This window comes from Lepisma saccharinum, chromosome 9 (genome assembly GCF_977018435.1).
Source record: "Lepisma saccharinum chromosome 9, izLepSacc3.1, whole genome shotgun sequence".
In the NCBI taxonomy this organism is placed as follows: Eukaryota; Metazoa; Arthropoda; class Insecta; order Zygentoma; family Lepismatidae; genus Lepisma; species Lepisma saccharinum.
In genome coordinates this window covers 86986608-87130786 of record NC_139237.1, presented here as the reverse complement: position 1 = coordinate 87130786, position 144179 = coordinate 86986608, and the positions used below count along the sequence as shown (strand labels likewise).

The 144179-nt window shown below is 38.2% G+C and overlaps 2 protein-coding genes and 1 pseudogene across 3 annotated transcripts; 1 reads left to right on the top strand and 2 right to left on the bottom strand.

The window, feature by feature from the left end:
• Positions 1–6457: 6457 nt before the first annotated feature.
• Positions 6458–20020, top strand: LOC145992221 (uncharacterized). Of its 2 annotated transcripts, XM_083128549.1 has the most exons (8): positions 6458–6534; positions 9217–9380; positions 10105–10451; positions 11940–12202; positions 12834–13015; positions 14205–14364; positions 15244–15374; positions 16657–20020. In XM_083128549.1, exons 1-8 carry the CDS (start codon positions 6459–6461, stop codon positions 16993–16995), a joined length of 1662 nt encoding a protein of 553 aa, XP_082984675.1. In that variant the 5' UTR covers position 6458; the 3' UTR covers positions 16996–20020. The 2 variants fall into 2 exon arrangements, with proteins under 2 accessions (XP_082984675.1, XP_082984676.1); XM_083128550.1 differs by lacking the exon at positions 15244–15374 and having other exon boundaries at positions 16657–16797.
• A 5293-nt stretch (positions 20021–25313) lies between these two features.
• On the bottom strand, positions 25314–105394 carry LOC145992536 (TWiK family of potassium channels protein 7-like). The gene is made up of 3 exons (XM_083128890.1): positions 104914–105394; positions 35572–35722; positions 25314–26352 (listed from the first exon to the last, which is right to left on the bottom strand). The coding sequence occupies exons 1-3, from the start codon at positions 105392–105394 to the stop codon at positions 25815–25817; spliced, it is 1170 nt and encodes a 389-aa protein (XP_082985016.1). The 3' UTR covers positions 25314–25814.
• Positions 105395–117015: 11621 nt separating this feature from the next.
• On the bottom strand, positions 117016–118596 carry LOC145992533 (26S proteasome non-ATPase regulatory subunit 11 pseudogene; annotated as a pseudogene).
• Between the last annotated feature and the right edge of the window lie 25583 nt (positions 118597–144179).

Sequence of the window (144179 nt, the reverse complement as noted above, 5' to 3'; positions counted from 1 at the left end):
ACATGTTTCAGAGCTTATTTTCCACTCGGCTTGCACAACAGTTTTCAACTCTTGTTTAGACTTGACGCCTGCTTTATGGACTTGCCTCTTCAAAATTGCCCATAAATGCTCAATGGGATTTAAGTCTGGACTTTGAGCTGATGTTTGTAGTAGTTTGGGCACATTCCATATTAGCCAATTCATGTTAAATCGCGCCTTATGCTTACTGTCATTGTCTTGTTGGAATCTGTAGATAGGCGGCATGCCCATTTTTTGGGTACTCTGCTTTATATTGTTCTTCAATATGTCCAAATAGACATATGCATCCATGATACCATCAATAAACTGGATGGTACCAACACCTTTGGACGACATATAGCCCCAAATCATTAATGACCCACCAACGTGTTTAACTATTGGAACTGTGTTAATGTGATCATTGTCTTTATTTCATTTTCTCCAGACCCTATTTATTCCATCTGACCCGTATATATTAATCCTGGACTCGTCTGACCATATGACACTATCCCAAAATTCCTGGTCCTTGTGGATGTGTTCTCTCGCGAATGAAAGTCTATTCCCGCGATTCACCTTATTTACATACGGCCTCTTTCGTGGTATTCTGCCATGATATCCATGCTTCCACAAGGCACGTCGGGCAGTTTGATCGGACATCATCTTGCCAGCAACATTTTCTACTAACGGTCGTAACTGACAAACACTTAGTCGGTTTTTTTTTCGCACTCTTTTTAAAATAAAGCGTTCATCACGTGTATTCAACCGTCTCTCTTTTGGTTTTCTCGGCACATTCTGTGCTGAACCTTCCTCTCTTAAATTTGTTTACTATGTATTGAACTGTGGAGTGTGAGTTATTGACTGTTTGTCCAATTTTTCTTAACGAATTGCTTCTAAGGGCCAAATTTATAATAACATCCTTCACCTTGCCCATTTCGAACACGCTGATAGATAGACGATAGGCCTACAACAATACCTATGCCAGCATTTCGCTTGACGGGGAGCGCGCCTGCATGTTCAAACTTGTTACGAAGTTGCAAACTGCACGAAATCGCCCGAATAGCGGCGGCGCTGTATGCGAGGAAGATTGAAATTCTTGCCTGTACGAATAACAATGTTGCATGAAACAGCGTGTTTTTCTCTTTTCACATAAATTATATGCTCTGTTTATACACTTTGAACATACATTTTTATTGACATTTGTTGGTGAAACCTTCATTAACATTACTTTCTAGGTACATATGAAAATGATTATATTTACTAGTAGATATGACATTTTTTCCTCGGAAATTCTATGTGTACGAATAACAATGTTACATACTGTATCACAAGAGGCCACACTGGACCTTGGCCTGCACCCTGCACCAGCAAAACCTTTTCGACAGTTCCCTTCCTTTCAGAAATCACTACGATATTTCACATTCTGAAAAATTACGTATTAATTCAGTCTATAGCATTCAAGAGCATCTAGTCGATAATGTTTGTGTTTTAAGCATTTTTAAGTCACAAATATCTAGCAACAACGAATGTAAACCACACGAAGCTTCACTTGAATATTCTACAAGGAATTCTAAACAAATTAAGTTGATTTCTAAAGGGGAGGAATTATCGAACATGGCTGTACTGGAGTATGACCTTAACAGAACGTGTATTAACAACTTACTTGCAAAATTTAGATTCAAGAAATTAATCCATTGCTTAATCTTGTACATTCCCGTTCACATCAAAGTGGCACATACTTCAACCGATGAACCTTATAAAGGATGCCACTTGATGTGAACGGGAATGTACATTTTTTTAAAAGTTCTGGCTTTCAAACAAAGATGCTCGTGTGATGTTAGTTGAAACATGATGTATGCAGCATTTTTAGTGCATCTTAATTTTGAAGCCTTTATTTCGAATGACGATATTGTCTTAAAACAGAATAACTGATATGAAACAATACATGTTTGAATAAATATGAACATGATTGATTCATAACTTAGTAATGTGGTTTAGGATAATTTCGTAGTATGTTTGTATTCTTATAAATTGCACAGAAGGTCTTCTTCCATTTCCCCCAAAATGTAAGTTTTCACAAATTGATTTTGAGGTGAAGGCTACATTAGTGCAATTCCATTACTTAATAGAGGCATCGGTGGACGGTTTACCTTGTAATATTAATGCATCCACCGTACGCTTGGTTTTTTTCACGTTAACTTCAGTATTCCAAATGAAAGGACAAATTATAACCAGCTCATCCATGTGACGTTGGGAAAACAGTCCGATATCACTGCACATATTTGGGGTTAGCTGGGGTAACTGGTGTGGCCGATTCGCTGACCTGGTTGGTTCCCGCAGACGCCCCGAGACAACGCTGTCTGGCGTCGTGTCATGAAAGTTGCACGTGTTGAAACTACACAGAATTTCATCGCAGGAAACACAGCATTTTGTTAGTTGTAAGAAATTGCTCTCCTCGGTAGCAGATTACTGCTAATTGTGAATTCGCATGCCCGGGCGGCCGGCCTAGTGGCGAAGAAGCCGAGTTGTGAATAGACATTGTCATTTCTACAGGATATTTGTAATTTATATGCATTAGACATGTTGGGAAACTACGTACGCTGTGTAAAAAGCGGGTCAATGAAAAGAGCAAAATACGTAATGCCCAAGAGTTTTGTTTGGGAGAGCGACAAAGTGTCTTCCATTTGTATTCTATACCGTTATTTTATAAATTACGTCGCTGCTGGCCAAGGGCGCTCGGAGGATCTTTTCTCAGAGGGGTAAGAGTCATAGAAACATTTATTATTATTATTATTATTATTCCTTTTTGTTATTTTTATTACTACTACTACTTATGTTTTTTAAATTACACACATTTGTAATTTTCACATTCTGTATATCTATCTTTATATATAATTTGCATAACTGTATACTAACATATTAATTCATGACCCTATTTCAAGTAATAATAACAATGGCGACGATTGGGTTCCAACTGGGGGGGGGGGCAAGGACAGTTTCCATTCCATTGGTAAATAAGGTTTAGCATAGTTCGTGGGCAAAAGTGGCAATGAATATTATTAATAATAATAGTTGCTGTAGCTTGCAGCCTCTTACACAAAACAATATTTTTGTTATGAAATATCTCTGCAATTTCATCACTTGAAATCTCACCGGGGGAAGGGATGGGGGGGGGGGGGCCGGGCTCCGCCCTTGCTGCTGGCCGAGAACGTGTTAAGTGGTTGACTTTCGTTCTCGCCACCGAAGTTCCCAGGTTCGAGTCTCGCTATGACTATGGGGTTCCTTTGTGAGTGTTTTTCCATCAATTACATCCTATCAGCCACCACTCATTATCCAAAAGTAGACGTAAAATAGCAAATTATAAATGTCGCGTTTCTATAGCTTGCCTTAATCGTTCAATGAAGATGAACGATTAATAGGTGATGGGACAAACACAACGCATCAATACCCTGACTAGGGTTCGAACCTGGGACCTCTCGCTTCGCAGCGCGTGACTCTAACCATCCCACCAGGGAGGCTGGTTTCTTCCCTTAACGATTATACAGGGTGGATACTCATAGGGAATTCTGTGTGAATTTTTCTCCGTAGATTAACCCAAATCTCAATCCGTTTACTTTGTTAGTGTACTTTGCAGAAGAATCTATCTGACTGCCGTAAGATTATTGCTAACTAACTAACTCTCTAGCCTTCTTAAACCCGAAGGTTATGGCTGCAGCAACACAAGCCTTCCATCTGTCCCTCCTCTGGGTAAGATCACCAAGGCAGAATTTACTTCATTTTAAAGCCTAATCTAAACTTTACGTTTGAACCTTCTAGCAAGGTCTTCTTCAGGCTTTGCAGTAAATACAAATTGCATTTCGTTTGTTTACTTTATGTTTTAAAATAAAATAAATTCTGCCTTGGTAACCATATTGAGTTTTTGGTTATCATGGAAACAAGGCTAAATGGTGTTAAAATCAATCCAATCTTTTCCATCCTTACAGATTTCCTTTAGGTCCATCTCGATGATATTCCTCTATCTTCGTCTTGGCCTTCATGCAGGTCTCTTACCATCAGGTTTCCCAAGAAGAATCCTGTAAACCAGGGTTCGCCAAACCGTCGATCGTAATTTCCAGTAGCTCGTGAGTGGGTTTGGCTAGAAAAGACTGTAGATGAGAGCGGCAATGTTTGAGTGAAACTTTGGACATTGCGTTCTGTGACAACCTATTCACCCAAGCAAATAAATATTGTGGATGAAAATGAGTGTGATCCTTCTCATTCTTCTTAAGAAGCAAGATGATAATGATTAGGGGAAAGTTGTTTAAATTTGTAAGAAAAGTATTTACATGTTTTCAACTCTCTTTAGGAAATGACAGCCTCTGCATGTTGCAGATAAATTAAAAATAATAATTTGATGTGATCTGATTTGATTTTTTAAAATTTATCGTCACTTTTCTGCCACTTTTGGCTAATGGTGATGATGATTGATGAAATGGATGAAGGAACACACAAAGAAAATATGTATATGCTCATGCCGGGATTCGAATAAGAGTCCCGGCCGTCTTAGTGCTGTAAAAATGATTATATACCTTAAAGTTTTTATAAACCAACAAAGGATTGTAAAACATTCAATCCACATTTGGTGCATTTTTAAATGTGGGAAGTAGCTCATTTGCTCGGAAAGTTAGAAAACTTCTGCTGTAAACTTTTCTTTCCTCTTCCATTCGTGCCACATGGCCTGTCCACTTAAGTCTTCGTGATTTAATAGTTCTAATAATATCTGGAGATGAATAGTAAGATTATTGCACAATAAGATATCTTGAAGTTGATTGGGTAAACTTGAGTTTATTTATTTACTCAGAGTTTCAGATAGTCTTATTTGGCCATTTTACACTGAAACAACATAAAGTAGAAACAAAAAATAACAAAAGATAAAAACAATAACAAGATGGGATAGATTTGCATGTTCTTGGTCAGTAATATACAAAAATTACGTTCTGGAAGGAAAATATCTACATTCAGGGGAAATTTGTTGTAGATTTCTGGGAGCCTGTAAAACAAGGAGCGTTGTAGAAGGGATAGCCTAGTGGTTGGGTTGTGGAAGAGTTGCAGGTTGCGCGTTTGCTTTTGGGGTACCCTAAGTGTGAATTCACTGATTAGGAGATCTGTTCTGATTTTGCCATCTATTATCTTGTATAAAACTTTCATGTCAGCTAGATCACGACGAAAGGATGAAGAGTGAATATTCAGAGCAGCCATGGTGTCTGATTTGGATACATGTCGAAAGGACGGTATTCTATGGCAAACAATTGCAAGAAAGAAACTGAGAACAGAATCTATTCTGGTGAGATTGTTTTTTGAGGTCATTGCACAAATTCGTATAAGTACAATTGCCAAGTTTTCATAGGTTAGCATATCCCGACACAGAATGTGTTTGTAGATGTCGAGTCTGAGTATATGAAATGGCAAATGTGAACTCCACACCTTAAATTAGGAGGGGGAAGTCAAAAGATCAAAACAAAACACTAACAAAATGCGCAAAACTGTTTTCAGTTGATTGACTGAAACTACATACAAGACACAAACGGCATTCCTAAAAGTTACCATGGTAAGAATTCGGTTATCGAAAACTGCAAAGGCAAAAGCAATGGAGTTTCTTCGGATATCCTTGACGTCTGCAACTAAACTTTTTCCCCTTTCGTCCTCTTTCTTGTCTTTCCTCACGACGGCCTGGAATTTCCTAACAGCTTTGTAAGTTTTGATTTCTTTCTGCTCTTGAGTTATCTTACGCGCGAGCAGACGAGAATCGACTGAGAATATTGGGAGACGTGCGAACGTATGAATCCAATTTGGCGAAGGATATTTGTGTCCAGGCTGTCACGGGGAGAGAGGCATAGTTTCCGTTCAACCTTTATTTCAGTTTCCCCCCCTTTTTGTGTGTGTGTGTGTCTTCAGTTCGTAGCTGTGGAAGAAAGAATTCACAGTCTATTCACCGAAATGTTGCACAACGAAATTCTTGTTTTATCTTCTCACGTCATCGAAATTCTTCTGGTTGTCCAAATATAGCAATCCTATCTCTATCAAGAACTTCAGACCTACTCTGTTTCGATAAGCGTGTGCATGTGGTGTACTGTGAAACTAGTGCATTGAGAAAGGGAAGAGGTTAGTCTCACTTTAAACTATAGGTCCAGTCTCGATTAGCCTTACTGTGCACACGGAGAGAACGGATTAGTTGCAGGGGCAAAATATATTTGGTTCCACAATATTTCGTACGGTTAACCAAAGTTTAGTTACACCTACAAAGTGACTGTTTACATAAACCATTTGGTTTAGTTCTCTTAACAATCATACTTGTTTGAAGTTAGTTTTGTCCATTGAAACAGCCATTTTGTTGTTTGACGTTCTGTTTGTATTTTGAAACAAATATTTTGTTCCTTGAACAAAAAGAACGTGATTCTCGTACTGGCAAGTGTGACAAGAAAAACATGGCGGATCTCGGAAACGAAGTATCGATTCTTTTGAAGTTGTGGGGCTTTGAAGGTCTAATTCCTACATTTGCTGGTAAGTGGAACAGTTTTAAATAGAAATCATAATATGTGAAAAACATAAATATTAATTTGCGTACAGGCGTACGAGTTGAAATGCATATTTTCGAGTCTGCCACATCGGTGTCGGTTTTGTCTCTCGTATTTTAATCTCTACTAATTAATCAAGTATGTACTATTTAATCATACAGTATAGAGAATATAATGCATTACATGTGGCGCAAGTGTGTTTTGCGTTTACATAGGCGTGGTAGCTCAGTCTGCGTAGCATCTTTACTACCATGCGGACAACATGGGTTTGATTCTCGGGCCAGGAACCTTTCCCGCCCAAGTTCATTTTGTTTTATTCAGATTTCATGATACTAAGAATGCAATTTTCGCATGGTTCGACTTTCATTTACGTCTGTTAACACATACTGCAGAGTTTTAGCCAATAGATGCTTTCGTGGTTGTTAGGCAGGTCAGGTTTGGTTCTCTTAGCATTAACATAAAGTCCCTAAATGCATGCTACTAAGCTTCCGAATTATTTCTACATTAATTCCCATTGGTCTACGATACTTACAGTCGCTTGTTAACGGAAAATACATTGTCCATGGCAAGCCTGCTTGTTTGCGTAAGGTAATTTTTAAGTTGTTTTGGTACTTGTTTACTATCCTTCGGACACATTTATTTATTTTTACATAAGAAACTACTTACCGTAATAAGTTCCTGTAGCATTGTCGAACATCGGGAAGGTGTTTTGTGTGATGTGGGAATGTTTCATAGCTGAAATTCATGTTGTTCGTTGAAAATTAATTCTCCAACGGAGAATAGCTAGCCCCATGAACCATTGGTGCGTGGATAGGTTAGTTCTGTTAGGTTAGGAAACATAGTTAAAATTTGGTGTCGTGTTAGTATCAGGATCTAGAAATTGGAAATAATTGCGAACCATTGGCGCGTGGTTAGGTTAGTTCTGTTAGGTTAGGAAACATAGTTCAAATTTCATCAAAACAACATTGGGAACGAGTTTACAATACCGGACCACTCTCCAATTTCTATGAAATTTCGCCTACTCACTGATTGTGAACTCCTAATCACGAATCTGCATGTAATAATTGGCGGTCAAGTATGGAAATCGAGAAAAAAATGAAATAAACTATGTTTTCTTAACGTAATGTAACCCTACCATAAGAACAATAGCTGCACGGAAGACGCCATTTTCCCAACATGAAGAAATCAACAGGCAAGATAAGGTATAGTTTTCTTAGCTAAAATATTAATTTTTCTTTGTATTTATGCTAATGGAACCTAACCTAACAGGCCTAACCTAACCTCGTAGGCATTCCTCGTCTGTCGTCAACAAGATTGTTGTGCGTAAAGGAAGACCATTAGCTAATTAATTGCGAAAGAAAGATGGTTCCGAATTGCTGTGTATGGACAATCACCGTGGTAAATCGCAAGGTTATTTTACAAGTTGTACACGTAAATGTACAATTTTAACAAGTGACCGCCAAATATGAACTACAGATACGTCATCAGGACACCGAAATTAGTAAGTAGGCGAAATTTGATAGAAATTGGAGAGTGGTCTGGTATTGTAAACTCATGCCCAACATTGATACACCTTCAGGAATGTTCCGCGAAGCAGATACGTAAGTACGAATGTCAAAAATTGACGAAACGAAAATATTAGAGGTGTCCGAAGGATAGTAAATTTTTACCATTCCCAGTGTAGGTGCATTGCCCAGCTGTTCTAGATTGCATTTTAAATTTAGTTCAAATGCTGATTAAGTTATCTGAGCACAAAATGGGCTTAAACGACGTTTTTGTGTCATTCTACTTTCAATTTACTTCATGCACTTAAAACATCAGTTCCATTAAATAATTGATGCCATGGTAGCCAACTGAGGGTTCCATATTCCAGTCCTGGTCGAGGCAGTGTTCCTTTGGGAGTGTCTGTGCATCAATTTAATCAAATAACAATTCATCGTTTCTATTGAGATTAGCCAAAAGTGATGTAAAAGAAGGAATTAAATAACTCGTTGTGATTCCTGTTTTTGATAATTGTTCATTTCTAGTATCATGTGCATAATAGAATTCTGGGTACTTGAGTATTATACCGACTACCTCATTTGCCTATGTTAAATTATATTCCCCTCGCAAACATGATTTTGTCGATCCTGAAACTAGCTAATACTCTTAACCTAACCTAACCAGGTAGTATGTATAATACTAAAGTACTGAATTCTGTTTGCAGAAATATTGGATCCCTATCTAATAGCACCCTTACCACCGTCACAGAAACCACATCATAAATATCATAAATAACCATAAATTAAAATCACTGTTGTCAACTCTTGTGTCTGTTTTATAACCTCACTTACCATTCATTTTCAAAACACTTTTGTGTTAGTGGTTAAGGTTACAAACTTGTATTCAGAACCTTTAACAATGGCAAAGGCCACTTAGGTTACATAAAGAATGGCCTCATGCTGAACCTCATTCATGCCACTTCATCCCTTCACCTTTTCATCAAGATTACTGAAATAGGAATAACCAGTGCTTATAAAAACAAACAAACCACCATACATTTGAAGAAAAAGATGGCTTCTGTTGTAACAAGAAAGAGACAGAAATGCTGTATTCTGACACAGCCCTGGATTTTCTAAATTAAACTTTCTTACTTATTCTTCCAAAATTTTGCTATATTTGTTTTCAGAGCATGAAATAGACATAGGTGCATTGTGCATGCTCACTGCAGATCATCTCAGAGAACTTATTCCAAAAATCGGCAGAAGAGCAATTTTTATGAAAAAACTTGAAGAATACAGAGAACAAGTAAAACTATCATCTACAGGGTACTTACTTGATACGCCTAAAGAGGTATGTAACCTAACTGTCATATATTTCTACACTTCAGTTTCTTGTTTCTTACTTGCTAGTCCTACAGAGGTATGTAATTTAATGTCTCATATTTCCCTCATCAAAATTGAGAACCAACTTGGTGAACTACTCCATTAACTGCTCAACACCGAGGTTTCCAATTTTGAGTCTTTACAATGTATGCATATACTTTTCTCTTCTTCCATTTCATGTTAAATTTACAAGAAATGTTATGTGTGACTTTCTTTTTTGACTTAAATTTTATAACCTCGATTATGCAATACGAGTGCATGGGGGAAAGAAATATGTCAGGTTTTACGTTTCAACCCAGAACACCTGGGAATGTAGTTACAGCTTATTCTTCCCTTCATCTTGTCCATCCTTTTTGTTTAATACCATTTTTAACCTGCAGGGCATGATGCTCTGAAGGTGACCTGATGAGCTTGAAATGAATACATTTTACATTTTGAACTAGTGTTCACATATTTATTTTAATGTTGTTACTAAACTGCATGGGTATTTATAAAATGTGCATCCAAAGAGTTGTGAAGGCTAAAAATAAACAGATAAGCTTCCTTCTCTATTGAATCATGAATTAAAGTAAAAATTATCAGAATTATCCAAATGGTTTTTCCTTTTCATGTATAACTAAGAAGCATTAAACATTTTTTGTATGTAAACAATAAAAGTTACATATTTATTTTTACATTTTTTTTTAATTTAGGTGCAATCTTCATCAGCTGAAACTTTGACAAATACACCAGCTGGTAGTACTATAAGTGAGAACTACATAGATGAATTTGATGTGTGCTGTGAAGATACAAGTGTAAATAATGTGAAACCTGAGGGTGGAATAGCAGAATATAGCATAAATGTACCTGAGACATCTGGAAGCATTCCAGTTAAAATACAAGAACCATTTACGTCACAAAACATTTTGGATATCTTACAAGGAAGTGGAAGTGGAAGATTTGTCCTTGGGACATATGAGACAGGAAAATCACTAAATCGTAAGACCAGAGGTCTGCTCGTTGATATCATCATCAACCATTTATTACAGAATCCTAATGTGTAAGTTTTTGCTTGAAACATTCTCTCTGAGTTTTAGAACTACCCCACTAAAGTATATTTTATGAGATGCCTATTATCAGGGACAAAGCTCATTTTGCAAATTCCACTTGAACAAAAAAAAAAAAGGAAAAGACATCTGGTAAACAGTGACTAGTGTGTTTATTTAGTGAAAAGGAACATTATGCAATACCAGTAGCTTTTTTCAGTAGTTGACAAAAATATCTTGATCATTTGTGTTTGACAGAAGTGTAGTGTAGATAACTTGCACTTGCAAATGAAAATACAACAGCATCATTTAATAGCTGAAATGACTGCGGAAGACTATATTTGCATTAACCCAGTAAATTCACTTATGAAGAATACCAGATTTTTTTTTCAGGTAAAAATAGAACTGACAATAGTGAAATTTCATTGCCATAGACTCATATTTTACCTCACGTCTACAGAACTCATACCAGTGTGTAATTTATGCCCAAATTTTAGAATTTTATGCACATAAAGCATAGCCTGGACATAAATGTCACTTACACTATTTTTAATCTTGTGAAGAACTGTACCATGGATTTGGCGTTGTTTATTATGAGCATTCTTATATTTAGGCGTAAGTACTATTACAATGACAGCCAGCCTCCCTGATGGCACAATGGTAGCGTCGTTGCCTTGTAATCAAGAGGACACTGGTTCTATACCTGGTGGGGCACATATCGGTTCAGATCCGACTCTAAACTGTAGGGCCAGTCCCAATTAGCCTTACTGTGCATAAAGTGGACTTAAAAAAGACCAACTCAATCTACAATGACAGCCATTTAACCTGTTCCCATTTCTTTATTGTCAGTTCAGCAGAGTTACTTTTCTTCTTGCAGCAAGGTTACTGGATGCTGGCTTATTATTTTTTTTATTAGTTATGTAAAGATACATCATGTAAATATTCATGAGATGACTACTCGGAGCATGATAACAGCTTTGGTCACCATGATATTCATTACCAAAGATAGATATCCAAAGAAGAATCTAATTAATAGTAGTGTTATGAGTGTACTTTTGGTGGAACGTAAGAAAAACATGACTATCGTGTACCGATTGCCTATAGTATTAACTAGAACAGGTCAAGTATCAAACAAAATAAACACATACATGATTATTTTTCGGACTTTTAGTGTACAGAAATGAACACACACACACACACACACACACACACACACAAATGCTTTGAAAGGTATGACGAAAGGAAAGTAATGATGAGTACAATGTGCATTTAAATGTCTGTACATGTTTTTGTTTGATTATGATACTACAGGAATTCTAACTTCCTAAAATTCGATCTGACAAACAAATATTACAGAACAGAAGTAAAATAACTCCACATTTTATTAATGAACAAGTTTTAGTATTGCCTCAAACTTTTAATTATGTAGAAATATAATTAAACCATTGCTACAGAGGGGAGATACCACATTCTTATCTCATCTCTAATTTTGTATTTTGCAGACGCCTGCGAAATGACCAATTTGAAAGTATAGCAGAAAGTATAGTGTCTATATTCCAGACAGAAAGTGTTTCAGTTTATTATATTCCTCCAGTTAAAAAGAGAGATAGCAGAGTGAACAAATCCTGTATATCAAAGGGAAAGTTGGTGGACAAATACAGAAATAAATTTCGAGAATTGAGAAGTGTTGGGATTCTAGGCAGTGTATCCAGGACAATAGGCCTATCAGAAAAATCAGCAATTGATGTGGATACTACTATTTCAGGTAATTTCATAAATTTTGTCTGAATTATGATATTTAATGTGTGTTTTTCATCAACTTAAAAATTTTCCATTTCTTTATCCTTTTTATTTGTTTAACAGTGTAAATGTTCTCTAAAACCCATTGTACCATTTTACAAAGATTTGCGATAACAAATCTGTTACATGTAGTCACCTATTTTCTGCAGAGTAAGGCAGATTTAATTTTTAGTAAATGGGGACATACATATTAATTTTTGAAGTTCTTGAAAGGTTCTTAAAAGAACCCTTGATTTGACTTAAAGTAGTATGGAATAGAGTTAAATGTGCTGTTATTCATTGATATGTTCCATTTGTAATGAAATTATAACATGGACGAAAAATGAAATGAAGAGTGCAAATCAAAGTCTTATAGGGCATGGTGGGAATGCCATCACATTGTAATCTGGTTCAATTCCCAGATAAGGCACAGTGCACTGGCAATAGCATTATGAGATTGTAATTTTTTCAGTTCTTATAGTTTTCTCATTACTGTGATTGATATTATACATAATTTACATTATTTTCATTATTATGTGTATCATTATGGAAGTTCAGAAATTTATCGGAGTGGAAACTATTGTGTAATATTTCCATATTCTCTGTTTATCTTAAAGACGAACAAGAAAACAGCAAGTCCTGGCTGGCAAATAGTTGCGAACCATGGCCAGAAGTACTAAAACATTGGAAGAATACTTGGAGCATGAGGCAGGAACAGAATCTGAAAAGTGATGGAAGCACAGTGCAACATTTTATAAAGGATTGGCCAGTACTACAGCACAGCTTGGGATATACATTGGTAAGCACACATCTCATTTCTTAATAAATGAATAAGTTGAAAGATTTGTAAAAATTGGAAGTGTTCAATGCTTTGTACAAATTAAACATTTGTGCTTTTTATTGTCCCATTTTTTGTTATATTATTTGGGTGCCACACACTTCTATCTTTCCCAGGAGCTTCGTTTTCATATTTTCTGCTGGTGTATACAGTATTTCCAGTGCTGTTTATATATATTAGGATAATTTGTGACTATATTTTTTATAATTTATCGTAATGATGTTATCGTATTGGTAAAATATGTCTACAGTACATATTCTCTCATAGGGGTTTGTAGGTAAGGAAAAGTTACATGTGCATATTGCATTGTGCCATGAAGGCACATTTAGGGGATGCGGGGGTTAGGGCCCTACAAAGTGGTGACGATTAGCCATTTTTGCTCCAGTATTAGGGCCTCGTAATGCTAAGCCTCGTCAACTAAAAAGTAGTAAACTCTCCTTGCCCACCCCCCAAGTTTTAAAGGTGATGTGATCAGCACCAGGCTGTGGCCACCTTTACTTCCCAGGGTTACCCCAGGTACCTATTTACATTCGGCTGAGTGAACCCCAGAGTCACTTTATGCAGGGACAAGGCCAAAAGATCTCTGATCTTACATCACCCACCCCAGGAATGGAACCTGGGTCTCTGATGTAGCAGTAAAATGCCATAAGACCACTGTGACTCCAGTTCTCTCACTAATAGCATATAGGTTGTAACTTTGTAGTTATGGGATGAATGTATGAGACAAGGAAGGCAGTGTATCCCAGAATATTAGGAAGTGGCTCTATGTTTTTGTTGTTTCTTTTTTTTTTTTTTTGCTGTGGTGGAAATGAAGAAAAGATAAAGGAACAATCATATATCGGAAGAGACTGGGTGACGAGGGTCAGTTTTCTTACTGCCTTAATGCAACTAACATGATTTCAAAAGGTATATGTGGGCAGTATGATTAATATCCTCCTAACCATTCACATTAAAAGACTTGAGACACTGTAAGATATTTATATTCACTTGATGTAAAAAATCCTGGTCATGGTGTATTGTCGATTTCACAATATGGGATAGAAGCACAGGACAAAGCTGTATAGAAATAAATATATCTACTTTTGTTCTGTCTTTTGATTGCTACTTATGTATATTACTACTTCTTTTTTTTTTTTTTGTCTTTATATAGATAGAATCAGACTTTGAACAGGCACATCCAGAAAGTGTATTTGAACTTCTGACACAATGGGAAACTTTTTTCCAGAATTTAAGATCCTTAAAAAGTGGCTCAACAGATGTCAATTATATGAAACTAGTGTCGTTGTTAGATGGTGCTAATTTAAGTGATGGTAAGTTCAGAGTTTCATCATATTTCACCTGTATGATAAGAATGAAAAGAAAGAAATTAATCATTTCAAAAGCTAGGCATGAATACTGTATCAAATTCTAATTGGAGAAGGAATGGACGTATTTCATTATATACACTGTTGGTTGTTATTAATCTTAAAATTTTTAAAGAAAATATAAGTGAAAACGAAACGGATTAAAAGTTGTTGGAAGTGTTTTTGATTTTCTTGCAATATACACCATTACAATTTACTCATTTACACCGACGTACTTGTCTTGCAAGATTGCCTCTTTAAAAGAACCCTTGACTTTACTTAATGTAGTATGGCATAAAGATAAATGTGCTCTTATTCACGATAGGTTAAATTTTTCGATGGCGCAGTGGTAGCGCCATCGCCTTGTAATCAAGAGGTCCCGGGTTCGATACCCGGTGGAACCATACAGTGGTTCGGATCCCACTTTAAACTGTAGGTCCAGTCCCGATTAGCTTTCTGTACATAAAGTGGACTTAAACACCAACTCAACTCAACGTTCAATTTTTAATTAAACTATAACATGTTACCATTGCTTTTGAAGAGATAGTGTTTAGTTCTTCATAAATCATATACCATATTTCTAGAAAGTGCTCAGGAGTCAGAAGTTTAGTGGACTGCTGTTTATCCATAATTATATAAATATTTCAAATAGAAGCATGCAGGTTATATTATTCAATTAATTCAGTAACATATTCTGCCTGCATGCTTCCAGTAGGTCTAGATAATATTAAGTATTTTTGTTAATGGATAATATTTTCCTTTGAAACATTTTCAAATTTTGCATTGAGAAAATGTTGAGGATGTGTAATCAATTACCTAAGTACCCTATTGGAACTATAATTTCAGATTCAAAGCATACAGTGCAAATCATGTTGCTTCCTTATATGCAACCACCTCCAGGGAGAATCAGGAGTGTGAGAAAGCAATGGAAACCATCCGTCCTGGAAAGCCAGGAAGGAATTATATGTCATGCAAAGGTATTTTTGTTCACAATTCTTTCCATATAGATAATGTAGTCTCAGTTAGGGGTATTGGTGTAAAGAACTCATAGCATTGGAGTAGACAGCCATATAGTAGCTTGATAACTACATGGCCTCTGCTTGGCTGACTCACTACTCAAGGTGGTGTTCCAGGTTCAAATTTTAATATAATGCTTGACAATTAGCAGATCTCCCACGTAACTGATGCAAGCCAAGTGGGAGGCAAACATTTTTGGTGTTGATTCAGCATTGTGATGTCAATAGGAAATCTACATCGTAAGAAATAGAGCTCTGATTTAAAAAAGACAGATAACAGAGGGAGTGAGATTCGATGCAATGGGCTGCTGTTTCACAGAGTTGGAAGCTCGGAATGTGTACTTAGTGTGAAAATTAATTTTCACGTGAATGGTATCTTATATCATTACCAGTCACCATAATGCGTAAGATAAATAACCACATATTTTTTGCATTCCTTTTAACAATTACACACACACACAGACACATATACAGAAGGAAGAGAGAGACAGAGAGGAAGTAATCTAGACTTCAGTGTCACACTTGTGGAATGTAGTGTTCACTTTTAGAAAATTTTAAATACGGCATCACAAATATATTCAACTTTTCATTTTATAACTTAGTATTACAGGTATTCTTATATTTTTGAGGGGAGGGGGTGTCTCCAAGCATCACGACAAAAAAATGTTCATTTACTTGTAATAACTGTTAAGTTATGAAAAGGAAACCACAATGCAAGCAATATGTACAGCAGGATGCATAAGTATTCCCAAGCAAATGGTCCCAGAACGTGTTTATTCTCTTTTTCAGTGATTGAAACAAAATACCAAACGAGCTGCTAACAACTTCTACACCAGCATACATTCACAGCCAGTCCTTAAAAACACGTCGGATGCAAGAGAAAAATAAATGGAAATAGTCATGGGTGATTTGCCAAGGAATACTTATGCATCCCACTGTATATACAATATGTGTAAATTGATAACATTTTGGATTAAATAAATGCTAAAAAAAATGCAAATTCCATATTGTTTATTTTGAACTGGACCTACAGTGTAAAGTGGGATTTGAACCACTGTCTCTATGTTACAGAATGTTATCTTGAAAATACATTCTGCAGCAAATATTTCCTTACATGTAAGTCTTGAATGTTTTCTTTATATTTATTTCAACATGTTTGAGGGTCATAGAATTTTGTAATTCTGATTGAACTGACCAACCAACCGGCTATGTGTATTTATTGTATTTTTTCTTTCTGTATTAGATTCCTGGAGACATTAACAGACTGAAATACAACAAGGTGCAAAAAATGCAGAATATAGGCCTCACAGTGCAGCCTTACATAATTGTAGTTGGGCCATCAGTGACTGAAATTCAGAGTTGTTATGTAAATATTGACAGCACATTGTACAAGATGACTTCAGTTTTGAAGAGCTTGGATATATGTTTTAAGGCTTTTCATGTTCTCAATGCATCATATCCTCCAGAATCAGAACATATCTGGTTACTTATTCAGCTGGCAATCTATCACATAACAACAAAATGGGATTCAAAAATTCCAAGAGTGTTTGAAGCACTCAGTGCTCTCCAGTGCATTCAGTGAAGGTGCAGTTTGCTGAGAAAGAGAAACTAATTTTGATCTTAACAAATAAAAGTATTCAATATGTTGTGTAATATGTAATGAAAGTGTAATATGTAGTGATAGTGTAAAATGTAGTGTAAATATGTGTAAGTGCATTATAGTTGATTCTTCCATGTAATATTCTTGCACATCAATATGTTTACTTGCTATAGGTGCAAAAAAACTTTGGGTACTCCTAAATTGCTTCTTTGGCACATAAGTTACAAGCATTCTGGCACTTATTTGACTGCCTATCATTGTGCTCAAGGAACTTGTCAAAGAAGTTTCCAAAATGCATACACGTTTCGGAGACATCTAGAAACTAAACATTGTAGAAATAATGTTGCAGTTACTTATACTATGCCACAGATATCTGGGACAGTGTGTCAAGAATTTCCTGCAGCTAACAGTGGTCCTAAAAGTACAAGCACCAATGTAAATTCACTGAAGTCTGTACCTATTAACAGGTTTGTAAATTCATTGCATGCTTCTGCTGTATCGTTTATTGCTAAACTATACAGTAATTCCAGCTACACAAGAAACCAAGTTCAGGAAACAATAGAATATTGTACAGATTTTTTACGCTACGGGTTACTTGACTTTCTGACTTGTAAAATTGAGCCTCTTCTGGTTGATAAATCAAATGAGACAACGGAAGATATGAGATGTTTATTGCAATCTGTGATGGATCCTTTTGATAAATTACATACAGAACATCTCAGGTTCAAATATTTTACAGAATCAAAATTTCTCATTAAACCTAGCCAGTTTAAAATCGGTGAATCTATCTGTAACAAAAGAAAATGTGGCCAAGTAGTTTTGGATATTGAGCATCACTATGGACAGTTCATTTCCATGAGTAAAGTGTTAAAAATATTTTTGGAATTACCAGGGGTCTTAGACGATATATTTAAAAATATGTATACCCTCTCAGATTGCGAGGAACCTATAACACATTACATACAAGGTCAATTCTGGAGGCAGAGGGAGAAACAATATGAATATGAAATTCCATTGTTTTTATATTTTGATGATTTTGAAGTAGATAACCCATTGAGCGGTCACGCTGGTAAAAATAAGTTAGGCGCAGTGTATTATATAGTGGGTGGATTATCTGCAGAGTATTTGTCAACATTAGAAAATATTTTCTTGGCTTTGCTGTTTCACAGTACAGATAGGAGTACTTTTGGCAATGAGTCTGTATTCAAGGAGCTAAAAAAAGAGCTTGTGTCATTGGAAATTCATGGGTTAACAGTTAATCACAATGGATTAGAAAAGCAGTTGCATTTTAAGGTAAGTTTGATACTAGGAGATAATCTTGGCATGAATTCTATTTTTGGGTTCATTGAGAACTTCTCAGGAAATTTTCCCTGCAGATTCTGCAAAGCGCACAAGAATTTGATACAGCAACTTGAAACCGAAAAAGCAGAGTTGATGAGAAATGAACAGAATTATGAAGCTGATGTTTTAGTAAACAATTATACCGAAACAGGAATTAAAGAAGAATGTATATGGAATGCACTTCCTGGTTTTCATGTCACAAAGAATGCTGCTGTGGATATCATGCATGACATTCTTGAAGGGATTTGTAGGTATGATATGGCTAGAATAGTAAAAAAAATAATTGAAAATAAGTACTGTACATTAGAAACTCTTAATGATAGGCTAAAATTCTTTGATTACGGCTTATCTGAAACAAGTAATATACCACCAAAGATTACGATGGAACATCTGAAGAAGGGTCAAATTATGTACTCAGCTTCTGAAATGCTTTGTTTTGTGCGTTATTTTGGTCTGTTGATAGGTGATCTTGTGCCTTCGGATAATGATTTTTGGTGTTTATATGTTGTACTTGCAGAAATTGTAGAAATTGTAACATCTCGAACTTACCAAAGTAGCATTTGCATATTGTTGGAGGCACTAATAGCTGAGCATAATTTTCTGTACAAAGAATTGTTCAAGGAGAATCTCAAGCCAAAGCACCATTTTCTTACCCATTATCCACAAATAATGAATAGAATTGGGCCCTTGATAAATATTTGGTGCATGCGTTTTGAAGGCAAACATAGAACACTGAAAAGTTATGCACATGTTGTTGCCTCAAGGCGAAATATAGCCTATACATTAGCCTTGAAACATCAATTGCAATTCTGTTTTAGAACTCTTAGTAGAAAAGGATTACAAATAGAAGTTGTTTACGGACCTGGAGACAGTATTAATGTTAAAGACATTCCGAATTTCAATCATTTCAGTCATAGAGTACCAGTTAATTTAAAGGAACAAGTTTATTCATGCTTGTCAGTAAATGTAAGAGGGATAGATTACAAAGTAGGGGATGTTTTGCTCATTTCTTTTGAATCAGATGAACCACTATTTGGTAATATACAATATATTTTGGGAGATGACAATAAAAGTGTAAATTTTGTTGTAACATTAATGAAAACAATTGGTTTGAATTCTCATGTATTTGCATATGAAGTAGAGCATACTAATGAGTGGTATATCTTTGTTTATGACAGTGTATGTCAATATTCTCCAAGTAATGTTCACATTTCAGGTACTGGCAAGAAATATATATCAGTGAAAAGTAGCTTTTGAAACTCCACTATGTTTCTTAATTTCATATATGTATCAATGTAATTTAATTATAGTTCAGTTATTTTCTAAAGTAATTTTGTACAACTACTGTAACATTAATGAAAATGTCCTCAGTAGTAAATTTTGTGTACTTGTGCACTGGACTTGTACCATTAAAAGAGTATCATAATTTGTTTTCTTTAATTTCCATTTTCTTTTAAATTCATTGAATATTTTTCTGTGTTAAAAATAAACTGGTGCCTCGCGTAACAAACATCCTACATAACAAACATCAGCACGAGATGGAAAATGTCCCACATTGCAAACTGTGCATAAATATAATCACACATGATTAACCCATCAGCAGATGTAGGTCATTATCTTGCATGAGAAGCATGTGGGGTACTCTATTTCATCTACTAGCAGCGACCAGGCTATATAATTCGTTAAAAACGATTGTTGTAAATACACTAAAAAAGAGACCGATCAAAACATGAAATGCTGAAATAATAATGAATTAGATATTTGTACTTGCATATATACTGTTATGTGTGTACTTTTTATAACTATTGTGTGTACAATATTTTCTATAACTTCTAAATTAAACAATCCTAGCATTGAAGGTATTTTGATATTCCCAGCATTATTTTTTTTTATTTTGCAATGTTCAGAGATTTTTTTTTGACCTGGCTTGGGAATAGATTAAAATTATTGCTATGTACTCTCTCGTGGGAATCTTTTGGGCTAGACAGTGTATATCGGCAGAGAAGGGGACAAAGTGAACAGGTGGAAAAAAAAGCAGTACACGCTGCTGCAAAGGCTGGCAACTGAAGTCACTATCCCCAACCATGCAATTCCATTGCCTGTCACATTGGTGGAGCCCTCTCGAGTCACCATTTGTGCAGAGACTTGTTTTTATTTGCTCACTCCTGAGATTCCCGGAACAGAGTATAGTGACCTGTGAGAAACAGTGTTCTGCTCAATGAACATCCTGGAACAGATTTTGTTCATTATTCGAGACACCAGTTTGTTTGTGTGTGGATATGTATATGAGTGCAAGATGAAATAGGTCTCTGAACTGAAGTCACTTTGCCATGTTTTTCACAACCAGCTGATTTGGTATTTGATGCTGCTGCACTATACCCTAGCCATTCTTAATTGTTTTTTTAAATTCCTCATACTGAAGTGTTTATTATTACGTTAAGGTGGTATTTTTTTTTCAATGTCACTGCACAGAAATTGAGTAGACCACATACATTTTGTAGCTAGAGTGAAATATGCCATAAAACATGATGCAAAAAATTATAGTGAGATTGCAATGTGTCATTGATTGATTGATTTGTTGTTTTAAGTCCACTTTATGCACAGACTGGCTAATCGGTACTGGACCTACAGTTCAAAGTGGGATACGAACCACTGTGTGCCTCCACCGGGTAATGAACCTGGGACCCCTTGATTACAAGGTGACGACGCTACCACTGTGCCACAGGCCCGCAATGTGTCATTGCAACATATACAAGACAGTACCTCAAAATATAGTTCCCCTTTTTTCGCTAAGTGCATAGCATTAGTGTCGATTTTTTACATCCATGGTAACCTGTGGTAACTTGATGATTCAGTTTGTAGGACGTCCAACTACCATACAAGATACCTCGTTCTGATGATCATATCTGTTTCTCTCGGATAAAAAAAAGAGAGGAAATTTTTCGTCTGTCCTAGTAGAAGTAGCTGTGGCACTCATCTGGCCTCACATCAGGGGGTGTAGGAATGTGCAAAGGGGGCTATAGCACGGTTCTGATGATCTCCACTTTCAAATATGGAAAAGAAATATATGCTTCCATGCCCCCTTCGCATCTGCATATAATAACAGGGAATATCTTTCCAAGGATGGAAATAAAGACTTGTAACGGAGGGAGGATAACTTAATTTAGACCCATACATCATACATGCATGAGCGTAACTTGGGACTTGTATGAACTTGAGGCTTAACTTTTGGGGGCCAGAGTCGAAAAGTTCTTCATCCCATAAAAATAGTGTCCAGGATTATTTGCTAAATAATTGTTATATTTGCATAATTATAAATATATCGTATTATTTATTACTTACCTTCTCTGTCAAACTCTGTCAAAAGTACCTTCTTCCATAAGCAAGGATGAAAAAAACTGTTTATTTAACAAATCCAAGTAGCCCTAAGCATTTAAGGTTCCGTTGATGGAAAATTGACTAACCAATCGTGTTCCACACAGCACGCCACACCATTAACTTACCAACACTAACCATTCAACTTTGATCTGTCGAAAATGGGTTATCAGATAAAAATCATCGAATATTCTGTTTATGAACTTTCTTATGAACATAAACATTAGCCTTGTCACTGTGAAGGACTTTTAATTCAATGTAAGCGTCATACTGTAAATTGTTCGCGACAACCATTCAAAATGCACAGCTCTTCATGGATGTATCCGATTAAAATAATGTGCAATGGCATGCGAACGTCTCTCCATAGACGTCACTTTGATCTCGATGCATTACCGAAGGGCTAAACAAATTTTAAGGCATTTTTCTAACACCTCGAAAAGGAGCAAATTGGTACAAGAATTCAGTCATATCTTTTTACTGGTTAAAGATACGTCGAAAAAACCTTCACCATTGCATTTCTCGTGAAATTCTAGCCCATTTTGATATGTCGCACGACCCCCTTCCCATTTAAAATTCTGAAGTTGAATTCAAGATGGCGGACATCAAGATGGCCGCCGACCGTGTGGGTGGCGTCAATGTGGTTCCCCCTTGGCCTGATAACGATTGGTCATCACCATTTCCATGTTGCGCGCTGCAGTGGCCTTGTACTGAGGGTGTTAAGTGACTTATTGAGCCACCCTGTATAATCAGGTACTTACATTATATATTTATATTATATATACCTGATATATATTTAATCAGGTATTTATATTACATACATAAATAAATCCTTTATTTTTAAAGAAGCCAACCAATTTCTTTACCAACTGGATTTTTTTAGGACAAAATTGTTGGTGGGGAAAATTCCCCCCTGTCCCCCCAGGGATTTCATACTTTTTAATAATCATAATTCCAACAAAAGATCCTTTACTGCCAACAAATTGATGTGGTTGATGGTACCAAACATTTTGCTCAGAGAACTATATCCAATTAGATACAACAAACAGAAGATTTGGTTGGATGAACAAATTTAAGTCAAACAAATAATTTTGTACTCTGAACCTTCACGTTTTGCTCGCGTATAACAAACAAGGGATTTGGTTGCTGTAACTAGGATTTGTTCCAGCCAACCAGACTTTTTTCTCAGTGCATAAACTGGACTTAAAACACAAACTCAATCAATCAATCAAAACATTCATATAGATGTGTTTTACCTAAGGGGCGTATGACTCAAAATTGGAAGATGAGTGCAAATAGTCAAAGTGCTGACGGATCCATTGAGGTTTTCAACAAACAGAAAATTGAACATCATCTGGGCTATCACAGATCTGAATCCTAAGTTCCAGGCTTCCACTTCCGACCTGGGCATGAATGAATCAATTTCATCCAATCATCACTCCTCATCGTCGCGATTCGCCAAAATAGGCAGAAATGGGACGTCAAATGACAAAAATACAAATCTCAGTCCAGGATCATTCCTTATGCATCGATCTTGAAGTGTAGAAAAGGAATATATTGGCTTCTAACACGCGTCACGTAAAAGTTCCTGATAAGAAAAGTGTTAAACGGACGCCACTATACGTCTGGTTTGCTTCTATAGTTTCTGTGAAAAGATATGAAAATTGTCCATCACTATATTAATTTGCTTCCTTTCCTATAACAGACACTCTTTGCTTTCTTTGACGTGACATGGGCAGTGTGGTATTTAAGACATTTCCAGTGGGGGAAAATTCTACTGACTGTCTAGGGAGAGCATGAGATAATGACTTTATGCCCCTCATGAATAAAACTTATCAAGCAGAAGGGGGGAGAAATCCCCCAATCCCCCTCTACAAACACCCATATGGACATAGGTAACTATGTTTTTTAAAAAATAAAATATTTTATATCTCAGCTGTTATTTACTGGAAAAACAGAATGGTTATGAGACACCACTCCACAACGAAAGAATACACAAATATATTTCTTTTAAAATTTATATTATTTGCAGATTATTTAACGTTTACAGGAACATAAATATAATAACTTTTCCTGCTTACCTCGTAACAAATGTCACCGATTAAATACGTATTTTACAGAAACATTGATTAAAAATAATTTTACTTAGCTATAACCTTTATTTTATTTCACTATTTTAATCTTAATGTGACCAACTATAGATTGACGGTCTTGTGCTGTAACACAATTCCATTATCTTTAAACCTCTTGTCCAAATTAAAATACTATAGTGAGTAAATATCTTAAATTTTGAAGCCAGGTTTCAAATGACGATTCTTATGTTTAAATGCATATTGCATAGCGTCAAGTTTCAATAAATGTATAATTGTTTCGCTTAATTGACAGGAGTACAGCAGTTGTGACTGTAATTTTCGTGAACGTATATTTTAGACTTCCTGAGTATGAAGTGTCTAACACTGTCATCTTGTAATCATTTATGTCTGAAGTTTGCTTTTCGTTAAGTGTACACAACTGTTCTGATACCGATTTTAACTGTAATGGACCTATGTAACTTGGACATTTTTTTGGCTGATGTAAATTTGTTTGTTTTTCTCGTCAGTTTTACTTCTATTCTCACTGACCATCTCCCTTTTTACAGTTCTAACTTACAGTTTGTTTTAGCTCGCCACCTAACCTACTCAGTGTTGCCAACTTGTGAGATAGGAAGGTAATATGAAAGACAATAAATCGAAATGTCCATTTTAAAATAACAAAGTATGGCATTTTAAGAATAGGTTTGTGTAGATAGGCTAATTGGGACCGGTCCAACATTTTAAACTGGGATTAAAAACCACTTTGATATTTTAATTACAAGGCGACTATGCTATCAATTCAAATCAAGTATAGAAAATCATGCTGATACCGATTTACCTTACCTGTACACTTTAATATGCTCCGTGTGTGAAGTATGGAGAGTAGTGTTTGGTTTTGAACCTAATTGGGTACAGATCTTGTCTACTGAACTGTTGTGTCATAGGAAGCTCCAGTTGGCAAAGCACTTTTCCAATTTCTTACTCCTAACAAGTTTTCCTTGCCAAATCCTTAATGGACCCTGATTCACTTCGGCAGTTGTTCGTTGCAGCTGTCTTTTACACAGAAATTATGTGCATTTCGTAGACCAGCTGGTATTGCTTCCACGCAATCTTGTCCAATTGGCGAATCCACAGTTGAAAGAACCAATCGGGTTTGTCCAAGTAATTCAAAATAAATAAGTGCTTTGTTGCAGATGGACAGTTCTGGGAATTGAAAACATCTGAGAGGAACTACTACGTTCTGTGCGCATGTATGTGTGGCTTGTGACACGTCATTTCTAGTAGCTACTTTTGGTTATCTAACATCTTTTTTACCATTTAAGGTTAATCGTTTCATTAAAAAAATCACCTGGGTGAAGTGGATTTTTGGCACCCTCCTTAATTTCTACCCTGCCACAACCCCTCAACAATGCTATATATTTATGGTTTTAACGAGGCAATAATAATAGCCTTAAGTTTTAAACATCTTATAAAGTGTAACTGTTAAAGAACACCGTATGTAGGTAAAGTCAGTAGCTTAAATTGCTACATGATATTGCAATATACTTATTGGGCCTCCCCGATGGCGCAGTGGTAGCGTCATTGCCTTGTAATCAAGGGGTCCTGGGTTCGAACCCGGTGGAGGCACCTAGTGGTTCGGATCCCACTTTAAACTGTAGGTCTTATGACAGCCTTACTGTGCATAAAGTGGACTTAAAAACACCAAATCAATATACTTAATGTGTTATGCAGCAGTAGCTTCAATTAATTTTTGTCAACATAAATCCAGCCTTTTTAGAAAAACAGCCACCTTATGTAATCATAAATAAGGTTTTGTCGCTTCTTAAGGGAGACGCTCCTGTTTGGTGTCCTTTATACCACCCTTGTCTAAGAGGTCGAATGATGATGTCACTTAAAGAACGCAACGAGTCATGGCTGGTACTCGAGCCAAGAGCTTCTGGATCTTGAGTAGGATACCGAACGCCCTTGTAATGAAGCGCGTCTTCTTTGAGTACATATAACGCTTAACTCCGGATGCTACGTCACACTACTGTCGTCATCACCCGGCATCTGCTTGCTGATGAAAGGAATCTTTGACACCATCAGCCGAATACTCCTCAGCACTGTCTCCTGCATCAGGTGGAAGCACATCGCGAGCAAAGCCATCCCCATAAGGAGATAAAGGGTGCAGAAGATGAGCTCGCCGTCAACGGAATCAACAATGCTATCACTGTCCCCCCGGTGCACGGCATATCCGGGAACAATGTCGCCGAAGCCGATGGTGACCAGGCTGATGAAGCAGAAGTAGCAAGCCTCCAGGAAGTACCACCCTTCCCAGATGGAGAACAGCATCGCTCCGCCCCCGATGAAGATTGCGATCACTGTCAGACAAGCCACCACAGGAATCTGACCCATGACCTCCTCCGCCGACTCTGGTTCTACGTGGTTTCCATGGTGATGGCTCTTGTTCTGCATCTCTCTGACTCTTGGGCTGGCGTCCGGGGACGCGTGCTTCCCTACCTCCAGGTTGCTCTGGGTAGGTTTCTTCTTGTGATGGGATTTGGGTTTGTGTCGCCTGGAACACAAAGAACAAGGCGAGATCAACATCAGTAGCTATCACATCTACACGCTCAACCAGCCCTTAAGATAAAATAAACACCAGGGTATTAGATTGATTGGTTTAGTTAATTTTTCTGCCACTTTGGCTAATCGCGAATATGAGGCTGAGTGATTATATGATGAAGGGCCACTCACAAAGAACATCCATGCCCAGGCCGGGATTCCAACCCTGTGCTAACCACTCTGTCATTGAGGTCGACTTCAGGATATTAGATATGGTTTACTTCCTGCAAGGGTTGGACCTTCCAATGTGCCATGTCTGTAAGTTTAAGTGTTCTGCATATTCTTATTGAATGTGACAACTTTCCTCACATACTTTTAATCTTCCCAACGGTTTGTCATCCACGTTGGGAGACTACGACAGCGTTTTAAATAATGTTTTTACCTTTTAGAGAAGAGCGGGTCTCTTCCACAGTTTGCGAGAAAGTATTTAGTGTATCCTTACCCCTCTTAATATGTTGTGTTTGTCTTGTGCAGGCCTCTTTATAACCTTGAACTTTCAAACTTTCTTCAAGGCATGGCCGTAGACAGGACATTTTTTCGGGGGGGGGGGGATTCATTCATAATTGTTCCCATGGGCGTCGCGAGTAATTTGAATAATAGTAATAATAACAATAATTATATAATAATAATTAAAATTCCATAATAAAATAATTTTATTCCATAATAATAATAGGCCTAATTATCATTATTATTGTTGTTGTTGTTAATGTTGTTATATCCTTGACTGGACTTACTCAATCCAGTAGATGAGTGAATATCCAGCACGTTTTTTTTACGTTTCATACAGTGTGTTGCAACTGTCCCCGGTGTGGAGCAGTTTGTCGCAATATTTTAAATTAAAAATAACTTTTCAAATGTTACTTAACAAAATTAGTCTATTAACCAAATTTTACAGTCACTATAGTTACGAGTAACAAACAAAATAACATCAAAATTGAACAGAGTAGCACAACAGAATTTTCTTCATTCTTTTCAGATTATGCTCACAACTAAATAACAAAATATAATTGTAAAATGTCTTTGAATTAAAGAACTGTTGCAATAGCCTCCTCCTCCGGTTGAAAACCTTGACATCATACTTTGATGTAGAAATACGTATATTTTTCAAACGTAACATCTTCAATATATCATCTTCACTTCTTCTTCTACTACTTCTTTGGCAGCAATCTCATTCTTTTTCACTTCTTCTTTACAGCCATCTTCAGTAGATTTCTTCTTTACTGCAATCTCATTACCATTACTATTTCATAACCATCTTATATCCATTTAAAGGGTTATATTCTTCATGAGTGCACTTCTTCCCTTTGAAGCTATATGTGCAAATGAAGTCCTTCATTATAATGGTATACCATATTACATTCATTTTATCCTATATTACATATATTCCTTCTTATCGTTCTTCCAGCGAGACACATTGTATATTTTTTTCTTGGCGCTTTCTGCTTTTATTCGCGTCAAACACTTGTCTTTGATACATTGAAATAAGTCAGACAGTTGTGAGAGGAGAAGTCAAACATAAGTTCTTCCATAAAAGACAATATGATGATCAGCAGAACATAAATAAACAGAACAAATACAATAAATTCATGCTGTTTTACACACGATAATAAAAAAACAATGAACTTTCTTGTAACAGCGATGATCAACTCACTGTTCAAATAAACTCACCTAACCTTTCAGATGAAACAGGATTATCCGTTCTAGCATCCGAGTAATTTATCGAATTACGAGAATTATTACAAACACTGTCACTATTCTGATTAGTATTACAATTAAGTGAATACTGACCACTAATATAAGATGATTGTTCATCAACATTTGCATTTCTTCTAACACCAGCACTTCCATTATTATTAGATCTGGATGGATAATCTTCACGTCTGAAGTTAGAATTATTCACGTTATTATTAGTTCTTTCAGACCTTACAAACTGCCTTCTTGAGGGATTGCGTTCAAATCTTCTGGGAAATGGGCGATTATTTACATTAATTCCTGCATTTTCAGTCTGTGTTGTAGAATCATAAGAATTCTGCTCAACATTTACTTGCCTGACGAAGTATTTTGGTCTGTCGAAACTTCTCTTCTTATTAACCCTGTCATCAGAATCTCTATTATCACCGGGCAAAGATAAACTTTTATTCTTTTCGCTCGAATACAAATCAATAGTCCTTAATTTCTGCGTCAGTTGCTTAAGATCTGTAATGTTATGGCAGCCCACATTCTTTGAAATTGACTCAGGTAGCTGTTTCAAAATCATCCGTATTACTTCAACTTTGTTTGGAGTTTCCACAAGGTTACAATAAGCAGAATACGTTTTTAAAGCGTATGCTTCCAATGACAAACCTGAAGCTGGGTTGTATTTTCTTGATCGTAACAATGTCAACTGACTTTCTAATAACTCATTAGATGCAAACTGATCAAGAAATTTATGTACAAAGTCCTCATAAGAAATGAAACTCTTCTTTTCACTGTTGAACCAGTAAGCGCCTACGTTATAAAAACACTTACGAATTATACATAATTTATACTTGGGAGGAACACCAATTATGTTTAACATTGTAGTTAGTTGTTCGATAAATTCTCTAGCAGACTGTTTTGAAACATCTCCTCCAAAACGTGGCAATTGACTAAGTTCACTAACTCGTGAAAATCTATTAGAGCATGTATCAGACTGATTATAAGAATTCCATGTAGAATCATTATTCAGCCACATCGGGTTATAAGTACAGTTTGTTCTAGTACAAGGACTATGATTTACATTTAAGTCATCAGGAAACTGATCATGGATTAAGGAATAACATGTACTTTGACGTTGGCAATCACATACTGAAGTTTCAAGACCTGTGAAATTGTCTTTACTATCACAAGCAACATAAGTTCTAGAAGGTATGGAATTTCTGTTAGATGTAGAACAAATTTGCTTTGATGTGTCTGTAGCACATAAAGAACTAGGTGCATTATTTTCAGTATCACAAGTATGTACGTGCTTATTATCATACAGTAAAGAGTTGTTCAACGAAGAAAGACATGAATGGTTATTGAGTGAACATGTACAATGGATTTTGTCAACAGTAGGATTGCTATTACTAAATTCAGTATTATCTAAAACACAATGCCGCAATGCATATGTATTCTTGCCTTGTGAAGTGGAAGCTTTAGCAAATTTATTTCTACTTTTATTGTGAGCAGATTTGCCCTTGCACAATTTGGTTACATTTTCCTTTACAGAATTCACTTCAGCATCAGATGTATCATAGCCAGAAGAACCTGTATGAAATGTTTCGCATTTATTGTGTTCACTAAAAACAACATGCTTTATTTTAGAATTTAATCTTGTATCAGTTTGGCATGCTATGTGCCTATGTTCATTAATAAGTGCATCATCATTACTTAGTTCTTTATCTGGTTGTAGAACGTCTCTAACCATACTAGTACAAATAACATCGCTTTGCTCTAAGTTAATGCATTTCTCATTTAAATCCTTAAGCATAGAATCAAATTCTTGCAACTTTACCTGAGTAGTATTCATATTTGTTTGTAGTGTACTTATAGAAGTTTCATGTTGGCACAACTGTTTTGATAAGTGTTGTTTTAACTCATCATCATGATGGTCTAGTTTTGATTCAAGATCACTGACTTTCGAATTTAATAAAGTTACTTCATCATTTATACGTTCATTTAGTAACCTATTAGCTGATTGACAAGAATCAGAAACCTCCTGCAACTTATTTTCTACATGTTGGAGTCCTTCGTTCAGTTTTTCAGTACTTTGCTGCAACCTAACCAATTTTGTGCCCCAAACTTCACAGTTTGTTTGTAAACTTTCGCGCAGCGTTTCAGCGTTCTGATCAAGTCTATCTTGTAACCTATTCTCCAAAGCTTCAGTATTCTGGAGCAACTTCTCTTGCAACCTATTCTCCAGAGCTTCAGTGTTCTGAAGTAACCTATTCTCCAGAGCTTCAGTGTTCTGAAGTAACCTATTCTCCAGCGTTTCGGTATTCTGGAGCAACTTGTCTTGCAACCTATTCTCATGTTGGGCCAAACTCAAGTGAAAAGCAGATAAAATTTGCTCAATATTGGGATTTACTGTATCCAAGTATGATTTTAGAGTGAATGGATTGAATTCTGGTTTGCATGCCTTACAGTAATAGTCTTCTTTCATAGAGCTGAATATTACCCAGTGAATAACTGTAAGACCCCTACAATTTACGTGTTCCCATTTCTTGCATGACGTGCATTCAATCATTCGAGTGTCAGAAAATCTGTCCTTACAACAGAGTAAATCCTCCATTTGCTTACCAGAATTGTCCTCTTCGTTGCTTACTTCAGCAACATCACTGAGATCCGGTTGAAGGCACACACTACTTCGAAGCACGTAAGGAACTTCTCTTTTCTTCATTGTAGCATTATCAGTTCAGTTCTTATCAACTTACAATTTTCGAATCCTGGCTCTAGGTCGCCAATTTATTGCAACTGTCCCCGGTGTGGAGCAGTTTGTCGCAATATTTTAAATTAAAAATAACTTTTCAAATGTTACTTAACAAAATTAGTCTATTAACCAAATTTTACAGTCACTATAGTTACGAGTAACAAACAAAATAACATCAAAATTGAACAGAGTAGCACAACAGAATTTTCTTCATTCTTTTCAGATTATGCTCACAACTAAATAACAAAATATAATTGTAAAATGTCTTTGAATTAAAGAACTGTTGCAGTGTACTGAAATCCATAATTATTATACTTTGTTATTAAATTTTAGATACCTTCAAGAAAAAGCTTTAAAAATTAGATGGAAATTTTAGTCTCAGCGTTTTTGTTGTTTGACCTTAAAACTTAATTTTTGGAATTTTGAAAAGTGTGGAACCGGTTATTCTTTTAAAAAACTTACCCTGGTGCATGGATTGTCTCAATCGCGAACGTAATGCGCTACGAAATTGGAGATCCTAAGTTTGAACTCCTATCAAGGGGATTTTCAACTTTACCGAACAGGGAATTTCAAAGTTGGAAAGGGAATTTTCAGTCTATATTCATTGTGACGCAGGAACAACACTGGAAAGAGGACAGCCAGAAGTGAAAATGGAGGGGTCGCGGACGGGTTGCGATTCCGGGAATAAATCCTACTTCATTCAAGTTTCAGAATTCCAAATGTATGAAAATTCTAGCTTCATCGTTTCAACATTGTCTCCTTGTATTTTGTGATGCTTCGAAAAAAATTTTGAAAATTAGTTACCTAGAAACCCCCCCTCTAAATACGGCCATGCTTCAAGGGGCTTTTTACACCCCTTTTTAACTTCCAGGGATATTCCCCCTTGTACTTTGAAGGGTGCAAGATGGCCATTATGTGTCGGTGGACTTCAAATTTTTAGTTAATTCATTCACCACAATAGAAACGAAGTCCATGCCGGAATGATTAGCACATCGCGATACGACACCATGGGTCTCATGTCACACGAAAATTCCCAAACATAAACATTTCAAAGGGTCCCACCTCTACATATTCCATCTTACTCTCATGTGATACTGTAAAATAATAGTAGAGAGTATACAGGGCGAGCGTAATTTTGAAAGTTTGGTTCCGTTCCGTAGGACCAAACGCGCACGGCTTGTTTGGACAACCCTTGGGAAGTGGAGGAGCCTATTTTGAAAGCGAGGCCGGCATTGTAACTTCAGCAGTGGCTGTTTGTTGATCGCGCAGTGCAAGATGCTTTTTAATCGCGAGAAGCGTGTTGCTTTGTTGGAGGCTTACTTTGAGCTGAAGACCTATACTTTGTGTGTGTATTTCATTTTTGTTTTCTTTATTATCTTATCTTTTTTAATATATCTTATGTTAATAATAGTAATAATAACAATAACAATAAATACTCCCTCTGTCCCATAATTATTGTCCGGTACACTTTTGTTTGTTGTTCCATAATATTTGTCCGATAGGCAAACTGTGACATTGGTGTATACAGAAAAAGAAAATTAAACACGGAAATGAGTCATACAACGTTATTACTAAAGGATCAGTACAAATTGGCCGATCAAGTATCCAAAAGAACATAAATAAAATGTCACCATTTTGGCATACCGGACTATAATTATGGTTCAGAGGGAGTAGCAAATTTCAGGAACAAGACATATTAATTAATACAGGAAGATACATCCTACATTGTGCATATTTCAATCTGTTGAATTTATAATTTATAAATTTATAAATAAATAGCTATGAAAAAAATTGCAGTTGAGTCCGTTGATTGCCCTGTAGAATAAGTATTGAAGATTATTAACAAGTTCCACTCTTTTCATTTGTAATTAAACTAAACTATGCTCGTAAAAGCTCCTATTCAATGTAAAAGTAAGAGTATTGTTTTGATGCTATTACGTCATCGATAAATTGGTTATAAAAAGCTCTGATGTTAATTTAGTAAGGAAATAGAGCTAGGCTTGAATTTTGTTTACGATTTAAGATTGGCTTTGTTTTCCTGCCGTTAAACGAACAAAAGTATCATTAAAGAGAAAATATACTGAGATTAATGCCACCATTACTCCAAATATTTTAAAATTAGCTTCATTATACGGTCCAATCACGTCCATCTGAATAGCTTTAATAACGACTTCAAGAAATAAAAGCAGTAAAGAATATACGAGCAGCAAATCTGCTGAAAAACTTTCGTTGCAAGTGACACGATCGTTAATAGCTTGGTCTCATATCTAAAGTTCCCTTTTATTAATTAATAAACGGAGAAATGGTTTGATTTTGGTGCAACATATGTCTAGAATAGGACTTCATTTCGAGAGTCCTTTGTATTTCCTCATACGATCGTACTCCATTCGCAGATGGCTTATTATATTTCAATGAGACACACGGCTTTCGGGGTGTGAAATCGTGTTCCGTGATATCCTACTTAGCATGTTCTCAGATTAGACATGGGGAAGAGGTATGTAACAATGTAGGAGCGAGTGTTGGAGTGGCCCGTTTCGTAAACGAAAATATTACAGGATTATTTCTTTGACAACTTATAGTGTGGTTTTATGAACCCATCTGGAAAAGATACATTTTCCTTGGGTAAAAGTTAAAATGGTGTGCTTTTATTTGCAACGCTGATAGTTTTAAAGTTTTCCTTAGGTAGACTATTTCAGAAAATGGAAGAGTCACAAGAGTATGCATGGATAGTTACATTCGGAAACTTGAAGTTAAGGCCATAGACGTGGAAGTTACCCGTGGAGTTTAAGTTGAATAGGTAAAACATCACCTGTATCGCTAGAGTGCTGCATTGAGCATTTTTCGCTCGAGCGGCAAATAGTTCGCACGGGCAACGCTAGATGGCAGGAGGAATTGTAAGGTCTTACGTTCGAGCGAAAAACGCTCGAAGGAGCGGAATAAACTCGAACTCTCGAACCCTATTACACGTATTTCCGTCCTTCGTCTATGGTAGTGGCTCCACAAATATGGATCGTGAAGTAAAAGACGAAGTGAAATTGAACATAGTCATCATATCAACGTTAAAATGCAGTTTTGTGTATCTTACCGAGATACGTGAAAATGAAATACATGATTATGGGCTGAAACTACCTAGACTGACATTTTATGTTTCTACGATAATTTTCACATTGAAATGATGTTCGATTGACTGTTATAACTGCCTTTTATTATTTTGCAGAATATGATTATCTTTTTCGGAAAGTGAACAAATGATATACACGTATTTGTTGCACTCTGATATGATATTTGCAATTGCTTAGGCAGGTCTGTCAGCATGTAGATCCATGTTACGCTTCGGTCTGTAGAATTTGCATACTTTCATATAGTCTACATATATTGTATTTGAGCCTTACATAATACAGGGTGGCGCACGAACAGTTGACACATTTGAAATCTAAATTTAAAAAAAAGACACAAGCGCATTCGGTAGTTCTTGGAAATACCGGTAGGCGGCCTATCGCTGGGCATGGTTTAGTAAACACATCCATTTCCCGCCAGTCAGTGCAGCGCGCCAAAACAGTCCTGTTGTATGCAGAAACGAAGAGCGTTACAAGTACGCAACTGAAATTTCGAGCTCATTTCAAAACACGATGCGCTCCAGCAAGAAACACTATTTTCGTTTGCACCGTACGTTCGAGGAAGAAGCCACAGTGAAAGAAGAAGGACGACCTCGCGTTGTTCCAGTTCGGACCCCTGAAAACATTGAGGCTGTTCGAGTTGCCATGACACGCAGCCCTCACACGTCACCTCACCCCACCTACCCCTCACACCGCTAATGTTGTGTTGGACTTTTTGAACACAGTTTTTGGTGATAGAGTGATTTCCAATCGATATCCTGATCGACAAAATGGAGATTTCTTCTGTCCGCCTTCAAGCCCAGATTTAAATCCCTGTGACTTTTGTGTGTGGGTTTTAAAAGGAAAAACTCTTCTCGTTAAAGCCAGTAAACATTATGGAAATGCGAGCTCGGATAGTTCAGTTGTGTGGTGATATTCACGATGACATGTGCCGTAGAGTGGTAAGAAGTATGCACAACCGCCTTGAAGAGGTTGTTCGGCAAAACGGGGGCCATACTGAACATGTGATACAGTGAGAAAACTTTCCACGGACAGACTATTCTGTATGTCATAATATGCACATGTAATATTTATAAATAAATTTACAATCTAAATTTCAAATGTGTGTCAACTATTCGTGCGCCACCCTGTAATATACGGAATTATTATTTAGAATTGTAATTGCACAGAGTGGTTTCCTTCCATGTGTGGGTTTTAGGTTAACAGTGCTGCTTATTAGTGTCTGAAATACGGGACCTTGTCAAACATTCCACTACGGATGCGGTACGATCGAGCGTGTTACGCTCGAGGGTGGAAGATTCGATCGAGTATTTTCGAGTGAAAGTGATATGTTATAATTCATAAATATACCATATATTTCTAGGGGTAATTTTTACTATGTAATATAATATAGGAGTACGGAAAGTTCTCGGACACACTGTAGAAAAGAGACATGTCGCATCCCAAAATTGTCATAAAAATCTATAAAAATGAAACTAACAAAACACGCTATCTAGAATCTTAATGGCTACTTTTTTAGATCTGCCTCTGAAATGCTATGTACAATTATGATACCCATCTGTGCAAAGCGGCACGTTTCCTTCAGACCCGACTATAAACACCAGTTGATGTTCCTGCCTTTACTTACCTACAGAACTTGAAGTACGTAAACTGAAAGCTCTTTGCAAGCAGGTCTCCTATGTTGGCCATGTACAGAAGCATGAGCGGAATTCCCACCAAGGCGTAGAATATGGTTGCAATCTTTCCCCACTCGGTTTTAGGCGTTATGCTTCCGTACCCTGAAGGAAAAGAGCAGAATTAGGCGATTCCGCAGTTAGGCAATGCAGAATAAAAATACACGCATGTGCTTCTAAGCAATACCTAAATATGGCGCATGGAACTATTGAACAGTCACATACACTTCTGGGTTGTAGAGGTACAGTCAACGGCAAACGTAATGGTAAGCAAATTGTCCACCGCTATTTTCATTACCTTTTTATTCTACATCCTGTGTTGTTTTAAGGAACGAAACTATGTTGGTTCGAAGCAGGCATTGTTCTCTGCTTATTGACGTCTTTATTTCAATTCATTGTCATCACATTGTGTAATTCAGACCGAATGAAAATGCTGGTGGACAATTCGCCTACTGTATCTTTCGCCTTTGGGTGTACCATTGAAAATCAATTGTATCGTTACAAACTAGGAGTGTCCATGACTGTACAGTGGGATTCACTAGTATTACCGTGCAAATTGTCCATCACCATGTTCGTGCACTTTATTTGACCCAGTAACAGCTTCAAGAATTAAAGGAAAACTCAAAACAAGCTGTTGCATACATAAAAATCCATACCTTAAAAACACACAGGATGTAAGAGAAAAATTAATGAAAATAGTCATGGACAATTTGCACGGTAATACTCATGGATTCCACTGTACAAGAAGGTTTGAGCACCCACGTGTTCACTTTGTGGCAGCAACAGCTCAAGCCAACCCCGACCTGTCTCCAAGGTGGCAAATTTGGATCTCGCTTATTGAACGTCGTATTGGACACCGACGTCTGCTGACGTCAGCGCGGAAAGCCTTCGATTTTAGGTTCGGTCTGTTAGGTTTAATTCTCTTGGCATAAATACACTGCAGTACGTTGGAGCTCTACGTGGTTTCGTCAGTTTCCTTCAGGCCCTCCAGACGAATGTTTGAATCGTAACTTTAAGCCGCCTCTTTGTTTTTAATTGCTAACTTCTCTCCAAGGTTCGTCGTCTTTACTGTCGCAGTCAACAAAGCAGTAGGAAATTCTCTATATCGCCGACCTCCGTGGTGAAGTGGTTAGCACAGCGCACTACGACACCAGGGGTTCGGGTTCGAATCCCGGCATGGCTTTGGTGTTTTTGTGAGTTTCCCTCCACTCAATCTCATCGTCTCGATTAGCCAACAGTTGCCCAAAAGTGACTAAAACAACCTAAGTCAATGAATCAGGTGGGTGAAAACATGATATTGACGATCGTGTGGATCCGCAGACTTTATCCTTTATCATACGAAACAGCTAGAGAGAGATTTACATGGGCAAACCCAACGACGTTGCCAAAAAGCATAAGAAGAACATAAGATAAATTAGGAAAAGACGAAAGAATGTTTCAACTTGGAAAGTACACGACCTGTAAAGAATGGGGACAAACAATCAGTGTCCAAGAAGTCCACGGCTGGTTAGAATCTCTGGTGATTTGCACACGGCTCGGAAGATCGAGAGGAACGAAAGATTGAGAATGACCCCGTCCCGGACCACGGCCAACCTGCCAGGGCTAATCCCGAGCAGTGATGTACCTGGCCTAGACGAAAATTTCCCTGTCGTGTTAAAAAAATCCCTTTCGAACTAAAAATTCCCTCTTCCACAGACGTTAAATACAAACAACACATAGGGTAAAAGAAGGGATGTCCGCCATGTTGGGAATTTCGCCGTACTTGTGGGTTTTGTAATCGTAGATAGAAACTATGGGTTGGAAACACTTACTGATGGCTGTAAGAAATCAAGTAACATGTGCCTTGTTTCCACTGAAAACTACAGTGTGGTGAGCCAACTAGCAAGCAAGCAGTACAGTTTGGAATGCGCAGTTGCGTCTACACAGAAGAGAAAGAAAGGTCAATACTACGTTGGAAATTGTCATTTCGTAGCAGGAAAGAATTATTATTCTTCCTTTTAATTATTGATATCGTAACCTCAAACCGTAAGAATGTCGTGAAAAGATTTGCTTTGGAAAGCGTGCACGTACAAGTAAACATAAGTTGTTTTCTTTCGACTATGCATTCGCTGGTAAATTCACCAGAGTAACAGAAAATGTGTCGAGTTTCCCTTCTTACAGGCGATCTTTCACACACAACTTGTTCACAATGCATATGAACATTTAGGCCTATGTTTCTTAAACATGTTTGTATTGTATCTTTTTAAGCAGTGTTGTATTGTCATTTGTAGGTCTTTTACGCTTTGTTGTCTGAGTTATTGGCAACAGCTTGGTATTTCATACACTTAAACTGACGATAAAATGATAAATAAGTTATATGGCGAATTTCCCAGCATGTGGCGGGAAATTCGCCACTTTTTCTCATTTTAGTATTTTTAATATTACGTCATAAGTATAAGTACCACAGTATTTATGTTATATTCCTCATAATCCACAATGACTACTTTTTTTATCGTATAAATTTTGTCCTCCTCCCCCAATTCGTTTAGAAGGAAAAAAATTAAAAGCATTTTGGTGGCGAACTTCCCCTCCTTAACCCTATTGAGGCTTTATCCGGGTATTTCGATCTGGGAAAGTGTACGAACGATTTTAGAGGGTGTAAAGGGCGAATTTAGCAACAAATTAGGCCTTGTGAATACTTTTATGGAGACGTGTCACAGAGAAAACTATTGGTATGAGGCGAATAAATTTGTACTGTCAGGGCGTGTACATGTCAAGAAATTATGCTTTTGGTCAAGAATACTTTCTACAGTATACTGAATTTCCATTCACTTGTACTAGGATTTGATAAACATAAATATTTGGCAATCTAAAATTGTATTTAGTTGTGGATAAGGTTTACTCATTTTGTTTCTGAAGAATTACATTCTTGTATGCGTGAAGTTTCGTAAAAGTATTAAATAATGTAATGTGACCATTCCCTATAAAAGATGAAACCTGAAGCGTTAATATGTACATGCATTAATAATTAGAGCAAGTCTGAATCTCTTGTTAAAGTACAGCGTTAGTTTCATTGATTAAAAATTTATATTTTCTCAACATCCAACTATACCTAAGTATTATTTTCTTGTAGTTTACGGTTATTACAAGCATAAGAAAACAGTTTTTCGTTGTGACGTTTCAGAACACACGCTCCCTTCATCAAACATTTATTTTGACTACAGTTATAACAATGGTTAGCAATGATTGGTTAAACTACAAGAAAATAATTCTACAATGTAAGCAATGCGTACATACAAGAAAGACTATTATACCTAAGTAGGGGGTGATTAAGTAAATATTAATAAGAAAAAGGAAAGAAAAGTCATAAAAAAAGTCAAGAATTTTGGAGTTGTTATTTTGGTAGACACCCTGACTAGGTACTTTATTTAATTTCTTTTATTTAGACACTGAATTTACAAAATTCACTCTGAATTAAACTTTCAACTTGAAAGTTCGTACTCTTTTCATTTCAGTTAATCAGCTGAGTCCAGATTGAAACGAAATACGATATTTCAGCCGCTGTAAGAGGACCAACTGAAGTAACCGTGTGGGTCCTCCTCGATGGCTTAGTGGTAATTCCGTCGCCTTGTAATCAAGGGGTCTTGGGTTCGATTCCCGCTAGAGACACATGCCACACTTCTGATCTCACTTTAAAATGTAGCCCCTGTAATTTATTTAGTGATAGCTATACATATTTTTTTTAATGCAGTTTCCAAAGTAACCTGTTGTAGGGCTGGTCTACGTGACGGTGAAAGCCAGCGCTTAGTTTTAAAATCTTGTCCTTTCAAACCATTTTACTGGCTTTTTTTTTCGAATCGCCTATATAAAGGAACCGATTGCGTAACGGGGGTTGACAGTCTTACGTTTTTTTCCGCGAGAGGGGAGGCCTTGGAAGGTTCTCTCGGTGCCGGCAGAGTGACTGTGGTTGGTCTCAAGGGCTAGCGGTCACGGTTCAACCATTTTTTCATAGAAAAGTCGTTTGGTGTCAAGCCAACGCTTAGTTTCGGTGGACATTGTTATTGATATTAGAGAAACGTCGTATGCGAGGGGATTAAGGGACGCGTTTAAATTCAAGTACATGTCTATTCGTTGGTGAAAAGCCAAGTACCTTGCTGCGCGAAATTATTAGTTTAAAATTGTAGATTCTACACTGTCAAGGTGTCAGGTTTTTATCTAATCTGGGATTAAAGGGATTATGACAGGGTGGAAAAGAATCACCCCAGTTTTGTGATAGAATAGCGCATAATTTCCAGTTGTTGTAATTTCAAACAAGTTTAGTCTCTTTTTGCGTGGCAATTTATAGAACAACCACGAAAGGGAGGGAATTAGAGACCCATGTCATGTATACAACTGTCAAGCTTGATACATTTTTGAAACAGTACTGGTGCTCTAGGCCAACGTACGAACCTCTCATATATATATATATATATATATATATATATATTAGGGATGTGCCGAAGCCGATTACAGATGTATGAAAATCGGCCGAAATTGACGCATCGGTATCGGAATCGGGAAAAATCCGATATTTAAACCAGTACAGATTATACTCGAGTTTTTACCTTCTAATAAGTTTTATATTCTAGTTTTGTAAGATTTATTGAAAATTTGGCTATGATTCGTCATTATTGTAGAGTTTTTGTAATAAAATTATTGCAAATTCATTCAGAGGATCAACCTAACTATAAATCGGAAATAAAACAGTACATTGCTGAACCAGGATCCGCTGTTGTATTAGAAATTCAAAAATGAGTATTCAAACCTGAAGCAAGTGCTGAGAAAATACTTGAGCATACCCGCTGCATCAGTATTCAGTGATTGAGTGTTCAGTGTTGGTGAACAGATTTGAGATAAGAGAAGAAGTAGGTTACTTCCTGAAGTGCTTCCAAATATCGTATTTCTGAAGTTGAATCTGGCAGAACAGGAATTCATTTTGCATTTCAAAGAACTGTACTAATGTTAAATCTCTTGAGAATCCATGTTCTTCTTAAAGGTTCACATAGCATTTTGTAGATGCAAATGTACATTCGCATTTCTTGAGAATATATATGTATATACATATGACATGCAACAGAAATGCACATAGCAAATTGTCATGCAGAAAATAACATCTCCTTTCTGTTTAATAATGTTATGTATCGGAATCGGTTAAATATCGGCATCGGTATCGGTTCCAAAAATTATCGGTGAGAACATCGGCATCGGTAAATTTTCAGCTTCGTCACATCCCTAATATATATATATATATATATATATATATATATATATATATATTTCAGATGAGAATCTAAGTATTTTAATTAAAGAGGATCATGCCATTTTCTTATGTGGGGGTTATTCCTTATGTAATTCTTTATGTAATATTTAATTAAGGAAATAAATAGTTTTGTTATATATTTCTAAACTGAACGTCTGGGCTATCATTCAAGATAAAAGAACTGAGTTTTCCCTTAATACCCATGGTAAAGAATATGGTAGTTATTCAGTGTCTTTTAATTCGATTGAACCGTATAGACTAATGCTAACTATTTGCGTGTGGAAGTAACGAAAACAAGTAACAGGTCGAGCCAAGGTAGGATACTCTCCATCAGAAGCAAGTATAGCATAGCAGCCCAGTCCCGATTAGCCTTTCTGTGCATAAAGTGGACTTAAAACAACAATTCAATCAATTCAATGTCGCGTCAGTGAGCAATTGTTTGGTGCATTAATGTATGACGTGTAATTTGCCTGTTTCTTGTGCATTTTTGCCTACCTTCGTGCCAGAACGTTAGCGCAGCTTTCTGAGTGCCCTTTCACCACATCATCTCATCCTCAACGTCACGATTAACCAAGGAAAGCAAATAAAATAAACCAAATTTTTCAGTGTTGCACATTTTTGGATGTTTCTCCCTTTCCTGTGTATTTCGGCTTCAAAATTCTCCGTCCCTGGGGGGAAAGAAATCCCTTCTGGGAACATCGCTGACCCCGACTGTCCGATACAACGAGCTGAGGGGACGGAATGGGTGTTTGGCGCGACGGAAAACATGGCCGGATTCCAAGACGCAAACGGTGCCTAGAGACTTAATGAGAGCACTTGTTCGGTTGAGGCGCAGGGCAAGTCGATTCATTAGTGTCCTTCCTCTCTCTCTTCCTGGAAGGCGGAAAGAGTGAGATGGAAAAAAAAATGTAAATTACACGAGCAAGCGGAGTTTGTTATACGCAACGATTAATCTCGTGCTCTTATTTAGGATAATTATTCAGTTTTTCCCCTTTCAGGAAGTTAGGATTGGGAGGAGCAGCATATCCGACAAAGTAGATCATTATAATGCAGATCCGGCTTCAAGCGGAGTCCCCTGCTGACCTCCGTGGCTGAGTGCTTAGCACAGCGCGCTACGACGCCAGGATCCCGGGTTCGAATCCCTGTATGGGTATAGGTGTTCATCAATTTAATCATCATCACTCATCCTCATCTTCGCGATTAGCCAAAAGTGGCAGAGAAGCGAAGTAAAAAAAACAACAAATCGGTTCAAGATAAAAATGGGGCCTGCAGGAAGGTGAAGGTCACATGACCTTCCCTGGAATAAAGTCTTCGTTTCTGTCTTTTATTTTAGTCTCTTTCTAGCTTTCGATCCTCTTTTTCTGTTTTAGCGTCTCTTTATTCGCACTTCTTTCCTCTTTCTACTTACTTGATATAGCCTGACAAGTTAAGTCCCGATATGCGCAGATCGCTGCGGAGCACTTCCTATTACGTCATTCTCCCCACCACTGTTCTACGTACTGGTTTGGCCTTGAGACTACGAGTGGTGCCAACTCAGCAAAATTAGGCTGAAACAAATATGACAAACAATTTTTACTATTTAGATTGACGGTGCAGGCTCATATCACTTTATCAGTGGTTTATTTGATTTAAACCAGGTCTTTGAAAATGCGCGCGGATCCGTAAACTGTAGTATTACACACGCGCGTTAAGGTTTATAACAAAGAGAAACTACTGGGCGAATGACTTCATTTTCTGAATGCGACATGGAGCAGTGACCTGGTTTTTTTTAAAGCCGAGTGGGTTGGGGGTTCTTTTGTTTATCGTGCAACAATCGCTCGAGAAGGCAATCTGATAACATGCTTGCCTGTGTTGTTTTTTAAAGCATTGAAATGTTCTTGCTCTTTACTCTTGGCTGCATATTTTTGAAATGCAAAAATCAAATCATGCCGGGTCCAACGAAATCCACAATCTGCTCTGGAAAGCCCCTTAGAGGACAGGCCAGAGAAATTGTTTACAATGTTGCAACATATTTGCGAAATCAGAAGGAGTTACATAAACTTAAGTACAAGGTGCGTCTGAAAAGTTCGGTGAATGATCCCATATTTGAAAAACCGCGCTGGTTAGGATGACGCGCCCGCGCATGCGCATTGAGAGACATGTCAACAAGCGCCCCCTATCATGCAAATCACCGAAGTGAAGCAGTGGTGCACGCTGTGACCAAGCTAACGGAGTAGGTGTGCGAACTCGTGTCATTGCAACATGGAGCGCAAAATGGAGCAACGCGTTAACATGAAGTTTTGCTTGAACTAGAGAAAACGGCGACGGAGACACATGGAATGTTAGTGCAAGTGTACGGTGTTGAAGCAGTGAGTAAAAATTGTGTGTTTGAGTGATCTAAACGCTTGAGAGACGGAAAGGAAAGTGTCGAGGATGAGCCGCGTTCGGGTCGACCGTCAACAAGCACAATCCCAGACAACATCGAACGAGTGCGACGGATGCTTGCGGATGATCGGCGACTCTTGTTGAGAATGATCGCAGAAGAGGTGCAGACAAGCAAAGACAGTGTACGCACTATTGTTCACGAACATTTGAAAAAGCGAAAGATCTGTGCCCGGTTTGTACCGCACACGCTGACAGACGAGCAGAAGCAAACTCGGATGGAAACGTCTGGAGATGTCATCGACATGTCTGACCGGAATCCTCAGTTTTTGGAAATCATCATTACTGGAAATGAGACCTGGTGCTACCAATACGATCCGGCGACCAAGCGACAGTCAATGGCAGGTGTTCATCGTCTTCGCCGCCTCCCAAAAAAAGTCGGCTGACAAAATCCAAGATTAAGACGACGTTGTTCGCCTTTTTCGATAGCAAGGGCTTGATCCACCATGAATTTCTACCCGCGGGTCAAACTGTCAACGCGGAAGTTTACGACGGAGTTTTGAAACGGCTGCTGCAAGGCATCCGGCGGGTTCGGCCAGAACTGTACCGGATTGGACATTGGACTTTCCTACACGACAACGCCCGTCCGCACACTGCGATCCGCCTGGTCAACCTTCTCGTTCAACGCCAGGTGACTGTTCTTCCACAACCTCCTTATTCTCCAGTTTTGGCGTCGGCAGACTTCTTTTTGTTTCCCCGCCTTAAATTAGCCCTGAAAGGTTTCCGCTTCGCAGATGTTGCGGATATCCAACAACGCGTGACCACGGTGCTTTGAGCGATTCCACAAGAAGCGTTTGCTGCCACTTTCCAACAGCTTTACAACCTATGTCAGACGTGTGTTGTAGCTAATGGTGATTACTTTGAAGGCCAGTAAAGGTATTTTGTTTGTAACTCTTGTTTCCTTTATTTTCTGAGACCATTCGCCGAACTTTTCAGACGCACCTTGTATAATGTTGTCGAGTCCACAAGCGCCGCCACGGGAGTATCTAAATGGATGGTTTCTCAAGTTTTAAGAGAATTGGATTGGATTGATTTGTTGTTTTAAGTCCACTTTATGCATAGTAAGGCTAATCGGGACTGGACCTACAGTTTAAAGTGGGATCCGAACCACTATGTGCCTCCACCGGAAATCGAACCCGGGACCCCTTGATTACAAGACGACGACGCTACCACTGTTCCATCGGTGAGGCCAAGTTTTAAAAGAAGGAAAAGATTCGTTGGCGAAAGGTAAGCTGAATTTCTGTACTCCGACAGGTAGAAAACAGGCCAGGAAAATGCTAATACAAATTTCGTTGAAAATCCTCAGACCATTCCGCTCCCTTCAGGTTGCCACACTGCTAACCAACGTCGCTGCGGAGAATGGAGTGGGGAAATGTGGTTGGAGATGCGCAACAGTTATTTGCAGCGTCTTGTTTTTAAACTTGTCAAGTTTTATAGTTTCAGTTCCATCAATCTCTCTCATTTTATTTCTATCTCCCTCTGTCTTTTCTTTCTCTCCGTTTCTACATTTCTCTTTTTCTCCCTCTGTTGTCTATATTTCTCTCCAGTTACCTTTCATTTCTTGTCTAATTTCTCTGCCCCCATTCTCTACAGTTCCTTCAATATCCCTCATTTTCTATCCTTCTCTCTCTCTTCATTATCTCTGTCGCCTTTAATTTCTATCCCGCTCCTCTCTCTCTGCCTTATTTATTTCTTTTCTCCATAATTTCTCTTCTTCCTCATTCTCTATAGTTTCCTTAATATCTCATTATCTATCCGCTTGTTTATCTTTTTCTCCAACTTCTTTACTTCTCTTTAATTTCTCTCTTTGTTTGTAGCCCTGTGTGGTTCCCTGCACTTTTTGACTCTCTTTGCACTCACGCGTCTAGAGTTGACGAGCAGTATCTTTGCGGGTGAACCCTGCCCAAGTCCGGCTGCGCAGTAGCAAGGTGGAGGAGCTATAGGCTGCGCGTCATTACCCTTGCGTTCTGTTCTTGCTGTCGACCACCCAAAGCGCGACTCGATGGCAACTACATAAATGTATCTCTCTCGCACTCTGCGCGCAGCAACCAAGGCCACCCGCAAAGATACAGCTCGTCAACTCTAGTTGGTTACAAATTAAAACAGCCGGTCGTGTGATTCCTTGATTTGACGTCAAGTAGAGTATTCAGGGTCTCTGCAGTCAAGAATGCCAAGAAAAGGTCAGGAAATTATGCTTCTGGTCAAGAATTTTTGCTATTTTCCACAGCATAGCCACTGTTATATACCTGTACCGGGATTTAATAAAACTGAATATTTGGTTTCTTCACTTTGTTCCTTTGTTACATTCTTGCATGCGTGAAGTTTTGTAAAATATTAAATAAAGTAATGTGGCCATTCTCCGTCCAGTGTGAAGTAGCATTAATAATTAAAGCAAGTCTAAATCTCTTGTTATAATATAGCTTCAATTTTAATCTTTACCGGCCCTGTGGTAGGGGGTTTTCATTGAATAAAAATATCTACTTTCTTAATTTCCAGCTATAACTACCTAAGTAGGGGCTATTAAATAAATGTTAAGAAGAAGGAGAACATGGCCAGAAAAGTCATGAAAAGTCAACAATTTTGAATTTTTCTTGGTAGATACACTAGTATTTGGTGTATGCACTAAACTCTGCTCCGGTGTGGTCACGTGGTACGTGCTAACCAACCAATGAACATTGAAAGCAGGAGGCAAGGCATTTCTGAACTTGATCACCGCTATTCTTGCGCACAATGTCTATTTGCTTGAACACAATTTATTTGCGCTAAACCTATTTGCAGATGACGTAAACATGGCTATCCAGCTTAATTTCTCAATTTTTTCCCTTATGGAAAATTTTGTGTGGGAGCCCATTTATAAGCCTGTCACGTGCTTCAATTAAACTAGAAGCTATCAAACAGCCCCTAAAGAACATTGTCTCCCCCTATTAACACCCTTTCCCTCTTCTGTCCTAAGGATCGTTTACCACACCTTAGCGACAATCGACAAGAGTCCAGAGCGTGGTTCGGAACGGAGAGAGACAAAAAAGAAGGAAATCTCTGAGCAAAAGTCGGCAAGATCAAAGGTTCCCGTAACGGACATAACTTACGTCGCGAATGGTCCACGAGGGAGAAACCAGCTAATACAAGAAGTTACTAACCCTGGCAGGGGGAGAGAAAGGGGTGTGGGGGGGATGTTGCGTGTAAAGAAAACACACAAGCACCGCTGGGACAGTCGTGAAGGGACTTTCTTCGGCAAAGAATTGACATTCGGAATGGCGCTGGTGCGGCCCTTTTAAATCCGAGCGAGCTGGGAGCTCCAAAAGGCGAGCTGCAGCTCTTAGGGATTAAGAGAGCTGGAAGGAAAGCTTTACGACTGGCTGCATAGGGTTTTAGCAGCTGAGACTAACCCCTTCCCCTCTCCTCGCGCCTTTCAAATTGCATTTCCCATGCCGTTGAACTGGCTATAGGAGTAATTACCCCTCACATCGTAATTACTTAAGAAGATTATTTTCAATTGGCTATTCGCTTCCTGTATCCTCTCTTTTTCGAGCTACGAAATGAACGCCCCTACTGGGACCGCCCTGTTCTCTTTAATAAGGCTCAAGAGCTCTTTTTTTACTCGCTTCAAATGCCTCGGCGATTGTTGTACTGCTCTGAAATCTCGGAGTTAATTGTTGAGTGCACGGTTCGCTTTATTGTTGCACTTCCAGCTGCCGGATTTATGCGTGTTGATGCGTCTCGCTCACTCTGACGCGGAAGGATCTGCAAAGAGGGGCGTTACATCATTGTTATTTCTCTTTCAATCTCGAGGTTACGATCTCATCCAGTTCTATGCTAATTACGAGTGAATTCTTCCAGAAATTTGTGTTACTTGCAATTATGTAAGAGTTAAGGGTTACTAATCAGAAATCTGATTGGTTCTAGACACCGTACGCGCACAACTTTCACACATTTATCAGCAGGTAACAAATACAACATGTCCCTCATTTTCTGTTACCCACTGTGCGATGTGCGAATTAAGTTCTATGCTTTGAGAAGGGGGGCGGGGGAGGATGCCCACTCAGTGGCGTATTTGCGATTTAATTTGGGAAGATGATTTTTTTGGGGGTATGCAAATATGTATGTGTGTGCTACCAGTCAGTAGCCTAACCTATTGCCTTGCGGTTGTAAGTGCCTTGATTCTAACCTGGACCATGAGGTTGATTGATTTGGTGTTTTAAGTCCACTTTATGCACAGTGAGGCTAATCGGGACTGGACCTACAGTTTAAAGTGGGATCCGAACCACTACGTGCCTCCATCGGGTATCGAAGCCGGGACTCCTTGATTACAAGGCGACGACGCTACCACTGCGCCATCTAGGAGGCGCTAAGCCATTAGAAACACCTTACATTCTAAGAAAGCCCAAGCTAAATTGAACAAATTTCTGTTTCCAAGCTCAAACTTATCTAACCTTCCTACAAGTTTCTTGGGAACACTTTAACATGTGTAAAATATCGACACTATGACATAAACTTAAGTGGCTTGATGAGGTTGGTCAGTTCCAGAATTGTGCCCTTTAATGAGCAATTCTACATACTTTTCGAGAGGAAAATCTTTGATGACTGGACCATTAATGGGCACGAATGATTTTTCAGTTGTTCGTTACATTGTTAAGAAATGGTATACATACTTTATGCTTTCCATTTTCTTTGAGGGGTATAGAAAGATCCCTGGCAGGGATGAAAATTAATTTATTTTCCCGGCGATATTTTTTTTTGTTGGGGGTATCCCCGGCATCCACCCGTTAATCGATTACCATAGGCTTATATGACCTTAATGGTAATTCAAACAACAAGAGGGAGAAAGGTAATTAATGAAGACAAACATGAGAAAATGAAATAGGGAAAAGAGAGGAGATAGAGAAAAGGTTAGAAATAGGAAGAGAAGGGGAAGAAAGAAAGAGAAAATAAAGGATGAGAAAATGGTATAGAGAAAGAATGGAAATCGAGAGAGAGAAAACATAATATAAGCCAATGGAAGATGAAACTTGCGAGAAGGGAAGGAGAAATATAAAAGGGAAAAAAATATGATTTTTGTTATTTAGGATCGCTTTCCTGCCATTTTTGGATAATTGTGACCATGAGGAGGAGTGATCATTGGATTAAAGTATTGAAGGGACACTCACATGTGCTACATAACCAGGATTCGAACCCGGTAACTTAGGTGGCAGGATCGAAAGTCGACTCCTTAACGCTCTCAACAAACGAGCCAACATATGTACAGTGGTTTTATTCGGTGTGAATAAAATTAACGGTAAATTTCTTGTATCGGACAAACGGATTTCTTCAAATTTGCAGGAGAAAATTACTTACCGAATGCAGTTTCTTTATACTTGTGGAAGTTCGGGGAAGTGTTTCTCGCATCGTTCATTGAATTTTGCCAGTAAACCATCTATTTTTCGATATAAATGTGTGACCGATGCACGGAACCTCTTGCATCCATTTACTTCCAGGTGGATGTAGCCTGTGTGTGATGACGTAATCCCGGTCAATCCCTGTCAGTGTTTCCAAACACGTGTTTTTGTAACTGAAGAAGGTACGTTTCCGCAAATGGTTTGTGGGGCTATGTGTCAATGGTTCGTGGGGCTATGTGTCAACGGTTCGTAGGGATATGCGAGAATGGTGTATGGGCCTACACATATTTTTTTTCAAAAATAATTTTTAACTATTGTAACCTATACGTGACCCTACCTAACCTAACCTTACCGGAAATGGTTCGTGGGGCTATGTATGAATGGTTCGTGGGCCTATGCGTCAATGGTTTGTGGGGCTACGTAGGCATTTTTGGGTGCAGTGGGGTGGAAACACTGCATGCCGAGTACGGTAGTGAAACTGTGACCGCCATTTTGCGTGTTACCGAAGTGAAAAAGAAACGAAGAAAACTTACTCGATATGTCGCAAATAGAGCTTATTTCCGTGAAACTAGCGAAATGCCACCTTCAGCAATGTTTCTCAATGCAGAATACGTAAGTACGAATATTCAAATTAAAAGAACTAGCAAATTTCAGCCGTTTGTCCGATACGAGAAATTTACCGAATTAACTAATACGTATATGGATATTACAATTTTATAACGTTCGACCATAACATTGAAATAACATATATTTAGGCTGTTACTGAAGAAGAGTCATTCCATGCCAAATCAACACAGATATGTGCAATTTTTAACCTGACCATCTCCGATTTTCATGAAATTTGGGGAGTTGAAACTATGCATAGAACTTAGTAACTATGAAAATTTTTAGTTTCGTGCGTCTTGTAATTGTTAAATTATTCAAGGTCAAAGTTTGCAGAAATTGCCTTTTTTGAGCCCGCTTAGCTATACTAAATCTGCTGTAACTCCGCCACTATTTTGCCTAGGAAGCTCAAATAAAGCTTATTGTACAGGGAATTGAACAAGCTTTCCAGTGATATATAGCAAACCTACTTTTGGATAAAAATATAATTTTGTCACGTGACCTTGACTTTTGACCTTGAATATCTCAAAACATGTCATCACCAAAAATCGTGAAAAAAATATATTTGGTCCCTCATACCATACTCTAAAACATACCAAAAAATCATTCTGGGACTGCAATGGGATCAGAAGATACAAAATAATATGTGTAACTATGTGACTGATAAAAGCCCCATTACATGAACTATGACGAGTCAAATGTCCCTTAACACCCCCCTACAAAAGGTAAAGGAGTTATCCTGGTCATGAAAGAAATAGGTTAGGCACAGGGAGATCCCTAGCTGTGTGTGTCAAGCGCAGATCCGGCATATTGTTGACCGCCAAATTGAATTCAACGCAAAAATTTCAAAGGAAAGGGTGTGATGTGATATATCAAATGAGGCTAGAATTTCACGAGAAATGAAGTGACGAAGGTTTATCCAACATATATTTAACCAGCAAAAATGTATTACTGCATGCTTGTAACCATTTTCTCCTTTTCGAGGTGTTAAAAACAAAGCATTGGAATGCTCCTAACGTGTTAGGAACTCATCGAGATCACGCTGACATCTTGGGAGAGAAAGAAGTATACGCACCATTGCATATGATTTTAATCAGCTACATTCACCAAATAGTTGAATAGTGAAGAATATTGGGAAAAGTATCTCAAACAATTACGTGACACTTCCTTTGGAATGAAAAATTCTTCAGTGACGAGGCAAATTTTTATGTTCACGGTAAAGTTAATAAAAATAATATGCAATACCTGTGATTTGCTCAGTCGAATGGTTGTTGCTGGTAAGCTAATTATGTGGTATAATGTATGGCGAACGGAAATGGTTGGTCCATATTCAACAACGGAACCTTAAATGGTGAGGGCTTCTTGGATTTGTTAAGTGAACAGGTTTTTTCACCCTTGCTTACGGGATATGGCACTTTTCGAGAGTTTTGAAACAGGACAGAGTGTGACCACACTATGTAGACATTTTCGCAATTTCTTCATGGTAATTTTCTAGGAAGATTGATGGGCACACGGGGATCTATTAAAAGGCCTGCACATTCCTCAGATCTAACATCTTAGGAGGACTTTTACCTTCAGAAACATTTGAAGAGAATGGTGCATGCACTAAAAGTCCCTGATATTGACCATTTGAGAGAAGGCATAGTTGCTGCTAGCGATGTTGTTACACATGCTACATTACCAAATGTTCTATGCGAGTGTGAGAGACGTCAACGAGTGTGCTCACAGGAACATTGACAACATTATAATGTGCATATATCGTAAGTGAAAGATATGTGTATAACTTTTTGCTGGCGTAAGATACGTTGGAAAATCCTTCGTCACTTCATTTCTCGTGAAATTCTAGCCTCATTTGATATATCACATCACACCCTTTCCTTTGAAATTTTTGCGTTGAATTCAATATGGCGGTCAACAATATGCCGGATCTGCGCTTGACACACACAGCTAGGGATCTCCCTGTGCCTAACCTATTTCTTTCATGACCAGGATAACTCCTTTACCTTTTGTAGGGGGGTGTTAAGGGACATTTGACTCGTCATAGTTCATGTAATGGGGCTTTTATCAGTCACATAGTTACACATATTATTTTGTATCTTCTGATCCCATTGCAGTCCCAGAATGATTTTTTGGTATGTTTTAGAGTATGGTATGAGGGACCAAATATATTTTTTTCACGATTTTTGGTGATGACATGTTTTGAGATATTCAAGGTCAAAAGTCAAGGTCACGTGACAAAATTATATTTTTATCCAAAGGTAGGCTTGATATATATCACTGGAAAGCTTATTCAATTCCCTGTACAATAAGCTTTATTTGAGCTTCCTAGGCAAAATAGGGGCGGAGTTACAACAGATTTAGTATAGCTAAGCGGGCTCAAAAAGGGCAATTTATGCTAACTTTGACCTTGAATAATTTAACAATTACAAGACGCACGAAACTAAAAATTTTTATACTTACTAAGTTCCATGCATAGTTTCAATTCCCCAAATTTCATGAAAATCGGAGATGGTCAGGTCAAAGGCTGTGTTGATTTCGCATGGAATGATTCAGAAGCATTTATGTAAAAAAAATTGCAATTTAAAAAGTTACATGACACTACATGCCTAATAATAAATTAAACTTATATGTTCTTGAATCCATTCGGTGTGTCTTAAATGTAAGCACAAATTGAATTTTATAACTTTTGTGCCTTTCGCAGAACACTCTAGATATATCTATTAGAAAGTAGAATTGCTAAAAATTAAGGTGAAATGCACGCCTAGAAACAGCGTAAATTAAAATTCTTTGTGGTTTTGGCAGTTTCAGCCCATAATCTGTTGACGCCAATGCATATTCTACCTGTCGTTTGTAAACATGAGGTACACAGCTGAAATGGATGAATATACTTGTCAGCACATGAAGAATATACCGACCCGCACAGAACACATGCGTAAAAGAAGCCATTGCTTCATTAGAAGCTGATGAAGAACTGTGTTTCATGAAAGTTGACAGACTGCCAGACGGACGTTAGGTACCAAGGCGGGAAGACGGTAAGCAACAACGTGACATAGTCGTCGCAGAACGTTAAAGTACAGGCGCCAAGCGGTTGAATTTATCCAGTATCTTTCGCTGAAATTTGTTTATTGTCAGCTTGGCATTCCTCGAGGGACTGTTGTCTCTTGTATCTGGCTTCAGACGCTATATCAGTCTGTGAGTAAGCGTTGCGGACACTTTGAGAGAAGGGGTCTTCAAAGCACTTAAGTATTTCTGCTATGCCAAGACTTGGGCTGCAGCGTGTCGACAAGAATAGAGGCTTTCAGAGGGCGTGCGGGACCCACCAGGCTAGCCCACAGACTCTACACCGTTCGTAATGATATGAACTAAAGTCCGAGACGAATAGCTTGTAACGTACCTTGGATATCTGCAGTTCCGTCCAATTTTTTTGAACTTGGCGCAGGTGAAGTCGAGGGTACGTAAATATAAGTACAGCCGTGACACAATTGAAAGCTTCATACGTAGTTCCCTTGCCGAAATGTTCATGCCTTAAAACTGGTTGTTTTCAACATTTACGGCTGTAGAAATTGTAATTGTGTGTGTCAGTTTATGACAAGCACGAGAATCATCTTAGGGAGATAAGAGCCACCACGTTGGCAACACCGTCAGTCCAGAAGCTTTTAAACACACATACACTCATAATAAAAATATTACACCATGATATAGGGTGCAACCATTTCGATGCAAAATTATGATTTATTTTGTGTATGTATATTTTTATATGTATAGCTAATACTTAAGCACACGTTGCCTGCATCGGTTAACAATTTCGACCTGCTAGTGTTGCCAGCTAAGATGATATGCACCTAAAATGACATTTTTCACAATCGCCGGCCCCAAACCCATCAAATGGTGTACATGGCGCATATTGGTCGCAAATGATAGATTATCATGGCAAAAGATCTTTAATAATAACCCGTAGTTTCTCATTCAGTAGTGGCAATCTTTAGAAAATTACATTATCTTCCGCCATTGATTAATTTATAGAATTTCTTGTATTGTATGGAGTGAACTAACAATGTTAAGTATTGAAAAATATCTCAGTGGACGAGGCTTTATAATACAGAAAACCCTGTGTAAATATGTATCACGGTTTTCATGTTTTAACTTTGGCTTGCGACACTTTTGAAACACACTGTAGTTACTGCCACGTATGTCACCCGCATAGATGGACAATATTTTGGGTTGCCTAAATGCAGGCGTAGTTAAAAGATGCCCAGATAGCTGAAATGACAATCCCGCTTGTCCACATTTAATTTTTTTCTTAAGGCGAATACATTTTAAATGAAATGTTTGCATAAAGTCAGTCAGTTACTGACGAATTCTCTTTCACTGGTTAAGTTTTTGATTAATAGTTGTATTAAGATTTCTAGAAAGTGATCAAACATGATCAAAAAGTAAGGATGAAAATCGACCAAGGTCGCAGCCAGAATACCAGTCACAACTTATCACAAGGCCACCCAGGTGGCGTACTGTTAATGTCACGGCCATGTAATCAAGGGCTCTCAGGTTCGATATCCGGTGGAGGCACATACTGGTTCGTGTTCCAGTTTAAACTTTAGGTCCAGTCCCGATTAGCTTACCTGTGCATAAAGTGAACTTAAACAAACCCAAACAACTTATCAAAACCTAACCATATCCTAATATATTTACATAAAGTAATGATAAAATAAAATGTAATTTTATGGAATGTTGCAAAATCAGATTGTGAATTCTATTTGTTATCTGATGTTCAAGGATATTAAGACAATGAGGAATATTTGATGGTTGACACAATAAATCCGATGATGTATAAATAAGATTATGCAGGATTCGTTTACGTTTATGTTGTTGAGTAGTATGCATCAATGCCTTATGATTATTCAAGTAACGTTTTGAATAATATTTTCAACAAAAATCACAGAGCATTCTGGGTTTGCTGTGTTGATGATGCAAAGAATTTGAATTATTCATTTTTATTTATTATTTTTTTTTTTTTTTTACTTAATATAAATACAGAAAGGTATACGTAGGTATTTATTTATATTTATACTTTTGGGGAGAAGAAATACGCAGTTAAATAAAATTAAGCATTGAAATCAAAATATGAGGCATTCCACATCATATATTTTTATTTCTATATTAGAAATAACCTAATTTTTAAAACATATCTACGCATTAAAAAAAAAATATATTTGATTTATATACATTTATTTTTTAAGATGCATATAATTTTAAAAAGTGACAACTTTTGAACACATCTTATTTGGGATTCAACATTGCAATATATGAGTAAGAAAGGTGTGATTTATAAATTTGCTTAAATAGCTATTGAATTATTTAATTTTTTTAAAAACTGTAATTTGATAATACCCTTTATCTCTACTGGGGTGTCTAGCGTAATCTCATGCAAGCTATCGTAGTTTAACGTAGCGTAACCTAATTGTGAGATATCCTAACAAAAACTCATCTAACTTAATGGCCTATCTTGACTTGACACTGGTCGAGTAGACAGGAAAGTAACTGTACCCCCCCCCGCCCCCCTCGTGGCTCTTCAACTCAACTGTTCCGATCGGACGAGTAAAGTGGATATTCTGAATGAAGATGATCCGAGACCAATTTTTGGAACTGAACCTTAGCCTAACTGAACAACAGACAGTCTTCATTAAGAAAACAATCTATTGAAACAGATTTGAGTTATTTTTATTTTGTTTTGAATTTGCGGGGCATTCCACGGAAAGTGGTCCTATCCTATGTAAATAACAAAATGAATTAGTATGGAAATTTTTAGTGTTTTCAATTGCATTAAGGTCAATGCTTGTGAATGCATATAATTTACACATTTCACCAATAAAAGTTAGTATCATCTGAAGCCTACATGCTTCACAGACTAATGAAGTCAAAATTTGTTACATTTTTACTTTTGTTAATGCTTTTCATGCATTCAACCTATGCCATCATACTCAAGTTTGTTTCATTTGTTAGCAGACGCAACAAAGTACTTCATAATTCTATGAAATCAGTTCATTATGAATATTTTAATCCAATCTCATGTCTAGAACCTTACGTTTTGCGTGTAAAATGTCACACACTTAACGCTGGAATGTACCTTCTAAGTACATAGGCTTGAAATTGTACAAGGACAATGGAAATTTTAATAAGTCCAGAACAATTGAACATACTGACACTTTCATAGGCTACCTGATCAATATAATCTTATAAATTATTATTTATACTTGTCTTTTCTAACATGTTCGAGGGATCTACAGTTAACGTAAACATGCTGCTGTGTCTATTCAATTTAAAAATTACTTCCTCTGCGCTACAAAAATTATTGAAAGACTATTAGAACAGCTTTTATAAGTAGCACTGAACGAAATTGTATTAACAAGGCCAACGATGTAATTATTGAATTATGTGCAAGGGCAAAATAAACATCGCGCTTAAACTTATTGAAATCTCCCGCACCTTCAAATTCTAACTTTGCCACCATTTCTGTAACAACGTTACCACCTTGAACATCACTTCCTAACAGATTGTCTCGTCCTATCTCTCTTGGTAATGTCGAAGGCCTGTTCGAAGCAGTGTTCTTAAATGCATAATTTCAAACTTCACTCGAGGAAACGGGAGATAAAATTTACATCGTTCCAAAAAGGCTGAGAGGAATGGAATCCATTTTTGATACAATTGAAAATTCATGACTGCGAGGTTCCAAGATGCTTCCAAACCCATCAGAAGAGCGGAAATAATTTGCGGCCGGGATGAAACACAGGTAAGGACGGGATCAACAAGGTAAAGCTCGGCGGGATTAAGTTTTCCATTCACGGGGGGTTACGGCGAGACGCGAGCGCGCCCTAAATTAAAAGCGAGGATGTCGACTTATTGAATTACACTGATGATTTCGCGGTGACGTCACACGGTAGAAGAGGAGGGGTTTAGATGGCTTCCAAAGAACTGTTGCCACTGTGTCTTGTTTGTCGCTACCCAGACTCTTGTGCAAGTTCTCCAAACATCACCTGCAACCACACACAAAGACCTTGACATACGCAAGTTAACTGTTACCTAAGATAATTAACATATGATGAATTTGTCCTACGTTTACCGTCAGGAATTGCGAGGTGAATTGGAAAAATGGCTGAAATTACATAAAAATAAGCTGTTTTCAGCACGTTACGTTGTATTATTCTCCTAATTTGTCTGCGTCAACTTACCCATTAACTTCAGGTTCACTAATTTACTTATTTGCCAACAACAGAGAACATATTTCTCCAGTTACAATTCATTTATCCCTCATTGCGTAACATACCCTTCGGTATGTGGGATCGAAACTAGTGGATGTAGCGCATTCATCATTCATCCTGACTATTGGCATAGCCTACTCGCCGTTCATGGTTAGCTTGATGGTAAGGTGCGAGAGGTGATAATTGCACACATATGAATGACAAATCACAACACTTGAGTTTTAAACCCCAAAAGACTGAGCATTGATAATGAAAAACGTATACCTGTCTCTGCATAGTAGCTGAAGTTCTGCGAAGAGTGGTTATGGTCGTGATTGTACAAGGAGTCTGACTTGCGACTCGGACCAACACGTCCTTGCCAAAATTGTACTTCTGCCTCTCTCTCTGCAAAGCTCGTAATTGACTGACCAATCACCTCTCTACTCCCAGATATTTATTCTGATCGATTTTACTAAGCAAATGGCGAGTCAGTTACCTGTATCCTCTTCCTTGATTGCAATTGTTTACACATGTTTACAGCGGTGGCGATCAAGGAAGCTCGGCAATGTCTGACAAGGCATTCCTCGGATGTTTCTAGATATTTCCTGTCTTGAAAAGTGATGGCTAAATGTCTGAATTTTGGAGTTCTTTGTACTTAATATTTTCAATGATTTTATAGATTGTTATGATTGAGTAAAGCTAGAAGAATAAATAAAAATGGTGATGAACACTTTGCATGGCAATTCTTATCCATCTCACTCTACATACTGTATTCACGTCTATTATTATTTGCAGACTATGACACAGAAAGACTTACAAAGTGTAGACAGTGATTTGTGAAAATTATATACTTGTATATTATCCAAATAACATCTGCTAGATGCACTTAATGTCAAGATCTGCGTGCATCTTGTAAAAAACAACGTGATGTGCATTGGAGGGTTTCACGTGACTTCAGGATTGCACATCCGCTACGTTCGTGGTTTTGTTCGTCATGTGCAAGGAAATCAGGGGCGGCGCCAGAAATTTTCGACCGGGTGGGCAGAAGCTCCTTATTGATAGATTAGGGTGGGCAGTATAAATGTAAGACCATATATAGTTTATATGGTGTATGTAAGACGTATGTATCCCCCTCTCTCTTACACTCCCGATTTTCTTCTTACTTCTTTTCCCTTCCCTTTTCTTGGTTTCTTTTTATTCTTTTCTAATCTATTCTCGCATCTTGTTCCATTTCCTTTCGCTTTGTCTCTGATGGACACAATTATTTCAAGGAAGTGTTTACCCATGCGCAGCCATACATTCTAATCACATTCTTTCATGCATGTTAATACAGTGAAATAAATGTGAATTAGGTTTAAGCTTTTGTTGCAAATACAAGGCACATACTTGACAATGATAGAAAGTGCGACGGTAGATAATCGTGAAGTTTCTCGTAATTTAAATGCATGTTCCTGAGCATAGTATTCTCATGGTATGAGTTTTTGACTGAAAGACTTTTCTTACTCTTTGGGGGTCACATTTTTTAGCTTACAAGGTTTGTACAACTGAGAAATCTATCTGAATGTTTGTAGTAGCGGCGACTGGGTGCCAACATTTGAGGGGCAAAGACGATATACTTTTTCTTGGTAGAAAAGGCTTAGCATAAAGAGGCCATAGTGCGGGGGCAAAAAGTGGCAAAATGTGGCTGGGGATCTGCATCACCCACTTCCCGCTCCTCCTAATCGCCGCCACTGAATGTTTGGATTAAAATGAACGTCTTATTAGGAATGATTTAAAACACACACGGAAATCAAATTCTTTGTTCATTGTCCATGAAGTATTCCTAGGCTAACGAAAGGCTAACCCCGTTTTTCTCACTTGGGCTTTCTGATTTGTACACGGTCGCGTGCTCCGGTGATTTTGCTTTCAAACAAAAGTTATCCGAAGTAGATTGCTCAAATAGTCTCCGAGATATACTAATTAATTCTCTAATATGACATATTGCGTCATATTTCAGCCTGTATGAGGACTAGAGACTTGAAAGAAGTTAAGTTCCCTTTGTTGCAAAAAATCTATTCTTTGAAAACAATGCAAAAGTTTGCGCCCTTTTCCAAAATAACGGAAGAAGAGGGGGCGAACGTCAGATTTTTTCATTGAAATTTGGGGACTTGGCCCCTCCCAACCCCGTTTTTCTCACTTGGGCTTTCTGAATTGTACACGGTCGCGTGCTCCGATGTTTTTGTTTTCAAACAAAAGTTATCCGAAGTAGATTGCTCAAATAGTCTCAGAGATATAACGTTTTTCTGAAATAAATGTAAAAATTTAAAAATCGCGCGCAAAGGCCGCGGCGAGAGAGGGGTTACTTTCGAAAGGTTTAAAGGTTAAATATAACAAATCAACCACAACTTACTCTTCCAAAAATGGAGTTGCATTAGTTCATACCTCTTAGAAAGTTGAGATGGTAGTTTCAATTGCACAGCGTTTCATTAGTAGATCAAGGCAGCTAATTCCGTGAACAATGATGTTGTTTTCCGAAAGTCTCAAATATTTGTCTCAGGCAATCGCCCTCCTAAAATGGACGCATCTTCTGTAGTGATAAAATGCCACTTTTGGTGCGAGTTCTTTCTGTATATTTTTCCACAAAGGCATAACGCTGTCGCATTATAATGAAGAGGTCCTGTGTTCGACTCCCTCCTCCTCTGGTGGAAGCACAATGCACACTGGTTCCACGTTAAACTGTAGGTCTAGTCCCGATTAGCCTATCTGAGTATAAAAGTGGATTTAAAAACAAACTAATAAAATCGTCTTCTGGATACTTCGTGACATAACTTTTTTTCTCTACTTCAGCTACATCTACAGATTCTGTTGACATTTTCGGCTGAATCATGTGGCAAAATCTATGTGTGGAAAGAGGATTTCTAAATAGGATAAGCCACTCATTAGCAATTGAATAATTATGTAGCTTTTTCCATACATAACTGGTTTATTAAAATTTATTCACTGCAATATTGTAGTGATTATTGTGATTCCTTCTTATTAGTAGAATGAATATAAAGTTGATATTTCGCATACCATATTGATATTTGAACAAGTATATAAAAATTGTAATGAAATAAAAAAGGGACACTTCTGGAATTTAATGCCGAGCTAAATACAAACTATATTATACTCTCTAGCATACTTAAACCCGAAGGTTTATGGCTTCAGCAACAGAAGCCTTCCATCTGTCCCTATTCGGGGCAAGATCAATCCAATCTTTTCGATCCTTGCCGATTTCTTTTAGGTCCATCTCAACGTTACCCCTCCATCCTCGTCTTGGCCTTCCTACTGGTCTCTTACCATCAGGTTTCCCAACAAGAATCCTCTAAACTATTTTTTTCCTCTGCCATTTGTGTCACATGGCCTGCCCATCTAAGTCTTCTTGATTAAATTATTCTAATAATAATAATTAAAAAGTCAAAATAATGTATTGTGTTGCCGGAGGAAGTAAGGCTAAGATGATGATTTTATTTGTTTATTTGGAGATTATTTTAACCATGCCCAGGGCGGGATCTATATACGTACGCGAAGGCTTGGAGCTACAGTCCTCAAGTTCACCCTAAATTCTGATCTAATCTTGATCATACCCTGCACAATTTTGAGCCTCCTAAGTCTACTAGCTGCTTTTCATCATGGAAGTATTCATTTTATCACAATTTTTGTTTCAATAGCTCTAGTATTTACTTTCACTTTCTAATGACAAAATTGGCTTTTTATGGGTTGATAATATGTGAATATTTCTAGCACAGATAATATTCACAAGTAAAATATACATGTTATGAACACCAGAATAATTATTTATCGAATTATTCATATATCTCCAAGTATATGTACTTATTGAATTTGATTGGGTGGGCAATCGGGTGGGCACAGGAATTTTTGGGTGGGCGCTTGCCCACCCGTGCCCACCCCTGGCGCCGTCCCTGAAGGAAATATCGTGAAATAACGTTCTGTTTGAAAAACCGAATACTGCACAATGTACTACCATCGTAAACAAGGTTCAACTCTCCTGCCCACCCGCTAGAATTCCGTATGTTTACAAGAACTGGTCTCCATCATGGCTGCTCGAGACCACAATGCAACAGTTTGTGACGTAGGTGAAACACACCTATCGTTTACAAACTATTTTAGTATCTAAATTTAGTTCATCTGTTTGTTGTATTCATTGTTTACGATTATCGAATTGAATTGTCTTAGCATTGTTTCCTTTTAGAAACATCTACATCTTGCATTTTATTTGGTTAATATTTAAAAGTTACACTATAGCAACACGGCCTTATTGAAACGTTGCTTTACGCGAATCGGACACTGTTACATTAGTTCGTTAGAGACATATTTAAAATTGTTATAAAAGTTCTATAACGAAACGGTAGGTGGCTCTAGTGAACGCCTTATAAAGGGTGTCCCAATAAAAGCGACGGATTAAATATGCTTAAGAAAATACTGTACATTTACAAAATGGCAAATATATTTACATCATTACAACTGGTAAATGTTCCAATTTTTTGGACTCGCAATAACACTGTCACGCACAATAATGATGTTCTCAACAGACCGCTGTGTTTTAATGTCTGCTGTCGAACCTTTTTCCTCAAATTTCTTGATCAACTTGCGAACTGAACCTTCACTAGGTGCACATTCACGTCCCCAAGGACTGCACAAAGCTTCCTAACAGTCTCTGCATAACACTTGCCATTCTTGTAATGAGTTTTCACTATCAAAACTCGATGTTCCTTTGTGTAACCCTCCATGTCAACTATGCTGCAACAATCACTGATAAAGGTATTGTTAGAACATGTTGCCTAAATCAAACTTTGCTTTCTTAAATCGGAGCATTTACCCGTTGTAATGATGTAAAAATATTTGTCATTCTTCGTTAAAAAAGTGTTCTATTCAGCATATTAAATCCGTCGTTTTTATTGGGACACCCTTACCATAGTTTCTCAACGTATGGGGCGCGACCCACTGCTGGGACCCGAGGAGACGTTTGGTGGGTCGTGAAGACGGGCTCGAAAATTCATTTACAGTGTCTTAAAAACCTATTACATTTAAATTACTAAGATATGTTGATTAACATTTTAAATTCAACCCGTGTTGTACGTAGTCTAAACTCTACATCTCTGTTATTCGTGCTTTACCATTGCTTCTTAAGGGTCACGGGTTCGAATCCCGCTCGGGCTTGGTTGTTTGTGAATGTCCATTCATCAATTTCATCATTTCATCACTAATCCCCATCTTCGCAAATTAGCCAAGAGGCACAAAACGCGAAGTAAAATAAACTAAATCAATCAATCAATACCATTGCTTCTTACCGGCATCTCTCTGATGTTTAACTGAAGGGAATAGGATACCTGTAGTTTTCGTTTCGGTCGCAACAATGAGTTCATAATTATATGTGTCACATGCATGCCGACTTAAGTGCTGCTTGATACTTTTGACTGCCCGTGTGTGTGTGTGGTTGCTCATTCCGTTCTCGACCTTATATGTGTGAAAAGGGATTTTCATCTCTCATTCAAGTGAAAAGCAAGTACAGAAATAGGCGACGCGTACTCAAATTTACGACTTGAGTTAACCACCATTGAACCCAACATACCCTAGCTTATGCGGAAGAGGCATCCCCAACCGTCATATGTGTGTTTAGTTCGATGTTAGGCTGGAGTAAATTAGTCTTTTAAATTATATATTTACTTTTCTAGAGTGAAGTATGTGTAATTTTTTTAAACAAGTAAAAGAGGGCTTCTGATTTAAACTGGTGCACACCTCTGTAGTAATTCAGTGTAGCTAATATCCTTCAACGTGGGTCCCGGACTGAATAAGGTTGAGATCCACTGCCTTGTACACACAACTTGACACTGTTGAAAAGGAAGTTTGCGATCCTGGGTTTATTCTTGATCGTATTGTGACAAGAGTGGGCAGATCACCTTTCTGTGAAAAGTATCCCGGCTCAGTCCGAACTATCGCAGCTGGGAAGAACGGGTAATTTATCTTTCAGCATTCCTAAAATGGCTGCATTCTCGCAGGGCACTTAAGACGAGGAAAGTAACTTTCCCAGATGGATGCAGAAATTTCTCTCCGGGCTTCAGATGAAGTAAATTCGGACGAATTCCCGCAGCGCTTTGTGGATGTTGGTGAAATATAGGTTCATCGCTTCACACTCGAGACTAAACAACGGCGGAAGGAGTGCAAACATTGTTTCTCTTCTCTATCCAAACAAAGGCAAAGTCCTATTAGCAAGCTGGGGAGAAGAACGCTCCAAGCACTCCACAAAGTGAACCGGGAATTACTCGATGTATCACGCAGCTCTTTGGAGAGGAGTAATGAAAGAATGATAGTTATATGCCAGTTAAAACATAAGTGACGTCACATGTTAGTATGGTCCTGTTGTAAACACCGTTTCATAAGCTATGAACCCATTGCATCTTCATTGTAGAGTGGGATCCATGAGTATTACCGTGCAAATTGTCCATAACTACTTTTATTAATTTGTCTCCTACATCCTATGTGTTTTTATGGATGGAGTTTTGTATAGCTGGTGCAGAAGTTGTCAACAGCTTGTTTTGAGTTTTCTTTTAATTCTTGAAACTCTTATTGGGTCAAATAAAGTGCACGAACATGGTGATGGACAATTTGCACGGTGATAATACTACTTCAATCAGTTTCCTAAATCTTACCAAGTGTTAACAAATCCGTGCACGTGACAACAATCAACGTGCAGATTAACGTTTTTTGCTTTGTTAGATTCAGATATAAACAAGAACATTTCTTCTCGAGCCCACTTTACGTTCGGGTGGGCTAATCTGGACTGGACATGCAGTTTGAATTGGGATCAGAACGTTCTGTGGAATGTGCCTCCACAGGATGAATACTTTACCCTTTAATTCCAACCATATGTTGGATTTATCACAGTATTGTGGTATAATCATAAATAATATGCCTTGACACTTCTTAACTTAAATGGACAATGATAGATGGCAGCACCATAAAGAAACGTTCCTATACGTGGTTAACAGTAATAAATGGAACAAAAAAGGATAAATTGCTAAAAAGAAAAATGTCGAACGGTTAGAGAAATAATACAGGAAAAAATGACTGTAAGGAAAGCAGGATTAGAAGTAGTACAAATAATAAAACACAACGCGCCCAAGTTGCATTGAGGAAAGTTAACTAGTTATCGGAGATCTTCAGGTGTGGATGAAAAAATATAAATATGCTGACCAAGGCAGTAATTTATTTTATTAAAAACATAAACTAAACGTAACGTTTCAATCTTCTGGCAAGGTCTTCATCAGACTCTGTATCAAGTACAAAAGTAACAAGATACCAAAAACAGGGCATTATTTATACACAAAACATTACTCCCTCCAGACTATTAGAAAGTTGTTTTGGAACTTTCTAGCAGGTGGCTTTGACTTGTGAACCGAACTTTCACCTAAAAGGCTAAAAATATATGCTTCCATATAGAATGTGGTTGGACTTTTAATCTCACGCTCTTTTTCCTTCATTTTTTTCCTTCTCCTCTCCTCTTTCTCTCTTGTCCTTTCCACTCTTTCTAACACTTTCTTCCATTCTTTGTTTAACTTCAGTCCCCCATTCCAGTTCATTGTGTCTTCTTCACCTTTCTTCTCTATTTCCTTGGCTTCCTACCATTTTCTCACTAGCATTCTCTTCTCTCTTCCTATCTGCTTTGTGTATATATAATGCCCTGTTTTTGGTATCTTGTTACTTTTGTACTTGATACAGAGTCTGATGAAGACCTTGCCAGAAGGTTGAAACGTTACGTTTAGTTTATGTTTTTAATAAAATGCCTTGGTCAGCATATTTATATTTTTTTCATAATCATTGAAACAAGGCTTAAAGGTGTGGATATGTGGGATAGTGAGCATGTATGTGTTATTTCGCATCTTGGTAACAACAAAAGAGTAACATTTGTTTAATTTCTTTCGTAGCGTTCATAAAGGTACTTTGCCCCCTTTAACAACTATGCATTTATTAAAACCACAAGATTTCGCACTGCAGAATTTAACTTGATTCAAAAAAGTTCATAGGGACTGGACATGTGGACCTCTGACATGGCGGAGTTCGATATCCCATTATAAAATGGCTTCCTCTTTCTCTTATCTCGTTGTTGGCGCAACAGTCGTCGGAAGAACAGCTATCTTCGTTCCAGTCTTTCGGTCTCTGAGATTCCGCTCCACTTCTCAAATCCCCTCCGCATCATCTTGGTATCACAGGCCTGGCCTTGGGACTTTTCTAATTCTCCCGGATCTTTCCTGAAAAAGCCCCTCGTTCTCTCTTTTTCCCTCTTATCTCCAGATATCCGACCGTCCCTCATCTCTGACACATTATCCAATCCCTCATATAAAACATCATTACTTGCGGTTATCCTCAAGAATTCCCTTTTCCATATTTTAGTTCGTATATATGAGAGGTGTTAATTTCCAAATGCATTCCTGCAAATCTTCCTCCCATTACATTCTGGGAAAAGATAAAAGGCACGGAAAGCAGCGTTGCTAACAGTACGGTCCTGACGGTAATTTCTGTTTTCGATATTCGAAAAGAATTAGCAAAATGGTCGAGTAACAGAAATTCGTACCAATTTCAAAATAAAAAGTCAATAATATGTGAACTTGGGACTACAAAACAAAACAAAGTGTTCAATAAATATAGATCCATACTCCGCACTTTCATTTTGATGACGGCAATTGCAAGATTGATAACGCAGTCAACTCCATGAATTTATATATTTTGAGATTCAATTTCGATGACAATATCTTAAGTATTTATAGTAAAGCATGCCTACAAGAACATTCCGTGATTATAATCAACCACAAAATTTTAATTATGTATATTACGAAATTTATACCGATATCATTTGAAAGAACAGCTCAATGAATTTTAGCGGATGTGTAATTGTTGGCGTTAACTACAACAATAGATGGCTTAACAATTTTCATTAATTTTTGTCTTACGTACATCCTAAAATGTGTTTTTGTGCTACTTTTGGCTATTTTGTTTTCCTTTTATTCATTCTTGTATTGTTATGCCATCTATTGTTGTAGTTAACGCCAACAATTACACATCCGCTAAAATTCTTTGAGATGTTCTTTCGAATGGTATTCTATAAATTTCGTAATAGATATAATTAAAATTTTGTGGTCGTTTATAATCACGGAATGTTTTTGTGCTGCACTGTATACATAAACAGTACTTTTACCCATTCACTGAAATCAAACGTCATAAAGTAAAAGAAGAATATGAACATGCTAATGAAATATAAGATGCTTGACAAGGACTGAAATATAATAATTTGAACTGTAGCATAAAACAATCTAATGTCAAAATCCAAACAAATTACTATACATTCAGATATTCTTGAAGTTATTAGATTATGTAAAAATACTTTCTTTCCATTTTTAATCCAAATTTTATAACAGTGCTTGGACATGATGTTTTGCCAGTCAAAGTATTATCCACAAATTTGATTTCGAGGTTGCTTCTGCTATCTGATAATGATGTAAGGTTTAATCTGTGTGATATATTTTCAGAGTCGTAATGAAGACGACAGCAGAACCACGACAACTTCAAAATTTTCGGCAATTTCTATAGTTTCCATAAGATCTTGTAAGCCCATAGTGTACAATAACTCATTGGTGACGTATTGAAGACGCAATGTGCATGTGGCTAAGGTAGGATATGCCATTGGCTAGGCTTCTGCGCTGGGTGAGAGAAGAGTTTGGCGTGGCAGATCCTTGTGGGGGAGACGTAGGACTAACTGGACACAGGCTGAATATACTGTTTTCCCGTTTATTACCCTTTTTGGGCTTTCATGGCCTGGTGGAATTTGTCTAACGTTTATATAGTTATGTCTACTTTTTGAAAATGCTAAAGAGGATATTTAATTTTTGAGGGTAGATTGCTCCAGGTCATGTAGGCTGTGGGAGTTTTGGGCGGGGTTGCAGTTGACTCGTATAGCCGTTATGTACTGACTTTTGACGATAAAATTGGACCGACTGATACAGTTTAATGGGGAGATTATACATGGTTATTATTGTTGAATAAACTGAATTGTTGTTCTTCGGTGTTTAGATGGGTTGTGAATGAACCATGTGATACATATATAAATGTGGAAAGTATAATCTGATTTGTTAATAAATATTATGGTTGAATGAATATTAAGCTTTACATTAAATAGTTTAATTAACTACTGAATGATAATTAACTTCCACTGCGCCGATAATATAATCCACGTCTCACTTCTTTATTATTTATAAAGGGGAAATAAGAGACGTACAGGATGCAACTAAGCTGTAAAAAAGGCCCATTTACTCATATTCAACACGCTCAACCTCAACTGCATAAAGCAGGATGTACCATACAGAGGGAGAGTGAAAGCAAGCTGTTATCAGAGTCCATTATTCTAGTAAATTAGTTACGAATTCAAAACCAGAAACTTAGATCTTTTCCTTTTTATTTTAACAGTGCAAAGTACTTTTATAGAATTGTAACAATCAAAAAGTAAATAAATTCCCTTTCTTTATATATCCATAATCACACAACTGTATGATATGCAACTGAAATTTATATTCTACAACTTAAATTGACAAGTAATTAGGGGTCAATGCGTGTATAGTGAATGCGGCCATACGACCGAGAATTCTAAGAATAGGTTCCTCAATACCCAAACTAATATTAATTTAATTAGAAGTTAGAATAACAAAAACCTAATATAGGGTAAAGAAATGAACAAATAAACTATAGAATTTTAAAGGAACCACACTACGTAAATTCCCCATCATATCGCCACACTTACCATACACGTTTACAGTCAGAGCTACACCGCTCTTTCCCCCGTGACCGTTGCCTCAAGACAAACCGTGCTCGTTTTCTCCTGGCGGCTCTGAGCATAACAGCCAATCAGATCCAGGCATGACATCAGTTGCAATGTTACCAGCACATTCAATGTATTTGTGGGCAGAGAGTTATAAGGATTATAAGAGCGGGGCATGGTTTCGATCCACGGACCTCTGGGTTATGGGCCAGCGTTCCTTTTCACATAAAACCAAGCGCGGCACAGAAAGCAGGAAGAAACAAGCCGTTTTCTCCCGCCAACGCTGTTTGCAGCGGGGGAACTGAGGCCCGCAGACCGCGTGTTTTTTTAACAGCCACTTGATTCGGAGGAAATCCGGTCGTCAGAAGGGAGCGTTGGAGAACGACCAGTGGCGTACATAATCCAGTCTTCAAGATCTTTAAATAATTTACTTAAATTCCTGTTTAGAAGCTTGTTTTAGAAGTTTTCATCATATATTACACAAGTCAAACGAAAACCTTTGATTTGTTTTTGTTTTTGAACTAGTAGATTTCTGCACGCAGTGTTGCACAAGTTTGCGGCATTTTAGCATAAAACCACATATATTTTCAAGTCTTGAGTTAGTGCCTGTATACCTCAAGAAGAAGGGTTGAGTCCAGTTGGTGTTTCAAGTCCACTTTATGCACAGTAAGGCTAATCGGGACTGGTCCTACAGTTTAAAGTGGGATCCGAACCACTATGAGCCTCAACCGGGTATCGAACCCGTGACCCCTTGATAACAAGCCGACGACGCTAATCTCAAGAAGAAGGATAATTGGAATCTATGTGCATTCACTTACGACCCACGAAGGTCTTTCCATCCATCTGAGGCCAGTGTCGAACTTCCTCCTCTATTTGTAAACTTGCTGTCGTGGTAAGCATGCATAGGGACATTGAATTTTCATATGCCGTAGAAGGTTTGTACGCAGTGGCGGCGATTGGGTTCCAAAACCTGAGGGGGGGAGGGGTAGGGGCAAGGTGCCAAAACTGTTGGGGGGGGGAAACAGTATATTTCCCTTTGTAGATAAGGTTTAGCAAAAGTGGCGCTTTTTATACGTTTTAGGCACTCAGAGGGCAAGAAACCTCTGCTCTTCGCTGGCGCCATCTTTAAAATGACAAATTTGGTATTTCGAAGCTCACTTGATCAGTGTTGCAGCCTTGAGGTCGTTTTGTAAATAACAGCCGACAGGTCATGCAAATTTGAGCTGTTTAGAGTCTGTCCTGTAATTTTTGTCGGACTTTTAAAGTTTCAATTTGACTGTCCCTTGTATAATGAGCAATTACCCATATATTAAAGCTAATTCCATGAAAATATATGAAAAAAAGATTGGTGTTCCAGCGGTAAAATTGAGAATAAGCTACTGAAGTAGGGGAAGGGGTGATTCATCCAATAAGATCTCTGTTCAGCAACAGGAGATGAACAGATCAGTTATGAAGCATCACACAACAGACCACGGCAAAATTAAATAATAGAATAGGAAAACCCAGCATTTTTCTTCCTCTTCTTCTTCCTCTCGTTAAAATCACATTTCGGAAGAAATTAATTAAGAGAAGTTGATTAGTTTGCTTGCTGCAAAGCATGCAACGGAGGCGCATGTGATTTTTGGCCTTCTCTTTCTCTGCCTCATAATTAAGTTTGCAATCACGGAATGCTAAGCTGGCAGGACGTGAGGTTCAAGAGAATCAACTCTTAGCATCGAAGTCCGGTTGCCGAGGGATGACGTAGGATGCGATGTCTACGTGAGCGACAAACGCAAAGGGTCAGTTCAATTTCACGCAGGGTTGGCCACAAATTCCGGATTTCAAATTATCCGTTTCGGATGCGACGGATAATTCGGATATCCAGATAGAATAGATTTGATGAAGGATTTGTAAAAAATCCGTACAGAGAAATACGAAAATAACGAATAATACAATATGTGGATAACCCTTGAAAGGGATAGACGATAAAAAGTGTTCTGATAATTTAATTCACACATTCGGATCTAAGGACATTTGGACACTTCGAATATCTGCATAATCCGGACAATTCTGTCAATTGGATAATCCGGACAATTCTGTCAATTTGTATATTTCGGACAATTGCGTCAATTTAAATAATCCGGATAATTCTGTCAATTTGGATAATCCAGACAATTCTGTCAATATGAATAATCTGGACATTTCTGTCAATTTGGATAATCTGCACCATTCTGTCAATTTGGATAATCTGTAAAATTCTGTCAATTTGGATAATCTGGACAATTCTCTCCAATTGGATAATCCACACAATTTTGTCAATTTGGATAATCCGGACAATTCTGTCAATTTGGATAATCCGGACAATTCTGTCAATTTGGATAATCCAGACAATTCTGTCAATTTGGATAATCAGGACAATTCTGTCAATTTGGGTAATCTGGACAATTGTGTCAATTTGGATAATCCAGACAATTCTGTCAATTTGGATAATCCAGACAATTCTGTCAATTTGGATAATCCAGACAATTCTGTCAATTTGGATAATCCAGACAATTTTGTCAATTTGGATAATCCAGACAATTTTGTCAATTTGAATAATCCAGACAATTCTTTCAATTTCGATAATCTGGACTATTCTCTCAATTTGGATAATCTGGACAATTCTGTCAATTTGGATAATCCAGACAATTCTGTCAATTTGGATAATCCAGACAATTTTGTCAATTTGGATAATCCAGACAATTTTGTCAATTTGAATAATCCAGACAATTCTTTCAATTTCGATAATCTGGACTATTCTCTCAATTTGGATAATCTGGACAATTCTGTCAATTTGGATAATCCAGACAATTCTGTCAATTTGGATAATCCAGACAATTCTGTCAATTTGGATAATCCAGACAATTCTTTCAATTTCGATAATCCAGACAATTTTGTCAATTTGAATAATCCAGACAATTCTTTCAATTTCGATAATCTGGACTATTCTCTCAATTTGGATAATCTGGACAATTCTGTCAATTTGGATAATCCAGACAATTCTGTCAATTTGGATAATCCGGACAATTCTGTCAATTTGAATAATCCAGACAATTTTGTCAATTTGGATAATCCGGATAATTCTGTAAATTTGGATAATCCAGACAATTCTTTCAATTTCGATAATCTGGACTATTCTCTCAATTTGGATAATCTGGACAATTCTGTCAATTTGGATAATCCAGACAATTCTGTCAATTTGGATAATCCAGACAATTCTGTCAATTTGGATAATCCAGATAATTCTGTCAATTTGGATAATCCGGACAATTCTCTCAATTTGGATAATCTGGACAATTCTGTCAATTTGGATAATCCAGACAATTCTGTCAATTTGGATAATCCAGACAATTTTGTCAATTTGGATAATCCAGACAATTTTGTCAATTTGAATAATCCAGACAATTCTTTCAATTTCGATAATCTGGACTATTCTCTCAATTTGGATAATCTGGACAATTCTGTCAATTTGGATAATCCAGACAATTCTGTCAATTTGGATAATCCAGACAATTTTGTCAATTTGGATAATCCAGACAATTTTGTCAATTTGAATAATCCAGACAATTTTGTCAATTTGAATAATCCAGACAATTCTTTCAATTTCGATAATCTGGACTATTCTCTTAATTTGGATAATCTGGACAATTCTGTCAATTTGGATAATCCAGACAATTCTGTCAATTTGGATAATCCAGACAATTTTGTCAATTTGGATAATCCAGACAATTTTGTCAATTTGAATAATCCAGACAATTCTTTCAATTTCGATAATCTGGACTATTCTCTCAATTTGGATAATCTGGACAATTCTGTCAATTTGGATAATCCAGACAATTCTGTCAATTTGGATAATCCAGACAATTCTGTCAATTTGGATAATCCAGACAATTCTGTCAATTTGAATAATCCAGACAATTTTGTCAATTTGGATAATCCAGACAATTCTGTCAATTTGGATAATCCGGACAATTCTGTCAATTTGGATAATCCAGACAATTCTGTCAATTTGGATAATCCAGACAATTCTCTCAATTTGGATAATCCGGACAATTCTGTCAATTTGGATAATCCAGACAATTCTGTCAATTTGAATAATCCAGACAATTTTGTCAATTTGGATAATCCAGACAATTCTGTCAATTTGGATAATCCGGACAATTCTGTCAATTTGGATAATCCAGACAATTCTCTCAATTTGGATAATCCAGATAATTCTGTCAATTTGGATAATCCGGACAATTCTGTCAATTTGGATAATCCAGACAATTCTGTCAATTTGAATAATCCAGACAATTCTGTCAATTTGGATAATCCAGACAATTCTGTCAATTTGGATAATCCGGACAATTCTGTCAATTTGGATAATCCGGACAATTCTGTCAATTTGGATAATCCAGACAATTCTGTCAATTTGGATATTCCAGACAATTCTGTCAATTTGAATAATCCAGACAATTTTGTCAATTTGGATAATCCAGACAATTCTGTCAATTTGGATAATCCGGACAATTCTGTCAATTTGGATAATCCAGACAATTCTGTCAATTTGGATAATCCAGACAATTCTCTCAATTTGGATAATCCAGATAATTCTGTCAATTTGGATAATCCGGACAATTCTGTCAATTTGAATAATCCAGACAATTTTGTCAATTTGGATAATCCGGATAATTCTGTAAATTTGGATAATCCAGACAATTCTTTCAATTTCGATAATCTGGACTATTCTCTCAATTTGGATAATCTGGACAATTCTGTCAATTTGGATAATCCAGACAATTCTGTCAATTTGGATAATCCAGACAATTCTGTCAATTTGGATAATCCAGACAATTCTGTCAATTTGAATAATCCAGACAATTTTGTCAATTTGGATAATCCGGATAATTCTGTAAATTTGGATAATCCAGACAATTCTTTCAATTTCGATAATCTGGACTATTCTCTCAATTTGGATAATCTGGACAATTCTGTCAATTTGGATAATCCAGACAATTCTGTCAATTTGGATAATCCAGACAATTCTGTCAATTTGGATAATCCAGATAATTCTGTCAATTTGGATAATCCGGACAATTCTGTCAATTTGAATAATCCAGACAATTTTGTCAATTTGGATATTCCGGATAATTCTGTAAATTTGGATAATCCAGACAATTCTTTCAATTTCGATAATCTGGACTATTCTCTCAATTTGGATAATCTGGACAATTCTGTCAATTTGGATAATCAGGACAATTCTGTCAATTTGGGTAATCTGGACAATTGTGTCAATTTGGATAATCCAGACAATTCTGTCAATTTGGATAATCCAGACAATTCTGTCAATTTGGATAATCCAGACAATTCTGTCAATTTGGATAATCCAGACAATTCTGTCAATTTGGGTAATCTGGACAATTGTGTCAATTTGGATAATCCGGACAATTCTGTCAATTTGGATAATTCGGACAATTCTGTCAATTTGGATAAACCGGACAATTCTGATAATCCGGACAATTCGGATAAACTGGACGATTCGGATATAAAAATATCCGATTTCTGGATATTCGAAATCCGGATAAAATTTTATCCCGATTTTGCTATACTTCCACCGTGGTTACTGAAGTCTTGCAGGCAAACGAGGCTCTGGTGCCTGGACTCACAGCCATTATAATCCTCTGCTTCGCGATTAGCCAAAAGTAGGAGAAGAGGGACGTTAGATCAGTCAATCTTCTATTTCCTTTCGTTTCTTTTATACCTTTCTTCTCTCTTTTACCCTGTTCCTCTCTCTCATTCTACCTTTTCAATTTTTTCTCTCTCCTCCTTTGTCTCCCACTCTCTTATCTTTTCCATTTTGTTCTTTCCTCTCTCTCTCTCTCTCCCTCATCTGTGTGTTGTCTTACTTTCTCACTCGCTATGGTTTCTTCTATCTCCTCCCCATTTCTCCTGATGACACGTAAGCATGACGTCAGTATCTTCTCCCCCTTAAGGACAACTTTTCGATTAGTTTGATTCTTCTAGTGTCGAAATACCTTCATAAAAAATAGTCATTTAATAAGACCTCCAGTTCGGTTTCTGTTCATTTGCAGATACGATTTTTGTCATTTCTTGGCGGTTTGAACAAATATTGTTGTCTCCGTTGCTTAAATTGTTGATACTTGAATATGAATTTCTGTCTCAATTGTCTGTTTATTGTTGAAGAACTGAATACACATTCCTACCTCAAGTACCTCCTTATTGTTAAAGATCTCGATACGAATTCTTATAACACCATTAAGCCTTGTTTCCATGATTATGAAAAAATATAAATATGCTGACCAAGGCAGTAATTTATTTTATTAAAAACATAAACTAAACGTAACGTTTCAACCTTCTAGCAAGGTCTTCATCAGACTCTGTATCAATTACAAAACTTTTGTACTTGATACAGAGTCTGATGAAGACCTTGCTAGAAGGTTGAAACGTTACGTTTAGTTTATGTTTTTAATAAAATAAATTACTGCCTTGGTCAGCATATTTATATTTTTTCACGAATTCTTGTGTGCTTGTTGTTGAAGACATTGATATGCATTTCTGCGTCTATTGTCTTCTTATTGTTGAGGATGTGGATGCTGATTGGCTACTTTGCCTTGACTAAAGGACATGCTCTGGTAAAGGAATTTTGAAAAAATCATTCTTAGTGCTTGTACAGTTTTGTTCCCTTGAATCCGATTCGTAAGTAGATTCGTTTCACATGGAAACGTACACTTCTTTCAACTTCTGTTCCATATCTTCTTCACCAAGAAGCCCACTGTGTAGTACCGCTACCTACTTCCACCAGCACGACAAGAGTTCCAAAGCAATATATCCCTTATTTGACTTCATGTGTGCTTCCTCCATAATTATATTTCCATATAATAGTTCGAGGTTGAAAGCGAAGCATACATGTACATTCCCTTATTTGCTAGATTTCTTTCGTCTATCGCAGTCCGCCTCTTCTTCTTTCATCCCTTTCCGAGTCTCTCTCTTTTATCGCCGGAATTTTATTAGCCTTTTCCTCCCGACCAGAACACATACTTAGAGGTTGAAAGGCGCTCTACGTTATGAGTTGTGAAGCTGTTCTCTCTTCCCTGTTCTTTTGTGATGAGACACACGCAGAGGATCATGGTACATAAAGGAAGAGGAAAAAACGAGCTGGAAAGGGCCCTCTCTGCAATGTACGGTTAAATTCTGAGAAGTGTTTTCTTAACTGTCAACAGGTGGAAGCACCGTCGTTAGAAGACATTTCACATGTTTTTTAAATAATTTATAGCGTTTTCCATCATTTGCGACAGCAAGAAATTGGGAAAAATAAGTATTCTTTAATGCTTTAACTACATTCTATATTGTTTGTCAAATTTAGGTACTTAGGCTTCAAATCTTTGGTATCTTCAAGCAGATCATTATATTCCATACCTATAAGAGATTCCGCTCCTTGAAACCTGGTTCTAAAGGGTCATACTCATAAATGTCGAGAATCTCTAATTAAAGATCGTAGATTATGTTCGTTTCTATATTTTTATTATGATAGTGAGTTTTGAGTACTAGTTAATATGATGTGTGACGCAGAAACTGTTTCTAAACTCTAACGACTTAGGATCTAATTAGTTGCACAACATGTCGAAACCTAAATGTAAATTCAACAGCTATTTTAAAAATATCTCTCGCGGACTTCCGTGGCAGATTGGTTAGCACAGCACGCTACGGCGCCAGGGGTCCTGTGTTCGAATCCCGGCCTGGACATGGGTATTCTTGTGTGTTCTTTCATCATATCATTTATCCTCGTCTTCGCGATTATCTGAAAGTGACGTAAAAGGGAAGTAAAGTAAACCAATCAATCAATTTAAAAATTACATGCATGTAGTTTATTTAGCTTGTACGTTTCACATATTATTGCAAGTTTACATGGAACAATATCCACATTTACTATGCACGTTTATTGCCTTGCCAATAGATCTGAACATATTCTGGTTGAAAAGTAACTTAACACGATCTTTTAAAATTTTCAGTTATATTTTAGCTAATGTTGTTTGCAAGTTTTGACCCATTATTTGGTAATAGGCATGACAGCATGACGTCACAGTGATAAAACAACCTGTAATAGTCCATAGCAGAGGCGCAACCCCAAATTTTTGTTTGGGGGGCAAGTACCAGGATAAACGTACAAATAATAATAATAATAATAATAATAATTTTAATAAGAATGTTATTATTATATTATTATTATTGTTATTAATTTGCTTTATTTTACTTCGCTTTTGTGCCACTTTTGGCTAATTTGCGAAGATGGGGATGAGTGATGATATGATGAAATTGATGAATGTACTCTCACAGACATACATACCCAAGCCGGGATTCGAACCCGGAACCAACATTATTATTATTAGTAGTAGTAGTAGCGGTAGAATGAAGGACGTTATTACCCTCGTAAATTATGCAAAAAGAGGGTAGAAGTTGGTGCTAAAGCATTTGTGTTCGAACAAACGATATGAATTTTTGAAAGACGGAACATGCTTGATAAATGCATTCCAAATATAATTATTCTTTACATTAACATGTAGCTATAACTTTCATGCACGATATTTGTTTGACACATATGCAACATGGAGCGACGTGGACACTTAAGTTGTGAGCGACGTGGACACTTACCTTGTGAGCGAATTCAAAGTTTCTTTAATACATATTATATACAATATATATTATTTAAATACATTACACAACCAACTCTTCTATCTCACAATAAACCAACAGCAAGAATTACATAAATTGTCTCTCAAATCTGCACGCTCCCTTTCCTCAAAACAATTGTTAATGCATGCAAGACAAAAATGAATTAAGACAAGTCTCATTTCTCTGCCTGGTGATTTACAGTGCATTACAGAGAACAAAGGTAGAATGCGAGCAAAGCGAGAAAAAAAAAATTGGATCCAATTTGTTTCCAGGCTGAAATCAATATTGATTTAATAGAGCGCAAATAATTTCACGGGACGCCAATGCATTCTCTCTTTTACAACTTTTGTGCCTTGTGATCAAGGGGTCCAGGGTTCGATACCCAGTGGAGGCACATGACACAGTGGTTCGGATCCCACTTTAACTGTAGGTCCAGTCCCGATTAGCCCTTCTGTGTGTAAAGTGGACATAAAACCACAAATCAATCAATTAATTTTACAACTCATTTTCATTTAGATCGTTCGACTCCCAGGGCCGACTCACACCGCCCCCTAACTACGATCCTGAACTTCATAAGACGAAGAAAAGAAGGTACTGCGAGCGAAGCGAGCAAGAAAATTTTACGATTAGTGTTTTTATTTGCGTAAAGTTGTGGGCGGTAATTGCCCTCTGCAGGTACACTTGGCCGTCAATATTTGCCCCCCTGCCTCCCCTATGGTTGCGCCACTGGTCCATAGTCAGGCTTTACTTGTTTCAAAGTACAATTATATAATATTTCCTCATTATTTAGTTGTATTCAATTGGTTAGCGGTTACTGAAAGTTTTATAGAAACGTTTAAACATTGATCCTTTGCAATTGTCAGCACCACGGACTAAATTGAAAAAGGGTATTTGATTACTGAATTTCTATTTTTGGACAGATTGTTTATTCCGAATATTATTTGTCAGTTGCAGGGAAAGAAAATAACTAAATAGTTTCGATAGCAACAACAGTGAGCATTTAATTGATATAATTGGACATTTGTGTGGCGAGATGACCAATCGAAAGCAATTAGTATTTTTGCTCAACCATGATTGATGTGCAATTAAACTACGATGCATAATCTTTCTTTTCCTACACGGACGAATCCAGCGCAGCACGGCCTGCAGTTAGAAACCTCAACATAGCCTCGAAAACAGGAAAAGTTTCCCGGCTACCAACTCCCAGCGTTTGTGGTTGAAAATGTCATTTTGCTTCTCATTATGAGCCAATTCCCCAACCTCCCCCACTTTCGTGTATCCCGAGGACATTTCCCCCTTCCCCTCCGTCTAGTCCGCATGGTGGTGTGCGGGATCCCTACATTCTCTAGCGCTAACGTTGTGCTAGGTGGGTAACATATGAGCATGTGTGTGTGTGTGTCTATTTGACGGTTCTTTACGCGAGCTCCACTGCGGGAGCCTAACATATGTGACGTAGATGCGTTCTCTGCTTTCAGGGCCTGATGTAGTAGTCGAATTATTCTCCGCGCACGTTGCGCGTGGTTTTAATACCAGACTGGGAGAAGTACATGTTGTGTCAGGTATGTATCAAAGGCAACACAATACATGTAGTGAAAATGGGACCACAAAGAGTTTATATAATATTTCTAATTTTTATCGATGTAATTAGCTTTTCTACTTCTTTAGATCAATCGGGACGATGATGAATTTAGGGCCAGGAACTTTATGTCCTATAAAACTGTAAAATATGTATGTAATTATGTCATATAAATTGGAAAATATGTCAGAAAAATTCAGAAATATTCCCAGTAAAGCCAAAAATATGCACAACAGTAATCTCGAATTTCTCTCATACCCAATAGAGTAGAGTAGGGGCTGTAATGTACCGAATGTTAATTTAACTTTTGACTGATTTTTGTGAAAAGCGAAAAAGGCATAGAAATGAGAACGAAACTTCTTTACTTCCCGTGCAACAATGAGAGAGAACATTTTGCTCAATAATGTTTGCATGGCTATCAATTGTCGGCGAGATAAAAAAGTGGGGTATTATTGTTGTTTGCTAAGAAAAGACGACACCTTTCTTCCTCCGTAATTTCCATATCCTGCCATTGACAGTATGATCTATCGGTTGTGCTAATGCTAAGAAGAACAAAATATGAAATAACCGATCATGTGCGAGATAATTACGAAATTATACAGAAATATGTCTTATTACAACAAAATTGAAGAAATATATTGTAAAAACGCGAAATTGGTGAAATATGTCAAAATATGCTTTGTCAGATTTTTCTATTTCGGCTGATTTTCATCAGATATGTAAAGATCTCACCCCAATATTAGATCCGAAGCCAAATGAAAAATATGTTATAACATAAAAGTCCCGAACCTCACGATGGTTAGATGAAATTGATAATGGGAGAAGCATACTTCATCCATGATTCTAACCTATGACCTCTGTCATATAATACATACATACATGTATGGGGTTTTATTAGTTTGTTTATAACCCATTTCATGCACTATAAGCTAATAGTTCTCTCTAACTCTTTAGCGTTCTTAAACCCGAAGCTTCAAGGCTGCAGCAACACAAGCGTTCCATCTGTCCCTATCCTGGGCAAGATCAATCCAATCTTTTCCATCCTTACCGATTTCCTATAGGTCCATCTCAACGTATCCTTCCATATTCGTCTGTGCCTTCCTACAGGTCACTTACCATCAGGTTTCCCAACAAGAATCATGTAAAGTCTTCTTTCCTGGGGTTCGAAATAGGGAATTGGGTCCTCCTCTAGGAATCGAACCCGTGATCCCTTGTAGCACAAGTCGAGAATCTTATTATACTAAGGCTAGGCAATCGTAAACATTGGCGGCGAGGCGTGCAATAATATATTCAGCATTGCCTTGGCTTCGAAAACCCGGTAAAGTGATATTCTATGTTGGTTGTACTTGCAACCATTACGGACCGGGAACATGCTTCTCTTTTTATGCAATTGGGTATTTGATTTTGTATACTCGGTGAAAACATGTTTAGATGTAAAAAGAGGCTTCAGTAAGTTCAAATCGTTATCCACTAGTTAAAATTTTGCAGCAAACATGTCTGAGCAACTCGCGTGGACTTATCGAGGCAAGCGAGTGAATCGTGCGATGCGAGCTTCACGCCTGCATCTCAAGGCCAGTAAACAGCTTTCATTCACATCCCCCCAAATCGAGGGAAGTCGCCCTCTTTTTCACGGAACCACCTGACCGTCTTCTGCCATGATTACTTCGCGGCTACGATCAGATGACGTGAGGTTTCCCCATGCAAGAACGGGACCGACGAAGCCTCCTGCCTCGCTTACTCCCTGCTTTCCGCTCCTCTTACAACGGTACAAGTCCCGGGTTGGACACCCGGTGCAGGCACATAGTGGTTCGGAGCCCACTTTAAACTGTAGATCAAGTTACGGTCAGCCTATATGTGCATAACGTGGACTTGAAACTAAACTACAGTTTAAAAGAGGTATTATTAGTATCCTCGGATTTTAGGTTCTAAAAAGTGTGCTTTTAGATTCCTAAAATAGGCTCTAAAAATCTAAAATAGGTTCTAAAAACCCTAAAATAGGCTCTAAAAAACTAAAATAGGTCCTAAAAAACTAAAATAGGTTCTAAAAACCCTAAAATAGGCTCTAAAAACTAAAATAGGTTCTAAAAACCCTAAAATAGGTCCTAAAAATCTAAAATAGGTTCTAAAAACCCTAAAATAGGTCCTAAAAATCTAAAATAGTTTATAAAATCCCTAAAATAGGCTAAAAATCTAAAATAGGTTCTAAAACCATAAAATGGGTCCTAAAAATCTAAAATAGGTTCTAAAAACCTTAAAATAGGCTCTAGAAATCTAAAATAGGTTCTAAAACCCCTAAAATAGGTTCTAAAAATCTAAAATAGGTTCTAAAAACCCTAAAATTGGTCCTAAAAATCTAAAATAGGTTCTAAAAACCCTAAAATAGGCTCTAAAAATCTAAAATAAGTTCTAAAAACCCTGAAATAGGCTCTAAAAATAAAAAAATAGGTTCTAAAAACCCTAAAATAGGTCCTAAAAATCTAAAATAGGTTCTAAAAACCTTAAAATAGGTCCTAAAATCTAAAATAAGGTCAAAAAACCCTAAAATGGGCTCTAAAATCTAAAATAGGTTCTAAAACCCTAAAATAGGTCCTACAAATCTAAAATAGTTTCTAAAAACCCTAAAATAGGCTGTAAAAATCTAAAATAAGTTCTAAAAACCCTAAAATAGGCTCTAAAAATCTAAAATAGGTTCTAAAAACCCTAAAATAGGTCCTAAAAATCTGAAGTTTGGCTCGAAAAATCCTGAAGTAGGTTAAAAATAACTTAAAATAGTTCAAAATTCCTGAAGAATGCTGATTAGATATAGTCACCGGCAATGAAAATGGGACACGTATAGCGTATCTTTCATAACGTTATGTGTGTTGCCTAACGTTACGGCGATGGCAAAACTTACCATTGAAAATTTGCTATTAAAATCCAGTCTTCGCGTTATGTAGTTAGGCAAGAATCCATTTTCATGTTATCCACAGAGAAACTCCGCAATTTTGTCTGTGAGGATCGTCTTATATGCTGAAAATAATATTTAAACAAAAACAGTCATTTAGTTTGCAAGGCGTGAATACCGCAAAGCACCGAAGTGACGCCCAAGTGAGCAAGACCACACAGAACAGACCACTTTCGATTGTACAGGTAACAGTGGCACCAGACATTTTGCTTTGTTTAGAGCTTTGAAAATTCACCATGGACTTGGAGGAAGGGAAATAGACAGAGAGTATGTTTCAAACACGTTCGTCATTGAACTTTTTCGTGACCAAACAAAGCAAATACCTCTGTGTGACATAAAGATTCTGTAAAACCCTTAAAAGTATATAAAAACATTTAAAAAGGCTTGATTTAGAGGCATAAACCTAAAATAGGTTCTAACAAGCAAAATAGTTTTTTAGGCTCTATAAAACTTCATCAGTTGTTGAGTTTTTTAACGAAACGCTGACATAACTTATTATTTCTTACATACCTGTAAAGGAAAAAATGGGTTAAAAACCTAAAATTCAAGGTTTAATTATAAGTAATTTAACAACAACTTTCAGTTAACGTTTATTTTACACATTGCATGAAAATATTATATTTTCGACTGTATACTTGCGTAATGAAATACTGAGGCATATATTATTCGTTTCAGAAAGAAGCTTTGAAGAGTGTCGAAGTTCAAAGTCTCAAGTCTCTCACCTAGCATGGCGTACCAATGGTAAGTACTGACATTGTCCTGTTGATTCTTTAGCCATGCCTGGTATAGAAGTATATTATTTAACGATGTTTTACATTACGGGAGCTTTGAATTTCATTTGTGTGGACTTCAATCAAGCAGATTGAAAACAACAACATTACAAGTGGCTAGTAATGCTATTTCGCATCCAACGTCATTAAATCTTGCAAGGCAACATTGTAGGGAAACTTTCGAAATATAGTCGCGCCAACGAGATTAGGCGGCTATTATCTCTTCATTGTAACTACTCGAAAATTTTTAATATGCGGACGGATTCTTTAATTTTTATTAAGCAGCGAGTCTGTCGCTTTTCAGTCATTATAATATTTAGGCTTTGTTACAGTTTAAATCATATAGATTGTGATTGTGGAACTTTATTTGTAAATGTATAATAGAAAAAAAGGACAAAGAAAGGTAGTAAAATTTCAGGTAATACGGCACATTTTGTCTTGAGCTTATTGGTGTTTTGCACTGAGTATAAAATGCATATAATGTAATAACAATTTTCAACGTCATAGCGACAATCATGTCCAAAAGGGGATTGGTGTGACTACAAAGCCACTTTGCGTTCGTTTCATACCAAAAATTATACGCATGAATGCAAAATGCAGTACGTTCAAATTGAACCCCTTAGAGATTATTTGAAGTACTCTACTGCTTGAAATGAACTAGGGTACCCAGTGGCGAGTTCAGGGGACATTCAGTTGGGAATGTATTCCCTCGCACATTGATCTACACTATGTCCCAGGAATATGTGGATGAATGGCGCGTATAGTGTTGGAGAATGGGCGGAACAAAGCAGTCTGCGCTGCTGTAAATGGCTGGTAACTGCTTCCACGCTTTGCCCTACCAAGCGTTCATTGATTGAACCCTCTTGAGTCACTACTTGTACATAGAACTAGTTTTCGTTCGCTTTCCCCACCGACTTCTGGAACAGAGTGTAGATTCCCTTCTTTTTTTTAAAAAAAAAAGAAATACCTGATAGTGACATTGTTCTAACAAATAATTTATCTCTGCATTTGAATCATCAATGAATAATGTTTTCATACTCTTTATAAATTCATTCGACCGGTACGTGTGTGCTCATGATGAACTTTGTCTTGAATAAAGAACATAATCAGTTTCACATCTTCCTTTGTAGATAATGACGTAGCACAAAATGTTTCTTCGAAATTTCGTAACTCACCACACGCTTCGAGTGCGCTGTGAAGATGAACATTTCGGAAAAGACGCTCGAAGCGCCACTTCAAGAATTACGGAAGAAACTGCAGGCAGCGATTTTAATGAATCTCATGGCACGACAAAGGTTGCCAGGGTAGAAATTTTTGCATTGTTTTTAATGAGATTCAGCGTTGCCAGGGATGAGTGTTCGTCTAACTTGGAAACTTAAAGAACTCTTCCTTTTTACACTAAATTCATTTCTGTTTCAAAAGTAACTACTACTACTGGGCGATAATGAAAAAAATAGCGTATCAACTAGAATATCGTCACGATATTTTGGCGATATATAGTCACGATTTTGGCGATGTATATCGTGGAGATGATATATCGCCGATATCACGATACGGAAAAAATATCGTATTTTCTTGACGATATATCGCGATATCAAATTTCCGATATCGTTCATACCTAGCTAACCACAAATGGGAAATGTTCACGCTGCAGTGGCGGATTAGAAAATTTCTCATTGGTGGGTGGGGGGTGATCGTTGTTTCAGCTGCCGCTCGCTAGGTTTTAATTAGGGGGGGTCTGCTAATCATTTCCTTAATTTCAGAAACCAATCTTACAAGAATAAGTTACAAATGTTGATATCTGATGTCCTTCTATCCAGATTTCAAATATCCGATTACTGGCTATTGGAATTATCCTGATATCCTATATGTCCGGATATTCGATATCCGGGTTATCAGAACTGTACGGATATCCGTATATGTGCATGATCCTGACAGTTTCATCGTACAGGTATATCCGTTCTAAGGACTATCTGCATATTCTTTTATAATTGTTCGTACGGATTTTCTACAAAATCCTAATCAAATCTATATCCGTTAACCGGATGTTGTGGCCATCCCTAGTCTCTGTATTCCTCGTTGAGGTTTCATGACGTCATTCGCCGAATGGCGGGCTTTTTCCGCCGAATGTACGCGTTAAAGGGGACAACGTTTGAGCCGACGTTCCCGAATACAATGTCTCTTTGGTAAAATCACTCGCAGGGACCAATCCTTTTGGTAGAAGCACAACATAGGATTTCCGGCGTAGGGGCTATTTTTACATTGTAGCAATGGCGAAACGTAAACTTTCTTGACCTGTTGCTTGCCGCATTGTTTAGAGTTTTCTAGGACGGGGTTTGGCAAACTTACAGGCAAACAAATTAAAGTAGAAAAGGGGCGGGAGGGGGGGGGAGGGGGACACGCAAAGGGGACAACGCACAAAAACGCGGACGGCCGTAGGGAAATTTCCCTCGTTTCTGTGTGACCTGGTGAGACTAATTGCTGGAGGCAGTGTTGCCATAGAAAGGGAAATTTCCCTCATTGGAGGGAAAATTTTGGGGTGAAGAGGGAAAATTTTGGGGTGAAAAGGGAAAATATCGCACTTGCGGGGAAAATTGAAGGTTTCGCTTTTCGAAGACTTCCGTCGTGTACATTATTCCAGAACTATAATAAATAATACCTTCCCCGCCTCCTCCGTGGCGTAGTGGTTATCACAACGCGCTACGACGCCAAGGGTACCGGGTTCGAATCCTGGTCTGGGCATGGATGTTTGTGAGTATCCTTTCATTAATTTCATAATATCATCTGTCATCCCCATCTCTGCGATTAGCCAGAAAGTGGCAGAAAACGAAGTAAAATAAAATAATTATTCAAAACAATACCTCCCCTTAATTTTTTTTAAAACTTATTGTGGTACAGCTAGTATAAACCTAGTCAGATAACATTACTCATAAATTTTCATAATTATGCATATTTTTCGCGAAGTGTGCAATTAAATATCAATAATCTTCATACTGTCTGCCCCCCCCCCCAAGTTTTGGCACCTTGTCCCCCCCACCCCGATTTTGGAACCCAATCGCCGCCACTGTTTCTATGGGTTAGATAACATAAGAGTTAGCACAAATGGGTTTACAATAACAATCGATGAAGCTGTGCCCCGCGCATTGGACCGAACCATTAAGGGCCGGTTTTTCAATGTGCGATCAAAGTTCGGGTTGGGCAAATAACTAGAGGTTACAGCAATTTTGGGTTTTTCATCAGCGGTCAACTCCTCAACTGGAGGTTAAGCGGCCTGTGAACTTGACCCGTGCTTCATCTGGAGGTCAGCGAGATGATTGGCAGTTTCGAACAAACATTGCTGCCTCATCGGAAGATCGATCTTCACCAGACGATTCCTCAAGCACACTGAACGAGAAATAATTAAATAAAAAGTTACATTTGTGCAAAAATAGGTACTATTATAGTATGGGGGTGACACCTATAACTCATATATTTCGCACTTTTTTACATTGCTAACGTACTATTTTGGAATGCGGAACATTTCCTAAGGTGAAATAATGCATTTCTAACTAAGATAATGTCTATTTCTTACATTTACGAGTACTTACTGTTACTTGTTATTTCGATTCTGTAACACATAATGGCGGGCGATAGCGTACTGGTTCAGGGCGCGTTGTGCGAGTGTTTTGTCGATTTATGCAGTGTTGCAACCTCGTTCACAGGAAAATACCTACTTTCGTGCCTGGATTTGCAATTATGCTAATATCTCGCAAACCATTGACGTTAGCCTCACAAACCATTGACGTTAGCCCCATAAACCATTGACGTTAGCCCCATAAACCATTGACGTTAGCCCTACAAACCATTGACGTTAGCCCCAAAAACCATTTTCCGTAAGGTTAGGTTAGGTTAGGTTAGGCAAGCATAGTTAAAAATAATACTCGACACGTCATGTTCTAGTGAAAACACGGCGAGTTTGAAACACTGACTACGAAATTACGTCATCTAACACACGGAACATTGTGCTGTCGTGCAGAAAGCAAATGGTGGAAGCAGAAACAGCGTGTCGGACAGAGATTTTCGCAGAAAACAACATGTATTAAATGGAAAAAAGCCAAATATGCAGTAAGTGTTTTCTCCTCATGTGTATTTATTTGTAGGAACGAAATACGTAGCACGTTAGTTTCTGTATTTTCAATGTAAACAATGAATTTCAACAAACCGCATGTGCCTTATTGCAGTTCAACCTTTTCACGCCAGGCAAAATTTGATTTGAATTTACACACCTAGATGGCAGTGGGATCGAATTTTTCGGTCAGCAATGCAAACTCATTGTTACGCGTCGAACTAAAGGTCAACGAGCTTTGGTTATTTTTACATTGAAAAACCCGGCGTTGGTTAAGACTGGAGGTGAATTCCAACTGGTAGTTTGCTGACCAAAGAATTGACCAGACATTAAAAGACCGGTCCTAAGGGATATAAATGGTGTAGAGGTAGGGCTCTGCACATTCTCGATCACGGCCATGGTTGAGGTGAAGTGAGTGATCAGCACCAAGCTCCGCCTGCATTTGATTCCCCCCGCTTCCCATTGCTCTCAGGAACCTAATGATTTGAGGCTGGGTGAGCCTTAGAACATCTTGAAGCAGGGATAGCCTACTGTCGGAAAAATCAACTACCTCTGGAATCGAGCCAGGATATCCCACACGGCAGTCAGGTTCCTTACTGAACGAACCATTGAGGCTAATATGTTTCATGTGTGAATCTAAATCTATTGCTCCATTGCTAAAATAATTCTGCAGAAAGCTCCACAAAACATTTCAGTCTGCGGTTTTGATCTGCGATTTGAACTGTAATTGGACACACAAGCGACCGTATCCCATACATACACCGTTCAGCGGAATATAAAGCCACCAGGGTTTCGGAGCGGAGTGCGGAGCGTACTAAAGGAGCGCTCCGGAGCGACTTCGAAGCGTCATTTCTACTCCGCTCCTCGCTCCGGAGCGGAGCGTGGTACGACAGCACTCCGATCCGGAGCGGAGTGGTTCGACTTCTTGAGAGACACACTCCGCTCCGGAGCGGAGTGGTTCGACTTTTTGAATCGCACGCTCCGATCCGGAGCGGAGCGTGATACAACAGCACTCCGCTCCGGAGCGGAGTGGTTCAGCTTTTTGTGAGACACGCTCCGCTCCGGAGCGGAGTGGTTCAGCTTTTTGAGACGTACGCTCCGATCCGGAGCGGAGCGTGATACAGCAGTACTCCGCTCCGGAGCGGAGTGGTTCAGATTTTTTAGACGCACGCTCCGATCCGGAGCGGAGCGTGAGGCAACAGCACTCCGCTCCGGAGCGTGGTGCTTTTGACAGCACGCTCCGATCCGTTTAGGAGTTTTTTTTACACGAATGCTGTAATGCAACTATGAATAATGGAATGGGCGCGTTAAAGCCGACTTCCGTGACGGAGTGGTTATAATGGGACCACATGGAAAAGAGCCTGCAGTCCTGTTTCCACGTACTCTAGTTGATTGTCTGTATGATCGCCCCCGCTTGGAGGGGAGGGACAGAGTGAATCATGCTTCCTTATGGCCCTAGTCGAACGGGTGAAGGAGGAGGTGCGCGGGGACTTTTGACCGAAGCTTTTTTGTTTGTGGTCGCTTTACATCACAGCACCCTATGACGTCAGGGATCCGTGGGGTATTTCAAATTTTGTATTGTGACTCTTAGATATAAAAGTTTGAATGTTGTGTTGAATGGGTTACGAATAATTTCGAGCAATCATTTTTTTCTGCTTTACGGATTTTTCCGACCCACCTCCCCCATACAACAGACAGCTTCGTTTTGTGCCGTATTCCGTGTTCCTTGCAGGTGACTCAGTGCAATCGGCTAGCTCATTGGTCTTATGCCCGTTTCAAGAGGGGAGGAGGGTGAAACTGGTACATAGCTTGTTTGTGTGTGCTTTCGGGGTTGAGAACTTCGTTCGCTGCGCTGTACGTTGCGTTCGACTTATCCGTACATGGTAGAGACATCGCCTTTGCCAGACAGATCAAGTGTTGCCAGTTGTATTAGAATTATGCTACACCAATTCTGGCTAGATTGTTCTCTTTTAAAAGTATTACTTGCGCGTGTTATTCTTCTCTTCACTGTCATAAAAAGAAGCCTTTAAAGGCTGTGTTCTCTTGTATCATTACATGCATATTATGTGTACTTGTCAACGGTGATGTATGGACATTTAATGAAATTGTTAACGCCGCTGATACATGGACGTCTTCAGGATTTTTTCCAGGAAGGGACAAGCAAGATATTTGTCCAAGGGAGGGGGGCAGAATGAGGCAGAATTTCCCCAAAATAGTATTACTCCCATTAAAAATATTCTACAGTTTGAAGTTATCATGTTCCTGCAACGCCCTTGCAATAATTAACATATATTACTGTGACTAAAATGAAATTATATGCGTGAAATATGTACTTCTTGATTACCTTTAATTTCCGGGTGGCGTGGCCCCCTCCATTTCCGGACGTCCATGCGAATGGAGAAATCATTCCAACCAGTATCGTTTAATAGAATAATAAGGTGACTAGATTTGTTAAATCAATATAAAAGAACAAAAAAGAACGAAAAAAATCCGTAATTGTTAATTCTATGCATCATAAGCCAAGAGAATCATGGAAGATCTATACTGTAATAATGAATTGAAGGAAACCATGCCGAGTTTTTATTTATAGTCTACATATTCAAGTAGGAATGGAATGGTGCACAAAAAGAATTACAAATATGTATGTAAAAGAAAGCCAAGTATTTCGATAAAGTTATTTCTATAATTGTAATCAACAATGACAAATTGTCCTGTCAACTAAGTGTAAGTTTCAATTTGTCTTTTCCCGACTATTGCCTTTGCCTTGCCTTTAATCGTATATTTCTCATGATCCGTAATTTTAAACAAATCCTAGATAAGTCGGTAAAAAAATAGGACCCCGAAACTATGGAAAAGAATTATACTGTGATAGAGAAAGAAACACAAAGGAAACACCAATGACATTAACGCGGGTCAAACCAACACCATTTGTCGTTGAGAGCTGAACTCAAATCCACGAACTCGCTGAAATATTCCCATGGAATTCGTTATTCGTCTGATATTGAATACCCAATGATGCTTTCTGTTATGTAATAGACATTTATGAAGTGAATACATTATTAGAACTTTGCCAGATTTCAGAAAACACACACACACACACACACACACACATACGTAAAAGATATGCATAAGAGGTTGTTCATTTGGAAATGAATTTCCGAGTTGTATTTTTATGATTTTGTGAATAGGAAAGTGACATCTCTTATTCTTAAACAGAATTACAAATGTATATTTGCTTAAGGATTAATTTATCACAATATACATTGCAATTATACATTCAACATACGTTGAAACAATGCCTTTTGTTATGGACTTTTGGTGGATTTAAGACTCAACAATACGATATCGACAATAGACCTACAGTTTAAATCCTACCTAAAGTGGGATTCGAGCCACTATGTCCCTCCACCGGGTATCGATCCCAGTGCCCCTTCATTACAAGGAGACGTTGTTACCACTATGTTATCGGGGTACAGGGCGCTACTTTTTTTTTTCAGTACACATTTATCAATTCTCTCATTATCATCGTCGCGATTAGCTAAAATTCAAAGCTAAGTTACAAAAATCAAATCAAATGCCATCAGTGAGGAAGGCACGTATTGCTCGCAGCCCTGTTTTTCAAAATGAAACCATAAAATTCAGGACATGACCCTGTCCAAGTAGATAATATTACATTTTGTGTTTATCACGGTTATTAAGGTTTATACATCTTGTTTCGACTTATCTGCTGACTACACATTGTTCATTACTGAAAACTTGCTTTCAGTTTGCTGTGTACAACGTACTCAATACAAAAAATATTAATTTTATACGTATACGTTTTCTGGCTTTCTAGACTCAGAAAGTTAAATATAGCAACATTCCATTCGTCGTCTTATCCAAAAAAAATTCAATTTTCTTATAACCACCATGCCTATTTCCAGGTTACTGCTTACAAATTTGAAATGTTAGATATGGCAACCTGACATTTTGTAATTTTTGCAGTAGTATACGTATGTAACCATTAAATACCTATTTCAACTTCCTGCCTTTAAAATTGGGAAAAATAATCGATATGACAACCCTGTATTTCATACTATTTAAATTCCCCTGTTCGGCTGTATACAAACAGCATTCCGATTTTCGACTTTATACCTTCATAAAAGTAAATCAAATGTGGCAACTTACATTTTTGGTTAAGCCGGTTTTCAACTTTCTAGTGTCAGAATTTTTAAAAAGATATGAAAACTCTGTATTTCAAATTAAAACGTTTCCTTATTGGCCGACGGTAACATTAATAAGCATGATTCCGATTTTCAACTTCATACATTTAAAAATCGAAAAGTTAAAATTAGCAACCTGAATTTCCAATTACTTTAAACGTTTTCCTTTCGCTACATTCAAAGTATCATACATAACCAGCGTAAAAGAAAGTTAGATATGACAATCATGCACCAGCGAGTGTTTTGCATGAACACCCGTCTGCCTTTATCTTCCTCCGTACAAGTTGCTTCGCCTTTCCTCTGGCCTTTTAGAAGGTCGAATGGATTCTCTGCAGTAATTTCGCCAGTGTTACTCGAACCAATATTCCGAAATAACTCACTTCTCCCGCGGCGTGGACTGTAATGTTGGGCCGATATGCCGAAGTGCTTAGCCCGAACCAGAAGTTGAACCGAAATGAGTTTCAGTCGCGATCCCTGGTGGCAGGAAATGAGAGAGTGGTTCCATTCTCTCAACTTATAAAACCACAGGTGGCACACCTGCTATTGAAATATATTGTCCCCAGAAGTAGTAGTAGAGTAGTAAAAGTGATAATGAAAATGTAATAATAATAATAATAATAATATCGCTCTCTTCACGAAAACAGTCCAGTGAAGATCGAAGCTTCCCCTTGCCTCCTCCACACCCCTGGCCCTCCAGGTTTGTCACACTTCTTCTACGCTTCACAGTTGACACATTGCGCCTTGTACAGTCACGGACAGTACGTATGCGGTTGATTATGCCTTCCCTGGTGTATTGTGTAAGGATTATTCCTTGTTTATTGGCAACACTGTAGATGAGTGACGTAATCTTTTCTGGACTGTTTCCGTGGCGTTAGCTTTAGTAATAATCAGTTTTATAACAACAATAACGGGCGATTTTCAAATGCTGTACAAATTCCACAAACAAATTTACTAATGTACTCGGAACCTTTGATCGTTAGTTTTCTGTACACACTCGTATTATCCAACCTCGGAGCGCTCCGGAGTCGCTCCGGAGCGGAGTGGGCAAGTTCTTTGAATATCGCTCCTCGCTCCGGAGCGGAGCGTCACAAGGTATCGCTCCGCTCCGGAGCGGAGTGAACCATTTCCTAAAATTTCGCTCCTCGCTCCGGAGCGGAGCGAGAAATTTTCCAACTTCCTCTGCTCCGATCCGGAGCGGAGCGTGTCAAGGTAGCGCTCCGCTCCGGAGCGGAGTGAACCATTTTCTAAAATTTCGCTCCTCGCTCCGGAGCGGAGCGAGAAATTTTCCGATTCCCGCTGCTCCGCTCCGGAGCGGAGCGAACCATTTCTTAGAATCTCGCTCCTCGCTCCGGAGCGTTGGCAACAGTCGGAGCGTTGATCCGCTCCGCTCCGAAACCCTGAAAGCCACTAACAAATTCACGTCCATCCCTTCTCAACGGATTACATCTGGCCATTCATTTTCTCATTTCTTTTACTACGCCGTTCCACGCAGCTTTCTTCTGCGTTGCCATGGCGACGAGAATGGATGGGCGATTATGTGAAATGGATGAAATGACACAGCCCAGCGTGCCTTATCGGGATTCGAACGAGGCCTTGCATCGTAGTGCGTCGCACTAAACAGCGGAGTCGCTAAATTATCTTCCTTGTGAAAAAAAAACTGTCGTACGTGGAGGTGGGGTCATTATGTTGGCCGATCTTCCCTGTTTATGAGCGTTTTTCTTGCATGAATTAACGATCTGTATTAGCGAGGCGACAGAGGTGGAATATTAATAAGGAAATGAAGAGAAATTAGCTCTTAAGCCACGGATACACGAGCGCTTTCTTACGCAGAGCGCAACGTTGAATAAACGCGAGCCGCTGCATCGTGTGATTATAGCTTAGCCGTGCTCCCGAGTGCGTTAAGTGGTGGACTTCTCGATCTTGCTACAGAAGTTCCCGGGTTCGACTCCCGACCTGGGGATGGGTGTTCTTTGTGAGTGTACCTTCATCAATTTCATCTAGTCACCTCATCGTCACAATTAGCCAAAAGGGGCTTAAAGGCGATGCTAAATGTAAAAAATACAACACCTTTTTTAGAGTACCACTTCGCTCGCTCATATTCCAACGTTCGAGCGTTTAAAATAGAATATTTTAATGTGAAAATCGTAGATATGTGTAAAATATCCGTCGTGGCAGTTTCAGCCCACAATCATCTGTTTCATTTTCATAGATCATTGTATTGGTAAGATACAGTAGACTAAACTACGAGGGTATTTTTTTCAACCTCCGATGGTGCCGCCAGGAGGCCCGTGAAGCGCTAGGAAGCGGGGCGTCGCGCAGTGTGATTGGCGTCTCCCCTGCCACTACCAAGGCCAACGCTTCAGTTGAAGCTGAGCGACGGACGCGTACAGATGTCTGCTACAATCGACTCTCCCGCCAACTCCGAGGTGCGTAGTGTGATACGATTTCTACAGGCAGAGGGGCACAATGCAGCGCAAATTCATCGTCGAATGAGCTGTTTGCCGGAGAGGCATGCTGTCTTCGGGCATTGTCTTGCATCATGACAATACCCGACAGCATGTTGCTCCATCGAATCCACTGGGAAGTGTTTGATCACCCTCCCTACATCCCAGACCTCGTGCCGAGGGACTTCCACGCCAATGTGGAGCTTCAGCAGACCTGGCTCATCATGGAGGCGGCACTTTTCTTTGCGGAGGGTATTGGAAAGCTGGTGCATCGGTAGGATAAATATTTGAATCGTCTTGGTGATTACGTTGAAAAGTAGATTATACGTGTACGTAACGTTTGTCAATAAACCCATTTTGCTATTCACTGTGGTTATGATTTCATGCCCTCTCGGACATGAAGACAATGACTAAGTTTAAATTTAAGTACGTTACTTGTTACTTGTTGTGAAGTAATTGCATGTAGGCCTACAGTTATGGACACTCCTGGGTTGTAACATCCCTACTGACTTTCAATGGGACCATAGCAACCAAAACTGTCAGTGGTCGTACCACATCTAACCGTTTGTAAGGATAGAGACGAACCTGAATGTAGCTCCCTTGCAAGGGCAATTTGAGGATAATAATGAAGATTTCAATCCGCTCTCCCACGAGGAAATGGAAGGTTAAAATAAATAAATAATAATACATTTTCGTACATCTTTGGAAGGTTTACCACGACTTTTCAATTTCACACAAAAACCTGAGAGGTTTTGGTGAAGCTCATTGAGTTCTTTGTTCTGCCGCAGGTGGAATGAGGGTCATTCCCAGTGACGTAGTGGATCGTCACATGTTCTTTTCTCTCAGCGACAAAAATAACGAAGGTCTGCCCAGCACAGTTTATTTACAGTTATTTCATTCTTGCGTTTCAATCTTGTTTTTTTCCCTTCGGCCAACTGTTGCCATCTCAGAAACTATTAGAACTCTGGTCGATAGTGTTAAGCGGTTCTACGTTGGAGAACCAGGTGCAATGCTCTTCCATACATTTCATCTAATTATCCTTCATGCAAGCTTTTTTGCAGTATCATCGTCATCTCGATTCATGGACAAATGAACACACGGCGGTTTGGGGGACGCTTTTTATGGGCATACCCTCTCCGAAGGGGGCATGGAATGTTCTTCTACATGGAGTTTTTGAACGCCGCGGTTCGTGGCGCTATGCGAGAGGGGTCATCTCTTAATTTTATGAAGGGGCTTGTTCTTTAAGACGACCGAAAGGGTGGATCGCTATTTGAGGGCGGAATTTTGATTGAGTAGTGCTTTCCCTGTTCTCCATCTCTGTGTTAACCAGGGTTGTTGAAGGTCCAGAAATTTTAAATAAATTAAATTCCGGTCCAGGAGAGAAAATCAATAAACGTAAATGGGTTCTGGACCGTAAAGGAACTTTATATCTGCAAAGTGTATTTCAATTCCGTCGAGGAACCTTTTTTTCAAGATGAATTTAAATACGGTTGAGGAACCTTTTTCTTTTTTTCTGGATCAATTTAAATTCGGTCCAGGAACCTTTTTCGGGCTCAATTTAAATACGGTCCAGGAACCTTTTTATCTGGATTAATTTAAATTCGGTCCAGGAACCTTTTTATCTGTATTAATTTAAATTCGGTCCAGGAACCTTTTTATCTGGATTAATTTAAATTCGGTCCAGGAACCGTTTTATCTGGATTAATTTAAATACGGTCCAGGAACCCTTTTATCTGGATTAATTTAAATTCGGTCGAGGAACCGTTTTATCTGGATTAATTTAAATTCGGTCCAGGAACAGTTTTATCTGGATTAATTTAAATACGGTCCAGGAACCTTTTTATCTGGATTAATTTAAATTCGGTCCAGGAACCTTTTTATCTGGATTAATTTAAATTCGGTCCAGGAACCGTTTTATCTGGATTAATTTAAATACGGTCCAGGAACCCTTTTATCTGGATTAATTTAAATTCGGTCCAGGAACAGTTTTATCTGGATTAATTTAAATACGGTCCAGGAACCTTTTTATCTGGATTAATATAAATTCGGTCCAGGAACAGTTTTATCTGGATTAATTTAAATTCGGTCCAGGAACCTTTTTATCTGGATTAATTTAAATTCGGTTTAGGAACCGTTTTATCTGGATTAATTTAAATACGGTCCAGGAACCCTTTTATCTGGATTAATTTAAATTCGGTCCAGGAACCGTTTTATCTGGATTAATTTAAATACGGTCCAGGAACTTTTTTATCTGGATTAATTTAAATTCGGTCCAGGAACCTTTTTATCTGGATTAATTTAAATTCGGTCCAGGAACCTTTTTATCTGGATTAATTTAAATACGGTCCAGGAACCTTTTTATCTGGATTAATTTAAATTCGGTCCAGGAACCTTTTTATCTGGATTAATTTAAATACGGTCCAGGAACCTTTTTATCTGGATTAATTTAAATACGGTCCAGGAACCTTTTTATCTGGATTAATTTAAATACGGTCCAGGAACCTTTTTATCTGGATTAATTTAAATACGGTCCAGGAACCGTTTTATCTGGATTAATTTAAATACGGTCCAGGATCCTTTTTATCTGGATTAATTTAAATTCGGTCCAGGAACCTTTTTATCTGGATTAATTTAAATTCGGTCCAGGAACCTTTTTATCTGGATTAATTTAAATTCGGTCCAGGAACCGTTTTATCTGGATTAATTTAAATACGGTCCAGGAACCCTTTTATCTGGATTAATTTAAATTCGGTCCAGGAACCGTTTTATCTGGATTAATTTAAATTCGGTCCAGGAAACTTTTTCCGGCTCAATTTAAATACGGTCCAGGAACCTTTTTTTCCGGATGAATTTAAATTCGGTCCAGGAACCTTGATTCAATGAAAGAATACGCAACTTGGAACGAATTTAAATTGTGCGAGAGAAAAGATTCCGGTCCTGCATCGGAACCCAATAGAACCTATTAGAATTTACGGGTTGCTGGACCTTTACCAAACATGGTGTTAACTCTTACACCTCCCGAGATAGATAAGACTAATTGCTTTGGTTTATTTTACTTCGCTTCTCCGCCACTTCTGTCTAATTCCGAAGATGAGTATGACCGATGACATGATAAAACTGATGAGGGGACATTCACAAAGAGCACCCAGGCCGGAATTCGAACTCGGGACCTTTAGCGCGCTGTGATAACTACTCCACCAAGGTCGGCACACTTCCCGGGATGTGCAAAATGACCCATTGGGTTCGCACCTTCAGTCTTATTAGTTTCGTAAAATAATCGCAGATTTCGCAGCGCCTTTATAACCTTGAGGAAGGAAAATGTGAAAGGGGTCATATGTGCGTACAAGAAACATAAACATTATGTTGAGATCGTTGATGACAAGTTTATATCATCCTCAGTATTCCGGCCGAGAAGCTAGGAAAAGATCGCTGGACAAGGAACGGTAAACAGACCTAAGATATGAACCTCTATAAAAAAAAAAACCGTTAATTCTCCCAGTGACGTCAGAGCAGCATTTCCAATTTGTCATAATCTTCTGAACACGCAAAACCGAGATTTGACTATTCCCTGCACGATCGTTGTATTTCAAGCTTTACTACTTGCAACAAAATATCGCACGAGGCGTGGCGTTCTGTGCTTGTCATTACGCGGTGTAACCTGTGGGAATGAGTGTACTATGTTGTAAAACATTGTTGTTCTGTAAACAATGACTTCGTTTACCCTTCACTGGCGATAACCATGAATGGGCACAAATCAGAATCCTGTAAATCGATATTCCAAAGCTTGTTGATTCTTGAATGAACTAATTTTTCAAGTTTGTTTATATTAACTAGCATATGATAGATCGACCGTTATTGTAAAGTTTGTCTTTGTATTTGAAAGTCAACATATGTCGGTTCGTTCGATAAATGAACGCGCTAATCAAGAATGACATCAAACGGTTGGATTGCAACTTTAAGTTACAAAACCATTGAGGCTCTTACGATTAATACGATACTGAATTAAACTCATAAAGCGATTTACTAAAATTCATCAGTGTGTATTATTTGTATTACATTTTGTGTAAAAAAAAAAGGTAAAGTGTTCCCCTGTGCTTAGCACCACGCCATGAAGGCGTATAGGGGGTGTGGGGGTGACATTTTGTGTTTATATTGCAAAATTTGAAACAAAAAAATCTTAATCTCGTTTTAAACATTCGGAAAAAGTTTTTATTTCATGTTATGTAGATGAACCCGTAAGTATATTAAAATTAACTGAAGCCAGAAAATGTAAATGGGTTTAATCATTACCTTCTCTATCTGAAAGTCTGATGGCTTGCTCTGGTCACGTGACTAAGCGTCAGCGACTGGAGGCGAGATAGCCGCTATGTTTGAGTTGCTTCTTGGTAATCAATGTTGGACCTTTTTAGTGAATATGGAATTGTAATGAAAATTTTTGAACTGTATTCGAGTTTACATGACGTGTAAATATAGTTAAATGTACAAAAGGTATGGTGTATAAGTGTTGTGTGCTCAATTGCAGAGGAAATTATGATGAAAAAGTTAAGAGTAGCGTTCACATTTCTTCAAGATGTTGCTGAAAATGAGAAATGTTTAGGACAATTCCATGTGATTCGGTCCCTACGAAAAACTACAAGTTAAGTAACAAAGGTTTTATCCTCATAAATAAATAACAGAAATAGTTCATGATGTAAAGATTTCTTGTGTCCGGAATAGGCATCTAATATTCTCTTGTATTTGGTCAAGTTTTATCTTTTGTCAACAATGTTTTTAGAAATATCAAATATTTTACCCTGAATTACAACATTAAGATGCGTTGTTGCTTATGATTGCAAAATAATTAGTTTCAAGATTTAGCCAACGTTTCAAATATTACGGTCATGTCTACGAAAGCAGTTTGTTAGTGTAATTGTTATGCAAGCATTCGATAACATATTCATATAATTTACACAAATTTTAAGTTTCAAAATATGCTTAATGAAAGAAAGCTGTACAACTGGACCAAATTGATACATGTGTACATTTACATTCTTATTTTACTCCGCTTTTATGCTTCTTTAGGCTAATCGGAGGCTAATGGAAGATATGAATCACACAATGGTACGATGTGTAACAAGAACTTCGATGAAATATTCGTGTGTAAAATTATCCAAGAATATATTACTTACGTTTCAAACACAAATGTTTTTACACAGAAAGCATTTTATTACCTAGCTATGTTAATATGAACTACAAGTGTACTAAATTTTATAAAATTGTTTCATGTGAACTGTTATTTTATTTTTTGTCTTTGTCAAGCTTCGATGTTCGTAATTTTGATTATTAAATCAGTGATAATGTTTCATAATTCACTAACATTCTTCATGATTTTATTAACAGATTGTAAACACAGTGTAAGGAAATATTCCAATTGAATGCTAAGATCGAAATATTAATCTGTTTTTTTTCCAATGACAATGTTGAAACTCTTAAGTTATTGTCACAGATTTTACTAATGACAATGAAAAGATGCAATATTTGCTTATTATCTTTCGTTCAATAAAGTCAAAAGGGTCGAAATTACAATGTGACAAGTAAATTTATGTTTAGTCTTTATTCACAGAAATGTAACATTGCCCTTGTACCAATTTCTTTCGCATTTGCTGAGAGGTTATAGAAATTAAGTTTTTGTATTGAGATTGTATAGCTACACAAAATATCTGCATTATCTGGATGATTAATTTTGGCTAAAGTTAAATAAAATTTAATGATTAGGTATCTTGGCAAGTTTACGGCGAACCTAACATGCGAGGTTTTGATTTAATCCATTGATTTTTTCATACGAAAGCTGTAACGAGTTTTACTGTAGCTGACAAATATTCCGGATAATATTTTCCAAAGAAATGCAATGTTTATTTTTTCCGCCAGGAAGTTTCTAACGGTTTTCAACTCTTTCTTTGTGCAAGGTAGGAATTTTTGTGATGGCCATAGTAACTTCCTGAATGAAATTTTGGGTGTAAATATTCAATATTCTACTATTTTCTTCTAACTATATTCGTCGGGAGGGAAAATGTCAAAATTTAACATCATAAAATAAATAAATGTACCTTAATTCTCTACGATAAAAATACAACAATGGGTTTACAGCGTTAAGACGACCGCCTCCAGATGATGACGTCTTGACTGAGCGCTGCGGCCTGAACCTCAAGATGGTCTTGGTTTAATGCTTTGTAACGAACCTGAATATTTGCTTAATATTTGTTGAGATATTAAGATCTTTAAATGTTTGTTACTTCAAATTATGTGCAAGATGTCACAGACAACTTTAGTGAGATTGATACAGTTCTGGTTGGAATTTGTATATATGTTTTGGAAGTACGTCATAATCTGTTCGCATTGACGTCACTTTTCTATCTCGGCTGAGGAAGACCCGCCTGAATGTTTTCTCCTGACGACGGACTGATTTAAAAAAGAACAGGCGAAGGTAGAGGAATAATAAGCATGTGGTAACGGGAATGCAAGAATAGTGTTATTGGTTTGCATTAATTGTGTTTCTTTAAGGCGATACGCTGAAATAATGATTACGTGCAGAAACCTTCGTGTATTTTGGTTTGTTTTGTCTAACGTTGTGTGTTAGTGGTTGTGATGTGAAATGCTGTAAGAATTGTTTCTCTTCGCATCCTCAGGCATCAAATGACAAAACTAAGGTAAAGAAACTTGTGTAAATCTGTACATTGCGTGTGAGTCCGCATACGATAAGTAATTATAAAACTGCGTCTAGCTTTGAAAACGGTGTTGTATTTCTTGTTACCCAGCAAGCCCTAGTGAATTTAAGAGAGTCTCATGTTCCCAACACAAGGGGCAGCGGACTAACTTTATAACGACTAGTGTCCAACTGGAGGACGTTGCAGCTTATAAAGAAGAAAGTATCTTACATCAGTTAATGAGCATTCATGTACTCGATTTCGTATGTTCAGTTGTCTCATATTTTTCTATCCACATAGCGCAACACTACAAATTTTATCGTTGTATCTTTAATAGTTCCTAAAGCGCGGAAGAGTTATTTTCGTGTAACTTAGGTTATAGTCTTGACAAGTATCCGCGAAATGACATTTCGAAACAGTTCTTTTTCAATCAAGGCTTTCCAAAGTTAATTCTCGTGACGTTAGCTAATCACGTTCTGTGGATATCACATTGACTAACCTATATATCACTTACACCTTTGTGTGCTTGCCACACATAGTCAAACTGCATTTCCCATAAATCTGACTTCATCGTTGTACGCACCAGATGTTCGAATTAGATATATTATACTTGCTTTTTTGAGGCAAGCTGATATAAAATTGTAGTATATATTTTTTTAATGAATGAGTGAATGTAATTATACAAAGAAAAGGTATTTAAGAGTGTATTTGAACGTTGTGTGTAAATATACAGGGTGTCATTTTAATGGCGCCCACGGACCACGGAAACATATAGAGCACATAAAAATAAACAACTTTTCTCAGTAACATTTTTCTCGTTGGTGCATCATTTCGGCGCTAGAGTCATTCAAAAAAGCCCGTTTTGCCGCCTGAATGCTGGCAACCACACACAACATTTAATTGCATTTATGACGTCATAGCCCGTCGTGAAGCAATGCGTTCCAGGGTTGCCAGGAACACACATTCTATGAAAAATGACATAGCTACAATCAGCCACATTATGTACCGTAAAACAAAACGAGAGAACACGTTCTGTAACCTAATAGGAAGTAAAAAAACGATACGAAAAATGGTAGAAAGAAAATAGAATTCAAGTGGAAGTGGTCATATCAAATTTTGTCTGGCATCTGGACACAAACCTGTAGATATCAACCTTGCAACGAGATTTGCAAATATTTGACATGTAGCTGGGCGTAAACAGCCACATGTAAGCTGTAAGTCCAATAAAATTTATTGTTGTTGATATTTGACATATAGGCTGGGACAAAATCCGATATTAACACTTCATTTTGAATACATTTTTTACCATTTCTCATATCGTTGGTTCACTTCCCCCTTCCCCTGAGATGACTGCTGATCTTCTGGCTGGTAGGCTATGATGTTCGGTCTACTGGACGCGTTTGTCGCTTCGTTTTACAACTAATAATGTAGTATCATTTTTATTTGCGTTTATCATTTTTCACAAATTTTGTGGGTTCCTTGCAACCATGCTGTGCGCCGTTTGGCCGCAGGAAATTACGTCACAGATACGATCAAATGTTGTGTTGGGTTGCCAGCATCCAGGCGGCAAAACGGTCTTTTTTGAACGGCTGTAGCGCCGAAACGATGCACCAACGAGAAAAATGTTACTGAGAAAAGTTGTTTGTCTTGATGTCCTCTACGCGAATCTGTAATCCGTGGGCGCCATTAAAATGACACCCTGTATATGAAAAATGTATATTATGTACTTAATATGTATGCTGGGCGTAAACAGCCAAATGTAAAGCTGTAAGTCCAATAAAATTTGCTGATGTTGATGATAGCCAAGTTGTAAGTCCAACAAATGATAACAAATGATTGCACCAGGTCTGCAATATAGTTCGATTTATAAAGCAGGAACATGAAAACTCAAAACAAGCTGTTGACAACTTCTGCACCAGTAGCACATAAAAATCCATCACTTAAAAACACACAGGTTGTAAGTACGACGCCAGGGGTCCCGGGTTCGAGTCCTGGCCTGGGCATGGATGTTTGTGAATGTCCATTCATCAATTTCATCATATCACCACTCATCCCCGTGTTCGCAAATTAGCCAAAAGTGGCACAAAAAGGCGAAGTAAAATAAAGCAAGTCAATCAATCAATCAACATAGGATGTAAGAGAAAAATTAATGAAAATAGTTATGGACAATTTGCATGGTAATACTCATGGGTACCACTGTACAAACGAATTCGTTTATTTATTATGGTTATGTAGGACAACAGTGCCTCTGGCTGAGGAACCCGAAACCTTGATTTTTCCATAGCTCTTGGATTAATCTGAACAAATTTAGTTTTAGGCCTTAGGGCTTACCCCGCCTTTCCGGCTCTGAGCATATCTACAAATCCCGCCACAGGTAGGAGTACTGCAGTCCGATAAAGGAAACCAATAACGCATTTGGAGTTCCGATTTGTGGTTTCCAGTCCGACTTGGATGTCGAATAAATACGTGGCAGCATTGATCTCATATAATGAAATGCTTTCAAATTCCACCCATCCGGGTCATGCACAAATTCCATTAACCCGACCGCCAGTAACAACATTTTGTCACCAGTGGGGAAGGGGGGGGGGGGGGTCGTGCACGTGGAAACCCTGCCTCGGAAGCGGTTTGGTGTAAGGTTTACATGAAATATGAGAACGGGTTGTGTTGTCTGATCGAATTACTGTAGTGTGTGTGTGTGTCAAGGGTGCTGAATGGTCGTACAGTACCACATGAAGAGATGTAAGGTGTATATTGCGATATATAGATGCAACTTCTCGAACACGAGCCCCATGTACGTCCTCAGGATTTCTTCAAGGGAGAGGCAAGCAAGGTATTTTTCCAGTGGGAAAACCTGGTATATTTGCCACCGATACTAGCTTGCACCTAGTTTGAAGTTATAATGATCGTGCAAAACCCTTATAATAATTAACATATATTACTGTCAATGCAATTAAATTATGTGTAAATATAATTTTAGGTTAATATTAATTTTCCAGAGGGGACTTGACCCTATGCCTCCCCATTCCAAACGCGTATGACAAGCGCCAATTATACATCACACATGTTGTTCATGACTTTAGAATGCGAATGTAGACTGGCTTACGTAGGTGAAACTAAAATGAACCCGGATAATTTAGGTTTGACATTCCTATGTTATTATTAACTAACTTTTTCATCAGAAGTAGTTGTTAATTACTATTTTTTCGTCTAAGAGACCATTACTCATCTGATGATTCTTGTATAATTTAATCAATTAATAAAATATTTATGAGTTGTGGTGCAGGGTGGCTACTCACGGGGAATTATGTGTGAATTATTGTCTCCAGGAATTATACGTGAATTTTTCTCCGTTTAAATTTTATTTTTATCAAGGAAGAAGAAGAAAGCTCAATCCATTTACTTTGTTATTGTACTTTGCACAACAATCTACCTGACAGATGGAAGTTTATTGCAAGAAATTGATTAGGTAAATTTGAGTTTGAAATTCTTGTACAATTAATAATTTTTCGAAGAATAGTATCTTTCATAACATTTGTGACTTGTGTTTGTATAGAGGTATTTCGCGTTTGAGTATTTAAATGTATTCTCCGCACCTTAAATTGGATGTTTTAAGTAGTATATATACTGTTTAATTGAATTGAATTAGAATTTTTGGGACGTTCAGTATACGTATAAGTTTCCCTGTGCTATAAAATATTGTATAAAGCAATGTCATTAAAAAGAAGCACATGGTTGACAAGCGCCATCCTTCGTCTACAAGGAACAACAATCGATTCGTTATCAGACGTGAAGGCGCATGCGCTCAAGGGCGAAAAGTAAATGCTTGTTCGGAAAACGCGGCTCGCGTTATAAGCTCTATCTACCTTGCGTTATAAGGAGTTCAGAAACATGGATGGTGCACGCTTGTTGGAAAGCTGTTCGGAAAAGGCGGGCTCTCGTCATAAGGAGTTCAGAAGCATGGATGGTGCACGCTTGTTGGAAAGCTGGATATTGTCATTCGATATGAATGGGCGAATGGCTTACCTCCTAGTGCCATTCATAAGAAACTTGTTGCTGTTTATGGTGATTCCGTAATGACAGTGCAAATGGTTAGGCGTTGGTGCAAGTTGTTTGATGATGGCAGGTGTGCATTTTTGACAACGTTCGAGCAGGCGATCTTCGAGTGCCACTACTGATGAGAACATTGCGAAGGTGGATGAACTTGTTCAAGAAAACCGTCGAGTGAAGGTACGTACGCGAGGTTGCAGAAAGGTTGAACATTTCTGTTGGAACAGCCCATCATCACATCATTCACGAGAAATTGCAATACCGCAAAGTGCGTGCACGTTGGGTTCCTCATCAACTGAGTCGCGATAATCGACTGATGAGAATGGGCTGCAGCCTTCAAGGTTTAATGCGATACCAGCAAGATGGCAATGCATTCCTCATGCGCATTGTGACAGGGGATGAGACATTTGTCTATTATTACACTCCCGAATTCAAGAGAACATCCATGGAATGGAAGCACAAACAGTCTTCTGTGAAGAAGAAGTTGAAGACGGATCGATCAGCTGAGAAGGCGCTTGTGACCGTTTTCTGGGATGCTAAGGGCGTTCTGCTTATGGACTTTTTGGAACGAGGAAGAACAATTAATACGATAACGCTCGCCCCCACTCAGCAGTGCAAACACAACACAAAATTGAAGAATTGGGGTGGGGACGGCTGCCCCACCCTCCATACAACCCCGATTTAGCGCCGAGTGATTTCCATCTTTTTCCGGTGTTAAAGTCTGAATTGCAAGGTTACCGTTTCGAAAAAGTGAAGAAGTGAAGCGGAATGTGAGAATAGTGCTCAATAGCCAGAGCCCTGATTTTCTTGCAAAGGGTATGGACAAATTGGTGCAACTGTGGGACAAATGCCTGAATCTCTATGGGGATTATGTGGAGAACTGAGGAAGGATCGTCCTACACATGTATGTATAGTTTTCTAATGTATCTTAAAAATAAAATTTTTACAGCATACGGAAACTTATATATTGAACGACTATATTCGTTTGTGTCGGTGGTGAGAGGCGGTAATACGTAACGTTGAAATAGAGATAACATTTGCTTGTACCGTTGAATTTTTGGAAAGTTCGCCTTGAAAACCGTGAATTATACTTGAATTGTATAAAGGTCCTGGAGTGGCCACCTTGATTGATTGAATTAGGTTATTTAGGGCCGCTTTTGTTCCACTTTTGGCTAATCGCGACGATGAAGATGAGTGATGAGATGAAATTGATGAAGGGACACTCACAACAAATACCTTTCCTCTGGCCGGCTTTTGTTGTGAGATTTTAAGTTCGCTTTAGGCACAGGAAGGCTAATCTTGACTGGACCTACAGTTTAAAGTGGGATCCGAACCACTTTGTTGTCCATCATGTATTGAACCCGGTATCCCTTGATTACAAGACCCAAGACTGTACCATCTTGCTCAGGCCGGGATTCGAGCCCGAGACCTCTTCCGTCGTAGCAGACTGTCCTAACTACAACACAACGCAGGTCGGCTCGAGAATAGAAGACTATAGATTACACACAAGCAGTGGTGGGTTTCTGTTCTTCTAGAAGTGTTTACAGGCATATCGTTTACAGTTCATGTCTAGAAGTACTTTTCCTCTTCAAGACTCAAATCTTACAAGACTGTCGCAATTTTTTCTACAAGGGAAAGAGAACAAACGCCTCCCCCTCCTATCCCGATCACTAATAGAGTATTTCCTTGAAAATCGCGAATATGCAAAGTTTACATGGCATTTGAAACTATCACGGGATAATGCCAATCGTGAGAAACTACAAGCTTTTATTCTCGCACAAATTAGACCAGTGTTGCCAACTTGTATGGATCAGTAGTACATGCTGGACTGCATTTTACAGTCTAGCGAGGCTTTGGCGTCTGGATTCAAAGCCAATTTAATCCTTGTAGGGTTCATGGTGTGTCGTTGTCCATTCATCTCCAAATTCGTAATTAGCCAAGCGTGGCAGAAAATCAAAGAAAAATCAATCAATCGAAAGTTGGCACCACTGAATCAGGTGCCTTCCAAAGTGCTTGTTAACGATAGACGAAGGAGTACTCGTGCAACACTTGCCAGGAAAAAGAAGCATAAACACTTACCTATTGTTGTATAGACCGTGAGAGCGTACATCATCGATGCGGAAAACGACCACCTCTTCTCGGTGAGGGCAGCACCGTCGTATCCACCTCTCTTCACTTCCTTAACAAAAGCGTCCTGGTACGTCCTCAGTTCCTCCGTCACCTCCCGTCTCCACATGTCCTCGTGGAGCACATTCAAGTGATACGTCACATTCCATAAGGACGCCGCGTGCCGACGCCTCAGATTCATCACCCTCTGCGTCACCGCATGCTCCGTTGGACCCTCAATATGCATGAAAATAAGGGCTCCGAATATGATGTACAGGATCACCAAACCGCACACTCCGACGTGGGAGAAGAGAAAGGAGACGAATTTTCTCCCGCAGGTCTTCAGACGCTCCTGGAATGTCAGGTCGTAGTCTTCGTGCACGTGGTGGTGAGCGTGCTTCTTCCTTGCAAGTCTCTGGCGCTCCAACGCCATACGAACATATGACGTATGCATGGTTTAAGTTCCTCATTGAACTGTTTACCCGAGGATTTGCGTCCAATCGAAACTAGCCTGCAGCACTGAGATTGTTAGGTCCTTTGTTGCTAGTGGATCGCTTCAAATTGAGGAACCTTACGTCACTTTTTGTTGCTAGTTGCACGAACAGGTTGCTAGTGGATCGCTACAAATTGAGGAACCTTACGTCACTTTTTGTTGCTAGTTGCACGAACAGGTTGCTGGTGGATCGCTACAAATTGAGGAACCTTACGTCATTTCTTGTTGCTAGTTCCACGAACACGTTGCTAGTTGGATCGCTTCAAAGCTCTCCTGCTGAAAGTCTTAAGCTTTTGGTATGTTACTAAGAACATGAAGAGGTTGCTAGGAGTTGTTAACCAAAACTGAGTGTCTGCATATTTTGCTTGGTGTAATTTTCCCAGACAAATTGGTAGTTGGTTTCATGCAAGGAGCACAAATTCAATGTCAGTGTTGTCAGTTCCATTATTTCAAAATCCAGAATTTGCACTCAATACGCCGATGTTGCCACATCGTGAACTTTGTGATCTTCGAGGGCGGGGGGATCTTGGGAGGTAAAGACAGCTTGAAGTGGTGTAACTCAAAATAACAGGTAGGAACAACTAAATAAGTAGGAACTTCTGTTCGACATGCGTCATTATTCAAAAGTTTGGAACGGAACGTTTACTTCTGCTCTTTTGAGGAACTGAATTCATTGTGTACTGTACTGATGATGACGTTTGGCCTTCCTGTATCTAGCATTTTAACAGGAGTTTCGATGCACAAATTGTTTCCAGTATATTTTACACTAATATCACAAGAAAAGTCATACATTGTGGCAACACTGATTTGTCTGTTTCTCAAGCCTAGAAATTTAATTTAAATTTCGAACAACCCTCGTACATTCCTTTTTGTAAAAAAATAGAAAAGAGGCAGATACGCACAACTCGTCCTTGCGTTTCTCGCACCATCCACACGCACTTATATTCCGCTTTTTGTCGTCAGAACCGTAAAGGATTTACCGCAACAGCGGAAAACATGTCCGGACACGTTAAGCTTTTTAGCTTTTTCCTTTTTTTTCCAGCGTCAGAAAGACGAGGACGACGTCCGCAACGCCACACTTCCAAAAGCGGGAAAAGGGAGAACTAAACGCGCAGCGGAACAGGATTAGCACTTTAACACACGGGAAAAATATCAAAACCGTCCCGGCGTCGAAATTTCAGGACATTTTCGCGCACTCGCTGGGGAAAAGTCTCTTGAGCTTCGCGATCGCAACGCTTTGCCGAGAGTCGCGGCGAGCAACTGCAAGGAAATAAATAGAATCTGCGGAGAGGCGGTTAGCGCGCCCACCTTGGACGGAAGCTAGGAGAGGGAGGGGAGAGAGAGTTTTGGTCACGTGACGCCTCTCTCCTGTCGGAGCATCAATCAAGATGGGGCGAAGATTGATGCGTCTTCAAGTCTCTCCGAGTGCAAGGAAGCTACATCCGTGTTTACATCAAGCTGCGTAACACGTGCTTTAATACATTTTGCGATGAATGGGTTCCCGCCCTAACCGTTGGATCCCATCCATCTTAGCGCGCTCTATCGGCCAAATCCATCATACAAGTTTGACTTTGCCTTTCGCTTTGTTGTACGATGAAAGGAGTGAGTGAGGATCAGTGATGTGCCGTAGACTATAAGTTTACGTCTACATGCGTTGTCCACGTAATCTACGCGTAGATTACATTGGGTTGTAGTTTACATAGACTACGTAGACAATCTAAAGTGCATTAAAATTAATTTTCAAGGCTATCATGAAAGGAAAGTGACATTTTCAACTATATTGGTTCCTAACAAAATGAAAAGAACCCTATTTACAAAAAAATTTCTCGTCTCTTCTATTATCAATAATGGAAGAAGATAAGTAGTATGCAAAAAACAACAACAGATGGCAGTCGTGAGGCAAGAGTGGCCCTTTTCCCATAAAATCTTAGAATTTTTCCCATATTAGGTATCGTCCTAGGTGAGAAATTGTTCGAATATGAAGGAAAGAGTATGAAAAGTTCTCCTCACACATCAGCAACTGATACGCAGTATAATTTTATTTTAATTCCACGGCGCCCTTTGCTAAGTTATCACCTTTCGCCACGTTGTTTACATAGACTACGTCATCTACGTGTAGAATGTAGACTATCGTTGTTTACGCGTAGACGAACATCACTGTTGAGGATGTGATATTGGCAAAGGCAAAGTTCCCCGTGCATATAGCACCATGCCATGGGCCCCATGCATTCTTTATCTCGGTCATTTTTGAGGGTGATGTGATCAGCACCACGCCTCGGACGTCTTTACCCTACCCCCTGCCTCCAGGTACCCATAGATTTGAGGCTGAGTGAGCCAGAGAGTCGCTTTATGCAGGGACAGGGCCGGAAGAATTCCGATCGCCCACGCGCGTGGCAGTCAGCCGCTCTATTGACTGGACCACCGCGGCTCTTGAGATTGTGATGTCGTAGCCATTTTTGCCGTCTTCATTCATGTTACTTCTGCCACTTTTGGCTATACCCTGTTCCAGCTAGCTGTGGAGCAAGGCCGTGCACAGCGTCAGAGAAGCGAGGGAAATTGAGTAGCCAGAGCGAAGCAGTGCATGCTGCTGGGAAGGCTGGTAACTGCAGTCGTTTCCCCCTCCACGCAATCCCATTCCCTCTCACGTGTTCATTGGTGGAGCCGTCTCGCGCCACAACTTGCGCAGAGACTTGTTTTCGTTCGCCTGCTCCACGGTTAGCTGGGACAGAGTGTAATTGCGAAGATGAGGATGAATGATGGTAAGAATGAAGCACATGGAGGAACAATCACAAACACATATGCACAACACACAACAAAGTGCCATAGAGGATTATACTGCCCGTGGGGCCAGTCGCCAGATCCTCATTAGTCTGCATGCAGTCCAGGGTGTACTCCGTGGAAGTGAGGCTGACATCTTGGTGTCTTGAGAAAGGGTTTGTGCTTTTTCGTCAATTTCTTCTCGCCACTTTTCATCTCTATCTTCGCGATTAGCCAAAAGTGTCAGGAAAGCTAAGTAAACTAAATGAACCGTCAGTGTTGCGGCTAATCCTGTCGCCTTGTAGCTGAGAGGAATCGGGTTCGGTACTTGGTGTAGGCCCATAGCGCAGTGGATCATATCCCATTTTAAACTGCAGGTCCAGTTTTGATTGGCCTAATCCAGCGGACTTGAAAACGTTTAATGTAACGTCAGTGGCGTGCTCAGGATTTTCCAAGTGATTGGGGGGGGGGTACGTGTAGTTTTTTTCAGTAGTCAGCCCTCATTTTACGATCTTTTCCTGCCATTCACGTTCTTTCTTTTAGGAATGCTGACCGTCACCAACCCCTCGCCCCTTTGGGCACGCCACTGTATAACGTTTTCCCGCACAATTTCTAAAAAAAATAGAGTATAGCAGCGGCTGAAGTGGGAAATGTTAGTGGGGGGGGTGCTCCTATTGCTTAATTTAGTAACAGTGAGACAACTGGTGGGATTCCATGCGAAAATTTCGCTATCATGGGGGGCACACCACCCCCCTGCATCGAACACTGGAGTATAGGCTTCATTTGGTGTACGCTGTAGCCGACCTCATTGGAGAAGTTGATACGCGCCCACTTTCAAGTGTTTAATATGTTAAATGTCTATGATGACGTAATTTGTTTTGTTCAATTGGGTAGTCTGTTATGGTTATGGACTAACCTTAAAACATTTGATTGTGGATTGTTAGGATAGAGATATTATGAATGTTTCGGAATAATGGAAGTGATTTTGGAAATGTGAATGTGTTAATTTGTGTAGTCAAGAACAATTATGACCTTAATACAATTTTGTTTGTAATAAGGAGTTTAATTGCGAGTGCAAATGTAATATATTAACATTAACTGACTTCTAAATATATTTTTTTGTGTGCGAGAGTTAGTAAGGTTTACGTAAACATACCCGTATCTGTTTTCCCACAACCTGAGGGCTTCATAGTAGGCTGATAAGTCTCATGCTCGCCGTAGAGGAATAAAAGTAAGTAGATCCATTGAGAATAAACCGGGGAACGTAACAAAGTGGTTAGCGTAACGCGTTACGACGCCATAGGTCCCCGGTTCGAATCCCGGCATGGATGTCATTTGCAAGTGTCCATTCATTAATTTCATCATCACTAACTCTCATCGTCGCCTAAAAGAGGCAGAGAAGCGACGCTAAATAAAAGAATCGAATCAAAATCACACCGTGCTACTTAAAGGTAGGCGGGACATACTTCTAGCATATGTAACTTGGAAGAACACGTTTGCGCTTCGGTAGGGAAGCTGTGAGGAAACTTCAAATAACGTCGCCAACCGGTCCAAGCACCATTAAGCAACAAGATGCTGATGGGGAGATTCTTGGTCCGTTTCCGAAAAAAGCTCCCGGAGCAGAGACCGCGGACATATTTCTTTTAATCATCCCCGAATCCCATCACGCCTCCGTGCACCTGTGGCAATCCATAATCTTAACAGCGACAGGAGCTGGTTCATTCAGCAAAGCAAGGGAAAGATGTGATTTATTAGGAGGGGCTGCAGCCCCTTCGACTCCCGCTCGTCGCCAATAACTTTCGCCTTTCTCCTCTTTGGAGACTTGTCAAACGGTTCCAGAGAGTTGGAATGCTGGTGATTAGTTGGACCCCTACACCTGGACGCTTCGGCGCATCCACAGCAGACTGATGACGTCACTTCTTGAAAGCAGGCGATTTCTGGCGCTACTGCAAAGGGTAAGACATTCTGGTGGTCGGACGTTCATAAGAGAAACTGCTGCAGAACGTCACCTGTCTGTCTATCTATCATCCATCATCACCCCCTCAGTGGTAGGAGAAGGATGGCTTTTCTCCTATTCTTCATCCACTTAAAACAGAAATTAGTATAAAGAAAACCACGTGACTTCCACGAGAAACCGTATTTTACCACATAATCGTCGCACCACGTTTTGTCTTGAGTTCGAAAATTGCTTCAAAAACCTTTGTTTGAGTTAATTGTAAGTCCACTTCATGCACAGAAAAGCTAACCGTGACTGGACATTCAGTAAAGTGGAATCCGAACCACTGTGTAAGAGGAAGAGAAGAAGAAAGGAATAGAGACGGGGAAAGGAATACAGAGAAAGAAAGGATAAATGAATGGAGAGAGGAAGAGTCAGAGAGAAAGGAAGACGAAGAAAGATATAGTGGAAAATAGGAGGAAAGTGAGAAAGAAAAGAATGAGAGAGAGAAGAAATAAGGAGAAAGTGAACGGAAAGAATAAGGTAAAAATAGAGGAGGAGAGGTGAATAAATTGAGAGGGATAGAAGAATGATAAGATAGAGAAAGAGGATAGGCGTAGGAGAGATCAATAGAGGGAGAGAATGAGGGAGGAAAAGAGGAAGAGGGAAGGAGAAAGATGGAAGTGTGAGGGGAAGGAGAGACAAATAGTTACAGGAGAGAATGAGAGAGAAAAGAAAATGAGGATGATGTGAAAATAAAAGGGGAGAAGGAGAGATAAATATAGGAGGTGAAGAAGGAGAGATAGAGAGAGGAAGATGGAAGTAGAGAAGAAAGTAGGAGGGGAAGAAGGGGAGATAGAGAGGAAGAGGGAAGTAGAGAAGAAAGTAGGAGGTGAAGAAGGAGAGATAGAGAGAGGAAGAGGGAAGTAGAGAAGAAAGTATTTGGGGAAAAAGGATAGATGGATAGAGGAAGAGGGAAGTAGAGAAGAAAGTATTTGGGGAAAAGGATAGATAGATAGAGGAAAAGGGAAGTAGAGAAGAAAGTGGGAGGAGAAGAAGGAGTGATAGAGAGAGGAAGAGGGAAGTAGAGAAGAAATTAGGAGGGGAAGAAGGGGAGGTAGAGAGAGGAAGAGGGAAGTAGAGAAGAAAGTATTTGGGGAAAAAGGATAGATAGATAGAGGAAGAGGGAAGTAGTGAAGAAAGTAGGAGGTGAAGAAGGAGAGATAGAGAGAGGAAGAGGGAATTAGAGAAGAAAGTAGGGGGGAAAGGGGAGATAGAGGAAGAGGGAAGTAGAGAAGAAAGTAGGAGGTGAAGAAGGAGAGATAGGGAGATGAAGAGGGAAGTAGAGAAGAAAGTAGGAGGGGAAGAAGGGGAGATAGAGGAAGAGGGAAGTAGAGAAGAAATTAGGAGGGGAAGAAAATAGGAGGGGAAGAAGGAGAGATAGAGAGGAAGAAGGAAGGAGATATATATCAGAGAGGAAGCAAGAATGGAGGAAGAAGGATAGATGAAGAAATTGAAGCAAATATAAAAATATAAGAAGAGAATTCTTGCAACCATGATCATCTCAGCAGATGAAAAACATATCGTCCATCCTGGAACCAACCAGAGCAACATAGACGAGACCACTCCTAGGAAGCCATCGACAAACCCGCCAAGCAAGACTTTTGCTCCGTGCTGTACGGCACTGAATCTCAATTTCGGGAGCTAAGGGGTTCCAATGGACAAAGAAGAAGAAGACGCCAAGAAAAATCGAGGAGGAAATTTACACCGAGAATGAATTCTTTCGCTGTCGGCATGCATTTTAATGGCCCCCAAACGTAAACGATCCGACCATTTCACCTCTTCCACTCTCTCCCGGTTCCCGCTTCTCCTTGTCTCCCGAATCCAGAAAACTAACCAATTCCTTCTTCGCCCCATCCGTCACGGGGCACCTCGTCTTTTAATTAAAACAAGAGACATGCACAGCCACCATTAAGGCTGCTCTATACGACTTGCCAATTTAAGGACGTGACCAGTAGATGGCTGGCCTGTCGCCATTCGTTGCCAAGCTTCCTCGTAATGCATGTTCCGTGACGGTTTTGCTCGCCGTGTTCCCTTCTTTCTGGGGAATCGAGTGTTCTTGTCCTTCAACTTTGGACTCGTTTACGTTGATGATACGTTACGAATACGGGGTTTGCTTGCTTAAAGTGTAAGCAAATTGTAGTGCGTTAACAGCTTTTTGCGTAAAGGTAAGTTTATTGAGCTTACAATAAGAGGATCGTGTTGGTTGTCCATGAAGGATCTGGTGGGAGGTACACCTAGCTTCAACCGAACGCCAAGACTAAATGCTAGGAGATCCTAACCTAAGCGGAATTGTTAGGTTAGCAGAGCTTTTAGAATTTAGTTTTGGCCTTTGGTGGAAGCAGGGTGTGTCCAGACCCGTTCATTTAAATTATACAGCTTGGCTATTATGTGGGGGAATGGAAAAGAATGAAAAACAGAAAACGAGCGAGAAAGCTGGTGACAGGGAAAAAAGACGATGGAAAAATGTAGAAGTGAAAGAGAAGAGAAATTGATTTGAAAGAAACAAAGAGATAGAGGGTTAAAAAGGAAGAAAAGAGAAAAACAGATGAATCAATACATACAGATAAGAGAACTAAAGAGATATTGAAAGGAGATGAAAAGGAAAATGGATACAATAGGAGAAAGAAATATATTAGAATATGAATTGATGTACAGAGTGATCACTATAACAACTTTGTCAGTATAATTTAAACTCAGTATCAGCGCAATAGGTAACTATGGTGCTATGTTGAAAAGGAAATTTAAATTTACATATACTTTATAATTTATAATTATTATATTGATAAAAATGAAAAGAAAGAAGAAAAAAAAAACTAGAAACAACAAAAATTACAATAGCATCAAATTATGCAATTATTTACAAGAACATTTATAACATATAAATGTTATTTATATGTAGAAAACATTTCTTTATTATCTCCTTGTGAGACAGAGCAAGTTTTTCACTAAATATTTGAGTATGCGTCAGTTCTACATCTGAGCACACTCAACATGTCAGATTCCTCAATCAGGTCCACAAGATGGCTTCCTTCAATTTTCAAAACTTCACATTTGGCTTGTTCACATTCAAAATGTAGAAAATATTACACTCACTTAGTCTTATTTCTCATAACATTTCATTTTAGATAATGCAATATTCATTTACTAGCTAGTTAATGCTGATGCCAGCAGATAATAATTTCCTGCTCTCAATTATTAAACTAGGCACTTTACACCAGTTCCAAATCTTTCCTTTTTCGTTATACAGATTATTCCATTATAAAAGCATTTTCAAGCTTCTGTTATCAACAAAATGTCTCTATATAGTTTCAACAAACTATTAAAGATTAACTTATCAAGTATAATCTCTCAAAAGATCCAGATTTTTAATGATATCAAACCTTCACCAATCGTCACATTTTTACTTATGTCCCATCCATCTTCGGATTCCTTAAAAGTCCAGACAACTAGTATTAGAGCAACTAGTTCAAGCCAGATTTTTTAGTATGAGTTATCTTCAATTGTTTTTGTGTTATATTTTTGTCCATAACTGCTTAACACCTTGAATGTTTGTTTAGTAAATGTACATATTTGCTCTGTTACAGCTATTTTACTATGTATATCACAATATACTTATCTAATGATTACAAATACCATTTTTTGAATGTTGATATAAAATACCAAGTATGACATCATATAAGACATTGAACAATTTTAAAGAGTTGACCTTTGTATATAAACCTTGATGTCAATGCAAATGTACATAATTTCAATAAATTTAATTATAAATTTGAATGTAACTTATCTTGCTTGCCTGAAATAACACATATGATTGAAGATATTTGTTTTTTCATATTGTCAGTCAAAAATAACTGTTATGAATATGAATTCAGAATATTGCACAATTTGATAATTTTGTCATGATATACAAATTGGCTTTTTTTAAACATCATATTTAATGAAATTAGTTTAAATAGTAATTTCAGACATTTAATTGTATTATTTGAATAAAATTTTGAGCAATCTTATGACTAAATTATTATAGATATAGCACAAATGTGGAACTTTGGACTTAGCCTAACCATTTTCAAATGTAGTTATGACAATGTATTATTTTTATTGTCATACTGGCGCTCAACAAGGGACGAACCCACAACAGATCTGAGCCCTACTGAGACATTTAACATATACTAATTAATACAATGCCTCTATATTTACAATCTGTTTACATGTTCAGCATTATAATCAATTGAGTGTGACTGAATATTTGTTTTCCAACAATACAACAAGAACTTGTTCATCATGAACCAATACAGTGCATAATGAATTTTTTGTACATAATAATATTGAAAAACAAAAAACATCAAGTTCGACATACCAACAATTATTATCCAGTAAAGTAACCATTTTTACATAAACAATGTATCTACATAACATTATTTTTTATTATCAAACAATGAATCACCAGTCAGAACTTCATTCTCAACCTGGGAGCATAATTTCTATATTAAATTTTATTTAGCCAAAAAATATATTAATAATAATTTTCTACATGTAGAGTAAGTTACCTCTGATCTAAATTTCCCATTAGGAATTGATCCATTCATCTAGCAACATCGGCTAACAAGACAAAAATGTAAGTCCCTGCATCGAAAAGCAAACATCCTCAGATTTACGGAGTGCTGAATATAAGATTTCTTACATTGCAAATGAATTCATGCAAGAAATGTATAAATTATGATGTGTGCACAGAAATTATAAATCATAAATAATTGTTGTTCCTGAACTCGCAGCGTCACGGCTCGAACTTACTATTCAGCCCTTTGTGAACACATTTTGGAGCCATAATGCATTCTAGCATTTTTAAAGGAAACAACTACTTGACTGAAGCTTGGATCAACACGTGAATCTCTTTGCTCTTTGTCAAGTTCATTCCTATTTGAGCCTACGATTCAACTCTTGGAATCTTTGTGCTCTAGTAAATATTTTTCAAGCCAAAGCTAAATCTTAGCATTCAAAATTATTATGCACATGCCATCACATTATATTATACATTTTTTTTTTTTTTGCATTCCAAAATACACATAACAAAGAATATTTGTTACATTAAATTTTTTCACCGTTCAACACAACTAAGGATCAAGAAATATGATTGAGGACCAATGTCGGATCATGAAGATCAACTTAAGGCAAACTCTACAGAGGAATACTTCATACCTGAACTAATGTTTCAGACTCAATGAAAGAAGCATGAAAAGTGAGAAAATTTTGACATTAACAGCTGACAAAAGAAAAATTCTGCACAAAGTACTGTGACTCACAGTACCACCTTTAACCCACATCCTAAGAAGAAGAACTCAACCAACCAACCCTCATGGGTATGGTTGTGGAATGAAGCAGTATCTTTTGTCCTTCAAACCAACAAAATAAACAACATGTTCGCATAAGCAATTTCATAATGCTAAAATTAATATACAAAGAACGAAAAAGTAAAGAACTGAGGTCTTATATACCACCCTTGACACTCAGTCAATAAGAAACTCCCAACCAACCAACCCTTATGGGTATGGTTGTGGAATGAAGAAGTATCTTTTGTCCTTCAAACCAACAAAATGAACAACATGTTCGCATAAGCAATTTCATAATGCTACAAATTAATATACAAGGAACGAAAAAGTAAAGAACTGAGGTCTTATATACCACCCTTGACACTCAGTCAATAAGAAACTCCCAACCAACCAACCCTTAAAGTTACTTTACTCTGTGGATGGTAAGTATAGATTAAATTATCCTGCAACAATATTTCAGGATGTATGGCAAATCAATCTTTGTTAAAATTAAAAAGCTTTGAAAGTCAGATGGGTATACAATCATAATAAGTTGTCAGCTCACATGTGGTCAAATGTTAACACGTGTGCCCAAATTACCGCACCTTTATTGTTAACAGTGTATTCCAACAGAAGAATCAGGCTGCTGAACAAAGTGAATAAATATGCATGAACCCCTTTATTAATATTCCGTTACTTTACCTAGACAACAGGTTACCATCGGGTGTGAGTATTCTAACTACTCTCCCTACCATCACCGTGCAATCTGAGATAAAGGATATTAAATTCCAAATTATTATATTGAACCTTTTAAGGCTTGACGCTCCGAGACTTTTCTGTGTTTGGATGAAACCTGTCTTCGGTTTCTTCAACATCCCCTTTTAACACTTCAAAGTCGACATGTCTTTACTTCACATGATATCGGAAGCTTGTGAACCTGTCCTTAGGCCACAAAGTTATACTTTATGTTCACACAGAACAAAGTAAAGTGTAATTCTTTTCTTTAAACAAAGAATCTTTGATAATATTTTTCAACTTTAGGGTTTGCATTTGTGATTGATTCATTTCAGCATTGAAACAGAACTATATTCATGACTCAACATGTCAAGCTATGTAACCACTGATCTTACTCCATCGACAATATCCAAACTAAAACATACACTGATACTGTCATAGTGAAAGTATTCAAGATAACTCTTAGTATCAGATGTTACATGTACACAATAAAGTTATTTTGCTAAACTGTATGTTTCTAATTCACATACTAATAAAACTATGTGTTTCATAACATACTTTTTCCAAATATATGCAACCACATAAGAATGTTACAACACTCATAGTTCATATTACTGTAATTCTAAACTTAATCATAAATGATAAGCATTGTAAGTATGTAACAATGTTTACCCATCAAGTAATTTTCAGTCACATCTGATAAAATATAGTAATGCTGCAACAATGCCTTTGAAAAGATACATTACAGGTAAGTAATCAAATTATTAAAATGTAAGTCTACAACATTACAAATTTGAAGTTAACTTTAACTTCACGACACTATCGTGACATCTTCTGCGTACATGTGTACGATGCATGATCAAGTATGCTATCACAGTCAAAGTACAAATATGTGAGGAGTAAGCATGGAATGCTTCTAGACGAAATTTTCTCCTCCATAATTTCAAACATCTCTGCCTGAATGTTCTTTTACGAACATGTTTAGGATGAGTTGTTACTTTTCTCCTTGCACCTGGGCAATTGGTGAAAACAGTCTTATTAATTTGTTTCAATTTAAGTTTGGTGCCTTTCCTAATTGTATCCTTCAACTGGACATTTGAAACACTTTGGGGAAACACCCCTTCACCTTGGTCTAGAATACCGTGAAACTTCTTGTCCAAAATCATTTGGGAAATTTTCTTCTCTACTTGGTTTACAGGTATGTTAATGCATTTTGAAACATAATCCACCTGAACACGAGAATAAGGTTCAATGATCTGACAAAGGTTTTGTTCCAACATTGTGTCATAAAGGCTGTCTAAATGTGCTCGAACAATTGGATCATTTTCCAGTTCTTCTTTAAACTGATCCACAGCCTCCTGAAAGTCTACCAGAGATCTCTTAAGACTTGCTTGAGCAACACACTTCATAGCTTCAATTGCACTTCCGGCATACTTCAGAGCCAGTTTCCCGCTTATGATCTGCTGAACATCTTCTGGTGTGTTCAACATTATTTTAGACAGCAGCATGTACTTCAATGCAGTCAAAGCCTTTGAGCTTTCCACACTATCATAGCCTTCAAATGCTTCATAGAAGTAAGAGTATGCTGTTTTGAAGTCTATCTCATCAGCAGCATGAAGAATGCCTGACTGCATATCAAGCGATGCTTGTAGTTTTGTAGGGCAATATATTGAATTAGCTGTAGTCCGAGCTGAGGTAAGTGCTGCACGTGCTTTTGGAAGATTACTCAAGGCATGGTAAGTTTTACTTTCTAGAAGTTGAACCTCTAGCAATAACATTTTGTCATCAAACTTATTCAGTTCTCTTAATAAGGTCGATCCTAAGTGAAGAGCTTCAGTAAACATTCCAGTGTCAAAATACAAAGCTATTAGGCAGGCTTCCAAATACTGCCCGAGGATAGTATTTTTATCTTGTTTTGTACACTCAATGCATTCCTTGCACAACTGAACTTTACTGCCAATGGTGGCTTCCAGATCCAAGAACATGTCAACCAGAGCACGAACCAATTTTGCTGCCTTTGCCTTACTAATGGTGCAGAGGAAGGGTCTCGTCTGCTTAATAAGTTCAGACAGTTCTTTTGCTTTGCCATCTTTCTTGTAAGTCTCTCCTAGTTTCAAGATACTTTGTTCTTTGACATAAATTGCATCTTCTTCACTTTTATCTCCCTGTTCTTGCAGAAGCCTGGACATATCATATATTTCCTCTAACTTATCTGAGGTTGACATTAACTGAGCTCTTTCCACACATATAGCCGCCATTTTTGTATTTTCGCCCACCTTGAGTTCATCTTTGATCTCTTCTCTAAGCTCTGTACAAGTAGCTTCGATTTCACCTCTGAACACTCTGACTTCTGAGATACTAGTTTTAATAATATCATTCAGCTCTGTCAATTGAGCATTAATCTTGTCCTGATTAGCTTTGAGATCCTCCTGATTAGCTTTGAGATCTGTTTGGCCATCCTTGATAGCATTGAGAGCAGCCATAACATCTGCCAAGCAGAAATCACCATTTGGATCTGACATATTTAAAGGTAAAAACACCTAAAATCAGAAACCAGAACAAGAAGCAAAACAATACAAAGATTATTATAAGCTTGAACCTTTTCAACTAATCACCTGACGTCTCATAATCTTAAATATATAACAACTTTGTCAGTATAATTTAAACTCAGTATCAGCGCAATAGGTAACTATGGTGCTATGTTGAAAAGGAAATTTAAATTTACATATACTTTATAATTTATAATTATTATATTGATAAAAATGAAAAGAAAGAAGAAAAAAAAAACTAGAAACAACAAAAATTACAATAGCATCAAATTATGCAATTATTTACAAGAACATTTATAACATATAAATGTTATTTATATGTAGAAAACATTTCTTTATTATCTCCTTGTGAGACAGAGCAAGTTTTTCACTAAATATTTGAGTATGCGTCAGTTCTACATCTGAGCACACTCAACATGTCAGATTCCTCAATCAGGTCCACAAGATGGCTTCCTTCAATTTTCAAAACTTCACATTTGGCTTGTTCACATTCAAAATGTAGAAAATATTACACTCACTTAGTCTTATTTCTCATAACATTTCATTTTAGATAATGCAATATTCATTTACTAGCTAGTTAATGCTGATGCCAGCAGATAATAATTTCCTGCTCTCAATTATTAAACTAGGCACTTTACACCAGTTCCAAATCTTTCCTTTTTCGTTATACAGATTATTCCATTATAAAAGCATTTTCAAGCTTCTGTTATCAACAAAATGTCTCTATATAGTTTCAACAAACTATTAAAGATTAACTTATCAAGTATAATCTCTCAAAAGATCCAGATTTTTAATGATATCAAACCTTCACCAATCGTCACATTTTTACTTATGTCCCATCCATCTTCGGATTCCTTAAAAGTCCAGACAACTAGTATTAGAGCAACTAGTTCAAGCCAGATTTTTTAGTATGAGTTATCTTCAATTGTTTTTGTGTTATATTTTTGTCCATAACTGCTTAACACCTTGAATGTTTGTTTAGTAAATGTACATATTTGCTCTGTTACAGCTATTTTACTATGTATATCACAATATACTTATCTAATGATTACAAATACCATTTTTTGAATGTTGATATAAAATACCAAGTATGACATCATATAAGACATTGAACAATTTTAAAGAGTTGACCTTTGTATATAAACCTTGATGTCAATGCAAATGTACATAATTTCAATAAATTTAATTATAAATTTGAATGTAACTTATCTTGCTTGCCTGAAATAACACATATGATTGAAGATATTTGTTTTTTCATATTGTCAGTCAAAAATAACTGTTATGAATATGAATTCAGAATATTGCACAATTTGATAATTTTGTCATGATATACAAATTGGCTTTTTTTAAACATCATATTTAATGAAATTAGTTTAAATAGTAATTTCAGACATTTAATTGTATTATTTGAATAAAATTTTGAGCAATCTTATGACTAAATTATTATAGATATAGCACAAATGTGGAACTTTGGACTTAGCCTAACCATTTTCAAATGTAGTTATGACAATGTATTATTTTTATTGTCATATCACAAAGTCCCATTACCCCCTATCGCATGTCCACATCGTCATACATGGTCGCATTGTATTAATGTGACGACATGGCAGAGGACAACTCGGAGGTAGTGTGACTATTCGTTATGATTTAGTCCAGAGTGTCTGTGTGTACACCATCATTTTCAAAACAGAGTATGATTCTCCACCATGTACGATGGGAAATTCTCCTCAACATTGATGGCGTGATGGCAGTAAATGCACATAAGAAACAACAATTCATTAACATCTATGTAATACATAGGCGGTAATGGGACTTTGTGATCACTAACATCTCTGTAATACATAGGGCGTAATGGGACTTTGTGATCACTCTGTAGAAAGAAACAGAAAGAGGTAGCTGGTAAAAAAGAAGTTGAAAAATATGGAAGGAGAAAGAAATGGCCATAGTGTTGGAGAAAGAATGAGATTGAGAAGAGAAATATTAATTTTTTTAATTTGCTTTATTTTACTTCGCTTCTTTGTGCCACTTTTGGCTAATTTGCGAAGATGGGGATGAGTTATGATATGATGAAATGGACACTCACAAACATCCATGCCCAGGCCGGGATTCGAACCCGGGACCTCTGACGTCATAACGCACTTTACGTGTTTAACATCAAGTCACATTATTTTGAGGCATATTCACACACAGGAATGAAAGTTTGGTAGAGTTATGTAAGATCAATTGAATATTTACATATCTGATCTGTTTCTACACAGACGCTTTTTTGCTACTCTTGAGACAACTTAATCGATAAAATTTACATTTTAAAATTAGCTTATATTACGAAACAGATAATATACCTAAGAAGGGAATTCATTTTTATCGATGTTCATAAACATTGCAATGAAACATTCCGTACGAACTTACAATTGTTCATTTCGTACTTTAAAAGTTCGAAATTTGATTCGAAATATGGTTGCGCTAAGATTAATGTCTTTGTACGTACGATAATAGTTTACACACCTTCTAAAAATATTATATCATAAATAATTGTTATGTGATAATCAGAGAATATTTTTCTATAAAAAAAGGTAACAGTATGATATAGTGAAAACACATTTCAATCGTTTGTTTCCGAATTATTTACATTTGTACTTACCTTATATGCATAGCGGAACATTTTTCAACTTTGGATTATGATTTTTTCACTGAAAAAAGCTTAACTTTTCACATTACAAGTATTTATTGGTCGTTGCTAATTCGCTTTCGTTACACACAATTTGATGGGCAAATCTTGACTCACGTTGTCTATCGTCAGCTGATATGCAGTGTTTCAAAACTTATGAACCGAAAAATGCCGCATAAACTATTCACAAAAGGTTTTTAAGCGAAAATTGATCCACAAACCATTCACGGAAAGTTAGGTTCAGTTAGGTTAGGCAAACATAGAAAATTGAATTAAAAAAAAGAAAACACTCACACGTCATCTTGTAAAACTACCGCATGGTTGCTACACTAACAGGGGGTTACGTAATCGAACGCACGGAACATTTGATTCACGTAGTCGACGGTAACGGCGGCACGAGCTATCGTGCAACGGAGATACATTAATGTCGAAAATTACATTATTCACCAGCCGAATAATTTGCACGAATGGAAAAAACACTATTCCCAGCTTCCAAAAGTCCCCAGGAACTCAATTCCGTAAGTAGTTTCCCATCTTTTCTCCTGTAAATTTGAAGAAATGTGTTTTCACTATATCAGACTGTTACCAAAAAAATACAGTGTGAATATGTACGACTTTAAAAATCGATAGTATAATGCTTGAATTATAGTGTAATTAATTCTTTATAACTTGAATGATTTGTGGATTGCTGTGGGTGACCTGACAAAAGAAATCGTAATAAACCGTCTTGCCATCTAGCGGAAATCTGTGAAACTAAATCCGCGAGAGAAGAAAAGCGCGTTGACCTTTGTTTCCCTCGACTCGCCTCTCCACTGTGCCTTTCCCTGTGGGGTGCTCGGAATCAGTAGAATTTGTTGTTCCCCGGAGAGCAAGTTCTCGATAATGGTGATAATAAATTGATAGAGAAACGGGGAGAGGGGGGGGAGAGTGTAGTCAGATCTTAGACTCTTCCTTCTTCTGTGGAGACCAGATGCGTAGGGGAGATGTTACTTTCGGTTTCCTTCTATTTACGGGTTTTCTGTGACCGCACGGAAAAAGATTCTCCTTCGTGGGTGCTGAAAATGTGTTAGATTAGAGTCCCTGCATTCTCACCTTACTGAGATTTAAGCTGCTCCCTTTCTTATCTCCTGTTATTTTTCATTTACGTCACGCTTCGGTGTTTGACTCTTGGCCTGACCTATGAAAATAAGATACCGACAGAAAACTCAACTCGCGCAAGGAAAGAAAAATATCTGGTATGATTCTTGTCCTCCGTTTCGGAAAGAGTTTCTGGCCAGCGGTAAGGAAGAGCGAGAAGGGTGACATCTGTTGGTCGGAATAAAAAAAAATCTTGGCGGAGGCTTACTTTACTCGGGTAGCTAAACATCCAGAAGATGCGTGTGTGTGTATTTTAAAGATTCTATGCTTTTCAAGATGAAAGTATCTAGTTTTTACATGCCTTATTTGTTTTTTAAACAACAACTTTTCTTGAGCAGAGCTATGGTTTTGGAATACCAAGCAGAGTTTGTTTTCAAGTTCACTTGGTGCATAAGGAGGCTAATCGGGACTGGACCTACAGTTTAAAGTGGGGTTAGAACCACTGTGCCTCCACCAGGTATAGAATCAGGGACCACTTGATTACAAGGCGACGACGTTAACACTACGCCATCGGGGAGGCCCTCAACAAATATACAGATTGTTCTAGCGGCCGTATGGTGCTGTTTCGCCAGATCTAACGCCTTGTGCAACATATAAGCGTTTTCTTTTCTCCCTTACAAAGTGTAAACATCGTTAAAGCACTGTATATAGTGTGGTTACTCCCATAAAGCCCATGATGGTATTGCAGTCGACCTTGAACACGAGTCTCGTGAAGAACGTCCAATTACTTTGCATGATTCATAGTATATTGTTGATGTCATCTCTCCCCAATACTAATCCCTTTCCACCTTGCTAAGTCTCCCCCGCAAGTTGATAGTCAGGGGCTTCATGAAAACAACCTGCCTCTGCATGGTTCAACAATCCATCTCACTTTCACGTGAGTAATCCATTGAAAATTTATAATTTTTCTCTAGTTCGTTGATTTAAGCCACAAACAACCCTCCAGCAAAAGCCAGACAAACTTTTCCCATGGCAAAAATAACCAAAGGTGATTCTTGAAAGCACAAAGGACGGCGGCCGTAAGCATCCTGGCCACTGTAATGGCCACCACACAGCTGAGCTTTCCCGAGGCTAGCAGAACCATTAATTACGCGCTGGTTTTGTTGTTCAAACGATCATAGACTCAAAGACTAGCTATGGGATCCCCCCTCCCCTCTCGTGTCCCTTGTATAAAACTGATTGTGGAATTGATCCATTCCCTGAAGTTTGTCCTATTTTTTTTATTGCTGACACTCGAAAAGGTTTTGATCACCAACGACGAAAAATAAGCTATGGATATTTTATCTGGAGTTCTGATATTGCACTGTGGAGCTGCCACTAACTTTAACTGTTGGTACAGTCAGGAACATAAATGAGTTGTCTAGATATGCTTTCCAGATTGCGTAGTGGTAACGTCGTCGCCTTGTAATCAAGCTGTTCCGTGTTCGATACAGTGGAGGCACATGGCAGGTAGGATCCCGATTTAAACTGTAGGTCCCGGCCCCCGTGGCGGAGTGGTTAGCACATCGCTCTACGACGCCAGCGGTCAGAGGTTCTAATCCCGCCCTGGGCATGGATGTTTGTGAGTGTCTATTCATCAATTTCATTATGTCATCACTCATCCCCATCTTCGCAAATTAGCCAAAAGTGGCACAGAAAGCGAAGTGAAATAAAGCAAATCAATCGATTAGCCTCACTGTGCATAAAGTGGACATAAAACATCAAATCAATCAATCAATCAAGGGGTTCTGTGTTCGATACCAGTTGGAGGCACTTAATGGTACGGATCCCGCTTTAAACTGTAGTTCCAGTGCGTGGCGGAGTAGTTAGCATAGGGCACTACGTCACCAGAGGTCTCGGGTTCGAATCCCAGCGTGCGCATGGGTGTTCTTTGTGAGTGTTCTTACATCAATTTCATCACATCGTCACTCATCCTGGTCTTCGCGATTAGCCAAAAGTGGCAGATAAGCGAAGCAAACAAATCAAACAGTCGATGAAAACCAGTCCCGATTAGCCTTTCTGTGCAAAAAGTAGGCTTAAAGACAACCTTGATAGTTGATTTGAGCTGTGAACGTAAAGAAATATAGATATACTTTGTAACCGTAAAACGTAAATACACCCGACTACAAAATCAAGCTGAGACACACAGGGAGAGAGAGAGAGAGAGAGAGAGAGAGAGAGAGAGAGAGAGAGAGAGAGAGAGAGAGAGAGAGAGGCTGAAGAACAGGAGAAGGAACTACACTACACCTTCTTAGAAAAACTTTAACAACATATTTAGACAATACATTCAGTTTTCTTACTTAGAGAGCCCTGAAGCGGATGCTTGTCATTTGGAAAGAGCCTTCAGTAACAAACAGAGGTCAAGGGCTACTGATTAATTGATTATTTTGTAAATCTCATTGTCAGGTTGGCATCTACAATTTAGAATATACACTTGTCCTTCTGATACTGGTTGTCTGTGACACAGTAAAGAAACCAAGTGCACATTCGTGAAGTTAAAATGAAAATATCGACAAAATTTGGACAGCGAACACGTCACGAGCAACTCCAAAGCTGGATTCTCCCAGTCAGAAGAGAAAATACACCTGGAAAACCAATGGAAACGTGGGCGAGGTTCATTACAGAACCGCCAAAGGATATCTTTCCCTGTCACTATGGTAGGAAATCCCTCTTAGCTCGATTAATTAGATCGGTATATGGAGGGAAACCCTTCAGAAACCGGCAGGAATTGATGGTCTCTTCCAACTCTACTGGGCTATTTCATCAGTGTTGCAGAATGTTCTTTTACTTTTAGAAAAAAAACTGATAATGACGCCTGAGAGTTGCATGTTGAGGTGCTTCTGATTGGTCGAAGTCTTCATAGTCCGTGTCCGAAAGGTGCAGGACCGTCCTTGAAGCGAGCATCCTTGGAGAATGGACTGAACATTACATTACAATTAGAATTTTGAGTTCGTTCTTTCTTTATTTTGTCAACTGTTTAGTGTGTCACAGATAACCAGCATCAGAAGGACAAGTGTATAGACTAGCCTGCAGATGTTCACACTGTAAAGAAATTTACAAAAGAGTCAGTAGTCTGACAGTTCTCATGGACATGAAGAAGTGAACTTCTAACGGTGTTCTATTGATCTTGTAAAACATTGCAAGCGAGTGCACGAGGAATAAACCTTTTATTAAGGTTAATTGGAGAGTTCCATTTATCATCACTTGAGATTATCGGAGTATTTTGCTCATGAAATTACCCCCCCCCCCACGACCGTCTTCTTCTTTTTCCTTCTCTTTTCTCCTTCCTCTCTCTCTCTCTCTCCCTGCCTTCCCCCCTCTCTCTCTGACAGAGAGAGAGAGAGAGAGAGAGAGAGAGAGAGAGAGAAAGAAAGAAGAAAGAAAGAGAGAGGAAGAGAAAGATATTTCCTTCTTTCTTTCTCCCTCTTTCTCTTTTTACGAGAGAGAGGAAGAGCCTCCTCTCTTCCTTTCTCTCTTTCTCTTTTCTCTCTTCCGAAGAGAGAGAGAGAGAGAGAGAAAGAGAGAGAAAGAGAGAGCGAGAGCGAGCGAATTTCCTTCTTTCTCTTTCTATTTCTCCTTCCCTCCTTAAAGAAAAGGGTAAAAAGAAAATAGAGAGAAGAGAGAGAGAGAGAGAGAGAGATATCCCTTTCTCTTTCTTTCTTTCTTTCGGCAAAAGGGAGAAAAAAGAAGAATTTCTCTCTCTCTCAATTTCTCTTTCTCTCTCTCTCCTCCAAGAAAGAAAGAAAGAAAGAAAGAGAGAGAGAAAAAGAACATATCTCTCTCTCTCTCTTTCTGGGGGTCTCTCTCTCTCTCTCTTTCTTTTCCTTTCTTGAGAGAGAGAGAGAGTTCCTTCTTCTCTCCTCTTTCTCTCTCTCTCTCTCTCTCTCTCTCTCTCTCTTAGAAGCGAGGGGTGAATTCAGAGTCAAAAGTCCCTGACCACCCTTTATAAAATGAAAGGGAGTGTATATTGCAGCAGTTAGTCATGGTAGTAATATGTTAGACCCGGGGGGAAACTTTTTGGTGCATGTCATGACAACGTCCGCCATCTTGGATCCAAATGCATTTATTTCCCCCTAGGCCTATTACTACCATGACCAACTGCTGCAATATACACTCCCTTTCATTTTATAAAAGGTGGTCAGGGACTTTTGACTCACCCTGTACAGACATGGAGGTACAGTCACCGGCAACTTCTACAACCGTCGTGAAGTTAGGCAACACACATAACCTTCTTCCAGGGAACCGAGTATTTCAGAATCTGCGTGTCCCATTGTTATTTTCTGTGACTGTACGTAACAACTGGAAACGTATGTCTTTCGAATTACACTTCGACTGCAGCGCCTAATACGGTCAGTAGATGAAACTAAAAACACATTGTCTTTCCCACACTATAGACACTTATACTGTATTTCATCATAGAAAACACATGGCATTTAAAAAAAGTTCTTATACTTTTCCACACAATAGAACTAAATGAACAGCTGCTTGACTTTCGACTTCCATGATTTCTAACAAGTGAGCAAGGGTAGTGAACGAGTGTGTAATGCCGAGTACTGCATGCTGCAGTCTCGATTGCTCGTTTAGTTGACCCTTTCGAACTTCACTAGATGACGTCACTTCCGACAAGACTTCACTTGAAGTCTGCTTTTCGGACCTTTCTCCTTAAAGACCCAGAGATAAATTTGGAGCACCCATTAATAATGCGTCTCGATCTTGAATGTGATTTTATACACAGGGTGGCCCAAAAAAAGGTAACCGAAATTTAGAACCGTTGTTTATGTGTTCGGGCACCTTTTTTTTGGGCCACGCTGTATAAGTACTCTAGCGCTAAACACTTTACATAGTATTACTTTTGCATAATTTATTGTCTGTACATCATTCCCTATTCGGCAAGAGATCAGCCAATGGGAGAGTAGAATGAGTGATTGACTGACCTGTCTTGGCTGTGTGTATTTTCTTGACTCATATTTCATTTCCTCACTTGCAGTCTCACTTATCGCACACTTCTCAAATACCTCCTTGGTCAAGCCCCGCCGACCCTTCGATTTGTGACGTCACGAAGGTGCATTAATGCTAAGAACCCTAAACCTAGCATATCTAACTTAGCAACGAAAATATTTAGCGTGACGACAGACGACGAAGGGCGGGACTTGACCAAGGAAGGTGGTCGAGAAGCGTGCCGTCAGTTCGGTTTTGGTTTTATTGTGTGTGATTTCGACTTCTGCGGCTGTCGCTTGAAGATTTCACAGAATAGCATGTGCTGCGTCGACACGAGAAAATATGATTAATTCTATCACCAGGGAACAATGGATTTATATGCACTAAAAAATTGTTGGATATGTAAATATACATTTAGGAGTTATTTTAATCACAATATGGACTTACAATTGCGAGAATCTCATTAGGCAATTGACCCATGAAGCAAACTAAAAAGCAATAAGCGTACAGGACATTAACTGTAAAGCAAAATTCAAATCTAAAATGTGATTTATTTTCTGTTACCAAAACAATGAATTTCCAAACTTTCTCTTCAAGTGCTGAATCGTGTTTCTAGTCGTGTTGCCCTCACAGACAGATGTATATGACTGAAACTGCGTTCAATATCGCATGACGTAATCGGAGAACATTTAAAATATGGAATGGATTTCGCCACGAAAGCTTGAACTTGCATTCTCTATTGATTGATTGATTTGCTTTATTTTACTTCGCTTTTTGTGCCACTTTTGGCTAATTTGCGAAGATGGGAATAAGTGATGATATCATGAAATTGACGGACACTCACAAACATCCATACCCAGGCCGGGATTCGAACCCGGGACACCTGGCGTCGTAGCGCGATGTGCTAACCACTTCGCCACGGGGGCGGCTTGCATTCTCTATTGCCGACAAGAATGTTAGAATAACAGTTATGTTGTTTAAGACTTAAACAGAAAGCCTATTTCAAAATTTTATGCCGTGACTTGAAAAACGAACATAATAGTAATATATAAAGATATGCATTAACTTATAGATCCGTTCCCTGTTATGGTTTACTGCAAGTTAAAGCCCAACTGTACACTCTCACTAAAGTATTAATTCAAATGTGTATTTCTTACTGCTGGTTTTAGAATTTAATAACTAGATGATGATACATACAAGAACATATACAATCACTTTTCATAGTGTTACATTTTACATGATAGTTGAACTTTTTTACTCTGTGGCCATCTATCGGCATACATTGTAAGCTTCCAATAAGTTCAGGGTTGTTTGACTTTAACGAGAATACTCGGTATAGTGGAACCACAAGGAAAGAAACCTGCGCAGAACTTCATCGCGCTGGCGGGTGGGGAAAAGGACAGGGGGAAGGAGCCTTCAGAGCTGCCAACGTCAGTGTTGCCAGACCTATTGATTTCTCGGGAGAATTCCATAATAAACTATTGCTATGGCACCTCCAACGGCCTGCTCCAAAACAAGTTTTCTGCTCATCTTACTTGAACATGGAGGGGAGAGATAGAGTGGAACTCCACTCAGCCATGAAAATGTGAAATTATGCCAAACGATACTCAATTGTGTTAGGACATTATTATTATTTTATTACTATTACTACATTACTATTTTTAGATGGTTGTATTTTATTCCACCCGAAAATTATTTCTATTTTAGTTATTTTACGTCGCTTTTGCGCCACCCCTTCCCCTTCTGGAAAATGAATGTTGACATAAAAGTACCTATTATTTCAGATGTATGAGTTGATTTCAGTCACAGTAATTTACATCCACTATTATAATAGGGATGTATGAACGTGATAATTTGAAACTCAAGTGGCGTTTTCTGAGAGGGCAACATTATTACGGGGTAATATGCCTCGTTTACCCGCCTGATAAAAATACATTGTTTCCCCCCCTCGCCTCCGAGATCGTCGTTCGTCCGCTACTATTAGATCTTCTGATTTCCCAAGGAACAATCTCCCGATTTTTTTCAAGTCTGACCTGGCTACACTGCGTCGAGCACTGATAACGGCAGGGAAGATGCGCGAACGCTTTTGACGGAAGGTCTTTTTTCCTTGTGGTCGAGCTATAGCTGTGCTTTTCTTGCCATATGAGACCTTGTCGCGATTTCTGCGCTGATAGACACTGCAAAGATTAGGAGTATATTGAGATTGCTGAACCAGGATAGTCTCTATTCATAGTCACGTTTGTTGGTAGGAGAGGCACTTTGATCTTTTATCTGATTGGTGGTATATACGAATCAGAAGTGTTAGTAGCATGTCCAGTGAATTCGCAAAGTGAAGAAGGATATGATTTTTTTCAGTAAGCATTGCTGTATGTTATCATCTTTCTTTTTGGGGCATTTACTTTTATTTTAACGTCGCCGCCTTGTAATGAAGGGGTCACGGGTTCGATAACTGGTGTAGGCACACAGCACAGTGGTTCGGATCCAGTGGAGTAAATAACACCCGCGTAACCTCCGCGGTCCGGGTTGCCAAAGACCGATAGTTCACAAAAAATTTCCTTTCGGTGTTAAAATATATTTTTAATCAATCATATATTGTTATGCCCCTACAACTACAAACAGAAAATATTAATCCCTAGAAAAGTAGAAGGTGAACCTTTATTAACTGAATAGTTCAAGTCATTGGTTAGTTTACAGAAGGAGGCAAGAAAATGGGTTGACAACGCTGACTTTCACCCCTCCTTGCCTAATTTCAGCAAGGTTTGCTGAAATTGTGCTACCTCCGTATTTTGTTAAGTTTCTTTTATAGTTGTAGTGGAATCCGCTACTAATTTCTGTGAGAAATATGAAGAACATGCATCTTGCACTACAGATGCAGCGAAATTATTTGCTTTCAGAATGTAGTGTCAGTTGAAGTCAAAAGAAGAATCGTGTCGAACGTCAGCGAATTTACAGAATTCCTCTTGCTAGAGAACAAATTCCTGACGTATGCGCTGCTTATGTGCTGTACTTGACCCTACCTGTGACGTCTTCATCAGCTGAGAAACCGTTTTCCAAGCTAAACTTGATCAAAAATTACTTGCGAAGCACAATGGCAAGAGTGAGATTGATTGGGGTGGCGCTGTTAAGCATCGAAAGCAATCCGGTTAGAAAACTGGACCAAACTATCACAAGAAGGCTGGTAATGGGCATTTAACAATATCGTAATTTTTGTAGTAGAAGTGTATTTTCATATATAATTATAATATATACTTCTTTAGAGTTTGTCTGTTGTTTAAACCTTTCCTACTAGTTCTTACATTGATTAAAATTACATGTTTATATTTTTTCATATTTGTATATACCTAATGTAAATGTAGGCGTAATGTGTTTGAAAAGAAAGCTTTTTTTCTTAAATAAACAACTGAAAGTTGCCGGGCACAGAGCGTGATACTTACGCTACTGTTCAGATCCCAGTTTAAACTGTAGGTCCAATCACCTTTCTGTGCATAAAGTGGACTTAAAACAACAATTAAAACAAACAAAACGTTTGTTTAAAGGAAAACCGGTACAAGGACTTCTTTAAAATCATTTTCTAACATGCCACAGTCCTGCTCAGTAGCCAGAAATTACACCACACAGTCAAGGGCGTAGGTAGGATCTTTCCAGCTGCCAAGACAAGCACGGCGTCTCCCACAACATGCTTCAGTGTGCAGTTATTGTGTTTCTGCAACGATCCACACCAGTCTTACTTGCAATTCATCAGTTGTTTTTAACAATTGACACAAATTACAGTAAAACGTGTATGTAATATATTTTGGGATGGCATTAATTGTCTAAGGGACTTTCTCTTGCTTCCCTCCTGACGCCAATGAACACAGCATACAAATCAAGACAGCAATCCCCACAGGTTGCAACACTGCCAGAGGACAGTAGTTTATTGCTTTCCCACCGACCTCTATTACATATCAGGATTTAGCAAGAAGATTGTCTTCCACCCACCTGTTGGTTCCCTAAACGACGAAACCATTTTATATTTTCCTTTATGGAGCGGTTTGGGTGTTATCACCCGCTCCTGACCACAATAATTCAGATGTAACATGCTCGTATAAGGGATATTGAATTGGCCAGACGACTCCGAGCCCGAAAGGGCAGTCGTGCCTAAGTTAAATTAACAACAGAACATTGCCAGAATAGTAGAAATGGACCCGTGGTCTGCCATGCACGTGGCTTGATTTGAGCTTTGTTTAGCGCTCACTAGGTGGCAGCGGTTATTCTCTCCATGCTTTTTTACCGGTAAAGCGGCCCTGATGCAATTGAAATTCGGGATAAACGAATATATCTTCCAAAGTTAGTTTATGTAGTTAATGACATTCGAGGTAATGAATCAGGATCCTCTGTTATTTCTGTTAACTCAGAATCTTTCAGTGTAATTGTCAAACATGTCTATTTTTTAAGATAGTATACTCGATCACTTTCAACCCTTGTAAGAACCACCAAACTAACATCAAGCAACAGGTGCAAGAGATTCAACAACCCAAGTGCAAGAAGGACACCAAATTAATCAACAATTTCCATAGAAGTCAGTGCAATGACACTTCACTTCAGCACTAGATATAAATCAGTCAGTCAGTCAGTCAACATGCATGTCATTTGATGCTAAGAGCACCAAACCTCACATACCTAACCTACTCGCGTGAGCATGAAGGCTAGTAGAAGGGGTACAGCAAAAACATATAGCATTTTTGTATTTGTGATGTGACTCATTGAAAGACGGGGTTTCCTCGAGCTGTTATTGGAGTGCTATATGATGAATCAGACTTTTCGAATATGAAAAACATTGTTTTTCGTTTGATATCTATTTTCTCAAAATTATATCTCACTTTGCTCATTCGCTTTAACTCTGAGCTGTCCACGTTAGGATATATTTAGTTACATTAAAGTGGACAATAATTGTGTGAACAACTAACGGCTTGATCAGTTATATATCAGATATAAGAAATTGTTACACCCCTGACTGGCAGCGTCGTTGCCTTGTAATCAAGGGGTCCCCGGTTCGATACCCGGTGGAGGCACATAGTGGTTTGGATCCCACTTTAAACTGTAGGTACAGTCCCGATTAGCCTATATGTGCATAAAACTGGACTTAAAACAACAAAACTCAAACGACGAGAGTTCGTGCAGGAAAGAAACCCTTTCCAAACCTTTTGCTGTCTTTAGTATTTAGCTACACTAGGGTAACGCGCATAAAAATGAGTAAAACAAAACATTTACTATTTTTCCTTGTTGGGACCAGCCCTATTCCGTTTAATCTCATATCCCTCTGATCACAATAACATACAGCAGAACACAATATCACCATACAACTGTTTTCACGTTGCCCTGAGACATGAAAATTCCACAAGAAACAAATTGTACATCATACATTTTTTGAATGTGTTAAGCGAATGTACAGTGGGATCCATGAGTATTGCCGTGCAAATTGTTCATGACTATTTTCAATAATTTTTAACTTACAACCTACTCCCTCTGTCCCATAATTATTGTCCGGTACATTTTTGTTTGTTGTGTCATAATAATTGTCCGATATTCAAACTGTGACATTTCTGTATACAGAAGAAGAACATGAAACTCGGGAATGAGTCATACAGCTTTATTACTCAAGGATCAGTACAAATTGTGCTTTCCATCTGCCTCTTCGTCTGTTATTCCTGTACTACCATTTTGGCATACCGGACTATAATTATGGGACAGAGGGAGTATGTGTTTTTAAGCGATGGATTCTTATGTATGCTGGTGCAGAAGCTGTCAACAGCTTGTTTTGAGTTTTCTTTTAATTCTTGAAGCTCTTATTGGGTCAAATAAAGTGCACGAACATGGTGATGGACAATTTGCAAGGTAATACTCATGGATCCCACAGTACAAGGGTGTAGCAACCTGGAACAGTGTCCGTTGGCAGTTCACGAAGTGAATTTGCTGACACAACCTTTCTTAAGTTCTTGCCCAACCTTGTGGAGAGTAGATGACACTGGGCAGGGACTTTTTTCAGCAAAAATTAAATTTTCAATAGGCTTTTTGCTCACAAAAAGAAAATGTTCAAATCTCAGGAAGTTGGAATTCTGGGTAAATCCCTGGTTGTATTCATAACACTGTTCTTCATTTGCTTTGCAAAGTGAAAAATGAAAGGAAATCACGGACTAACCTTAATTCATGCAATTCTATGCAAATCTAATCCGAGTCAAACATTAAGCTGGGTGAGGTATGAGAGAGAGAGAGAGAGAGAGAGAGAGAGAGAGAGAGAGAGAGAGAGAGAGAGAGAGAGAGAGAGAGAGAGAGAGAATACTTTAGATTAATATTAGGATTATCTTCTTGTGACTTTCCTGAAAAACATCGAAGGTCGACAAGGAAAGAAATAATCTTTACATTTGCGTTATGCAGTGAATAAGCTTATAAGAGTAACGCCAAGATGGGATTAGTTTGAATTTGTGCTGAAACATAAGAAATAAATGGTGTCAACAGTCATAGGTTAACATTTGCAAATTGAGTTCCTTTATATTTTGTTCTTTACGAAGTAATACCTAAAGAAAGAAGGTTTCCTTTAAAGAGATTGTATTGTATTGTTTCAAAGAAGTACAGATGTTCCTTCTTTTGTTGTTTTCCAGGAAGTTTTCATTGTCTGGTGTGAAATATAAACTGTTACAATGAATTACATTCATTGCATCCCACATGTGCATGCTAAGTATTTCGTGATATCCCTGCCTAGCTATATTGTACAATTGGACAACAATGTCAAAAAATATGTAATTATACAATCGATGCTAGTTCTTTCACCTTCTACTCAATCCGAGCTTCATGAATTAAATCAAAATGTCAACAAAATAAAAATGAAACAGTACAGTACAATTCTACTCCTTAAAAACAATTAAGAGCTACGAGTTAATTCATTCATACTTTATTGGTTTTAGCTGTTATACCAGATCTACACCAAGTGTCCTAAAAATAAGTCATGCATGTAACATATCATGCAATGGTGTAGACATATGAAAACTGCATATATTCAAAATTTGTAATTTGATGTAGCAGTATCATGTTACATGCATGACCTATTTTTAGGACACTTGGTGTAGAGCTGGTACAGTGGGATCCATGAGTATTACCGTGCAAATTGTCCATCACCATGTTCGTGTACTTTATTTGACCTAATAAGAGCTTCAGGAATTAAAAGAAAACTCAAAACAAGCTGTTGACAACTTCTGCACCAGCATACATAAAAATCCATCGCTTAAAAACACATAGGATGTAAGAGAAAAATTAATAAAAATAGTCATGGACAATTTGCAGGGTAATACTCATGGATCCCACTGTACAACAGCTAAACCCAATAAATTATGAATGAATTAACGCATAGCTCCTAATTGTTTTTAAGGAGTAGAATTAAAGACAATTAAGAGCTATGAGAAAGTTTTATTGGAATTACAGCTTAACATATGGGCTGTTTATGCCCAGCATACTGCGTAGCGATATTCTTGCACGTAGATGCAAGGCGGATGCTTGCGGGTGAATCAATGAAATACACTGAACTGTCATTGGTTGCCGAAATGACCCCTCCGTGGAGGTACGTGGGAAAATACAAGCGGAAACTTATCACTAAACATTCAAATAACATTAAAATAATGTAGTATGAATGGAAAGTGTATTTACTTTCCAAGTTATTACGTACCTTTTCTTACGGTTTCACGACTGACTTGTTCGATCCGTCCGTTTGGCGTCGGAGCAACCACACGAGGCTTGGGTCTCTGGGCCACTGCGAAAGTCCGGACTTCAGTCATACTTTGTACGCTTTAGCTATTTTACCGGCGTAATTTTAATGGTATGCTAGAAAACCAGATTCCAGTTCTTGTCAAATCTCCTTTTTTCCCTCTTAGTTTCCGCTCTAGAACATCTCTATGCGCCAGGATTTAATGCACGAGTCTTGCTTATAAAGTAAAATGCCGAAGTCTCAGTGAAAAATGTAGACTTGACCAGGACTCAAACCACGATTTTCATGTCATTTCTCTACCAACTAAGCTACCGAGCCAGCTCTGGTTCCTATGTGAAAGTATCTCTTCGCTACAGCGAAGGAATTTGTTGTCTTTGGCGGTGCCTGATGACGTCGACATTGCCTTGTTTCTTCCAGCGTAGAGTTATACAATTTCGCCAAATCGTGAAGGTACATGTTACATTTTTCTGAGGCTTAAAATATATTATACTCAAGAATTATAATCACTATTACCAAAATTCAGAATTATGGCCCGAAACTTTTGTTTAATCTATGTAGTAAATTCCCATTGAGTGAGGCCAAACTGTTTCTGGAGCCATTGAAGCACTGATAGTCTGTTGGTGAAAGTCTGATCTGTAAATCGGTTGATCAACAATTACACAATTAAACTGCTCAAGGAACTAGTATGTGGTCACGCGTTGTCATGAAGTAAATCCACAACGACAAGATTTTAGATTATCTTGCTCGTGACGATTCGATAGCTGGAAGATTCCAATTCGGCTGTCGACAGGTTTCTTGTGATTCCCCTCGACCACTTCACGCGCGAATACTGCAAAGATACTTTCACTGCAAGCCAGAGTAGATCCCTCCCACTTGTCAGCTTTCGCATTTTCACCTCCGTGTTGTTGTTAAGTGGTAAGTGACGCTAATTAAACCAGCCATTGTTCATCTTGAAGTGGTTTGCCTTAACGCTTTACACATAACTCATATCAATGAACGCTCTATCTGCACGTAGGCTTGTTTTTTATTGATTGATTGATATGGTTCACTTCGTGTTTCTACCACTTTTGGCTAATTGCGAGGATGAGGATGAATGATGATTAGATGAAATAGATGAAGATATAATCACAAACACAAGCCTCATAGAGGATTATACTGGACATGGGTCTTGACGCCAGAGCCTTGTTAGTCTGCAAAATGCAGACCAGACAGTACTACGTGGTGACATTTGGGTGTCTTGGGAAGGGGTCACCCCTTACGCCCCACGTGGGCTCGTACTACAACCTCACGAACTATGAAGCGTAAAGAGATGAAACTAGTATAGATTTGACGGTTGCAGCTTGAATTGATATCCTGTCCAGAATCCACTGTCAACACATTAATGGGCCCCATGTTGGGCGCCATTCTTACACCAATGCAGCTGTACGGACTTCGCAACGGAAAAAGGAAGAACCCCTTCCCGAAAGTTCCGATAGTGTCACAAACCGGAAACGGCCTTCTTCTTGACGTCCCATTCATCTTAGTCCTCTGGAGCAATCGATGCTGGAATCTCGAGACATTCAGTTAGAGAGAGGAGTGGGCGAGCGAGAGGTGGATAAAGCCCGGAGTAAGAGTGGATTATTGCTACATGCTTCAGATCTCCTAAGCAGTTCATTCGCTTGAATCCCCAAGCTCACCAAGAAGGGGAGCGGGGAGAAGAGTTTATTTCATGCATGTGAACACGCCGCCTGGAGTAAAAGTGCACGTGGAAATTTTATGTAGAAACCTACCACTGCATTGCATCTTTGTTATTTTACGCCGCTGCCTCTGTTAGATTAATAGCTGCGACGAAGATGAACTATGCTAAGAAAAGATAGACGAGAAATAAAACTGAAAAGAGTCCTCCCGAGTTTCGAACCCAGAACCTTCATGTAGTAACCTCTTTCAGTCTTTAACTTCTTACATCTTTCAGTAAATATAGAATTTTACTTGCTCACTTATGCGGTCACTCAAAGTGATTTTCCCACGGTTGTTTAAGGTCCAGGAACCGATAAATCCTAATGTGTTCTATTGGGTTCCATAACAGGACCGGAACCTTTTTTCTCGCACAATTTAAATCCGGTCCAAAGTGCATATTGTTTCATCTCAATACCGAACTTGGACCGGAAAAAAATGGTTCCAGGACCGAATTGAGATACTTTAAAGAAAAATGTTTATTTACGGTCCATAATCCATTTACGCTTGCTGATTTTCTCTCCAGGACCGGAATTGAACTTATTTTTAATTCCTGGAACTTTAATAACACTTGATTGTTCTCTTTTTCTTTGTCTGAGTTAATATCCTGTGATAACTATTACAGACAGCGACGTTACTTAACTGCTTCTGGTAAGATAATAATTCTCAGGAAGAATTAATAGATTTGGAGACCCTGGTATAATATCGCAAGGCCCTTTTATATATTTATAATTTCTAATTTGTAGCACTTTTGAGATTCTTTCTGCTTCGTTATGGACAGTGGTGCGGGCAGAGAATATCGTTCGGAACACTCAGGAGTGAACAAAATGTTTTCAGGAAGCTAAGAATCTGTCTTTCTCGTTTCATCTCTACGATACCATGAGTTGCGGGTTCGAATGGCGGCCTTGGAATGGATGTTCCTTGTGAGTGTCCCTTCATCATATCATCGCTCATCCTTATCGTCGCGATTAGCCAAGAGTGGAAGGAAAGCGACATAAAATAACTTAATCAATGAATAACTTATTATAAAATCTCATTAAACTGCATAAGATTTGCTGATGACATGGCATTATTCGCTGAGGATGAAATAACCATAACTAGTATGTTAGAAGAGTTAAACAGCAGCTGTGAGCAGTATGGGATGAAGATTAATGTAAAGAAGACAAAGGCAATGGTTATAGGACGGAAACCAAGGAATATTAATGTGAGAGCAAACAGTGGAAGAATCCAGCAAGTGGATAGCTTCAAGTACCTCGGATCTATACTGGAGACCATCAAGAAGAGGAAAAGAAACTGGTTAGGACACTGTCTAAGAAGGAACTGCCTGCTAAGGGATGCCTTGGAGGGAATATTTGAAGGAGGAAAAGTCCGTGGAAGAAAGAGATATCAGCTTATGGATGATATTAAATTAACTGGGTCGTATGCTATTACGAAGCGTAAGGCGGAGAATAGGGAAAGCTGAAGATTGCAGTGAAAAACCTGCCAATTAGGCAGAAAACAATGAATGAATTATAAATATTAGTGAGCAATTTATTACAAAATCAGTTTTGCGTGTCCAACTCAAGGACTCTATTCCGTCCCCAGTTCTAGAACAGTCGGGGATGTTAAGAAATCAATCGGACTATAGCAACGTTCTGTACAAACAGAGCGGTAAATATGAAAACCCAATCAATTATGTGTGAACAGCGCATTGTGCAAACTCCTTACCCTATTTATCACTGTCAATAGTTGATGACAACGAATGAATACGGATAACCTTTCACGGCTGGCTCTGGGATAAGAGACCTGAAATCCAATTGGACCTTTGGCATTGTCCAGTGCAACGGAGCGACATTCAATGACAGAAATTGAAGAACACACTCCGATGCACCCAGCCTGGATGCAATGACATTTCAATTGTGACGCTGGAGCAAGTCGCAGCGAGCCAGTTCAGGTATTGTTGCGTCCCGGAATTCATTGTTGGAGTGCGAGGTAATGGTAATGAGTGGCTGTTAACCGCGCCTCCCCACCGCAACCTACGCATTGTGTGCAGGTTCATAGAGTATTCACGATGATGGATTCGAAACATGCACCACAATTTAATCGTGTTTATGCAGGACGCGTTGTGAAAAAGAAATGTCAAAATAACTGATTGATTGGCTGTGCTAAAGCGTGGTTTTTTGTGCGTGCTCTAAATATATAGGAAGCTCGATTCATTGTTGTGGTGACCACGATTGTTGTTTCGTAATTATCAATCCTTGTGGAAGCTGTCAATGATCAGGCAGCGGATTGTATGTAGCGAAATAGTGTTAAATATGCAAATATATGTTTAGTTATTATTATAATTTATTAGTTCAGGCACAGGATACATCTCCCAAAAATATAAAATTAACATCTATATACACAATATTTACACTAATTTACACTAATTTATGCACTTGATGATGAGAGGATTTTTTTCCTTCAGTGCACTAAATGAATCTGTGAATATGTCAAACTCTGTAGTTTTGGTGCACTAATTGAATCTGTGAATGTCAAACTCTATAGTTTTGGTGCAATAAATGAATCTGTGAATATGTCAAACTCTCCAGTTTTGGTGCACTAGATGAATCTGTGAATGTCAAACTACAGTTTTGGTGCACTAAACGAATATGTGAATATGTAAAACTCTACAGTTTTGGTGCACTAGATGAATATGTGAATATGTCAAACTACAGTTTTGGTGTAATAAATGAATATGTGAATATGTCAAACTCTTCAGTTTTGGTGCACTAGATTAATCTGTGAATATGCCAAACTCTTCAATTTTGGTGCACTAAATGAATGTGAATGTCAAAATACAGTTTTGGTGCACTAAACGAATATGTGAATATGTCAAACTCTTCCGTTTTGGTGCACTAAACGAATATGTCAAACTTCAGTTTTTGTGCAGTAAATGAATGTGAATGTCAAAATACAGTTTTGGTGCACTAAACGAATATGTGAATATGTCAAACTCTTCCGTTTTGGTGCACTAAACGAATATGTCAAACTTCAGTTTTTGTGCAGTAAATGAATATGTCAAACTCTACAGTTTTGGTGCACTAGATGAATCTGTGAATATGTCAAACTTCACAGTTTTTAATAGTTCGTTCACTGTGTCCTGCATTCGCACTGCAGGTGAAAACCTATGCACGTTGACTCTTGATCTCTCTGTGTAGAATAGTTTTAGTTGTCTTGCACTGTGGAGGCCTACATTAAAAGTTATAGTTTGTAATAGCTCGGAACGCTGACAAATATGAACTTGACAATTGTGAAAAATAGCACGTAGCTAAATAAAATTCATTAGGCTTACACGACATTAATTGAAGTGCTCTGGTGTAAAACATGGTGACATTTTGATCATTTCTGAGTTCATTAAGAAAAACTGTTAGAAGCTATACTGTAGATAAATTGTTTTCGTGTTGTGTTTACCAATTTCACAAGGCTTCACTGAGTCCAATGCAAATTGTATGGCATGGCAATTTCATTCGAAAATTGAAGGATGGCACAATTTACTTTGTAACTCAAAAATAACCAAAATGTCACTTTCAATTGCAAAAATCAAGTAGAAACTCTGATTTGTCTTCTCTTAACAAGACAATGAATTAACAAAGTATATTTACAAGACATTGATTGTAACGCAGCATTCAAATACAAAATGTGCTTTATTTTTGTGAAGAAAACAATGGCTTACAAACTTTCTTTTAATTGCTGAAACGTGAATCTCCTGTTTTTGCTAGACATTGAAACTTCGTTCAATATAGCTTCAAGTAATGAAACTATACTTAAAATATGCAATGGGTGTCACCGATAGAGCTTGAGACCTTGCATTCTCTATTGTTGACAAGGATGTTAGGATAACAAATCCATTGCCTATTGTCAAGACTTACAATAAACAGAGACTACAAAAGTAACTGAATAGAGATAACGGAAAACCTTTATAATTTGACACAAGAAGAACAATGTAGCAAAGTCATGAATATGGAAATTCACAAATATAATACAAAATATTTGACTTTAGCATGATAGGAATATATATATACATATAAATCTGTTGCCTGGTAATGATGCATTGCTTAAAATCCTTTTACAGTCTCCAGTACTATGAAGACGTGGCGAGACGAGTGGAAACTATGGTATTTTCCTACAGAAGGTGGGGGAAACATTTTTGATACTGCATGAGGGAAATTACGCGAGATCTGCCAACACTGCGTCCAACATTACCCTGAATCTTGTCCTACTCTTGTTTGCACAACTAATGGGTCTTCCGTTTTGTACAAATGTGCATATCACAATGATATGGAGGGAATTCGAGCTCAGCGGAAGCAACAATGAAGCGAAATTGCTTGTTTTAAGGGGAAAAGGAAAGTAAACTTTAGTTGGCGGGTTTTCCGTGTACATACCTCCCCCCACCTTTTTTGTACATGTTTCGCAGACATGGCGACGAGAGAGGTCAAATTCAAGTTTGGTTTGTCTCGTTTTTACAAGACCTTTGCCTGCTTCGCTGCCTAGCGCCCTCTTGTAGTCAGTTAACGTTCTGTGGCTGTGTGGCATCTATGATGGAGATGTGGAGAAAGCGAGTGGTCAGAGCAAAGCAGTGCGCGCTACTACTAACTGCTGGTAGCTGCATCAGCATTTTCCCCTCCATGCATTCATTTCCCCTCTTAACTCGTTCATTGGTGGATTTGTTTGCCACGTCCTCTCACGTGAGCATCTACCAGCTTAGCACAGGGTAGAAACGATGTGATACAACTGGGTACAGATCAGGGTGACTAACACTACGAATATGTGGAAAGAAACAATAGATTTAACCCACTACGGAGGGTACAATTCGTACTATATTCTTGAATAATTATATACAAATATTAATATCTTTGTGAATCCTTTTATACAATATTATTCTTCTATTGTAGCTAATCTTCTTTATGCTTCTTCTTCTTATAATCAATATGGCCTCTTCTTCTTATGGCCTCTTAATTAATATGGCATCTTCTTCTTATAATTGATGTGGCATCTTCTTCTTATAATTAATATGGCATCTTCTTCTTACAATTAATATAGCATCGTCTTCTTATAATTACTATGGTATCTTCTTCTTATAATTAATTAATATGGCATCTTCTTCTTACAGCCTCTTAATTAATATATCATCTTCTTCTTATCATCAATATAGCATCTTCTTCTTAAGGTGCCTTCTTCATGCAGTTAATAAGGCTTCTTCTCCTTATAATCGCTAAGGCTTCTCCAGGCCCGTAGCCAGGAATTCTTAGTAGGGGGGGCGAAGTCAATCCTAGAGGGGGCAAATTTTTAATATATTTTGTGTTGTATTGACAGTTATAGCAAGGTACAGAGAGACACTTGCCCCCCACCTCCTCCAAAAGTAATAAGTAACAGAAAAGGGATGTTATCTTGAAACTCCAAAAAACAAAAAAAGTTCGAGCAACATCAAATAACAATATTTTGATAATAACCTTTTGGACTACCAAAGAATACAAAGATAAAGTGTAACATAAATAGGCTAATCGGGACTGTATCTACTTTATATTTACAGGTCAATAATGTTAATAGACGATTAATGTGCACCAACAGCTTCAGGCTTCTCCGCAGAACTGATTAAGGAAGTCATTTATAAATCGTGCTTCATAATGTTTCCCCTCTAGTTTCCAGTATGTAAGATTTTTATGCAAAAAGGAATCTAACGAGAATCCAACAACACCATTGTGTTGTGTTATGCAAGAAAAATCGAATTAATTAAATAATAATGGTTACATATTATCTAGACTTTGATGAATTGTGTAAAAATGTGTAATACATTTTTTGTAGGCCTACTTGCTAAAACATTGAAGCATGGGTCTCTTACTCCACCACGGATGCTATTTGCTTCAAATGAAAGACTCTTGCATCACTACAGACAATGTTTGCCTACTGGTTACGTTAACCATTTTGCAAAATATTGTGTTGTTGAAATACATGTGTTTGACACCCGACAATCAAATAGGAATCCCTTGATTGATCAATGGCTTCTTGGATTACAGTGTCATCATTAATATTTCATATCAAGTTTTATAGAGGGAAATGTTGTATCCTCTTTACATTATGAAAAATACCTTCCTTAATGACTATGGTACGAAACCAAACGATATAAGAGACCTCCTTCGCTTACCCCATTTCCGCGGCACGAGGTCTCTCTCTGGGCCGCTTATCGTCACCACTTTTTGAGCAGAAGCGTACAAACCCCAAATATCAGGTTTTTTTTATGCTGATACTGATTTCTGCCAGTCACAGAAGATAGAATGAATAAAATTAGGAGAATCCACTCCTTACAAGAAGAGTTGACATAATAATTTGTCAAAAAATTAGGTTGTGCCTGAGGTACTTTAACAGACAACGTCTACAACAGACACAATGTATAATTTGAGAGATTTTCAATCGTATTTAGGGCCTCCCCGATGGTGCAGTGGTAGCGTCGTTGCCTTGTAATCAAGGGGTCCCGGGTTCGATGCCAGGTGGAGGTTCGGATCTCACTTTAAAACTGTAGATCCAGTTCCGATTAGTCTTACTGTGCATAAGTGGACTTAAAACACCAATTCAATCAATCAATCGTATTTATTTCACTGCAGCATTTTTCTACGTGTCATTTTCTTGAACCTATATTCATAGGGTGCCGCCTAATAACACAGACAACTTTCACAGTGTGTACAGGACATCAAGGCAAGCAACTCTTCTCAGTCACTATTTGCTTGTCTAATTCTTCTTTCGATGTTACAAGCAATCGAAATATGGCATCTTCTGTCCTTAATGTATGCAATACCATTGATAGCTTCACAGTTGCAAATGGTATTAATTTTTACTGCCCTTTAAAATTCTGAGAGCAATATATAACATTCTGTAGAAACGATATCATGCAAACAGTAAGGGTTAAACTTAACTTTTCCTTTATAAAATAGATATCATAACACATACCTATATTGCTTATCACATTTGATGCGTTTGCATAGAGAAATGATTCATAAGATTTGAAATTGATATTTACACTCCATAAGATGCTTAGTGTAACCTGTATCAAACTACAAATTTTATCGCTTTCTAACCGAAATAATAAATGTGAAACACTATCACATTTTCATCGTGTCTGATAATAATTTGAGCCGTCCTACATCTTTCACTAGTCGAACTGCATATTGGGATGGTTACGTAACACACTACGAAGCCAGGGGTTTCAGGTTCAAG

Excerpts from the sequence above, each read along its gene's own strand:
- LOC145992221 (XM_083128549.1), top strand. The coding sequence starts at position 6,459 with ATGGCGGATCTCGGAAACGAAGTATCGATTCTTTTGAAGTTGTGGGGC. Across the intron at positions 9,381-10,104 it reads TACTTGATACGCCTAAAGAG|GTGCAATCTTCATCAGCTGA; the intron begins GTATGTAACCTA and ends TTTTTAATTTAG. Across the intron at positions 13,016-14,204 it reads ACAGCTTGGGATATACATTG|ATAGAATCAGACTTTGAACA; the intron begins GTAAGCACACAT and ends GTCTTTATATAG.
- LOC145992536 (XM_083128890.1), bottom strand. The coding sequence starts at position 105,394 with ATGCATACGTCATATGTTCGTATGGCGTTGGAGCGCCAGAGACTTGCA. Across the intron at positions 35,723-104,913 it reads CACGGTCTATACAACAATAG|GGTACGGAAGCATAACGCCT; the intron begins GTAAGTGTTTAT and ends CTTTTCCTTCAG. Across the intron at positions 26,353-35,571 it reads ACGTACTTCAAGTTCTGTAG|GCGACACAAACCCAAATCCC; the intron begins GTAAGTAAAGGC and ends TTTGTGTTCCAG.